The sequence below is a fragment of the Chlorocebus sabaeus genome, chromosome 19, assembly GCF_047675955.1.
Source record: "Chlorocebus sabaeus isolate Y175 chromosome 19, mChlSab1.0.hap1, whole genome shotgun sequence".
Lineage (NCBI taxonomy): Eukaryota > Metazoa > Chordata > Mammalia > Primates > Cercopithecidae > Chlorocebus > Chlorocebus sabaeus.
The window spans coordinates 26257721-26399566 of NC_132922.1; the positions used below are offsets into that span (position 1 = coordinate 26257721).

General features: G+C 47.0%; 4 protein-coding genes, 1 long non-coding RNA gene and 1 pseudogene across 10 annotated transcripts in view; 5 read left to right on the forward strand and 1 right to left on the reverse strand.

The window, feature by feature from the left end:
* LOC140709203 (uncharacterized) overlaps window positions 1-1082 on the reverse strand; it is a 4714-nt gene extending 3632 nt beyond the window's left edge. Inside the window, exons 1-2 of the long non-coding RNA XR_012089605.1 lie at window positions 938-1082; window positions 308-419 (exon numbers count right to left, since the gene is read on the reverse strand). This is a non-coding gene — a long non-coding RNA (uncharacterized lncRNA). The remainder of the gene's footprint in view (window positions 1-307; window positions 420-937) is intronic.
* Window positions 1083-15190: 14108 nt separating this feature from the next.
* Window positions 15191-26019, forward strand: LOC103223077 (beta-crystallin B2). Its single transcript, XM_073007132.1, has 5 exons — window positions 15191-15579; window positions 19005-19123; window positions 21953-22085; window positions 23621-23763; window positions 25770-26019. The coding sequence occupies exons 1-5, from the start codon at window positions 15526-15528 to the stop codon at window positions 25936-25938; spliced, it is 618 nt and encodes a 205-aa protein (XP_072863233.1). The 5' UTR covers window positions 15191-15525; the 3' UTR covers window positions 25939-26019.
* Window positions 26020-30052: 4033 nt separating this feature from the next.
* LOC140709179 (uncharacterized) lies at window positions 30053-42744 on the forward strand. The gene is made up of 3 exons (XM_073007114.1): window positions 30053-30243; window positions 30346-30479; window positions 41294-42744. Exons 1-3 carry the CDS (start codon window positions 30053-30055, stop codon window positions 42085-42087), a joined length of 1119 nt encoding a protein of 372 aa, XP_072863215.1. The 3' UTR covers window positions 42088-42744.
* A 184-nt stretch (window positions 42745-42928) lies between these two features.
* Window positions 42929-106786, forward strand: LOC119627094 (uncharacterized). Of its 4 annotated transcripts, none has more exons than XM_073006875.1 (26): window positions 42929-44055; window positions 52632-52947; window positions 53785-53906; window positions 58982-59158; window positions 62473-62537; window positions 63072-63099; window positions 67788-67855; window positions 68934-68955; window positions 71641-71732; window positions 73184-73205; window positions 76190-76269; window positions 78045-78066; window positions 80710-80810; window positions 81276-81297; window positions 81600-81641; window positions 83521-83606; window positions 85040-85061; window positions 87701-87774; window positions 88239-88260; window positions 88563-88604; window positions 90485-90570; window positions 92010-92031; window positions 94673-94746; window positions 95211-95232; window positions 95535-95576; window positions 106511-106786. In XM_073006875.1, the coding sequence occupies exons 4-26, from the start codon at window positions 59149-59151 to the stop codon at window positions 106684-106686; spliced, it is 1242 nt and encodes a 413-aa protein (XP_072862976.1). In that variant the 5' UTR covers window positions 42929-44055; window positions 52632-52947; window positions 53785-53906; window positions 58982-59148; the 3' UTR covers window positions 106687-106786. The 4 variants fall into 4 exon arrangements, with proteins under 4 accessions (XP_072862976.1, XP_072862977.1, XP_072862978.1 ...); XM_073006876.1 differs by having other exon boundaries at window positions 59084-59158; XM_073006877.1 differs by having other exon boundaries at window positions 52632-52943.
* Window positions 106787-107116: 330 nt separating this feature from the next.
* LOC119623154 (argininosuccinate lyase-like) lies at window positions 107117-113822 on the forward strand. Of its 3 annotated transcripts, XR_012089506.1 has the most exons (9): window positions 107117-107223; window positions 107304-107472; window positions 107837-107920; window positions 108784-108906; window positions 109222-109278; window positions 109419-109513; window positions 110486-110607; window positions 112308-112385; window positions 113687-113822. XR_012089506.1 is itself a non-coding variant. In XM_073006880.1 (4 exons), exons 2-4 carry the CDS (start codon window positions 107326-107328, stop codon window positions 108207-108209), a joined length of 348 nt encoding a protein of 115 aa, XP_072862981.1. In that variant the 5' UTR covers window positions 107117-107223; window positions 107304-107325; the 3' UTR covers window positions 108210-108712. The 3 variants fall into 3 exon arrangements, 1 of the variants encoding a protein (XP_072862981.1); XR_012089507.1 differs by lacking the exons at window positions 109419-109513; window positions 110486-110607; XM_073006880.1 differs by lacking the exons at window positions 108784-108906; window positions 109222-109278; window positions 109419-109513; ... (1 more) ...; window positions 112308-112385; window positions 113687-113822 and adding an exon at window positions 108093-108712.
* A 17246-nt stretch (window positions 113823-131068) lies between these two features.
* On the forward strand, window positions 131069-138847 carry LOC119627368 (immunoglobulin lambda-like polypeptide 1; annotated as a pseudogene).
* Window positions 138848-141846: the final 2999 nt, after the last annotated feature.

Consider the following 141846-nt stretch of genomic DNA (forward strand, 5'->3'; position numbering starts at 1 on the left):
GGTGCCTGTATTCCCAGCCACTCGGGAGGCTGAAGTGGGAGAATCACTTGAATGCAGGAAGCGGAGCTTGCATTGAGCTGAAATCGCGCCACAGGACTCCAGCTTAGGTGACAAGAGCAAGACTCCATCTTTTTTTTTTTTTTTTTAAAAAAAAAAAAAAAAAAAGAAGGTAAAAGTACAACTGCCACTCCAGCTAACAATCCCACCACTGGGTACACGTTTAGAGAAAATGAAATCCCTGTGTTATCTGCCTTTTCATGTGTCCTGAAGCCCTAGTCACAATAGCCAAGATGCGGAATCAACTTACCTGTCTATCCACAGATGAAGGGATAAAGGAACCACAGTACATGTACACAAGGAAACACACATCAGCTGTAACACTTCAGGAAATCATGTCATCTGCAACCACTTGGAGAAACCTGGAAGACAATTAGGTGAAATGAAACGAGTCTGCCAGGGAGAGACCCACACTGCATGACATCAGGCATATGGAATCCACAAAACATTGTCTCCCAGAAGCAGAACTTCCAGCAGGGGTCACTAGAGGCTGGGGAGAGCAGGAAGCCTGGGCAGGGATTGGTATCGGGTACAGAGTGACGCTCAGATACGAGGAATCCATTCTGGTGTTCTATTGCACAGCAGGCTGACTAGGTGACTAGGGTCAAGAGAATCTAGAAAAATTTTTGAAAAATCAGCTGGAAAATACGGTTCTGAGTATTCTCTCAACAGAGAAAAAATAATGATGGAAGATCACAGACATGCCAGATACAGTGATTTCATCATGATGCTACATACAGATATCTCAAAATGTCCTTTGCACCTTGGATTGTGTGTGTGTGGGTATAATGTATACTCTATAGAAACAAACTGCCATCAAATGTTGGTAGTATTCATTCTAACCAGAATGAGATGAAATCTGAGTGTGTTTTTCACTTACGCTTTTGTGTGCATCAGCAATGGTGGGAATCTTCTCTTTGACCTGTGCATAAATCTCATGTCTTCAGGTCCTCCACTCAGTCCTACATAAATTAAAAACAATTTCACAATAACTTATCAAGTACCATTTACACACACACAAAAATCAAACACACACTCAGATTCCATCTCACTCTACATGCAATGGATACTATAAGAAAAAAATTGAAAAATATTAAAAGACAAAAAAATCATAGATTTTCAGAGGAGGAACTTGTCTCCACAGCTGGTGGGAAATGGTAAACTAGTAGGCACACTAAAGAAACCACTTGGATGTTCCTTGAAATCGTAAAACTACAACTACCGTTTTATCTAGCAATTCTATTACCAGGTATATACACAGAGCACAGGATCAGGTCATGGAAGAGATTATCTGTCATCTCAGGTGGAATTCAGCCCCATGCACAAAAGCCAAGATAAGAAATCAGTCTCCCTGTCCATCTACAGATGAAGGGATGAAGAATCTCTAGTACACAGACACAATGGAATACTTCTGTGCCATCAAAAATCCTAGAATCCTATCATTTCCAGCAACATGGCTGCACCTGGAGATATTCTGTTCAATCAAATCAGAAACGCAGACAAAGATCAAGCCTGCATGTTCTCACTCATGTGGGAGCTGAAAAATTTAACTTACTGAAGGTGAAAATATATCAATGGTCACCACAGCCTAGTTGGAGGAGAGGACATCAAGGATTGGCAATAGGTACACAGAAAGTTACAGGAGAGGAATACATTCTGGTATTCCAGTCCAAAGTAGGGCGACGATACTTAACAACATGGTCGTGCCGTTTTCAAAATAGCTACCAAGGAGGATACTGAATGTTCACATATCAAAGATATCAAACCTATATGTGGTCACAAGCATGGGAAACTCCCTGATTTTATCCATACTCAAGCTATACAAAGTATCACAATGTCCCAATGCACCCCTAATTCTGGACATAAAGTATGAAACAAACGTTTTATGGAATGTTAATGATACACGGCTAGAAATTCACATGGAATCACCAAAGACCCAAAGAACCTGAATATACAAAGCAATCCTAGGGAATACAAACTCAATTGGAGGCTGCACACCCCCAATTTCAAAATACATGTAAAACCTCCACTCATTCAAAGACTATAGTAGTGGCATAAAAATGAATCCATGAACGTAGGTACATAAGAGAACCTAAACGCACACCTGTATGCAGTCAACACATTTGCTTCAAAGAAACGCCTAGAAGATGTAATGAGGCCGGGTGCTGTGGCTCACACCTGTACTCCCAGAGCTTTCAGAGACTCAGTCGGGCAGATCACTTGAGGTCAGGAGTTTCAGACCAGCCTGGCCAAAATGGTGAAATTCCATCTCTAGTAAAAATACAAAAAATAGTAGTCAGGTGTGGTGGTGCACACCAGCAATCCCAGACACTTGGGAAGATGAGGCAAGAGAATCTCTTGAAGCAAGGATGCAGATGTTGTAGAGAGCTGAGATCTCGCCACTGCACTCCAGTCTGGGTGACAGTAGGAGTAGGACTGCGTCTCAAAGGGAAAAAAGATGAGATGAGTAATCACCAGTCTTCAATTGAGCAGTCTGAAATGACTGGATAGTCACATACAAAAGGATGAAATAAGACCTTGATGTTATACAATACACAAACAGAAACTCAAAATACATTAAACCCTAAACACAAGACCTAAAAGCAAAAACTGCTACAGGAAAACACAGAGTGAGCTTAAGTTTAGGAAAACCTGAATCTAAGCTCACAGGATGTAAAAGCAAATAGAAAAAAAGACATACAGAAAAAAAACCACTTCCAACAACAGAAGTCAAAAATTCTAGTTTCTGTTATTGACCTTACCTTACAAAAACAGTCACTGCTAGCCGGGCACGGTGGCTCATGCCTGTAAACCCAGGACTTTGGGAGGCCGAGCGGGCGGATCACTTGAGGTCAGGATTTCGAGACCAGCCTAGCCAACATGGTAAAACCCTGTCCCTACTAAAAATTAGCTGGGAGTAGTGGCGCACACCTGCAGTCCCAGCTACTCAGGAGGCTGAGACAACAGAATCGCTTGAACCCAGGAGGTGGAGGTTGCAGGGAGCAAAGATCGTGACACCCTACTCCAGCCTGGGCAACAGAGCGAGACTTTGTCTCAAAAAAGAAAAAAAAAAAAAAAGGAAAAACAAAAATAAAAACCACAACTAAAATAATCAAGAAATAAAAACACAAAACAACCTGAAGAAGCTCTGCACAGTAAAGAAAACAATGCACCAACCAACACTCAGAAGGCATTCTTCAGACAGAAAGGATATTACGAGGAATCATGTATCTAAAGGCGGTTGTTATCTGACATCTGGGAGGAACAAACACCCCACTGAGGAGCAAAACACCCAAAACCAAGTAACCCCGCCAAAACTGGGCAACAAACCTGAACAGGCATTACTGAAAAGGCAATATGCAATTCACTAACAGGAAAAAAAAAGGTGGTTCTCAATATTGCTAGTCATTTCTAAACTGTAAATGATAATCACACTCAGATACAAACTTACTCTAACAAAAAATAAAAACCAATTATTTCAAACGAATGCCCCAGGGAAACCTGCATACACAGATACTCTTCCACACTGTTGAGAGAAATCACCATTACCATAGGTACTACGAAAACCACTTGGGAGTTTCCCAAACAATCACAAAGCTGGCTACCACTTCATCTAGCAATTCCAACAGTGGGTATGTACTTTTGGACAGGGAAATCACTACATGGAAGTCATAGCTGCCTTCCCAGTTGGAGTGAAGCACAATTCACAATAGCCAAGGGCAGATCACCTGAGGTTAGGGATTTGAGATGAGCGTGGCCAACATGGTGAAACCCTTGTCTCTACTAAAAATACAAATATTACCCGGGTATGGGGGAACACACCTATACTCCCAGCTACTTGGGAGGCTGAGGAGGGAGAATCCCTTAAACACAGGACACAAAGGTTGCAGTGAGCTGAGATGGCGCCATTGCACTCCAGCCTGGGCAACAAGAGAGAAACTCTGTCTCCAAAAAACAAAAACAAAAACACAAACACAAGTAAAATAATGGGTTTCTCAATATCACTGTTTGAGATCAACTCATCTCAAACATGTAGATGAAAACCACACTCTGGCATCATCTCAATCTAACTGATATGAATATTGCCAAAAAGAAAGACTGTGCTTGAAATAAGGCAAAGGTTGGTGACAAGACAAAGAAAGGGATAATCTCACATGCTACTGGGTGGAACTTTAATTAGGATGCACTCTAGGAAAAACAGTGGAAGGTTCCTGAACAAATTAAACATGCGCCTAACATGTAATGTCATCATCCCACCTATGGCTCTCCATGGAAAGCAAATGAAAATCATATGCTGGAGACAAAGCTTCCTTCCCCTCTTTCTTGACATGCTACTGACAATAGCCAAAGGATGGAATCAACCTACCTGTCCATTCACAGATGAAGGGATGAAGAATCTCCAGGACACAGGCACAATGGAATACTTTTCAGCCATCAAAAGTCAGGACATTTTTCATTTCCCACAACACGGCTGCACCTGCAAGACATTATGTTCAATCAAATCAGAAAAGCAGAGAAAAGAGAAAAGTCAACCCTGCATGTTCTCCATTATGTGGGAGCTGAAAAATGTAACTCACTGAAGGTAAAAATATAGTAGTGGTCACCACAGGCTGGGTGGAGGACAGGACACGGGCAAGGATTGGCAATAGGTATTTAGAGATTTAAAGTAGAGGAATACATTCTGGTATTCTACTCCACAGCAGGGCGACCGCGCCTAACAATACGGTTGTGTCTTTGTCAAAATAGCTACCAAGGAGGATACTGATGTTCACATCTCAAAGATATAAGACATATATGTGATCACAGGCACAATAAACTCCTTGATTCTATCCTTATGCAAGGTATACAATTATCACAATGTCCCACTGCACCATTAATTCTGGACATGTGGTATGAACTAAATTTTTTATAAAATGTTAACTACACACAGCTAGAAATTCACACAGAACCACCAAAGACCCTGAATATGCAAAGCAATCTTAAGAAATACAAACTAGATTGGAGGCCTCACACTCTTCATCTTCAAATTACAGGTAAAAGATCTACTTATCCAAAGACTACAGCAGTGGCATAAAAAGAAACCATGCACCTGTGGACATAACAGTACCTAAACATACACCTGTATGCAGTCAACACATTTTTTCTGGAAAGAACGCCTACAAGATGTAATGAGACTGGGTGCTGTGGCTCACAAATTAAAACCTAAACACATGACTCAAAAGCATAAAATGCCTACAGGAAAACAGAGTGAGCTTAAGTTTCGAAAAACCTAAATTGATGTTAAATAGTTCGAAAAACAACAAAAGGAAAACACTTTCAATAATAGAAGTCAAAAATCTTGGTTTTTATTATTGACTGTATCTTACAAGAATAATCACTGTGTGGCTGGGCACGGTGTCTCACACCTGTAATCCCAGTACTTTGGGAGGCAAAAAGTAGGGTGGATCACGAGGTCAGGAGATCGAGAGCATCCTGGGAATCTCGAATAACACAGTGAAACCCCATCTCTACTAAAAATACAAAAAAAGTTAGCCAGGCACCTGTGGTCCCAGCTACATGGGAGGGTGAGGCAGGAGAAGGGCGTGAAACCAGGAGACAGAGCTTGCAGTGGGCCAAGATGGCAGCCGCACTCCAGCCTGGGTGACAGAGAGAGACTCCATCTCAAAAAAAAAAAAACAAAGAATCATCACTGCGAACTAAACGAAAAAATACTGCACAGTAAAGAAATCAATGCACCAACCAACACTCAGAAGGCATTCTTCAGATAGAGAGGATATTATAAGGAATCATGTATCTGAAACTAACACACCACTGAGGAGAAAACACAAAACCAAGTAAACCAGCCAAAACTGGGACACAAACTGAACAGACATTACTAAAAAGACAATGTGCAACGCACTAACATGTAAAAAGGTAGCTCTCAACATTACCAGTCATCTCTAAACCGTAAATGAAAAGCACGCTCAGATAGAGACTCATCCTAATCTGAACAATTAAAAGAAACAAATTATTTCAAACAAATTCCCTGGAGGAAGTTGCATACACACTCTCATATGCTGTTGGGAGAAATATACAGGCACTATGAAAACCTTTTGGAGCTTCCCAAACAATCAAAAAGGAAACTACCATTTCACCTGGCAATTCCAGCAGTGGGTATACACTTATGGACAGTGAAATCACTGCATGGAAGTCATAGCTGCCTTCCCAGGTTGAGTGAAGCACTACACACAATAGCCAAGGTATGCAATCAACCTACCTGTCCATCAACTGATGAAGGGATGAAGGAACTTCAGCATACAGACACAACGAAATACGCCCCATCAACAAACATCGATGACAGAACGTCCATTGTGGCAACACAGATAAACTTGGAAGACGTTATATTCAACGGAATCAGTGAGGCAGGGAAAGACAAACACCGCATCATCTCACCCATGAGGAGACTAAAAATTATCTAATGGAAAGTGAAAGTACAATAGTGGTTAGATGCTGGGGGGAGGACAGAGTATGGGCTGGCATTGGTAATAGGTACCAAGTTGCACTTCTGGGGAGGAATTAATGCTGGTGATCTACTCCACAGGAGGGTGACTACAAGTAACAATATGGTAGGATCTCTTTCAACAGAGCTAGAAAGGAGAGGAAAATTGAAGGTTCACATCACAGACAAATAAAAACTAGACATGGGAATAGATATGCAAAACACCCTGACTTCATCATTCCTCAAAGTATGCCAGTAAAAAAAATCCCACTGTACTCCCTAATTTTGGACATGTATGACAAACCCAGTTTTAAATCTATAAATGAACAATGGCAAAATTCACATAGAACCATAGAAGACCCTGAAAATCCAAAGCACTTTCCAGAAATAGAAACTCACTTGAATGCCTCACGCTCCCCAATGTCAAATTACATCGAAAAGTTATACTTACTGAGGCAGCAAGCAACTGGCACAAAACCAGAAACATATGCCATTGGACAGTATCAGGCAGCCAAAAGACAAATCTGAATGTACTTATAGTCAACAGATGTCTCAAAAGGCCAGGCGCAGTGGCTCACGCCTGTAATCCCAACATTTTGGGAGGTCACGGTGGGCAGACCAGTTGAGGTCAGGCGTTTGGGATCAGCTTGGCCAACATGGTGAAACTCTGTCTCTAATAAAAATAGAAAAATTAGCAAATGTGGTGGCATGTGCCTGTAATCCCAGCTACTCGGGAGCTGAGGTGGGAGAATCGCTTGGATCCAGGAGACGGAGGTTGCAGCGAGCCGAGATCACACCACTTCACTCTAGCCTGGGCAAAAGAGCAAAACTCCGTATCAAAACAAACAAAAAACCCAAACAAAATGGGGGAATGGCTAGTCCATTTTGTAAATGACATTGAGAAAACTGGAAACCCACACACAAAACATGGAAACCTCCTTCACTTTATCTTTTATCCTTATGCAAGTTACACAAGTATTGCAATGTCCCCATTGCACTCCTAATTCTGGACATGCAGTATGAACCAAACTTTTCAAGAAATGTAACTATACACAGCTAAAAATTCACATGGAACCACCAGAGACTCTGAAAATGCAAAGCAATCTTAGGGAAATACAACCTCATTTCAAGGCCTCATACTGCTCAATTTCAAATTACAATTTCAAATTACATCCAATTCAAATTATAATTTCAAATTACATCCAATTCAAATTACCATTTCAAATTACATCCAAAGACCATGGTAGTGGCCTAACAATGAAACCATGTGGACATAACAGAACCTAAACATGTATCTGTATGGAGTCAACAGATTTTTTTTCAAAAGAATACCTGGAAGATGCAGTGAGGAGGGGGAGGTCCGTTCAATTAATGAATCTGAAAATATAGGATATTCACATGAAAAGGAATGAAATAGGACCTTTATGTTACACAATACACAAATATCAACTCAAAATAAATGAAAACCTAAACACAAGACCCGAAAGCATAAAACTTCTACAGGAAAACATAGAGTGAGTGGAAGTTCAGGGCAACTTAATCTATGCTCATAGGTTGCAAAAAGAAAAAACAATTGGGAAATACATGGAAAATACATTAAAAATCAATGAAATACATAAAAATTGTGAGTTTTCTTTCTGGCCTGACCTCAAATCGCTGCTAACAAAAGGAAAACAACACATGAAAAAGAAAACTCAAAAACTACGGCATGGTAAAGGGAGCAATGAACCAATTAACAATGAGAAGGCATTCTTCATATAGGGAGGGCATGATGAGGAATCATTTGTCCGAAAGAGGTTGTTACATGGTATGCACAGGAAACTAATGCTACTAAGAAGCGAAACATGCAAAACCAAGTAACCCAGACAAAGTTGGCCAATGAACCTGAAGAGACATTTCTCAAAAGTCCCAGCTACTTGCAAAGTCGAGCTGGGAGAAACATCTGAGCCTCGGGAGGTGGTCAAGGATGCAGTGAGCCGAGATCGCACCACCGCACTCCAGCTTGAGCAAACAGAGCCAGACACGATCTCAAAAGAGGAAAAAAGAAAAGACAAGAAATAAACTACACAGAGAAAGACAAACATCGCATTGTCTCACTCAGGCGGAATCTAAAAATCTTATTTCACAGAACTAGTTAAGCATAACTGTTCTTAACATGGGTTGGGGTTCAAAGGTGGGGCACAGTCAGGGATTGGAAACAGGTATAAAGTTACATATTCCATGAGAGGAATGAAACCTGTAGTTCTATTTCACAGCAGCAGGGTGAGTAGGTCTAACATTATCAGAGCGTACTTTTCAAGAAAACTAGAAAAGAGGATTCTGAATGTCTTCACCTCCAAGGAATAATAACTTTTTGAGGCAAGAGATACGCTAAATACCCGATTTCATCACTAAACAATGCACCCATGGACCAAAGTGTCTCATTCTACCCTCTAGTGGTACATCTTTACCGTAGGGTAAATTTTTGTAAAGAAATTTAAGGAAACAGGCGAGCATTGTGGTTCACGCCTGTAACCCCAGCATTTTCAGAGGCTGAGGCAGGCACAGCACTGGAGGGCAGGAGTTCGAGACCAGCCTGGCCAATATGGTGAAACCCCGTCTCTACTCAAAATACAAAAATTAGCTGGGCATGGTGGTGCTCACCTGTAATCCCAGGTACTCGGGAAGCTGAGGCAGGAGTATCACTTGAACCAGGAGGCAGAGGTTGCGGTGAACCAAGACTGCGCCACTGCACTCCAGCTCCAGTCCAGGCAACGTTTTTTTCAGACGTTGTCTCAGAAAAAAAAAAAAAAAAGAAAAAAAGAAAAAGACCACATTTAAGGGATCAATTGACATGAACAAATGCAGGACCTCACTAATCATCAGTGAAATGCAACTCGCAAACACAATGAGGTAACATCCCACGTTGGTCAAAATGGCCATTTTTCCAAAGTCAAAACAACATGCTGGCGAGGTGGCAAAGAAAAGAGAACGCTGCTACACTCTTGCGGAATGTGGAAACAGGTTTGCACTGTGGAAACCAGTTTGGAGATTCTCAAGGAACTTAAAACAGAACTACCACCAGACCCAGCAATTCTACTACTTGGTATCTACCCAAAAGACAGTAAATCCTTCTATCAAAAAGACACAAGATCTCGTGCATTCATGGCCATGCCATTCACAAGAAAAAAGATGTGGAAGCATCCTAGGTGACCAGCAACAGTGGATTTGACCTTTTTTTTTTTTTTTTTTTTTTTTTTTTTTTTTTTTTAATGTGGTGCATAGACACCACAAAATACTACGCAGCCATAAGAACATACAATCATGTCCTAAGTAGCAAGGATAGACCTGGGGATTATTATGTTTAGCAAATCAAGGCAAGAACAGAAAACCAAACACTGCATGTTCTCACCTATGAGTTGGAGTTAAACAGTGAATACATTCGAACATAAAGATGCAAACAATAGACACTGGGGACTATCAGATGAAAAGAGGAGGAAGAAAGGGGGTGTGGGTAGAAGAAGCAACTGACTGGCACTTTGCTCACTGCCTGGAAAATGGGGTCAGTGGCCACAAGCCTCAGTGTCATCAAATGTTCACATGTAAATAACCTGCAATTTAATCAAAATAAAAGTCTATTATTATTATTTTTTTAAACAGGGTTTCCCCAGGCGCAGTGGCTCCCACCAGTACTCATGGCACTTTGAGAGGCTGAGGCAGGCAGATCACTTGAACTCAGGAGTTTGAGGGATGTCTGGGCAACATGGCAAAACCCTACCTCTACAAAAAGTGTAAAAAATTAGTGCGGCATGGTGGTGCACACCTGTAGTCCCAGCTACTTGGGAGGCTGTGGTGGGAGGGTCACTTGAGCCCACAAGGTCAAGGCTGCAATAAGCCAAGATCACAGGGCTGCATACCAGCCTGGGTGACAGAGCAATAACTTGTCTCAAAAAAAAAAAAAAAAAAAAAAAAAGGATTAGGATATATTATAGATAGATAGATACATGGATGAGAGATAAAACAAAACCTACAGTCATCCAAGCAATCAGTGACTGGCATAAACATAGAAAGACAACCAAATGGGCCAGAAGTGGTGGCTCACGCCTGTAATCCCCACACTTTGGGAGGCTGAGGCGGGCGAATCACGAGATCAGGAGATTAAGACCATCCTGGCTAACACAGTAAAATCCCATCTCTACTAAAAATACAAAAAATTAGTTGGGCGTCGTAGCGGGCACCTGCAGTCCTAGTTCCTCGGGAGGCTGAGGCAGGAGAATGGTGTGAATCCGGGAGGCGGAGTTGGCAGTCAGCTGAGATCGCGCCACTGCACTCCAGCCTGGGTGACAGAGTGAGACTCCATTTCAAAAAAAAACAAAAAAAAAAACAAAAAAAAAACCAGACAACCGAATGGACAAAATAAGGGAGCCAAGTAATCAATCCAAAATTATATTTAGAGCACACATTTTTCAAAAGCACACCAAAGGCACAACAGTTGAGAAAACTGTGCACGTGCACAAGATTGAAATAGCACCCCTGTGTCGCCCATACACAAAAATCTATGAAAAATAAATCAGTTAAATTCAATCTGGAAAGCAAAACACTCCAAGGAGAAAACATGGCATAAGCATATATTTTGGGGTAACCTGACCCTGTCCACACAGGTTGCAAAAAAGAAGAAAAAGAAAAGGAAAAAATACGGGGAAAATACGCACAGACAATAAAATGGCTTAACGATCTCTTTTTTTGGATGGGACACTGAAATCACTACCAACAAACGCAAATATAAACATGACAGACTAAGTACAACATTAGAGCCTCTGTGCAGGAGACAACAAATGAATCCAAAGAGAAGGCATCCTAGACCGGGCATGGGGGCTCACGAAGTCGGGAGTTTGAGACCAGCCTGGCCAACATGGTGAAACCCTGCCTCTAGTAAAAATACAAAAATTAGCCGGGCATGGTTGTACACACCTGTAATCCCAGCTACTCAGGAGGCTGAGGCCGGAGAATTGCTTGAACTCAGGAGGCGGAGCTTGCAGTGAGCCAAGATGGTACCACTGCAACTCTGGCCTGGGTAACAGAGCAAGACTCCATCGGAGTCTGGTGCAGGGGAAGGGGGAAGAGAAAAAACAGAAAAAAAGAACAGCATCCTAAAGGTGAGAAGAAAAGTTTGGGGAAACATACAGCTGATAAGGCATTGTTTTCCAAAAGGCACAAGCTATTAACGTTAGTAACTAGCAAAAAAAGACTAACCAAAAGAGAAACAAGTAACCAATCCAAAATTGGGCAAAGAGGCTGAATAGACTGTTAGCCAAAGAAGACATAAGACTGACTCTATCTTTAGGAAAACGTGGTTAACATTACTAATCCTGCAAAAAATTGAAATCAAAACCATACGCAGAAAACATTTCACTTATTCACATGAATATGACAAATAAAAATACAAACACAAATGCTGGTGTCAATTTCCAGGAAAAAAGAAGTGTTTATGGGAGGGTCAATTGCTATATACACTCTGGAAAGCAGTTGCAGATTCCTCAAAAAACTGAAAGTACAATACCGTATGATCCCACTACTAGGTATACAGTCAAACAAACCAGGATTTTGAACAGACATCTGTCTTTCCATGTCTATTACATCACTATTCACAATAGCTAGGAAGATGGAATCCACCTACCTGTTCACCCGGAGATGAAGGAATGAAGAAAATGTAGTACATATATACAATGATATATTCTCCGGCCATAAAAAATAATGCAATTTTCATTTAGGGCAACACCAGTGAACCTAGAAAACATTCTGTTAAATAAGCCAAGCACAGAAAGACAAACACTGCATGACCTCACTCACATTGAATCCAAAAACTTAACCTTCAGGAAGCAGAAAGAACAGGAGTGGTCTCCTGAGGCTGGGGGAAGGAGGAGAAATAGGAGGGATTGGGGATGGAAACAAAGTTACAGTGAGTTGGGAGGAACACATTCTAGAGTCCCGTTCCACAGCTGCGTGACTCTGGTTAGAACATTGCTTTGTATTTTTCAAAAAAAGCTAGAAGGGAACAATTTTGAAAGGTTTCACCACAAAGAAATAATACCTGTATGAGGGAATAGTTATGCTAAGCACCCTGATTTGATTATCACCCAAAATATACATGTATTAAAATGTCCCAGATGAGGCTGGGCAAGGTGGTTCATGTGTGTAATCCCAGCACCTTGGGAGGCTGAGGTGGGTGGATCATCTGAGGCCAGAAGTTCAAGACCAGCTAGGCCAACGTAGCAAAACCCGGTCTCTACTACAAAATACGAAAATTAGCTGGGCATGGCGGCACACACTTCTAATTCTAGCTACTTGGGTGGCCGAGGCACAAAAATCACTTGAGCCTGGGAGACAAAGGTTGCAGGAAGCCAAGATCATGCCGCTGCACTCCAGCCTGGGCAACGGAGCGGAACTGTCTCAAAACAAACAGAAACAAAAACAAAAAAGTCTCAGGATACCCTCTGCTTATATGCCTTATTACAGACAAAACACTGAAGAAGTATAAGCCAGGCACAGTGGCTCATGCCTGTAATCATAGCACTTTGGGAGGCTGAGGCGGGCAAATCACAAGGTCAGGAGATCGAGATGAGACCATCCTGGCAAACACGGTGAAACCGTCTCTACTAAAAATACAAAAATTAGCTGGGCATGGTGGTGCGTGCCTGTAGTCTGAGCTACTTCGTAGGCTGAGACAGGAGAATCACTTGAACCTGGGAGGCGGAGGCTGCAGCGGCTGAGATCATGCCACTGCACTCTAGCCTGGGCGACAGAGCAAGACTCCGTCTCAAAAAAAAAAAAAAAAAAAAAAAAGAAAACACACAAACAAACAGTGGGCAGGCATGCGGCTCACGCCTGTAATCCCAGCACTTTGGGAGGCCCAGGTGGGTGGATCTCCAGGTCAGGAGATTGAGACCATCCTGGCCAACATGAGGACACCCCGTCTCTACTAAAATACAAAAAACCAAAAAGTTAACCAGACGTGGTGGCATACACCTCAGTCCCAGCTACTCGGGAGGCTGAGGCAGGGGAATCGCTTGAACCTGGGAGGTGGAGGTTGCAGTGAGCTGAGATTGTGAGGATTCAAGAGAAGGTAGGTGGATCATCCAGCACAGTGCCTGGCACACAGTGGGTATTGCAGCAATGTTCTTTATTATTAATATTAAACAGACTATCAGCATCCTTGTTTTGTCAGTCGCTGAGGAGGAGAATGTAACTGAGGGTTTTGCAAGAATCAAACCATTGACAGTTCAGCTTTGTTTCCAGGTGAGTGAGTCAGTTTTCCTCCATATCTGCAATTCTGGGCCACCCACTCTGTGCCCAGTCTCTGAGAGTGCTAGGCGGAGGATGCAGCCTCAGGTATGTGACAGCTCCCAGCAACAGGTTATTTCAATGCCACTAAAGCATGGTAGAAATGACTCTAATAATGCCACAATTGCTACCATTTGCTGCATGCTGAGTGTGTTCTGGGACCACGGCCAAGTGCTTCCGGTTTTATACATTACATAATTGCATCCTCACAACCTGTTCACAGGTATTATTAGACATCATTACTGCCCCCATTTTATAGAACAGGAAGTTGAGGCATAGGGAGAGGATGTGACCTACCCAGAGTCTCAATTCTGGTAGGCAGCAGAGACTGCTCCTGAACTGGACCAACTGAGCTTCTTCAGTCTGTGAAGACTCAGGACCCGGAAGCGATAGGGCAGGAGCTCAGGCACTCTGACAAGCCGAGCGGGCTGGCTGGTTTCTTGGCGGAGAGCAGTAGGTTTGGCTCCCAAGGTGCTTAACTGAATTTCTTCCTCCTGGGAAACATCCAGTCTTGGCCTTTTGTGTGGAAGGGGCTTCTGGAAACTGGGCGTTATCCCTGAAGAGGAAGACCAGGCTTCCTCTCTTACCCCTGAGGAGACACAGCCTGCTTTGACCACCCCTCCTGCAGGAAGGGGGAAGAGGCTGACAATTTTCCAGACTTTTCTGATGTTCTCAATAGCTAAGGCAAGTCTATCCTGCTGCCTGCCACAATGCCTGGTTTTTTTTTTTTTTTGAGACGGAGTCTCGCGCTGTCTCCCAGGCTGGAGTGCAGTGGCCGGATCTCAGCTCACTGCAAGCTCCGCCTCCCGGGTTTACGTCATTCTCCTGCCTCAGCCTCCCGAGTAGCTGGGACTACAGGCGCCCGCCACCCCGCCCGGCTAGTTTTTTGTATTTTTTAGTAGAGACGGGGTTTCGCCGTGTTCGCCAGGATGGTCTCGATCTCCTGACCTCGTGATCCGCCCGTCTCGGCCTCCCAAAGTGCTGGGATTACAGGCTTGAGCCACCGCGCCCGGCCAGTGCCTGGGTTTCTACCATTGCACCCATTTCTTCCCTTTCTTGTAACATGGGTTCTGTATCAGATGATTTCACTAATGGGGGCGTAAAACCAGTGGCAGAGAAGAGAAATCTAGGTACCGGGATGGGGAGAGGAGTCCCAGAGAGAGGGTGGGAGAACGAGCAGGGGGACAGGGAACTTCGTGGGTTCCTAAACTGGGCACCACCATACCACAAAATACAGACAATGCATAGGCTTTGTTTGTTCCACACAATTTTGTTTAGGAAATTTCTGCATAAAGGCAGAAGTTCTGGGATTGACTGTTCTATATTCTGCATAGTATCCATTGTCTGGGGTTGAGTGTTGGGGACCCACTTGGGACCTCATTTAAGCTCAGTTTATCACTGCCCCACTCTTTTTTTGAGTAGACTTCATTTTTCCCTCCTCCTGGCGCTGACCTGGATAGATATAAATGAAGCTAAAGACAGAAGTTCAAGTAGCTGCTTACGGAGCCCACAGCTCTGGGACAGCCTGAAACCAGGGGGAAAAGAAGAATATTTGGGGCCAGAGAGGAGTGGTCCCAAGTCCCCACAGAGTGAAAAAGTCAGTGGCCCCTCCAGGTCTTCACTGCTGCTTCCCATGTCTTCCAGGTCATTCCTGCACGGGACAGTCCACCATGGCCTCAGACCACCAGACCCAGGCGGGCAAGCCACAGTCCCTCAACCCCAAGGTGGGTACCTCTCGGAGGAGGGGGCATGCAATGCTCCTCTCCCAGACTTAGTTGCCCCTCTGTAAAATGGGCTTGGCATCTTTCTTCACAGGTACCCCCTCTCCACCCTGCCCCTCTCTCGGACTCAGTCTCCCCTACCCACACACTTGGGGCTGATTCTGAGAGTCCCTCTCCAGCCCATAGCTGGCATGCTGGGATTCCCAGTACCAGCCTCCGGCTTTGGAGACTTCAGTTTCTCTCCCTTACCTGTTTTCCCACACCCTATTGTCCACAGGGCTCCCTGAAACTGGAGTAGACCCTCATTCTCAGTCAGAGGTGGGATTAGTAGTTGGAAGGTGGGTGTGAGTCCTGGCTCTGCACCTGCTGTGTGACCCAGGCCAATTATTTGATCCCTCTGAGCCTCTGTTCCATTTTTGTAAAAGGAGGAGTCAGATTTATTGCATAGGGAAGTTGTGAGAGCCAAAGAAACCAGGCTCAACCTAACACCCGGCCCGGGGTGCGCATCCACCTAACACCACAAAAAATCCCTTCTTTGATTTCTCGTCCACCTGCCCGCCCAAGGGCAGCAGGATCTTATCACAATGTCAGAGGCTTGTCACACCGAGTCTGCCCTCAAACCTCTATCGAGGAGCACCCACCTGGCTGCCCTCCTGTGCCTCTCTGCTTTGGTAACCCCAGGCACAGGTTCCTTCAGGAATGGCCCCTTGGTCTGACTCGGTACCTCCTAGGCCAAGGAAGCCTGAGCAGATGCAGCCCTTCACCTGCTCACCCCGATCTGTCCCTTATGGGCTTACTTTCCAGAAGAAGGACAGACAATAAATAAATGAATATATGATATTCAGTAGTGAGAAGTGCTACAAATAAATGTAAAATAGGGGAAGGGGCTCCTGAGTTGCAATGGTTGTGTTAGCTCAGGTGTTCCAGGAGGGCCTCTCTGAGGAAGTGACTTTGAGCACACACCTGGGTCAAGTGAGGAAGCGGCTATGTAAAAATTGGGGGTGCATTTGCGAGGCCGAGATGGGAGGACTGCTTGAGCCAAAAAGTTTGAGGCCAGCCTGGGCAACATAGTGAGATTCCATCTCCACAGAAAAATTAAAAATGGGGGTGAGGGTTGATGACAGCATCCAGACAAAAGGAACATCAGGCACAAAGACTCCAAGGTGGGAATGAGCTGGGTGAGTTTGGAAAAAAGCAAGAAGCACTGTCCACTAGACCTATGATGTGAACCATATAGGTAATGCAAAATTTTCTAGTAGCCACATCATTAAAAGTAAAAAGAAACAGGTGAAATTAATTTTCATATTATATTTTATGAAACCCAATATATCCAAAAGATGAGCATGTTAATGTATAATCAATATAAGAATTATTAGGCAGATATTTTACATTATTTTTTCCATTCTAAATTTTCAACATATGATGTGTATTTTACACTTAGAGCACAGTATAAGTAATAGTATGGACTAATTATGCGTGCTCAGTAGCCATATGTTACTAATGGCTGCTGTGTGGGACAGTGCAGTTTTAAAGGATTAGACAATTTGTAAAATGTTGCCCTCCACTCTGTCGATTAATAATAACAATGCTAGTGAGCTCCTGGGTCCTCTGAGCTTCTGGGCTTTCAAATGCATGGAGAAACTACCCTTCCTCACCTGCCTAACCCTATTCAGGTGGACACCCCAGGCCTGCTCCCTCAGAAACTGCATTTGATCAAGATCCCAGTGTTACGTGCACAGGTTAGAGTCCGCAAAGTGCTGCTTCAATTTCAGCTGCATCAGACAAACCTGGGCTTCAGTTTCAGCTCTTCCACTTATTCACGTGGGATCTGTAGCATGTCTTTTAATTAACGTAATTATGTCTCCCACAAGCAGCACAAATACTATGTGGTAACCGCCCACAAGCCCTTGTCTCCCAGGCCGGGGTAATAATAAACTAGCCCGAACTTCCATATTCTTGATTCCACATTTTACAGATGAGAGAACTGAGGCCCAGAGTATTGAATTACTTTTTAGGTTTGCACAACTGGATGTAACAGAGGACACAATGGAGCCCTTGTCTTCTGACCCTATCTCTGGCCGAGTCAATGACCGTAAAGGGCTGGGTCACTGATTGTAAAGGCTGGATTGAGCCCATGGAATTCACCTCTAAGCCCTGTGGGGCACCCCTTTTCCTTTCTTTGTGTGGCTAATCCCAGGCCTGGGAGTCAGGGCTATGTTTATCCAGCCTGTGCTGACCATGTCGATTCTGTTGCTTCCCCCGCTGGGAGTGTGCTGACCTGAGCCCATCTTTTCATCCAGGGGCAGTTTGCTGGGGAAATGTGGCTGAAAAAGCTCTGCCTCCAAAATTCTCACTGGAACCATGGAAGGTGGCAGCTAGCCTCATAGTTAATTTGGATGTGGGAGATGTTGGATGGGTCTCTTCACTTTGCAGAGCTTCAGTTTCCCTGATGGGGATCTCGTGAGCCCCCTCCCTTGGGCTGATAATACCAGGTGAGACAAGGGGAGTGAAGTCCTCTTAAGAAGTATTTCAAGGGGGAGCTCATAGGGACACCTGGGAATTCTGTGGAGGCTTGGAGAAAGGGCCCAGGTGTGTGTAGTTTTATGGGTGAAATGGAGGTAAGGAGTGTATATGAAGGTACTGGTGCAGCTCTAATGGGAGGAGGAGAAGCTCAAACGCGTGGTCTAGCACGTCAGTACTCCTAATTTGGTCCATAAGCCACTGGCACCAGCATCACCTGGGAGATGACTGGAAATGCAGAATCCGGGGCTGCACCCCAGACCTGTTCCCTCAGAAACTGCACTTATCCAGATCCCAGGTGCTACATGCACCTGTTAGGGTTCGCAAAGTGTTGCTTCCATTACAGCTGCATCAGACAAGCCTAAGCTCCAATTTCAGCTCTGCCACTTATTAGAATCTGTACCACATCTCTTAATTAACATAATTATGTCTCCCACAAGCAGAGCAAATACGGTGTGCAAATTATGCTCCCCTGAATCCTTCTAACAAACAATATCACAAGGCAGTTTCTGTCTTTGTTTCTTTTTCTTTTTAAAAAAATTAGAAGTGGGGTCTTCCCATCTTGCCCAGGCTGGTCTGGAATTCCTGGGCTCAAGCAATCCTCCCACCTCAGCCTCCCAATATGCTGGGACTACAGGTGTGAGCCACCACACCTGGCCTGGGTTCTGTCTTTATTTCCCATTTTACAGATGGGGAGACTGATGCTTAGAGAGGACAAATGCAGGCTCAAGGTCCCACAGCTGCTTATAGCCAGAGCCAGGGCTGTTTGATTTTTATGTTTGATTTGTCACTCTGGAGGTGAACCCTTCAGCATCCTTTGGGTTCTCTGAGCTCCCTCCCCACGTCTACCAGCCAACTGTCACTCCTTTTCATCATGATGAGGGTCTGAGTCTCGCTTCCCATTGCAGATCATCATCTTTGAGCAGGAAAACTTTCAAGGCCACTCGCATGAGCTCAATGGGCCCTGCCCCAACCTGAAGGAGACTGGCGTGGAGAAGGCAGGCTCTGTCCTAGTGCAGGCTGGACTGTAAGTACCTGGGTGGCCTTTCCTGGTCACAGACTTTGGGTGAGGTGATCAGGTTGTGGACTGGGGGAATCTACCCGTGCTATTCTCCTGTCTGCAATCTGGGGACCAAGTTTTGGGGACTGGCAGTGTATGGAGATAATTCATGCTTTGCAGTCAGATACAGCTGGGTTCAAATCCAGGCTCCACCACTTCTGGGCTGTGTGGTGTTGGACCAGGACCTTCCCCCTCTGAGCCTCAGTTTCCTCCTCTGTAGGATAAGGATGACCATGTGCTCTGGGGATGAAGGGAAAGCGTCATGTAGAAAGCCTGATACAGAGGTCAAGGCAGGAAGATGGACATAGTGACTCATGAAGCTTTTAGAACTGCCAGTCTCTGGCTCCAGGAGTGTCCTCAATCCTGAGAGGTTTAAGGCTGGATGCCCCAGCTCTGCATCCACTCCTCCCTTCCCAAATCCTGACAATACTGGGTCTTTACAGATTTTTTGGCACACTTGGGGGCCAGGTCTGTATCCAAGAGAGAAGGGGAGCTGAATGGTTAACTCACCTTATGTCATGTAGCTGAGCATAGTCTTATGTGAGCCTGCAGAGTGTCTGGGACACAAACCACAGCTTCTCTCGTCACTCCTCTGTCAAAGCCTCAGGATGTAGAAATGTCCACTGGTGGCCAGTAAGTCAGATACTGCTGGAGATCCTAAGGTGAGCCATACCACACCTCAAGGTTCTCAGGGAATTCTGCAGAGTTCCACCGCCCTACATGGGTCAGAACCTGAAGATGTGCAGAACACAGCTAAAGCAGTGGCTATGCCAAGACTTGGTCATCTGACATGCTCAGGGAATCTGTTGCGTCCAAGAGAATCCCTTTCTGGATAACTGAGATTTGACTGTTTAAGCATCACTTCTGATTTTCAGCTGCCTTTTCAAATATTTTGATGAAAAAAACTTTCCCAAAGAGATTTTACACTCTTCTGCTTTCTTTTTTTAAAAATATAACATTTAATATTTTTATTAACTATCATTTATTGTTTAAAACTAAGAATATAAGGTTTAAGGCAAAAAACTGTATGACTTCTGTTCACTACTCAGAAGTGACCATTATTAAGATTTTGGTATGAATTTAGATTTCCTTCTCTCTTTCTCTCTCTGTTTCCCTCTCTCTCTCTCTCGCTCTCTGTGTGTGTGTGTGTGTGTGTATAATCAAATCAAACTTGGATCATACTAAACATGATGTTTTATTACTCACTTTGGAAATTTTACAAGGTAGCATGAACTCTCTCCATGTCATTAAATAGCATTTTATGTTGGTGCTTTTCAAAGTCGTTTGAGAAAAATTCACATCAGATTCCCAGAAGGGAGATGCTTTAAAATGGAGGTTCTCGGGCCCCATGTCAGTCCCACTAAATCAAACTTAGCTCTAGAGCCTGGAATCTGCATTTAACAAGCTTACCTGGTGATAGTTACACCAGTTACATTTGATAACCCACATCCTATGCCCTTACTTACCATGGCTTTGTAACAGTCCATGATTGAATATGCCATACCCAGGCCCTGACTGTAGGATGTTTAAGTTTTTCAGTTACTGGATATTATAAACAATGCCACAATGAACATCCTTATTCAGATATCTGTGATCCCTTGACAACTGTTTTTTTGTTTGTTTGTTTGTTTTGTTTTGTTGAGATGGAGTTGTAGCTCTTGTCACCCAGGCTGGAATTCAATGGCATGATTTCAAGTCACTGCAACTTCTGCCTCCCTGGTTCAAGCAGTTCTCCTGCCTCAGACTACTGAGTAACTAGGATTACAAGCATGCACCACTGTGCCTAGCTAATTTTTTGTATTTTTAGTAGAGACAGAGTTTCACCATGTTGGCCAGGCTGGTCTCGAGCTCCTGACCTCAGGTGATCCGCCCGCCTCGGCCTCCCAAAGTGCTGGGATTACAGGTGTGAACCATGGCACCTGGCCCCTTGACAACTGTTTTCTAAGGACCCATTGCCTAAAGTAGAATTGCTGGATCAAGACTACTCTTCCAAAAGAGGATAATAAATATGATCTCCTCTTTCATTAATAACTTAGATTATTCCTCTGAACAGCCATTATCACACATGCTGAAATGTTTGCCTCTGCACTGGCTGGCCCCAGAATGCTAATCATTTTGAGATTTGTGTTTTTTTCCTCCTATTTTTTGCCTTCCTCCATTAGCCATGCCCGAACTGAAGGCCATCCCTCCCTCTTTAATGTACTATTTTTCTTCTAATGTGGATCTACAAAAAGAGTTTGGGCAGAGTCTAACAACAGGGACAAGAGAAGAAACAGATCCAAAGAGAGGGGTTTGGGCCCAACCGAGGGCTTCTGGGGTCAGTTCTCAGTGGTGAAGGCTGACTGTGCATCTCTCTCCCCAGCTCCACTTGCAGCCGTGTCATAGCTTGAAATCTGCCACAGTGGGAGCATTTACACCATGGAAATTGGCAAACGCTGCAAATCAAGAGTGTTAATTTTTGTTTTGTTTTTTGAGAGTTGGCTGTTAACTTACCAGCATACTATTGGCTTTAGTGCATGGCATCTATATGTTGGTATTTGTTGCGGGCCGTTATTTAGACCGCCTTCTTATTTCTTAACTGTGTTCCAGGTGGTTAAAGGCAGCATAGCACTGAGTTCTGGATAACTGGGGGGACTGTGCGCTTGGATTTGCCGTGCTAAGGTTCGGGTGGGGCTACTACATCTTGCCGAGTTGGGCAAGAGTGAACCCCAGGGGCCAACGTGAGTAGCCAGGATCCTGCCATAGGAAGCTTGGAGTGGAACTGACCTGCCCCGTTTCTCTCTGTCTCCATGGCAGCTGGGTGGGCTATGAACAGACCAACTGCAAGGGTGAGCAGTTTGTGTTTGAGAAGGGCGAGTACCCCCGCTGGGACTCATGGACCAGCAGCCGGAGGATGGACTACCTCAGCTCCCTGAGGCCCATCAAAGTGGTGAGCCCCCTGCCATCATTCTATTTCTTCTCTCTGCCCATCATCCTACTTTCTGTCTCTGCCACCTTGGAGCCGGAGGTCCTGAGACCAGGAAGGAGCCTGCCCCTCTAGCATTGTGCCCCTTCTGATTGGTGAGGAACCTCCTCACTGGGTGACCTTGCAAAAGTCATTTTACTTCCCTGAGCCTCAGTTTCTTCAACTGTAAAATGGGCGTATTGGTATCTACTGTCCTGAGATTCCAATGTGCTTATTAGCTTGAGGGTTGTCACGCTGCGCAACTCCAGGGGGCTCCAATTACAAGACTACGAAATGCTCCAGAGGGCACTATTCACATTCTATTTTACGTGGTTGGTGCCCCCCACCCCGCAGGGTTGGGCAACTGCCGTCACAGAGTCATTGCTCAATAACCAGTAGCCATCAGAAATACAAGAAATTCTGAGTTCAGGACTGGAGGAGAAGGTGGTTTAGCTCTTCTTCAAGACTCGTGCCAGTGTGAGTTTTCAGTGCTTCTGAGATCCTGATTCTTACTAGTGTGTGTGTGAACTGTCGGGGAGGGGACAGGGCCCATCACTGCTCAGTTACACTCCCAAACCCTCCAAGCCCAGTCTAGCTCTTCCCAGGACCTACTGGAAGGTTGGAGAACACTGGACTTCACACCCCACAGACCCAGGTTCCCATGTTGGCTGTGCTGCTCCCAGCTCTGTGACGTCATTTGACCTCTCTGTGCCTCATTTTTCTCATCTGCCAAATGGCATGAAAGGATTTTATGTCTAAGGGATAAGGGTTTTCTTATCTGAAAACCTTATCTTAAACTGAAAATGTTTAAAGGATTAGATAACTAAGGAAAATGTTATAGGAACAGGAGGATGGGAAGAGATGTAGAAATGAAGAAAAATCAAAATATCTCAGGTGCCTATTAGAGGCACAATTAGCCTGTGCATGTGTGTGTGTGCCCGCCTGTGTGTGTGTGTGTATGTGTGTGCCTGTGTGTGTGCCTGTGTGTGTGCGCCTGTGTGGGTGTGCACGTGTGTGCGCGCATATGTGAGTGTGCCTGTGTGTGTGTGCCTGTGTGTGTGCATGTGTGTGCCTGTGTGTGTATGCCTGTGTGTGTGCCTGTGTGTGCCTGTGTGTGTGCATGTGTGTGTGCATGTGTGTGTGCATGTGTGTGCCTGTGTGTGTATGCCTGTGTGTGTGTGCCTGTGTGTGCATGTGTGGGTGTGCACTTGTGAGTGGGTGGTAGATCGTAGCTGCCATTTATAAAAGAGAAACTTGAGGCATAGGAGGAAAAAATGACATTTCAGAATCAAATATTCCCCAAAGTGTTGCAGAGTGTCTGTTACATGAAAATGGCCCAGTAGAAACTTAACAAATGGCTGAAATCCAACAGCAGTTGTCATAGACACGTGGTAGGTGCACTGGGCAGAGAGTGATGTGTGGGACATGCGGATCCCAACTCTGGGGCATGAGCATGGGTTGCGAAGGCCAACCCTGGGCCCCGTCACCCATACTCACTTCCCCACATCCTCTGCCAATAGGACAGCCAAGAGCACAAGATCATCCTCTATGAAAACCCCAACTTCACCGGGAAGAAGATGGAAATCATAGATGACGACGTACCCAGCTTCCATGCCCACGGCTACCAGGAGAAGGTGTCATCTGTGCGGGTGCAGAGTGGCACGTAAGCGCATTGCCAGCCCTGGCTCACCCTGCCCCAGGAACTGAGACTCCGGGGTCCTAAGTCCCACTCTGCCCTGTATACACTGGTGATCTTGCACACATCGGTGTACTCTGCTGACCTCTGGCTTCCCACTGGAAAGTAAATGGGAATTCTCTGCCCACAGGTGGCTTACAGCCCCTGAATTTCTCTCTAGAGCTGCCTTTGGGGAAATGGCCTTTGGAGTGGAGAAACCTTGGCCTTTATCTCAGCCCCAGTGAGCAAGACATGTATGTCAGAGGGGCAAGTTGAGGCAGAGGGAGGATTAGGTTGAGGCAGGAGGGAACGAATGAGTTGACTAGTCTGAAAGCTGTGAGAAGCAGGAAGACCAGCCCATGCTGCCTTTGACCGCATGTGTCCCTAAGTTTGGGAACAGGAGGTGTCATTTTCCACTGAATTGAAGTTCCTGGGCACATCGACCCTGGCCATCAGCAATGAGGGATTTCTCATGGTAAAAATTTGGATTCCACGGGGGTTCCACAGATGAGCTTTGGGCAGCGGTGTGTTGGAAATAGCTTATATCAGCTTTTTTTTTTTTTTTTTTTTTTTTTTTAATTGAGATGGGGTCTCGCCCTGTTGCCTGGGCTGGAATGCAGTGGAACAATCTTGGCTCACTGCAGCCTCCACCTCCCAGGTTCAAGCAATTCTCCTGTCTCAACCTCCCAAATAGCTGGGATTACAGGTGCCCACTACCAAGCTCAGCTAATTTTTTGCATTTTTAGTAGCGACAGGGTTTCACTGTGTTGGCCAGGTTAGTCTCAAACTCCTGACCTCATGATCTGCCTGCCTCAGCCTCCCAAAGTGCTGGGATTACAGGCGTGAGCCACCGCGCCAGCCTGGAACCGACTCTTACATTTTCAGAATTTGTGTGAACTGGTTGACTAATCACTGGTAGCCTGAAACCAGCCACAGTGGGTGCATTTACAGCATAGAAATCAGCAAGTGCTACGAATTAAGGCTTTCCCCCCAACAGAACCGGTTTAGCCAAACATACTGGCTTCTTGGGGTTTGTCAAACTCCTAAAGTGGTGTGCAAAGTTCTGTGCTCCTGTTCCCCTTCATTCCCTCTTTCCCTTCATTCATTCATTCATTCATTCATTCATTCATTCAATTTGTCAGTGCTGCCATATGCCAGGCATTGTGTTAGGTGCCCAGGGTGAAGGAGATTAAAGAGATGTGGCTTCTGCCCTGTGTAGCCAACAGTCTAGAAGGGGCAACTGTTAATAATTTAAGAATCCACATAAGTCTAAGCTACTTCCTTGGAGAAAAGATTCTTGAGCTGAGACCTCAAGAAACAGTAGGAATTGCGGGGATAAAGAGGCCAAGGAAGAGCGTCCCAGACAATGAGAGCAGCATGTGCAAAGGCCCTGTGGTGCATGTGGGGGGAGCCTGGTAGGTCTGAGAAACTCTACAAAGGCCACTGGCTGGAATGCAGAGATGTGGGAGCATAAGAATGTGAAGTAGAGCTGGAGATGTCCACAGAGACTGGCCAGGCAGGTCCTTGCAGGCTAGGCCTGTGTGCCATTTTCTGGAGAGAAGACCAGCACTTTCATTAAGTAGCCCCTGGAACCTCTTTCATCAGAAGGCCCCTGGAACCTCCCCCAATTCTTCTTTGGCCTTTCAGCTGAGCTTGGAGGTGGAATAGGAGTGGATACAGATGGTTCAAAGGCCTGGCTTATTCTAAACTTCAGTGAGCTTAAGATACCACCTCCTTGCTCTGACCCCAGTACCAGGCCTTCAGTCAAAATTTGCTTCAGGAGGCAGTGAGCTCCCCGTCAAGAGAAGGAAGAAAGCAGAGGCTCAGTGCTGGAAGGGTGGGGTGGAAAGGGTATCCTGCTTACTCCTGGGAAGTGGCAGTGGTTGGGAGGCTTCACCCTTCCTAGTGGTTTATGGATGCTCTCCCCCCTCGCTTCTCTCTTGTTTCTCTTCCTGTTCCCCCGGTTCACCCTCCCCTCACCTCTGGTCCTGCAGGTGGGTTGGCTACCAGTACCCCGGCTACCGCGGGCTGCAGTACCTGCTGGAGAAGGGAGACTACAAGGACAGCAGCGACTTTGGGGCCCCTCACCCCCAGGTGCAGTCTGTGCGCCGCATCCGCGACATGCAGTGGCACCAACGTGGCGCCTTCCACCCCTCCAACTAGTACCCTCCCCACCATGCCTCTTTCCCAGGACCCAGACCTGCTGCCCAGGAACCCTCCAGACCAACCAGAGAGTGAATAAAGTGTGACTTGCAACTTGTCTGTTGTGGGTCTTTGATCCCCCCAGCAGCTGGGGTGTGTGTGTGTGTGTGTGTGTGTGTGTGTGTGTGTGTGAGAGAGAGAGAGAGAGAGAGAGAGAGAGAGAGAGAGAGAGAGAGACAGTGAGAGAGAAATGAGAATCAGCATGTATCTGGGCTAGGGGTAGGGCAACAGAACCCTTATTGAATCTTACGGTTCTGCAGCTGCTTAGCTGTGTGACTTTGGACACAGTGCCCAACCTCTCTGAGCCTTTGTTTCTTCGTCTGACTTGAAATTCCCTTGCCTCTGAGTGGCTGGCTTGGTTGAGCTCCTGAGCCCCCTGTTACATGCTGGTTGCTGAGCACAGTCATTCTCAGGGGCATGTGATGGGTGCCCCAGCCCTTAAAAATGTGTTCACTGCCCGCCATTCTCACATTATCACATTATCCCCTTGAGTCTGGGAGTCTTTTTTGATTTGCAAGAGAAGCCAAGAACCCTGAAACCCATACTCCAGCCCAGGGAAAGGTCAGAATGCCATGTTTGTGAGTGCGTTCATTCATTCATCATATGGCTGTGGGCAACTGTTAGTAATTTCAGAATCTACACAACATCTGAGCTACTTCAATGAGGAAGAGACTACTGAGCTGTGAGGATCTTGGTTGTAGCCAGGCTCAAGGTGATGCAATGACCTGGGAATGAAGGCTGGGTTTATACTGCTGTTCTGGGGCATTGGCCAGGGATAGAGGCTCAGGCAAGTCCTTTTGCCTTCAGAGCTTTGATGCTTCTACTCAGGAAGATGGGAGAGAAACAGTACCTTCCTAATGGGATGGCGACAAGGCTGAAACGAGATGCTGCAGGCCTTCTGTCTTTAGACTCAGCTTTTGTTGGTTAATATGCAGTGCAAATATCTGCTTCCTGGGTGCAGCCTCTTGCCACTTTGTTTTTGGTATCTCTTGATGCCATTTTAAATTTTAATGTAGTCAAACAGCAATATTTTCCCTTAGGGTTTATGCCTTTCATATCTCCTTGAAGAAATTCTTTCTTTTTTCTTTCTTTCTTTTTTTTCCCCCAAGACAGAGTCTTGCTCTGTTGCCCAGGCTGGAGTGCAGTGGTACAACCTTGGCTCACTGCAACCTCCGCCTCCCGGGTTCAGCAGTTCTCCTGCTTCAGCCTCCTGAGTAGCTGGATTACAGGCATGCACCACCATGCCCGCCTAAATTTTGTATTTTTAGTAGGGGTTTCACCATGTTGGCCAGGCTGGTCTTGAACCACTGAACTTGTGATCCGCCAGCTTTGGCCTCCCAAAGTGCTGGAATTACAGGAGTGAGCCACTATGCCTGGCCAAACTTGAAGAAATTCTTTCTAATCCCTGGTTACAAAGAAATACCCCAATATATTTTTTTCCCTAAACTTTTAAAACTTTTGCTCTTCACATTTGCGTTCTTAATCCTTCTGGAGCTGATTCTTGCATGTAGTGTATGGTAGAGATTCAGTTTCCTTTTCTTTTTTTTTCCCACTTTGGACATCCGATGTCCTAAAATCATTCGTGAAGGAGTCCGTTTGCTGCACTGCGGCGCAGTCACCTTGCTGTCCTATTCCCTTCCCCGCAGGTGGGGTGATTTTATGGGCTGTCTTTTCTGTTCCTGTAGTCAGTGTATCCCTGCACTCTTGCCACTTTATGTTCATGACTACTGCTTTGTAGTCAGTGTTGAGGTCCCTAAAACAGGGGCCCTCAAACCCTGGGTCTCCCATGGCCGGAAATGGGGGTTGCACAACAGGAGGTGGGCATTGCAGCCTGAGCTCCGCCTCCTGTCAGAGCAGCGGAGGTATTAGATTCTCATAGGAGTGCAAACCCTATTGTGAACTGCACGTGCAAAGGATCTAGGTTGCATGCTCCAATGAGAATCTAATGTCCGCTGCCCACAGCCCGTGAAAAAGTGTCTTCCACAAAATCGATCCCTGGTGCCAAAACATTTGGGGACCACTGCCCTATAACATGATTCTTCAGGAATGTTTTAGAAATTCTCACCCCTTTAGGACTCCATTTAGAAGCGTCCCCTCACATTTGGAAAAGTGGAAAACCTTGTTGAATGAACTAAAGTGGTTCAAATGATTATCATAAAGGTAGAAACCAGTGAGTGCTCCATATACACCGTAGAATACTATGCAGCCATAAAAAAGAATGAGTTCATGTCCTTTGCGGGGACATGGATGAAGCTGGAAACCATCATTCTCAGCAAACTGACACAGGAACAGAAAACCAAACACCGCATGTTCTCACTCATAAGTGGGAGTCGAACAATGAGAACACATGGACACAGGGAGGAGAACATCACACATTGGGGTTTGTCAGGGGTGGGGAGCAAGGGGAGGGAGAGCATTAGGACAAATACCAAATGCATGCAGGGCTTAAAACATAGATGATGGGTTGATGAGTGCAGCAAACCACTGTGGTACATGTATACCTGTGTAACAAACTTGCATGTTCTGCACATGTATCCCAGAACTTAAGTAAAAAAAAAAAAAAAAAAAGGTCGGCAAGGTGGCTCACACCTGTAATTGCAGCACTTTGAGAGGCTGAGGCGGGCAGATCATGAGGTCAGGAGATCGAGGCCATCCTGGCTAACACGGTGAAACCTCATCTCTACTAAAAATACAAAAAATTGCCGGGTGTGGTGGCAGGCACCTGTAATCCCAGCTACTAGAGAGGCTGAGGCAGGAGAATTGCTTGAACCCGGGAGGCGGAGCTTGCAGTGAGTCGAGACTGCGCCACTGCACTCCAGCCCAGGCAACAGAGTGAGACTCCATCTCAAAAATAAATAAATAAATAAATAATAAGTAAAAAAAAAAAAAAAAAAAAAGCAGTAAGTGCTCAATAAATGTTACTATCATCTATTTCTTCATTCATTCTTCAACCATTACCTACTGAGTGCCTATTTGGATACTTGACTTAGTACCTGGGTGATGAAATAATCTACAACAAACCTCCATGACACGAGTTTATAACAAACCCGCACATGTACCCCTGAACCTAAAATAAAAGTTAAAAAAACAGAATCCACACAAGTCTAAGCTACTTCCTTGAGGAAAAGACTCCAGCTGAGATCTCAAGGAAGAGTAGAAATTACAGGGGTAAAGAGGCCAAAGAAGAGTGTCCCAGATGAGAGCGGCATGTGCAAAGGCCCTGTGGTGGGAGGAGCCTGGTAGCTCTGAGAAACTCCACAAAGGCACGGTGGTGGCTGGAATGCAGAGATGTGGGGGCACATGGAAAACCTTGTTAAAGTGGTTAAAATGATTATCATAAAGGTGGAAACTAATACACATTAAATAAATGTTATTTTCATACATTTCTTTATTGATTCTTCATCCAAAACTTATTGAGTGCCTATTTCACTCCTGGAACTGGGCGGAGTAGGGATACAAAGTAGTAAGACAGATTCCCTGTCCTTAGAAGCTCTCACTCTGGGGGCATTGTAATAGTTTGAGAGTAGAGCAATGGTGATTATTATGGATTGAATGAGAACCCCCCAAATTCATATGCTGAAATCCCAATCCTTAGTACCTTAGAGAATGTGACCTTATTTGGAAACTGGGTCATTGCAAGTGCAGTTTTGTTTTAAGTGATAGGGTCTCACTCTGCTGTCCAGGCTGGAGTGTGGTGGTACAATCATAGTTCACTGCAGCCTCCAACTACTGGGCTTTCAAGTGATCCTGTTGCCTCAGCCTCTGGAGAACCTGCGACCACAGGCCTCCATGACCACACCTGCTAACCTTTTTATTTTTTATGTAGAGATTTGGCGGGGCGGGGGAGGGGTGTCTCACTGTATTGCCCAGGCTGGTCTCGAACTCTTGGCCTCAAGCAATTCTCCAGTCTCCACCTCCCAAAGTGCTGTGACTCCAGGTATGAGCTACCATGCCCGGCCAAACGTAATTACTTATATTAAGAGTGGATCATACTGGAGTAGGGTGGGCCCCTATTGGAATGTGACTGGTGTCTATGAAAACGGGAAACGTGGAGACAGCCACGCACACAGGGAGAATGTCATGTGAAGATGATGCTGGGGTGATGTTTCTGCAAGGCAAGGAGTGCCGCAGATTGTCGGCCACCCACCAGAAGCTAGGGGAGAAACACGGAGCAGATTCTCACTTGCAGCCCCCAGGGGAACCCGACTCTGCCAACGCCTTCACCTCCGACTTCCAGCCTTCTGGGGACTTCCTAGAGAGTGCTCTGTCCGTCCTCCCTCTTCGTCCCTCTCTTTCTCTCTCGCGTGGGGAGTGCTCTGCGTGTCCTCCCCTCTGAGCTTACAGTTCCCTCCTCTCCGGTCTCTGCAGGACCAGGCGGACACTTTTTACCGGTCCTCAAGGGTCCACTGCCCCTGCAGCCACCAGGTGTCAGCAAAGCTTCATCCTAGGAGTTCGCGGCCGGGCGGCCCGAGCTGCGCAGGCCCTGATTGGAGGCAAGCGCCGTCAGTCACAGGCGTGGGCGAGGCCTCCCAGCCTTGCCACCCTCGGTAGGGAAACTGAGGCTCAGAGAACCCGGAGCCCAGACAGTCTTGTCCCCGGGCCGCCTCCAGAGCCCCGTGTCTTTCTGCAGCCTTGCTTTCCAAAACTTGTTGGGAGGGGGAGAAAAAAAATCAAACAAATCCAGCAACCATTCTTTGTCTTAGGAAGGTGATTCCAAGATTCCGAAGAGCTTTCTCACACATGATGTCACTAGAAGCCGCGGAGAAAAGCCCGCCACTCAGACATGTGACAGAGCAACCGCTCAGTGCTTCAGTTTCCTCTAAAATGGGAGCAATAATAGTGCCGCTCTGAGCATTGCAGTGAAGAGTCCAGAAGATGAGGCTTAGGAAGTTTAGGGCGGAGCCACACAGCAAGGCCCTGGGTAAATGAGCGCAGTGTGAGAAGTGCTCAGAGGTGCCTGTGGGGGGCGGGGTGGGGGCAGGGAAGGCTCCGGGGAGAAGGAGGCTTGGGTTTTGTAGAAGGAGTAGGAGTTTGCCAGATGGCCTGGATGGAAACCCCTTCCGCATGTTCATTCACCAGTTCACTCATTCATTCCTGTCACAAAATTACAACACATTTAAAGGCCTTAATTGACCTTTTTTTTTTTTTTGAGATGAAATCTTGCTCTGTTGCCCAAGTTGGAGTGCAGTGGCACGATCTCAGCTCACTGCAACCTCCTCCACCTCCTGGCTATTTTTATTTTTGTGTTTTTAGTAGAAAGGGGGTTTCAACATATTGGTCAGGCTGGTCTCGAACTCCTGACCCCAGGTGATCCACCTGACTCGGCCTCCCAAAGTGCTGGGATTACAGGTGTAAGCCACCACGCCCAGCCCTTAATTGACTTCTATTTGCCATTCTAGAATTGGGCAACACCTCATTCTGTAAAATAGAATATGTGTCCAGATGAGTTGAACAGAAGAGATTTCTTTGCAGACAGCAACAGGCAGAAGGAAGAAGATACAGAGAACAAAAAAGCAGAATGGTCCTTTCAAAGTTACTTTCCCTGTAAAGGTTAAATCCTAGGGAATTTCGTTCTCCTGCTGGCTGAAACTGGAAGGCTGGGCAAACACCTTGGTTTGGGCTTGCTGGTGTGGCATGTCAGCACGAGTCACTCCATTTTGGTTTGGTCAGTGGGGCCTAGGGCAGGAGCTCAGTCCAAACCAATGGTCTCTTATAAACTTGAGCGCTCCCATCTTCCTCCTGCCGCTGTTGCTCTGCTTCCGTCGTCTTCGCCCTTTTCCTGTTCTTCCTCCTGGTCCTCTGGTTTCTCCTGCTCTGCACCCCCGCTTTTCTCCAACCTCCACCTTCTCTCCTTCCTCTCCTCCTCACTCTCATGGCCCCAGATGCAGCCACTCAGCCAGGCCCCAACCTCACCCCCTAGCGTGATGGGGTGGAGGGACAGGCAGCTGGAGCAGGGAGGCTTATGAAGGTGGACAGACCACTGTCTCTAAGCAGCCTGCGGAGGGCCTGCCTGGAACCTTGGGTTTCAGGGGAACTAGTTCTTGGTGTTGGAGAGCTGGACTCAGCAGCCAGACTAGTGCCTGGGAAGTGGGCTGGAGCCTGGCAGAAACGGGGAGGAAGCCACAGGGCAGCCCTAACAGAGGCACTGGAAACAGCCCCAAGCCAGGCAGTGGAGCCAGAGGCCCCTGAAGTCAGGCAGGGCTAGAGTCAAGTCCCAGATCTCCTACTCATTGACCCTGTGATGGCAGGCAAATGAGCTTACCTCTCTGAGACTCTGTTTCCTCATCTAACCAAGGGCCATGGGGTTTTTTCCCCATTGGTAATTCTCAGACACCTGGTCACCGACCTGATACGAAGTAGTTGCTCAATAAATGACAGCCTAGTTGCCTTTTCGCTCTTCATTTATTCATTGAATAGTGATTGGGGACTCTCTCCTGTGCTGCCTGCTGCTCCATGTACCAGAGACACAAAGCAAAGGAGCCTGCCTGTCAAGCCTACCTTGTCACTTGTTGCCAGGAACTCCTGCTCCCTCCTAGGGCAGCCCCTGGTTAATGGAGCTGAGAGAACCCACGATGCTGAGCCGTGGGGTGTGCACGAGAACCGGGAGGGAGGCTTTATGAAAATCAGGGTCCAGGTACAGCCCCAGGCCAGGTCAGCTCACAGCGGGCAGGCAGGTGAAACTGGAGGAAATTGGAGATACAGTGGGAGGGAGGGAGGGGGAAAAGGTAAAACTTCTCGCCTCCTCCTCAACGCCTAAAAAGGTCTGAAGCTTGCTCAAAGCTAAGAATTTTAAACCCAAACTCAGACATCAGCCAATACTGTTTGCAAGGACTGGGGAACAAAAACTCTAAAGTGCTTCTGCGGTGATGTAAACTGGTGCCATCACTTTGCAAAAATTAGAATTTGACAGATTCTAATAATGTTGAAGATGCAGAAATCTGGAGGCCCAGCTATTTCTTCACTGGGTGTTTACCCTGGAAAATCTCTCCCACATCTGTACAGGAGATAGGCTCAGGATGCTCAGAGCAGCGTTGTCTGCACTGGCAAAAAACTGGAAACAACCTACGTGTCCCTCAGAAGGAGAATGAGTAAATAATCAGCGTGCAATAATATTATCATGCAATAGACAAAAGGGATACACAAGACCTTACGTATTCAACATGGGCATGTCTCAGAGATATTGCTGGAGGTAAAAAAAAACAAAACAACAACAACAACAAAAACAGGCAAGTTACAGAACAATTTTTGGTATTTATAAGAATGTTTCTGGCTGGGCGCAGTGGCTCACGCCTATAATCCCAGCACTTTGGGAGGCCAAGGTGGGCGGATCACGAGGAGATCAAGACCATCCTGGCTAATACGGTGAAACCCCATCTCTACTAAAAATACAAAAATTAGCGGGACGTGGTGGCAGGTGCCTGTAGTCCCAGCTACTTGGGAGGCTGAGGCAGGAGAATGGCATGAACCCGGGAGGTGGAGCTTGCAGTGAGCCTATATGGCGCCACCACACTCCAGCCTGGGCGACAGAGAGAGACTCCCTCTCAAAAAAAAAAGAAAAAAAAAAAAAAAGAATGTTTTTAAAACACACATTATCTGTAGTGAGGGATCAGTTTTTGTGTTTTACCTTTTTTGATCCCTTATAGACTGAAAAGTTGGTAGAATATAATAAAAATGAAAGACCAGAAATGCACAATGAAAAATACAACAATCATTCCCAATTTAAAATTTTTAAATTAACAATTAAAATAGATTATCAAATTATTAGAAGTCTTCTTCTTCTTTTTTTTTTTTTTTTTAAGAGATGGCGGAGGTCTCACTATGTTGCCCAGGCTGGTCTTGAACCCCTGGACTCAAGAGATCTTCCTGCCTCACCCTCCCAAAGTGCTGGGATTACAGGGGTGAGTCCACCATGCCCAGTCAAAGTTTCTAAAGTCTTACTCTCAATTTCTGTGTTTATCTCATTGCAGATTGGTAACAAACAATTACCACCGACCAGACTTTGAGTAGGTGCTGGCAAACTTTTTCTGTAAAGAACTAGGTAATAAATAGTTCACATTGTGGGGGGCAATATGGTCTCTGGCAACTACTCAACCCTGCTGGCATCACATAGAAGCAGCCGTAGGTAAATGAATGGGTGAGGCTGTACCTCTGTAAAACTTTATGTCCACTGAAATTTGAATTTCATTGTCATGTATTACACAAATATTTGTATTACTTTTTATATTTTAAAAATATATTGATTCATATTTTGGGGGTAGATGTGATATTTTGATACCCATACACAATGTATAATGATCAAGTCAGGGTAATCAGGATACCCATCCCCTCAAACATTTATCTTTTATCTTTTCTTTGTGTTGGGGACATTACCCAATGCAATTTTTCTCTTCTGGATATTCTGAAATCTGTAAGACATTATTGTTAACTATAATTTCCTTGCTGTACTATTGAATACAAGAACTTTTTTTTTTTTTTTTTTTTTTTTTTTTTGAGGCAGGGTCTCACTGTGTCACCCAGGCTGGAGTGCACTAGCGTAATCTTAGCTCACTGCAACCTCTGCCTCCTGGGCCCAAGCAATGCTCCCACCTCAGCCTCCTGAGTAGCTGGGATTACAGGCACGTGCCACCACACCTGGCTAATTTTTGTATTTTTTGTAGAGACAGGGTTTTGCCATGTTGCCCAGGCTGGTCTCAAACTCCTGAGCTCAAGTAATCTACCTGCCTCTGCCTCCCAAAGTGCGGGGATTACAGACATGAGCCACCATGCCCGGCCTGAATACAAGAACTTATTTCTTCTACCTAACTGTATTTCTGTACCATTATCCAACTTCTCTTTCATCCTTCCCTCCCCACCTTCCCTTCCCAGCCTCTGGTAATCACCAATCTACTCTCTACCTCCGTGAGATCCACTTTTTAAGCTCCCACATACGAGTGAGAACACGTGAGTTTCTTCCTTTGATTTTTTTCCCCCATTTAAAAATGTAAGAACTATTTTCAGCTTGTGGGTTGTATAAAATGAAGTATTCAGCCAGATTTGTCCTACAAGCCACGGTTTGCTGACCTTTCCTTTAGCTTATCTGGCAATAGACACAAATAAACACAATGTTTGTTTGTTTCTTTTTTCAGGAAGATCTAACACAGCTGCTGTCCAATTTTTCTTTTCTAAACAAAATGCTAATGATTTTGGTATATGAGTTACATAATTTTTTTTAAGTATACACATAGAAAAAACACTGGAAAACATGCCAGATTATTAAAAATGGTGAGTTTGTGGTATGGGTCATTTAGGCAATTGTTACCATTTGCTTTGTGCTTTTCTGTATTTTTTATTTTAATTTGAAGGAAGTTTCTCTTTTCATCATCGTGAGTCCTGGAAGGGTGCTGTGTTCTGTCCCTCTCACTCCTGACTGGCAATGACTCCAAAAAATCCCCCACCTGTGAGGAGTCCTTGGAAAGTAGAAGTGGAGATGTGGTCACTGCTCTCAGGAGAGGCTGAAAGCACAGTCATCAGCCCCAGGAGAGGGGTTGTCTGCACTTCCTTGGCCATCACTAGCCTCTGGGGTGTTTCAAGTTTTTCTGGCAAGCAGGATCATTCTGTGGAGTGAGTCTCAGGACCTTGGGATGGGGGGAACAAAACTTCTCTTGCTTTTTTGGTGCCCCCCTGGGTGAAATAAGAAAACCACTAGGGGTGAGTCTTCAAAGCAGAGACAACCCAGGTGAGCAGAGCGGTGGGGAGGGTTTAAAAAAAAAAAAGTGGAGAGGAGCACTTCTCTCTCTCAGATAAGACCTCATCCAGTGGGGAGAACCATGCCTGCTCAGGATGGGATGCCTGCCTCAGAATCCCCTGGGATGTGGCTTCCACCCCACCCATCTTCTGCTACAGCAACGGAATTGGTTTCTATCAAGGTGGGACCGAGGTGCTGGGCAGGTTGACCATCACCTCCCAAGTGATGAAGCAGCTGGCTGGGGATGTGGATGGGAAGGAGCTCGCAGGCTGCCCCAAGCTCCTCCCAGCACGAAGCTGAAAACCAGACCCTTCTGCCCCTAACAGGCTGTCAAGTGCTTCCTGACTCCTCTTGTGAGAAAAGAGACTCAGTGAAGCAGGGTTAATATTAGTGAGTCCCCAAAGGTATTCCCAGCTGCTCTGAAGCTGTGGTTCTCAGCATGTAAGCCACAAACCAGCATCACTGGCATCACCTGGGATCTTGTTGGAAATGCAAGTTCTGATCGGGAGCCGTGGCTCAGGCCTATCATCCCAACACTTTGGGAAACTGAGGTGGGAGGATCGCTTGAGGCCGGGAATTCGAGACCAACCTGGACAACATGGTAAGACCCCATGTCCGGCCGGGCGCGGTGGCTCAAGCCTGTAATCCCAGCACTTTGGGAGGCAGAGACGGGCGGATCACGAGGTCAGGAGATCGAGACCATCCTGGCTAACCCGGTGAAACCCCGTCTCTACTAAAAAATACAAAAATCTAGCCGGGCGAGGTGGCGGGCGCCTGTAGTCCCAGCTACTCGGGAGGCTGAGGCAGGAGAATGGCGTGAACCCGGGAGGTGGAGTTTGCAGTGAGCTGAGATCCGGCCACTGCACTCCAGCCTGGGCGACAGAGTGAAACTCCGCCTCAAAAAAAAAAAAAAAAAAAAAAAGACCCCATGTCCATAAAAAATAAAAACTTAGCTGGGCGTGGTGGTGCACACCTGTAGTCCTAGCTACTCAAGAGGCAGAGGTGGGAGGATAACTTGAGCCTAGGAGTTCAAGGCTACAATGAGCTATGATCTCGCCATTGACCTCCAGCCTGGGCAAAAGAGGGAGAACGTGTCTCAATAAATAAATAAAAAGAAATGCAAGTTCTTGGTCCTACCCTGGACCTACTGAATCACAATTTGGGAGGGAGAGGCGTCCAGCGATCTTCGCTTAACAAGCCCCTCCCAACTGTATACCCAAGTTTAAGAACCATTGCTTTGCCAAGATAGGTCTTGCTATGTTGCCCAGGCTGATCTTGAACTCCTGGGCTCACATGATCCTCCTGCCTCAGCCTCCCAAAGTGCTGGGATTATAGGTGTGAGCCATTGCACCTGGCTACCATTGCCTTTGGGTTTTGTATTTCTTTAAATTGTTCACCTTTCTGCATCTTTCTTTCATTAAAATAAGTGGGTGATATGTTCATTTTCCAAGACCAGTTTATAGTTAATGCTGCTGCTTCATAAAGTTATTCTTTTTTCACTAAAGAAGGCAACATTGAGTGGATTGGGCATACATTTTCTTTCTCTCCATTAATCTAGGAATTAGGAAACATCAACCAGGTGGCTCACACTGCCATTTCCTGAGATAGCAGTTTCTGTCCAAAAGATTGGTCCACATACTGGTCAAATCCTCCTTTTCTTCCAGGCATACTTTATATTCATCATTATTATATATTCAGGAGGCAAACTGTATTCTTCTTTCTAGAGACAGGTTTTCACTCTTGCCCAGGCTGGAGTGCAGTGGTGCCATCAGAGCTCACTGAGTCCTGATGTCCTGAGCTCAACTGATCCTCCTGGTTGAACCCCCCATGTAGCTGGGACTACAAGTGTGCACCATCATGCCTGGATAATGGTTTGTTTTTATTTTTTGTAGAGGTGGGGTCTCCCTCTGTTGCCCAGGCTGGTCTCAAACTCCTGGGCTCAGCTCAAGCAATCTTCCCATCTCGGTCTCCCAAAGTGCTGGGATTACAGGTGTGAGCCATGGCACCCAGCCTTCAATTTTTCTTTAATGTTGGTTTCCCTGTTAGAATGAAAGCTCAGTGAAGCACATCTTGTTCGCCACTGCGTCGCCGCCACCGCGTACCATGACAGGCTGACAGGAGGCATTTATTAAGTGATTGCTAGCTGATTTCCTCACGCTCCAACCTATCACCACCTGTGGCTTACTCCCGTTTTCTACGGGAGCCCCTGAGGCTCAGAAAGGGGGAGATGATTTGCTCAAGGCCATGCTGCTGGAAAGAGGAGGAGGAGGCAGGACAGAAAGAGCAGATGGAACAGGTACCCTTTTGGTTAGCCAGAGGGGACATTTTTGGACTTAGTGGGAAGAAAGGTGTCATTTTGTCCTTTTGTCTTACGAAGCTATTTTCGTGACGTTCATTTGGTATTGAATGAAAGAAGCTGAATTTTACCACTGATTGTACATGTGAGTTGTCAGCGAACAACAACAACCACAATGAGTCTGGGAACTCCGGGAAAGTGTGATGGGGTCGTGGGAAATGGCTGACTCTTCCTTCATCGAGTGGTGGCCGATGCCAGTCTCCTGGCATGGCCTGTCGGACTTCTCCTAGGATGCACTGTGCATGGTGGTGAGGACTCCAGGCATCTGACCGACAAGGCTGGCGGGGGGTGAGGGCCTTTTCCAGAAAAGGGGGTCACATGTGCAAAATTATCAAGGTGAGAAAAACTACTGGGCGAGAGGGAATGGAGGTGGCTCTGCATGCATCTGACGTGGCTTCTGCAGGGTGTGGGAACAAGAATGGTGACAGGTGAGGCTGGCAAAGCAGCAGGGCCCAGGTTGTGGAGGTAAATGTTGACCCTGGAAAGGAGTGTGGGCTTGCTTCTGAGGGTACTGGGGAGCCATGGGAGAATTCTGAGGAAGGGAGTCACCTGGCACAATTGGCCCTGGGGAACATTCCCTCTGTCTAGTATGAGGAGTTGGGGAAAGAGGGAAAAGGCTGGAAGCTGTCTTTGGTGAGTGAGAGAGGCCAACCACCTGTGCTATCCAGGCGGGGGCATGCTGAGGATGGGGCAGGATTTCCCCAGTGCCCCCATTCCTTGTAAGGGGGATCTGGGATCACAGCAGTCTCAGTGTGCAATGTGGTCCCGTCTTTTGCACCTTTCCTTTCTTTTGACACAGAGTCGTGCTCTGTCACCCAGGCCAGAGTGCAGTGGTGTGATCTCAGTTCACTGCAGCCTCTACCTCCTGGATTCAAGCAATTCTCGTGCCTCAGCCTCCTGTGTAGCTGGCTTTACAGGTGTGCGCCACCCTGCCTGGCTAATTTTTTTGTATTTTTAGTAGAGAAGGGTTTTCACCATGTTATTAATGGCTGGTCTGGAACTCCTGGCCTCAAGCAATCTGCCCACCTCAGCCTCCCAAAGTGCTGGGATCACAGGTGTAAGCCATAGGGCCCAGCCTGTACTTTTCAAAGCACATTTGTAAATTTCTTGTTTCAGACATTCTTTTGATTAGAAACAAAATGTTACATATACAGTGGAAGCCTGCTGGGTACTTCCCTGACACCATTCCCTTTTCTCCTCTTACTTTAATTTTTGTACCTTTTTTTTTTTTTACTTTAAGTACATGTGCCTAACCACAAACAATATATAGTATTGCTTCCACACTTTCCATAAATGTTAAATTCTATGTATCATTTAGTAAATTGCAATTTTCTCTTAAACATTATGTTTCCAAGGCCGGTCCAGGTGACTCACGCGTGTAATCCCAGCACTTTGGGAGGCTGAGGCAGGTGGATTACTTGAGGTCAGGAGTTTGAGACCAGCCCGCCCAACATGGTGGAACCCTGTCTGTACTAAAAATACGAAAATTAGCCAGGCATGGTGGTAGGCGCCTGTAATCCCAGCTACTCAGGAGGTTAAGGCAGGAGAGTTCCTTGAACCCAGGAGGTGGAGGTTGCAGTGAGCTGAGATCATGTCACTGCAACCCAGCCTGGGCAACAGAGTGAGACTGTCTCAAAAACAAAAACATTATGTTTCCAAGACTTACAGCTGACTCTTGAACAATGAGGGAGGGAGGGGCACTGACTCCTTCATGCAGTCAAAAATCCCCCTGTAACTTTTGACTGCCCCCAAAACTTCACTTCCATTGAACAGAAGACTTGCCAACACCATAAACAGTGGAACAACACATATTTTGTATGTTGTAGGTATTCTATATTGTATTCTTGCAATAAAGTAAGCTGGAGAAAAGCAAACGTTATTAAGAAAATCTGAAGGAGGAGAATATGTATTTAGTATTTGTTAAGTGGAAGTGGATCATCATCAAGCTCTTCCTTCTGGTCATCTCTATATTGAGTAGGCAGATGAGGAGGAAAAGAGGAAGCTTTGGTGTTGCTGTCTCAGGAGTGGCAGAGATGGAAGAAAATCCAGGAATAAGTGGACCCACACAGTTCAAACCCATGTTTGAAGGGTCAACTGTATGTTGCCACATATAGTAGATTTAGATCATTCATCTTAGCTGGTGTGCAGTGTCTCACGCAGAGGTATAATGCAAGTTATTAATCCGGTCTCATTTTGTTGTTGTTGTTGTTCTGAGACGGAGTCTTGTTCTGATCTTGGCTCTAGTGGCGTGATCTTGGCTCACTGCAACTTCCGACCCCCGGGTTCAAGTGATTCTCCTGCTTCAGCTTCCCGAGTAGCTGGAATTACAGGCGCCTGCCACCACACCTGGCTAATTTTTGTATTTTTAGCAGAGACGGGTTTCACCATCTTGGCCAGGCTGGTCTTGAACTCCTGACCTTGTGATCCACCCGCCCACAGTCCCGTTTTGATGGACACTTGCGTTGCTTCCAGTCGCTGCTGCTGTGCACCATGCTGCCCTGAATAGCCCACATGCATCCGGAGCTATGTTACTTCACCTCTCCTTGAGGGAGCTGTGACCCTGCCGAGAGCAAGAACCCTGCAACTGGGCTGACTGGGTTCAGATCCCAAATCTGTAATTTATGGGCTGGGCAACTGAGCAAGTAACTTAAGGACGCTGTGTTTTCATCCAGAAAAAATGGAGATAATAGCAGTACTTCCTTTAGAGGTTGTTGTGGAGATTAACCTGTTAGCATCAGTGAAGCGCTTGGTACTATAAGGTGTTTAACGTAATTATTATGCGTCTAAAACTTGAACATGGGGATGTTCTCATTTGTGCGAGCTAAAAATTAAAACAATTGAATTTATGGAGAGAGAGAGTAGAAGGATGGTTACCAGCGACTAGGAAGGGTAGGTGGCAGGGTGAGGTTAGGGGAGAAAGACGGGATGGTTAAGGGTATAAAAAAATAGAATGAGTAAAATGTAGTATTTGGTAGCACAATAGGGTGGCTATAGTCAATAATAATGTAATTGTACATTTAAAAATAACTAAAGTATTATAATTGGATTGTTTGAAACACAAAGGATAATTGCTGGAGGGGATGGATACCCAATTTACCCCAATGTGATTATTATGCATTGCATGCCTCTATCAAAATAGCTCATATGCCCCATAAATGTATACATCTACTGTGTATCCACAAAAAATTAAAAGTGGAAGCCCCTGCCGCCGCCAACTCCGTCGCCAAGCGAGTGAGGAAGAAGAGGAGGAGCGCAGTCAGAGAGCGGCAGCAGCTGCAGCGGCGCCGTGGCGGGGACCAGCCCAGAGAGACCCCCCAGCACAGAGGCGGCCGTGCTGAGCTGGCGCGACCAACCGAGCGAGAGGTGGCCCCGGCTCCTTCTCGTCTGGAGCCAGCGGCCTGTGGCCCGCGCCCGCATTCGGTCAGCCGAGACCCGCCTCCCACCCGCCTGCAGGCCTTGTGAGGGAGGCGCAGAGCTGGGCGGCCTAGAGCGGCGGCGGCCGGGAGCGCGTCGGGCCAGGGCGGAAAGTGAGGCGGACGAGCGCCTGGTGGCCGCAGCCCCCGGGGACTCGGCGCGGGAGCCGGCGCGGAGCGGAGCGGGAGTCTCCAGCGGCCCGCGACCGGGGCTTGCCCCTGCCCCTCCCTCCTCTCCGGTGGCCGGGGGCGGAGTGACCTGCAGAGCCTGGAATATGGCCAGGGAAATGGAAATGACCCAGAGGCCGAAGCCCACCTCAGATTACCTGATGCAGCTGAAGAACGACAAGAAGCTCGTGAGCAGCCTGCCCAACTTCTGCGGGATCTTCAACCGTCTTGAGCGGCTGCTGGACCAAGGTGCAGAGACTGAGATCGGGAGCATTTGTGACTTGCCTATGTCTCAAGACAAGTTGGCAGCAGAGCTGGAGCAAGACACTCGCTTCTCCTCTCTGTTCCATTTTGTGGCTTGTCTCCACAAGGGGAACTGGAGGGAAAAACCTGGAATATTTCCATATGCTAAAAAGCTGCTGCTGTTGCCTCAAGTTGTGAAGAAATGAGCAGAGTCGGAAAGACATGTACAATGACACATTGAATGGCAGTACAGAGAAAAGGAGTGCAGAATTGCCTGATGCTGTAGGACCTATTGTTCAGTTACAAGAAAAACTTTATGTGCCTGTAAAAGAATACCCAGATTTTAATTTTGTTGGGAGAATCCTTGGACCTAGAGGATTTACAGTCAAACAGTACTTTGGGAAGCCGAGGCGGGCAGATCAGGAGGTCAGGAAATCGAGACCATCCTGGCTAACACGGTGAAACCCTGTCTCTACTAAAAATACAAAAAATTAGCCAGGCGTGGTGGCGGGTGCCTGTAGTCCCAGCTAGTTGGGAGGCTGAGGTAGGTGAATGGCGTGAACCCCGGAGACAGAGCTTGCAGTGAGCTGAGATCGCACCACTGCACTCCAGACTGGGTGACAGAGCCAGACTCTGTCTCAAAAAAAAAAAAAAAAAAAAAAAAAAAAAAAAGAGAACAAGGTACATGCATTACGTGTCACATGCCACATTACTGAGCAAACTGTTCACATATTTTTTTTAAATCTCCCTGTATAGAAAAAAATCATTAAGGTTGTAAAAGCCATGCTTGCCTATTTGCTGTATACACGTAATGAAATTGTAGATGAAGTGTAGTGCATTGAAACAAATGAACGAAAAGTAGATATTTTATTATACAAGGGTACTGGTGTACAAAATATATATATATATGTTTGGAAATATAGCTTTTTTTTTTTTTGAGAGGGAGTCTCGCTCTGTCGCCCAGGCTAGAGTGTAGTGGCGCGATCTCGGCTCACTACAAGCTCCGGCTCCCAGGTTCACGCCATTCTCCTGCCTCAGCTTCCCGAGTAGCTGGGACTATAGGCGCCCACCACCGCGCCTGGCTAATTTTTTGTATTTTTAGTAGAGACAGGGTTTCACCGTGTTAGCCGGGATGGTCTGGATCTCCTGACCTAATGATCCGACCGCTTCGGCCTCCCAAAGTGCTGGGATTACAGGCGTGAGCCACCACCTGGCCGGGAGTGGTGACCTTCTGAAGTTGAGAGCTCTTCCATCACAGGGCTCCCTAAGGGCATCTCTGTTCCTAGTGGGGAAACCCTCAACCCACTTGGCTCTCCTTAGCCTGAGACAGGCAACTTTCTCCAGCTTTTACTCTTCGCTGAATTCTCACGGGGGGTTTGGGGGTATGTTCAGGGTCAGGAGCGACGTTGGGGGCCCGGCCCGCTGGGCGCTGTTCATGGGTAGCTGGGACCAGACAGAGCAGGGGCTTCATCATCACCTGCGGGGACATGCATTTCTGGGGCCACCCCAGACCTCCCGGAGGATGCTGATTGACACTGTCCAGTTTGAGAACTACTATGTCCAGGGAGCAGAGGCCTCCCCGATGCCCCTTGGGTAGTATCTGGCCCAGGGCTTTTCTGGATGAGAGGATGGGCATATGAGCACATGGAACTGGGGTAGGGAGGTCGGGGCACCGAACAAGGCAGAGGCCGATGGGGAGGTGGGGGAGGAAGAGGGGTCCCTCCTGGCCACCCTGAGGGGAGGGCGACAGTAGAGATTTGTTCGGGAGGCACAGGACGAGGCTGGCCGCTAGGACTGTGCACTGAGGGGCACCGACCGTCAGGGGCGCGCTGCGAGTAGATCCTCGAGGAAGAGCAGCGGACCATGCGCGAGGGGGCGGAGCCAGGAGGCGCGCGGCGACCCCTGCGGGCTACTGCTTGGGGCGCGGCCGGCGGCGGTTGCTCATCCCATCCGGGTCCGGAGTAACCGCCGCTGATGCCAAAGCTCGCCAACATGGCGGACCTGGAGGCCGTGCTGGCCGATGCCAGTTACCTGATGGCCATGGAGAAGAGCAATGCGACCCCTGCGCCCGCGCCAGCAAGAGGACCGTCCTGCCCGAGCCCAGGCACCAGTTGCTCCGGCCCGCGCCGGCCCCCACGCGGCTGCCAGCGACCCCCTGGGTCTGCGAGGCTAAGGTGCTGATCCGTCGCTGTCCCAGTGAGGGTGGCACCGCGGAGCGGGCGATGCGGGGCCAGCCTTGTCGTTCCAGTCTCTGAAATGGGGCATCGGAGAGCCGGTGGGGGGTACTAGGGGAGAGAGCGCTCCGAAGTGCCCAGCGCGGCACCCTGCGCGCAGCGAGCGCCCCTGCCAGGGGCTGGTTATGACTTGGCTGAACCAGCTCCATCCCTGTGGCTCCATCCCTGTGGCTCCCTCCCGACCAGCCCTGCCCTGTCCTGTCCTGTCCTGTCCTCTTCCATTCCATGGTTCTACCTGTTGTATTGGTGTGGTCCCTGTCGACTCCTTGCCTGTCACTCCTTTGGGCTCCATTCTGGTCGCTCCTTCTTCTCGGGCTCTGCGGTCCCCCTTTCCAACTCCATCCTCTCACCTCCCTCTGGGCCGCTTACCTGGGGACTGCAGGCTTGTTGCTTATCGTCCGAGGTAAACTGCTGTTTTCAGTGCTTGCTCTTCTTGAAGTCGCTAAGTCTAGTCACCTTTTTAGGCTCTTCTATTTTGTGCCCAGGCAGGATTTTGACCCACTCAATATTCTTTTTGGTGTCAAGTGTGTCCCCTGAGCTACTTTCCTCAACTTGTAGATCTACTGGTGGCACTTCATTAAAAAATTGAAACGGGAGTCACTTAAGTCACTTGAATGGGTGATTCCGGACAGGAATTTGTTGTTAAATTATCAAAGGAGGGCTCGATTGAATTGGCGAGGGGCTCGGTGAGGTCCATACCAAGTTGCAATTTTCTCTCAAATGATTTATTATTAAGGAACTAGTAAATTTTTTTGCTGGTTCATATCATTAGCACTTCCCCAGAAAAAATAGTTCGTCAGGTTAATGGTGAGTTTTAAATAGTGTATCAAGGCTTCAGCGATGGATTTTTTTTTTCCTCTAGCTCCTTTTTCCTAATTAACACCATCATGAGTTGTACAGCTAATGCGGTTCCTTGATGCTAAATAGCTCTTGGAATTGATGCTCAAAAGAGGCATTTTCTTTATGGTGAATTTGAAACCATGCAATTCTGTAAAATATTGGAATCTACACCAAAGTTACTGTCCATTTGAAATCATCAGTCCTTCAAGCGTTAGGCGCCGAGATTGCTTAAATGTTACCTAATGCTAAGTGATCATCATCTGATCTTTTTACAAGTCCATCTATGAGCCCTATGATACAGAGAATACCAGTCCCCTTGTTATTTGTTGTGAAAAGCTAAACTGTGCAAATGAAGACTTGCTTGCTGGATATTTTTGGCCTCCTTTTCCTCCTTAGCCCAGGCCTCTTGTTGGTCTTGCAGGGTGTGCTACTCTTTAATAGGCAATGCCAAGTAGTGAAAATCAGGGAAAAGTGCAAACCTGTCTGCGATGTCGTGAGTTTAACACCCCTATTCCAGAGTGTAGCAGATCTGAAGCTAATTGAAAAAATCAGTGCTGCTTAAAATTTCCGGCAAGTGGGAAACTTACTTAGAGAATAAGAACTCCTATATCAAACCTAAATTTCACCGAAAAAACTGTCCATTTCTATAAATGTGGTAGAAAAAGGCTTAATTCCTTTTTCTCTTGCCTTTCCTAGTGCCCCCCCACCCCCCAAAGGCAGGGAGTCCTAAATATGTAGGGTTTCTATATATATAATTGATAAATCTCAACTCATGGGCAGTTTTTTTTGGGGGGAGTAGAATATAATATTACTAAAGTTAGGAACTTCTGTTCAGTTTTTTTTTCCCCCCTTGGTATTTGGAACGTAATGTGACTTTTGCTTTTTTAGTGTCCCTCTTAAGAATGTACTTATGTGCTTAGGGTGTTCGCTTCCTTGTATGAATGCCTTTGTTTTTCAGTGGTATTCTTTGGTAATGCTTTTAAGGCAGAGTGACAGCCAGCATATTTCTCATGGCATTTTAAAATTGAGAAATTACCTTGTGATCCGCCCACCTCAGCCTCCCAAAGTGCTGGGATTACAGGCATGAGCCACCGCGCCCGGCCTGGAGAGGAATATTTCAAGTTATGCACCAATCACTTAGTGATTGAAGCTAGACAATTACTGAATAAATTCCGTGTCCACTAATGAAGAAAACTAGGCCACTTGCGGTGGCTACACAAACAGAAAGATGCAAACTATGGTATCACTATGGAGACTATGTTTAGATAGATCTTCAAAGGTAATCACTAACAAATTACTGTAACACCAAACATCATGTGTTCTATGCATTATCCTATATTCTATATTCATTCTTTGTTATTCTATATTCTATGCATATAGAATAATAAGAGTCATCCATACACTATTTGTTTGTGGTTAAATAAAATCTTCAAGCAATTACACTTTAAAGCAAACATGCTTCTTGGCTCGACTCTGTGCATTTCACACTAGTCTATAAACTCCATGAAGGAAGGGGCTGTGACTGGGTTTGTCATAGTATCCCTGTGCCTGGCTCATAGAAATGGCTCTACAACTATGCACTGAGTTCATGTCATAAACGGTATCATAAATGTCCTTTAAGGACTGTCAGTCCTCCTTGAAAATTATAAAGAATCTTTAAAATGTCATTTCAGCCCTTCCTATCATATTGTATGAATACTTTGAAAGGACAAGCTTTGCAATAGGTGATCCAACATTTGCAATGTCCAGTAAACAGAAATGAGACTCCAGGGGAAAGATGAAGTTCACGTTACTCAACCTCTTTCAACTATGTGTGATTTCGAGTCATCTGAATTTCATTCTGTTTTTTAAAAAAGAGTAACAGAGTAATACAGCCTACAGTAAAAGTCGTCTGAATTGCTCCAGGGCTTAAGATGTTGACCTTTCGTGGGCCTTTGCTTATGAATTAGACTTTACTTAAATAAAAGCATTTCTTTTCCAATGTGACATAAAACAACTGGCCTGCACATCTAAATGCTCCTGTTTTAACTGGGCCTGCACAGGGAGTCTGTGGGTCACAGTCTACTACTCCCAATAGGGCCCATTATCAGCTACACTAGCTCAACAAAACATTTCAGTAAACTAAAGCAGCTATGCCATCTGGATAAATAGTCAGCTTTTCCAGGATTTGCACTCATTGGTTGGTTAACTGAATAATGTGTCAGCATAACAAAATGTTTGCCTCTTGCCATCTCAAAGAAGCAAAATCTCCCCTAGGCAGAATGTTCCATTTTCTGAAACTCTCCTGTAATAGCAGGAAGCTGCAAACCCAGTGTTTCATTTAAATTAGCTAGATATTTCATTCTGATGCTCTTCTGTTTAAAACTGGAAAAGGCAAAGTAACTAAAATAAGGAAGCACAAAGAATAGTGACTGCAAATAATTTGCTGGAAATAAAAAAAAATCACTAAAGACAAATTAAAATGTAAGCTTCTCATTCAGATATTAAAAATGCAAATCTGAGCATCTCTTTCAAGAATACCAAAAACTGGTGGTCACATGGCTTGCTCTTTAATGAAGCTGAAATAGAAACTCCTATCAAAAACCTTTTGACTCTAATCCATTTTACCAACAGCATGAAGTCATATCAGCCATTTAAGTCATTATGCTGAGGCATTTTAACATGCAATTAACTTTCTTAAAGGATCTAGAAATTCCCTAACCCCCAACCTCCAAATCAAATATGTAGGCTACTAACTGCCATCCAGTGGTAGAAAGAATTTTGCAAGATGTTTTACCTGATAATCTCAATGTAACAGAATCCTAACACAGCCCAAGGAGTGACTATTACTATGTAAGTGGCTACATTACACAACTAAAGCCAAAGCCACTAAGATAAGTAGAAAACAGGCCGGGCACAGTGGCTCACGCCTGTAATCCCAGCACTTTGGGAGGCTGAGACAGGTGGATCACGAGGTCAGGAGATCGAGACCATCCTGGCTAACACGGTGAAACCTTGTCTCCACTAAAAAAGCAAAAAAATTAGCTGGGCGTGGTGGCGGGCACCTGTAGTCCCAGCTACTCGGGAGGCTGAGGCAGGAGAATGGTGTGAACACGGGAGGCGGAGCTTGCAGATGGTGCCACTGCACTCCAGCCTGGGTGACAGAGGGAGACTCCGTCTCAAAAAAAAAAAAAAAAAAATCCTCTCTGTTTAGGCTGTAGAGTTTTCTGTGTCTTCATTCTCCTGTGCTCATAGCCTAATTTTGAACTGAAAAGTCCATGTTGGAAGCACAAATAGCCTTTAGAAAGAAAGTATTCCTTATTATTGATAGGAGTATTTCTATGTGTAAGACAGCAGTAGTGCTCTTCTTTTTCATTAGGGTACAAATTCAAAACATAAATTGTAATTTGTCATTTATTTTGTGTTTATTACAGTAGATGGTCATTTATTTCATGTTTTTACAGTAGATGGTCATTTACTTAGAGTTTAAGAAAACCCCACTAAGATTTGTAGATAGTGTTTTATAGTTTTATATGTATTAACTCTTTTTAGGTTTTATAATTATGCTTGGTAATAGGTAGAAATTTTAAAAAGGACAAAAAATTACTCCAGCTTCATCCATGTGGAGACATTGAGAGGTATATTTTATGTATTTGAGGACAATTGGTTTTCTCCTTAGATACTAGTATCTTGACTGTGGTGCAGGGAGTAGCTTTCAGCCTTCCAGACTCAGAAACTAGATTTTATTGTATCACTGTACTAAGCATCTGTCTCTTATTGTGAAACTCACATAATCAGCCAAGTCCGCCTGACTAAATTATTCTCTTCCTATAGGCCTCTGGTTCTTATTTTAAGGTTAAAGACCCTTTTGAGAATCCTATTAAGTGAGAGCCTCCCCCTCCCAAAAGTGCGCGAACTCATGCAGTAGATTTACCTGAAAAGCTACACCATAGCTAGAATGTCCAGTTTGCTACATTGCATTGAACACTGGCTCCTGTAGGAGCCTCCGTGCCCAGCGTCTGTGTGGCTAGAGCTCTCTCTCATGGGTCGCCCTTGCTACATGACCGTCGGAAGGTGGTGTAGCGAGCACAGACCCATGTGGATGAGTCAGATGGTTACTTGGGACCGAGTCACGCTCCACGGGAGCGGCTTACACTGGATGTCCAGTACTTGAAATCCCTGACTATGGGTGGCCTCGGGACAAGTCATCTTTCCGTATTTTCACGTTTCCTGTTGTAGCTGCTGGGCACGCCTCTGCTGGATTTGAGAATATAGTTCATGAAACCACTGCCAAAGCTGCCCACACCAGAAAACTTTGGCATTTCTCGGCCCTTTGTGTTATGTATTGATTTAAAGTTTTTATTCTCAGAGAGCAAGCTTTTTTCTTTATTTAGAGATTCTTGGAAATGGCTCCGTAATACTCATCATCTTATTTTAGAAGGAAATTCAGGTTCAGGGAGAAGCTAATTGCTCAAGGTCGCATTGATAACAAATGGCACAGTTGAGCTTCAAACCCAGGTTTTCTGAATCCAAATTCAGCATATTTTCAGAAAAGCCTTCAGACTGTCTTTTTCCCGGTGAATCTTATTTTATGAGGAGGGGGGACTCATGGATTTGAATAGAGGAGCACTGTCAATTTCAGACATTAGTACAGAATTTTAAAATGCATTGTATTCATTCAGTAAAGATTATCAACTGCAGGGGTCTGAGGAAGTGCTCCAGTAGCATAATTTCACTGGCCACGTTAACTTAATAATAAATACATTAATAATTCTCTAGAAGAAAAGATGTCATAGATTCCATGTTAAGTAATAAGATTGTTATTAATAATGATGGCAGTGTTATAACTTGAGAAAAGCTACATGTTGTGGGTTCTCAATATTTTCTTACCCCAAACATCTTTTTGTGATTTTAGGTGCATTCTTAATTAAAATTCATCTCCATCCCTGCCAGTGGGTGAATGAGTATCCTTGACTTGAATACGTTTGTCAGTTACTCTCGATACACAAAGGATTTTTTTTTTTTTTGTGAGACAGTCTCATTCTGTTGCCCAGGCTGGAGTGCAGTGGTGTGATCTCGGCTCACTGCAACCTCCGCCTCCCACGTTCAACCAATTATCCTGCCTCAGCCTCCTGAGTAGCTGGGACTACAGATGTGCACCACAACATCTGGCTAATATTTTTGTATTTTTTGTAGAGACAGGGTCTTGCCACGTTGCCCAGGCTGGTCTCGAACTCCTGGCCTCAAGTGATTCAACTGCCTCAGCCTCCCAAAGTGTTGGGATTATAGGCATGAGCCATTGTGCCTGGCCCATAAAGGATTTTTAATATTAAACTTGGCACTCATTAGCAGTTCATTCTAAATTGTGATGGAAAATTAATGGAGCAGGTTGCATACCTAACCCCTACCCAGAAAGGTTGTTGAGCTCAGCTTGGGGCAGAGTTGTATTTGTCAGGAACACATTAGTAAATCCATTTATGGCTTTTGCCTTTTTCACCTGGTGGTGCGTGTGGAGCTTTTCCTCGTCAGCAGTGTATAGACCTTGTCAGTGTTTGGAATTGCTGCATGAGATGTCAGAATGCTGATCTACTTAACCCTGTGCTCAAAAGCGCAAGTGCAATTGCAGTAAATGTTCTTACACAGGTGCCTTTGGGTCTATATGTGAGCCTTTCTCTGAGGTAGATAGCTAGAAAGAAGTAAGATAGGGGCACATTCTCCTCTACATTTAAGGATAGAGCTGCAAATAAATTTTAATTTTATTCAGAAGCTTTACTGTTAAGACTAATATTATTTTTATTTCAAAAGTATTTCATATAAACAATTATTTCATATATATATATAGGTATATATATAGTCAGGTAAAACAAAAAAGAACAATGTTATTGTTGGTCAGAACCAAGAATTTAAGTGTAAATGAAGAGATACATGAGTACAAGATAAGAGTTAAATCAAAATTCTGTAAGATCAATTTTAAATTGGAAAATTATTTGAAATTCATGATTCTTTTTGAAATATGTGGACTTACCATCCCCAGTCTTTAAAAAAATCCAAGAAACAATTGCATTTCCATCATGTAGGCACCCCATATACCTGCGCCTGACTCCAGGTGTGGGCGAGATGAGCCTGGAACCTCTGTTATCTGTTGTATCAGAAAGCGAAGGCACCATCCAAGAAATGTGGTGGGCACCATCCCTAACAAACTCTGAGGCCAGAAGAAGGGGTTCCCACTGGCTAAAAGTGAGACACGCTGAACATCAAAAGAATATGGCTGATACAAACCCACTGTGGTGGGCAGAATGATGCCCCCCTGAAATATCCACATCTTAATCCCCAGAACCTATGAACATGTTCTATTCTATGACAAGGGGGCGTTAGGGGTGTAGGTGGCATCACAGCAGCTAAGCTGCTGAGTTTGATAGAGAGATGATCCTGGATTATCTAGGTGGGCCCTAGTGTTACCCCGAGGGGGGCGGGGAGTTGGTGTCAGAGCAATGTAACATGAGAGTGAGTCAACCAATCACTGCTGGCCTTTTGAGGAAGGAGGAAGGGGCCATGGACCGAGGAATGTGGGCAGCCTGTAGAATCTGGAAAAGGCAAGGAAATGGCCTGTCTCTTACGGCCTCCATGTAAGACCGCAGCCCTACTGACACTCTGACCTCAACCCAGGGAGGCCCATTTCAGACCTCTGACCTGCAGATCTGTAGAAGTCAATTTCTGCTTGATTTAAGCCACCAAGTTTGTGGTTAAGCAGGAGAATTGCTTGAACCCAGGAGGTGGAGGTTGCAGTGAGCCAGGATGGTGGCACTGCACTTCAGCCTGGGTGACTGAGCAAGACTCCATCTCAAAAAAAAGTTGCTTTTTTTTTAAATAAAAAATAAGGGCTGGGCGTGGTGGCATACACCTGTAATTCCAGCACTTTGGGAGGCCGAGGCGGGTGGATCACGAGGTCAGGAGTTCAAGACCATCATGACCAACCTGGTGAAACCATGTCTCTACTAAAAATATAAAATTAGCTGAGTGTGGTGGTGCGCGCCTGTAGTCCCAGCTACTTGGAGGCTGAGGCAGGACTATCGCTTGAACCCGGGAGGCGGAGGTTTTTGCAGAGGTTGCAGTGAGCCGAGATTGCACCTCTGCACTCCAGCCTGGTGACAGAGCAAGACTTGATCTCAAAAAAAGAAAAGAAAAGAAAATTAAAATAGTCTCGCTGGGCATGGTAGCTCATGCCTGTAATCCCAGCACTTTAGGAGGTCCAGGAGCTTGAGACCAAGTTGGGCAACATGGTGAGACCCCATTTCTACAAAAAAAATACCAAACGAAAATTAGCTGGGTGTGGTAGCACATGCCTGTGGTCCCAGCTACTCAGGAGGCTGAGGTGTGAGGATCACTTGAGCCCAGGAGATCAAGGCTGCAGTGAGCTGTGATGGCGCCACTTCACTCCAGTCTGGGTGTTGGAGTGAGACCCTGTCTCAACAAACAAACAAACAAACAAAAAATCTTATATTTACATCATAAAACTAATCACAAACTACTAGACCAGCTTCTAAGGTAGAAACGCTCTACCTTAGAGGGAAGGAGAAGCCCTGGGTGGACCAGACGGCCACACCATGAACCCTCCCAGAGACTTTAGACAGAGAGAGGCACTCCACAACACCCCACTCTCCCTCTGCCGTCTCTCACCCCCTCCTCTGTCCACACAGGTCAGCCCAAGGCCACTCCCTCGGTCACTCCATTCCCGCCATCCTCTGAGGAGCTCCAAGCCAACAAGACCACACTGATGTGTCTCATGAGTGACTTCTATCCAGGAATCTTGACGGTGACCTGGAAGGCAGATGGTACCCCCATCACCCAGGGCGTGGAGATGACCACGCCCTCCAAACAGAGCAACAACAAGTACGCGGCCAGCAGCTACCTGAGCCTGACGCCCGAGCAGTGGAGGTCCCGCAGAAGCTACAGCTGCCAGGTCACGCATGAAGGGAGCACCGTGGAGAAGACAGTGACCCCTGCAGAATGTTCGTAGGTTCCCAACCCTCACCCCACCCACAGGGGCCTGGAGCTGCAGGATCCCAGGGGAGGGATCTCTCTGCATCCCAAGCCATCCAGCCCTTCTCCCTGTACCCAGTAAACCCTCAATGAACATCCTCACGGTCAACCAGAAATCCTGCTTCCTCTCTTCATTTCTTATCTCTCATATGATTTGATGCTTCTCCTGGATTCTCAGTGTGGCGTTGGGGGAATCCTGGCACCAGTGGGAAAGTAACCTGGAGGAGAGGATCACAGCCTCCCCGGGGTGTCCCCTGGGGAAATAGGCCAGGATAGGAGGAGTCGGCTCACTGAACACCGGTCCCTCCATTCTCTCCCTCCTTCCCTTCCTCCTTGCAGCTCAACCCCCGACTTGCTGCCTACTTTCTGGAGGGAGCTATTTCTGGCTGAGCCTCCAGATATGCCCTCTGTCCCCATCCTGGTCTGGACCCTCTACCCATCCATGGCTCTCTTTCCTCAGCCTGCAAATCCTACTCTGGAGCTGGAGCCCCTCTGCTTCTGGCCCTGGCCCCTGGAATGCCCTCCTTCTCTGCCCAACTCTCCACCCCTGAGAGTTGGACTGTCCAGTACACTCCAACACCATCAAATTCGTGAGCTCTTACACTTTGGGCCCACTTTGATTTTTCACCTGACAGCTGGTTCAGATGTGTGAGAAAAATAGGAGGAAGCAAGGAAGGAAACACACATAAAAGGCCTGCAAGAGGCTCGGGACACTTGCAAAGATAGGCTCAGAGCTCCCCAGGAACCAGTGCAAGAAGGGTTAATAGGTACTCCATCATTTCTATCTTTCTTGTTTTTTTTTTTTTTTAGATGGAGTCTCACTGTGTCGCCCAGGCTGGAGTGCAATGGCACTATCTTGGCTCACCATAACCTCTGCCTCCCACGTTCAACCAATTCTCCTGCTACAGCCTCCTGAGTAGCTGGGATTACAGGTATGTGCCACAATGCCCAGCTAATTTTTGTATTTTTATTAGAGATGGGGTTTCACCATGTTGTTCAGGCTGGTGTGCTCCATCATTTCTAAGAGATTAAACAAGTCTGCTCGAGGGAAGTTGGTGTTTTCAATGCTGAGGCCAGGCATCTCTTCATAATTAAAAGTGGGGATGTGTTTTACCCAAGGCCTCACTACTGATGGGATTTGGGCTCTGACATGTGCACAGGTGACCTCCTGGCAGCCCTAGGACATGGAGATTTTCTCGGATGCTTGGCACAGAAAGTCACTGGCCATCTTTGGAGGAAGCATCATTTTTGGGAAACACTTCTCCATTGGATCCTGAGCCTCAGCTGGAAAACCACGTCCTGTGTTGGGAATTTCTCTGGGAGGCTCCCTGGGTCTGGGGCTCCAGCTGCTCTCTGAGAAGAAGGTGTGGGGGTAGAGAACATGGCCCAGTCACACCCAGCCCCTCCTGCATGGTTTCTGCTGAGCAGGGTGTTAGAGGGGTGGGGGCACCAGCAGTGGTCAGGCCTGTGTTTCTGCGGGTGGGGCCAGGGAGGGACCCTCGGGACATCCTAGGGAGTCTCTCCCATGGCTCTGTTTGACTTTGCTGTGGCTGCTGCTGTCACAAATGATCCCTAATTCAGAGGCTTAAAACATCACACACTGATTCCCTGGTCTGGAGTCAGACGTCCAGAATGAATTGTAGAGTGCTAAAATCAGGGTGCCAGCCGGGCCAGGCTCCTTCTGGGGGCTCTGAGGAGAATCCATTTCCAGGATTTTTCCAGCTTCTAGAGGATGCCCTGGGCTCCTGGCCAGAGCCAGAGCCAGCATCTTCAAATCTCTCTCCCACTCTTCTCTCTCTCTCTCCCCCCACCACCTTCTCTCATCCTCTGTCCTTCTCTCCCTTTCTCTCCCTCCCCCCACCACTCCTGCTCTCACTCTGACCCTCCTGCCTCCTTCTTTCCCTTATAAAGACCCCACCTTGGCCAGGCCTGGTGGCTCACGCCTGTAATCCCAGCACTTTGGGAGGCCGAGGCGGGCGGATCACAAGGTCAGGAGATCGAGACCATCCTGGCTAACACGGTGAAACCATGTCTCTACTAAAACTACAAAAAATCAGCCGGGCATGGTGGCAGGTACCTGTAGTCGCAGCTACTTGGGAGGCTGAGGCAGGAGAATGGCGTGAACCCAGGAGACAGAGCTTGCAGTAAACCAAGATTGCGCCACTGCACTCCAGCCTGGGCGACAGAGCGAGACTGTCTCAAAAAAAAAAAAAAAGAAAGAAAAGACCCCACCTTGGACCCACCCAGATAACCCAGGATCATCTTCCACCTCAGGCGCCTTCACGTCCTCACATCTGTAAAGTCCCTGTGGCCACACAACACAGCACAGGGACAGGTCCCGGGACTGGGACACAGCCATCCCTGGGCCTAATTCAGCCACCCACAGCTCCTTTCCCTTCTTCCTCTCTCCTCCGGGTATAAGAAAGGAATGCAGAGAGGTTGGTTGTTGCGGGAAGTCAGGGACCCCAAACAGAGGGACCGGCTGAAGCCGCAGCAGAAGAACATAAATTGCGAAGATTTCATGGACATTTATTAGTTCCCCAAGTTAATACTTTTATAATTTCTTATGCCTGTCTTTCCTGCTATCTCTGAACATAAATTGTGAAGATTTCATGGACGTTTATCACTTCCCCAGTCAATACTCTTGTGATTTCCTATGCCTGTCTTTAATCTCTTAATCCTGTCATCTTCATAATCGGAGGATGTATGTCGCCTCAGGATCCTGTGATGATTGCGTTAACCGCACAAATTGTTTAAACAATATGAAATCTGGGCACCTTGAAAAAAGAACAGGACAACAACGATGTTCAGGGAACAAGGGATATAACCATTAGGTCCGGCTGCCTGAGAGCCAGGTGGAACAGAGCCATATTTCTCTTCTTTCAAAAACAAATGGGAGAAATATCGCTGAATTCTTTTTCTCAGTAACGAACATTCCTGAGAAAGAATGCACTTCTAGGCCTATTAGGACGAGGAAATTCCCACCTAACAAATATTGGTCAGACAGGTTGTCTGCTCTCAAACCCTTTGTTTCCTGATAAGATGTTATCAATGAGAATGCCTGCCCGAAACTTCATTAGCAATTTTAGTTCCCGCCCCCCATCCTGTGATCTCGCTCTACCTCCATTTGCCTTGTAATATTTTATTACCTTGTGAAGCCTGTGATCTTGTGACCCACACCCTACTCATACACTCCCTCCCCGTTTGAAAATCACTAAGAAAAAACTTGCTGGTTTTGCAACTTGGGAGTCATCACAGAACCTGCCGACTTGTGATGTCTCCTCCCGACACCTAGCTTTAAAATTTCTCTCTTTTGTACTCTTTCTTTATTTTTCAGACTGGCTGACACTTACAGAAAATAGAAAAGGACCCACGTTAAATTATCGGGGGTGGGTATCCAAAATGGGGTGCCAGATGTGGCCTTAGACAACTGAACTCTCTAAGCCTTTGTTTGCTCATCTGCCTGAAGTCACTGAGTGCTGGGACTGTTTCAGGCCCATGCAGTGCCTTACCCTTAGAAGGGACTTAATGTTGAATGAAGGGGAGGAATTTTAAAATCCACATAAAAAACATTGTGTTTTGTTTTGTTTTGTTTTGTTTTTGAGATGGAGTCTCACTCTGTTGCCCAGGCTGGAGTGCAGTGATGTGAGCTGAGCTCACTGCAACCTCTGCCTCCTGGGTTCAAGTGATTCTCCTGCCTCAGCCTCCTGAGTAGCTGGGATTACAGGCATGTGCCACCATGCCCAGCTAATTTTGTATTTTTAGTAGAGATGGAGTTTTGCCAGTTTGCCCTGGCTGGTCTCAAACTCCTGACCTCAGGTGACCCACCTGCCTGGGCCTCCCAATGTGCTAAGATTACAGCTGTGAGCCACTGTGCCTGGCCGTTTTTCTTAAAATATACTAATCTACAATGTCACTCCCCCTCCATGCTTGACTTCTACCTTTACCTTCTGATAATCGCGATCATCTTGTGGGGATCAAGATTCTCCAGGATTACATTTTGGCCCCACATTGAGCAGTTGTGGGACCTTGGGGAAGTTACTTGATTTTTCCATCTAGATTTACGCTGTAAAATGTGTACAATGGGACTGTTTCTGAGGGTTAAATGAGTATGCCACAGTTGCAGCACTGTCAGGCACATAATGCTTGCCAGATGTTGACTGTTCATCCTTATCCAATGAGGATAATGGTACCCCACTGTGGGGTTCTCAATTTTGTATAAGAAGATAAGGCTTTATGATTTGTTAGTGAAAGAAATATCTGAGGCCAGGTGTGATGGCTCACGCCTGTAATCCCAGCACTTTGGGAGGCCGAGGCGGACGGATCACCTCAGGTAAGGAGTTCAAGACCAGCCTGACCAACATGGTGAAACCCTCATCTCTACTAAAAATACAAATATTAGCCAGATGTGGTGGTGTGTGCCTGTAGTCCCAGCTACTCGGGAGGCTGAGGCTGGAGAATCGCTTGAACCTGGGAGGTGGAGGTTGCAGTGAGCCGAGATCGTTCCACTGCACTCAAACCTGGTCAACAGAGTGACACTCCATCTGAAAGAATAAATAAATAAGTAAATAAAAGAAATATCTGAATACCCCTGCCATGGAAAGAAGAAACAGAGGGAGAAAAGGGAGTTGGTAGGTCCTAGCATTACAGAACTGGGAAGGATGTGTTCCGTCCCTATTTTATAGACCAGGAGGGGAAAGTGTGATGTGTCCCAGGCTTTCATTCAGGATACACAGCCATGACTCTCTATTGAGAGTGGGACCAGGGCCCTGGGGGTAGCTATGATCAAGTTGCAGACAAGAACTAACACTTGTAGGACAGGAGAGAAGCATTTAGTTAGAAAAGCATTCAACAATTTGCATATAACTACATTTGGTGAGCAAATGAAAGCTGTCAGACTCTGAAAAACAGAAATGCTGGTGGAACTGACTTTAGTAACTGGGGCTTCCTTCCTTCCTCCCTTCCTCCCTTCCTCCCTTCCTCCCTTCCTTCCTCTCTCCCTTTCTTTCTTTTCTTTTCTTTTCTTTTCTTTTCTTTTCAAGACAGTTTCACCCTTGCCACCCAGGCTGGAGTGCAAGGGCGTGATCTTGGCTCACTGTGCAACCTCCACTTCCTGGATTCAAGCAATTCTCCTGCCTCAGCTTCCCGAGTAGCTGGGAGTACAGATGCCCGCCACCATGCAGAGCTAACATTTTGTATTTTTAGTAGAGATGGGGTTCCACATAGAGCTAATGTTTTGTATTTTTAGTAGAGATGGGGTTTCACCATGTTGGCCAGGCTGTTCTCGAACTCCTGACCTCGGTGAGTCCACCACCCCCCACAGCCTCCCAAAGTACTAGGATTACAGGCGTGAGCCACTGTGCCTGGCTGTACCAGGGTTTTACATTGAGTTTTTTGCCAAGTGTAACTTCTAATAACAACCCCCCTGCACTTTTCTCAGGACTGGAAAGCTCAGGCAGCCCAGGGTGAATAAAAGCCTGAGTAGTGCAGTCAGCACAGAGGGGCAGGGTGGCCACAAGGTGGGCAGCAGCAGGGATGGGCATTGTGAGGCCTTGGGTGGGGCTGTGGGGCTGGACATTGTGAGTCACTAGCCTGGCCTGGCTGTTTCCTGGTAACCAGGTGACATAGGAAGCTTTGTGGGTTATAGGCATCAGCCAGGGCCAGCAGCCCTCAGTCGGTAGCTAGGAGGAGGAGGAGGAGGAGCTCCGACTGTGCTGTGTCCCAGCAGTTTTTGTGCCTCCCGGTGCTTGTCGTGTGTTTCTTTTTGAAGTAAAACAGCAGATCCCCGACCTCATAGACCCAAACTAAGTTGGGGAGGTAGTGGCAAATTAAGGGCTGAGGCCCCAGATCTGCCTAGAGTCAAGCTGCTTCTACAAGTGCTGTGCCAGCCTCAGTAGTGTGGCTGCTCGGGCAGCACCGTTTCAGTTTCATCAAAGGCTCAGGCACGAGTGGAGAGGCTGTAGATATCCCATGGGGAATATATTGACCTGTTGTGTGTGCCCCAAAGTCAGTTCCACCTGTGGCTGGCACAGGGCAAAGGCAGCATCCCCTTATGAATTTGATTTTTATGAGGCTGTGGCTGCTACAAAATCAGAATCCACTACTGTAGAGCCTGGCAAGCTGGATGTGGGAGCCACGGAGGGCCACGACCTGCAGCACATCAGCAACCAAAAGATGCCCACAGGTAAAAAAGCCATGGGTTCCATTTACTCTCTGGCACACCTCTGGCCACCCTCACCCCCTTCCCATACCCTCATCCCCAGAGACATCCTCAGCTGCCAGCTCCCTCCTGCCCATAGCCACCTTTCCCAGGTCTGGGCATGGGGAACAAAGGTTGGCTCTGCCTCTTGTCTTAGATACTGAGGCTTTTTTGATCTAGTCTCTTCCTTTTCTCAATGAAAATTCAAATACCCCAGTTTTGGAGTCCCCATCCCATTCTCCAGCCTTGCTTATCCAGCTGGTTTCGTACCTAAATGAAGGAACAGGTAAGGGCCAGATTGTTTCTTTTCTCCCATCCCTTTAGGTAGCTAATAATTGGGATAATTCAGTCCCAAATATTTGAATTTGTTTGTTTTAGATGGAGTCTCACTCTGTTGCCCAGGCTGGAGTGCAGTGACGTGATCTTGGCTCACTGCCACCTCTGCCTCCTGGGTTCAAGCGATTCTCCTGCCTCAGCCTCCTGAGTAGCTAGGACTACAGGTGCGTGTCACCTCACCTGCCTAATTTTTTGTATTTTTAGTACCGGCGGGTTTCACCATGTTAGCCAGGATGGTCTCTATCTCCAGACCTCGTGATCCACTTGCCTTGGCCATCCAAAGTGCTGGGATTACACGCGTGAGCCACCACGCCTGGCCAGAGATTTCTTAAATTCAAAATTCAAAATTATTGTTTTATTTTTTTTGAGACAAGGCCTCACTTTGTCATCCAAGAGTGCATTGGTGCAATCACAGCTCACTGCAACCCTGACCTCCTCAGGTTCAGGTGTTCCCCCCACCTCAGGCTCCCAAGTAACTGGCACTAAGGCATCATGTCAAGCTAATTTTTCTATTTTTTTTTTTTGTCGAGATGGGGTTTCACCATGTTGCCCAGGCTCAGTTCACTTTTAATAGTAAAGGACACCTCAAATGTTTAGATATTTGCCTTCAGTTTGGGCAATTATGAATATAGCTATTAAAAACCTTGCTGTGTCTTGTTTGGAAACATAATTTTTATTTATTTATTTTTATTGTTATACTTTAAGTTCTAGGGTACATGTGCACAACATGTGCAGGTTTGTTACATATGTTTACATGTGCCATGTTGGTGTGCTGTACCCATTAACTCATCATTTACATTAGGTATATCTCCTAATGCTATCCCTCCACCTTGTCCACTCCCCACAATAGGCCCCAGTGTGTGATGTTCCCCTTCCTGTGTCCAAGTGATCTCATTGTTCAATTCCCACCTATGAGTGAGAACATGCGGTGTTTGGTTTTCTGTTCTTGTGATAGTTTGCTGAGAATGATGGTTTCCAGCTTCATCCATGTTCCTACAAAGGACACACATTCATCCTTTTTTATGGCTGCATAGTATTCCATGGTGTATATGTGCTACATTTTCTTAATCTAGTCTGTCAGTGATGGACATTTGGGTTGATTCCAAGTCTTTGCTATTGTGAATAGTGCTGCAATAAACATACGTGTGCATGTGTCTTTATAGCAGCATGATTTGTAATCCTTTGGGTATATACCCAGTAATGAGATGGCTGGGTCAAATGGTATTTCTAGTTCTAGATCCTTGAGGAATCGCCACACTGTTTTCCACAATGGTTGAACTAGTTTACAGTCCCACCAACAGTGTAAAAGTGTGGAAACATAATTTTTAAAATGTAACTAAAGGAATACTTAGGATTGTGATTACTTGCTTATATGATAAGACCAGGTTTTTCTTTGTAAGAATTTTGGGGCTGGGCACGGTGGCTCATGCCTGTAATCCCAGCACTTTGGGAAGCTGAGGCAGGGAGATCACGAGGTCAGGAGATCAAGACCATTCTGGCCAACATGGTGAGACCCCGGCTCTACTAAAAATGCAAAAACTAGCAGGGCGTGTAATCCCAGCTACTTGGGAGGCTGAGGCAGGAGAATTGCTTGAACCAGGGACTCAGAGGTTGCAGTGAACCAAGATCACACCACTGCACTCCAGCTTGGTGACAGAGCAAGACTGTGTTGTAAAAAAAAAAAAAAAAAGAAGAAGAATTTTGGTAGAATTTTTTTTTTCCAGTGAAACCATATGAATATACTTTTTTGGTTTTTCCTTTTTTCAAAAGATTATTAATTATTGATTCCATTTTTAAAATAAATATAGGCCTATTCGAATGATCTATTTTTCCCCAGAAGACTTTTGGTCTTCTAAAATAGATAAAAAGGAGTTAGCTCATTTCATCTAATGGATCAAATCGTGGGCATAGATGTGTTCAGAATATTCCTTTATTATTGTTTGATTTAACTCCTCTTCAATTGATACTATTAGTACATTGTAACATCTTTCTTTCATCTATGGGTAGCCAAGGTAGAGGTTTATCAATGTTACTGATGTTTCCAAAGAACTGGCTTTTTTCCTCAGATGATTTCCTGTTTTCTATTCCATTGATTTCTGCAATCATTGTTTTTTTTTTTTTTTTTTTTTGAGACGGAGTCTCGCTCTGCTGCCCAGGTTGGAGTGCAGTGGCCGGGATCTCAGTTCACTGCAAGCTCCACCTCCCGGGTTTACGCCATTCTCCTGCCTCAGCCTCCCGAGTAGCTGGGACTACAGGCGCCCGCCACCTTGCCCGGCTAGTTTTTTGTATTTTTTAGTAGAGACGGGGTTTCACCGTGTTAGCCAGGATGGTCTCGATCTCTTGACCTTGTGATCCACCCGTCTCGGCCTCCCAAAGTGCTTGGGATTACAGGCTTGAGCCACCGCGCCCGGCCTCAATCATTGTTTTTTAAGTTTAGATTATGAATCTAGATTTTCTCATTATTGACACCGCATCATGAATGTAGCTCACTGAATTCAATTTCACTGAAACGTACACTAAATAACTAAAATAATATGTATGTTTCACCCCATTTAAAAAGTAAAACAGGATAGATGATAAATGTAGTAGCAGGATATGTAAATCCAGAGAATTAAATGGTCTTGTAACATTTTGAAAAATGAGGGGATTGGCCTGGACCTTCAAATGGGCAGGAGGTGTGATGACACAGTCTCACTGAACCATACAGTGACTTTCTGTAGTAACCATTTTTTTTAACACGAATATTTCACATTGGTTAGGCTGCCCTAGCTAGAAAGCCAGGCTCTTTCGTTTCTTTCTGTTTCTCCCCTTTGCCTTCCTTCCACGCCAAGAAGAATGGTCCAGCAGCAGCTCAGTCCATGCTTGTCAACCACCCACCTCCATACACTCCAGCCCCGGTTCACATCCCCCAAGGCTCCTTGTGGGATTCCTCAGCACTGACTGTCACTCGTATGTTCTCCTAGTTTGTGTTCCAGACCTGGAGGAGTGTGACCTTGATATTCTGGAAAATAAGATGTTACCTGACATGGTAAGATGCATTCCTTCATCTGGAAGAGAAATGTTCTTTTTCTGAGGCTTCTTCCCTTATTAATGAAATGAAGATATAAAAATCTGACCATGTACATAACAGATGACTAAGACAATTTTCTTGGGGGGAATATCAAGCGAATACATCTTTGATTGCCATTGTCAATCAAGCCTCAGTTGGTTGTGGGCTCTAGCGACCAGCCATTTGAGTTTATGACCAACTGAGGCCTGATTGACGATGACAGTGAAAAACGACAGCATCACCTACAAACTGTCTGGTAGTGAGCTTATTTCTTAGTAGCAACTTTTTCTTCTTGCAAAATAATTTTGTATTTGCCAGCCAACTTGGACTTGCAAATATTCCATGAAAACCCATTGCCTTTTCCACAAGCATTTTCTATGCTTTACCTGGGGGCCAGTGACTTGATTACTGTTTGACATGTGGTTTTCTAATGTCACCAAGTGAATAAAAGACCTGTACAAATGGGACCCAGCATGATCGGCTCCTTATGGCATTTTCTTTCTCCTATTGCAGATGAACTATACAGCCCAAAATTCCTACTGTAAGTATTATTTTTTATTATTATAAAAAGCTTTATTGAGACATAGTTAACATGCAAAACAATTCACTCATTTCAAGTGGGTGATTCAGTGTTTTTACTATATTTCCAGGGTTGTGCAACCATTGTTACAATCTCATTTTAGAACCTTTTCATTCCCCCTCAAATAAACCTCATATCCCTTAGTAGTTACTCCTCTCTTTTCCCCAACCTCCCTATACCTCTGGCCGTAGGAAGCCACTCATCTACTTTCTACTGCAGTAGATTTGCCTACTGTGGCTATTTCTTCTTCTTCTTTTTTTTTGGTTCTTTTTTTTTTTTTTAAGTTCTGAGATACATGTGCAGGATGTACAGGTTTGTTACACAGGTAAAAGTGTGCCATGGTGGTTTGCTGCACCTGTCAACTAGGTATTAAGCCCTGCATGTATTATCTGTGTATGCAGATGCTCTCCTTTCCCCATCCCGACAGACCCTAGTGTGTGTTGTTCTCCTCTCTAACACCATTCATAGTCTAAGACCACTCCCTTGCTGATGACAAATCTAAGTGATGGGTCGCGGGGGACTCTCTTGCCTGTTTTTGTCTGGAGAGCCTGCCTGGCTTCTGGTTCCTGATAAGAGTGAGGACCTGGAGTGTAGTGTGAGAAACAGATGGCTCAGTGAAGAACTGTGATCATCCACTACAGTCCCTGGAAACAGCCATATCATTTAGATGGTGTGGGTTTGTGTGCAGGAGGGTTGGGAGGTAGCTAGGGGTGAATCCATGTGTAGTGAGTGTGAGTGTGTTTGTAAATGTGTGTTTTCCCCCAAAAATGTGGCCCCACATGCCCAGCACAGTACAAGTGTCACTTTTCTTGAATTCCTGGCCTATGCGGTCCTCTCACCTCAGCCTCCCGAGTCATGTCTTCTAATAAAAAGGAAGAGAAACGTCAGCACCACCATACACTTTACATAAATGACCTCTTTCCTCCCTCACCCCAGCTGTACCTGAAGGTCAGTTTAATATCCCTACTCCTTAGCTGGAGAGAGTGCAGAAAGGAGTGAACCCAGATTCTGACCTCCTGAATGGAGGAGGCAAAAGTGAACCCAGAAATGGGTCCCAATGTTGATGGTCTGTATGACTCACCTGTGTCATCACTCAGGCTTGGTGACAGGACCCCACACCAGGGAGTTCCAGCACCTGTGTGTGCCCCTGGAACTGTGTGGCCTATAAGCTGCCAAACTTTGCCCATCATCAAATGGGGCTCCAGTGGTCACATAACCCTGGGTAGCAAAAGGTACAGGGAACAACAGACGTTTGTTCACAAACGTTCACCACAGCATGGACATTACTGTGAAATACACATAGAAAGCCCACAGGCTTCTGGTCAGCTCACAGATGCTGAGAAGTGTAAGGGATCATGTAGAACAGTGCAGGTCAACATCTGTTAGTGCCGGGCTCATTCCTCAGCACTTGGTCAAAGCAGGGAAGGATCAGGAAGATATTGCATTGTATTTAATAACAGGACTACCTCAGGCCTTAGAAATGCTCCAATCCATGGCTGGGCATGGTGGCTCATGCCTGTAATCCCAGCACTTTGGGAGGCTGAGGCAGTGGATCGCCTGAGGTCATGAGTTTAAATGAGCCGATATCGACCCACTGTACTCCAGCCTGGGTGACTGAGCGAGACTCCATCTCAAAAAAAAAAAAAAAAAAAAAAAAAAAAAAGAAAAGAAAAAAGGAAAAAAGAAAGGGAAGAGCAGAGGAGAAATATCACAGGATTAGTACTCATATCTCTGAGACCCCTTCTGAGTAGGAGTGAGCAGGACCTGGCCTCCTGTCTGCCGAAAGCATGGTGTGGACTTCATCCTAAATGCCTGAAGAATGGAGTTTCATTGCTTTCTCTTGTCTTCTCCATCTCTTGGTGCGATGATGACAGTGACACCAGCAGAAATTGGTGAGGAGGCAGAACAAGAATCAGGTCCCCACTTTTATGACATGGAGCAGACAGGACACAAGTCAGCAGGGATGGACTTCAGGGTCAGGATAGACACAGACAGGCCCCAGGCCTCATCTTCCTGGGGCTGGGACAGATGAGTTTTTCTTTTTCCCCTCTTCTGGAAGCCACTTGAGGAATGGTCCTTGAGGAGACACTGTTGACCAAGGGTTGTCTGGCCCAGAAATGTGTGTGTTTTGTTTTGTTTTGTTTGTTTTGAGATGGAGTCTGTCACCCTGGCTGGAGTGCAGTGGCACGATCTCAGCTCTTTGCAACTTCCACCTCCCAGGTTCAGGTGATTCTCCCGCCTCAGCCTGCTGAGTAGCTGGAATTAGAGGCATGCACCACCACACCCAGCTAGTTTTTATATTTGTAGTATAGTCGAGGTTTCTCCATGTTGGCCAGGATGGTCTCGAATTCCTGACATCAGATGACCCACACACCTCAGCCTCCCAGAGTGGTGGGATTACACGCGTGAGCCACCATGCCTGGCTGACATGTGTTTCAACTGGACAGAGCCCCTAGCACTGGGTCTGTAGCTGCAGCACTCCCGAGTAGCAGGGGAGGTGAGGAGGGACACGAGTTCCAGTGCACCAGGAGCTCAGCAAAGGGATGAGGACTGATTCCAGAGTCCAGCTTATCCTTGCAACTCTTCTGTGGAATCCAGAACACATCAGTTTCCACTTATTTTATAGAAGGTTTGGAATCTTCAGTGTCAAACTCTATCTGCATTGTATCTTCCCACAGGGTGGATAGAGGAACCCTGGCTATAGGTGTTTCCTGCCAGGGCAGTGACTGTGTCTTCCTCATTAGTCCTTACCCCAGAGTTCAGTCCTGGGGAGAACATGTTAGGCCCCATGGGCACTGTAGTGAACCCATCCCTGGGATGAGTTCTAGGTCAGCCCTGGGCTGGGATCTAGCGCACGTGTGGAAATGTTCCCTTCTCAGTCTGTCCAGCCTGTTGAGCCCTACACCAACCCTGGAGCCTGCCCCAGCTTCTGAGTCAGGGTCCCTGGAGATGAGGTTGAGCTCCTGAGGACAGTGAGGTGCCCCTGCCCCTCGGCTCCTGCTCCTCTGATCCTGTCTAGACAGGGTGTGCAGGGCCACGCTCTTCCCGTGTCCATGCGCACCACCTGCTGGAATCCTTCTGGACCTGGATGTTGTCCTCATTGTTGTCATATCCCCAGGCCTACACAGTGACTGGCCCTTGTGTAGATGCCCAGAAAGTAACCATAAATGTATGGTAGGAGCAGAGCTGCAAACTGTTTCGCTAGAAAACACTAGGGGAGGGGAGTCATGTCTTCCTCATGTCTGGATCTCCTGTGCCGTCTAATGTTCTCAGACATACATGTGCCTCCTCATAAATACATTTAAATATTTACAATTAAAAGTTCAGGGCCAGGCGTGGTGGCTCACACCTGTAATTTCAGCACTTTGGGAGGCCAGGGAGGGTGGATCACCTGAGGTTAGGAGTTCGAGACCAGCCTGGCCAACATGGTGAAACCCCGTTTCTACTAAAAATGCAAAAATTAGCCAGGTGTGGTGGTGCACGCTTGTAATCCCAGCTACTCAGGAGACTGAGGCAGGAGAATTGCCTGAATCCAGGAGGCAGAGGTGGCAGTGAACCAAGATCATGCCATTTTACTCTGGCCTGGGCAGCAAGAGTGAAACTCCATCTTGAAAAAAAAAAAATCAGAACCTCATCACAACAGCCACCATGCAATGGCCCAGCAGCTTTCTGTTCATGCAGCGGAGAGATTTCCATCCCCGCAGAATGCTCTTTCACATCTGCTGTGAGCCTGGCTGAGGGGCCGATTGTTGGACTCCCCTAAGTCAAAGCGTACACATCAAAGTGGGAATCTCAGGGCTATGAGATTGGAGGTGAGACCTATAATGGGCCAGTCGAAGGAAAAAGTTGAAACGTGGTTCCTTCAGTTCCTGTTTCTCACTTGAAGGCTGACAAGTGTGAGCAATGCCTTTCTAGAGACCTCTGATGCCACAGAGCCCAGGGAGAGTCTGACAACACTGAGGGAAGGGCAGAGTGATCTCGTGTAACCCAGTGTGGCCTCACCTGGAGTAGAAGGGTCAGCGAGTTGCTCTCTGGAATAACTTCTTGTGGAGTTTTTGTCTCTAAAGATTGGCCAATGGACACCGTCCATGAGGGCAGCTGCAATGAGGCAGACCTGCGGGTGGAGAATGATACTCTAGGAGGATCTCTGGGAGCAGTTGGGTGACACTTGTTATTTTGGAACCTAGGAAAAGGGTGAGGAAGTCAGAATCAAAGGAAATATGTGTAGAAGTCTGATTTGTTCCTTTTGTATTTTAATAAGATAGAGGTGAGACAATTTGTGTCCGTGGGCTTTGTGTGCTGTGTTTGTAACCTTTTTTTTTTTTTTCTTGCTCTGGTGTTTAATGGTTACTTTCCAGAAGACCGGTTTGTCTTGTCTATGTCACAGCAAACATCGAAGCCTTGATTTTTGATTGGTTAATATCTTCTGGGACTTGGGAATGCAAGAGTCTTATTAGGTCCAGGCACTGACTAAGATGTGAGGTATCTGGTGAGACTCCCTCATGCTCACTACTTGACCATAGTTGTTTCTCTGAGATAGTCTCAGAATCTTCAGTCCCACACTCCATATGCCGCATCCAGCAAAGCTCTCTGAGGGACTCACAGTCTCCAACCACCAGGGCACTGACATTAACTCTGTGTCCTTTTAGGTTTCCCTGAGGACAGCCTGAGTTTAAAATCTCTATCACCAAGTGAGGAAGACAATGATTATGCCCAGGTAAGACCTTCTTTCCTTGTCTTCTAAGGAAATGTTGGTTTCCTGATGTGAGAAACAAACTCACCCATTCACACCCAAAGAATGAACTCAGAGGCCTGCAGAACAGAGAAAGTGAGAATTTTGATGGCCTTGCAAGATTGGGTGTCAGATGGGCAGACACACCCAGAACAATTTCAACAAGCAATTTATCCCCTAGTGTGCAGGACTGTCTCCTTGTTCCTCGTAGGCTGAGTACTATGGGGTCATAATCTTCCCAGATGTCGCATATTGATTGTTGGTTAGGAGCTTTAGGTATTTTTTATTTAGGGTTGTCTTACTGCATTTTGTTGCAGCGCACAATGCATTGCCATCCTAGTCAGCTCAGGGGTTCTTCAAGTGTTTGACTTATGACCTAAGTAGCTGGGCAGACTGATAAGAACAGACAAAGCGAGCTATTTTGCAGGCTAGTAAAATTTCAACTTTGACTAAACTTTGTTCAAGTGATGGGAACTAAGTGGGGAGGAGGGGGGCCCAACAAGCAGGCCTTGCCCATCCAAGCCGGAGCCTGGCATATCCTATTTCTTCTGTGCTTTGCTGACCTAAACAGGTTCAAGGCACTTTGTTTTAAATATGGACCACTGTATACTTTATTTCCTTCACCTGATTTCTTTCATTCTCAATTAACTTTGACATAAGCATATGATGAGGAACATAAAGTACAACATACACAATAGTCCTTGTTGGGACGGAGTTCAGTGGGAGTGTCTTCTCATGTAATACATGACATGCTAGGGTGTTTTTGAAGGGCAACATCCATCATCAACTGTAATGCAGAAGCATTTTCCTCCACGGTAGTTTTTCTCTTTGGATTAGGCCTTGTACATTTACCAATCTAAATCAATCAAACATAAATTCTGTGGGAAAAGCTCTTGTTTTTTCCACAGGTGTCCTCTATGCTAGAATGTTTGGTCTTTGACCTTTGACTCAACCATTGTTTCACAGCTAGTTTTCTGAAGTCATCAACAGACTAACAGATCTGTGTAAGGGGTACAGCAGAATTGATCTGATCCTCATAGCATCTTCTTTTGTCTTGTTGCAGATTTTACCATCACATGTCCAGGGTACGTACCTTCAACTAACTCACTTTCTGAGAAACAAACTTCCTGGCTTTAATATATAGAAACCTGAGTCTGGGTTTCTATATTTGCTCTCACCAGACCTTAATATTGGGGGTTTGGTGAGAGCAAATGATTTTGCAATGTATAACTATCACCAGAGGGGCTGTAGAAATGTGTGTGAACCCAAGGACCAACCAGGAGATTTTCTGTGAGCCAGTGTGTCTTCACCTGGAGTAGGAGAAGTGAGTGCAGCTCTCACTGACTTATCCTGATGTTGGTGGGTCTAAAGAGTGGATTCTGGAGAATCTCAGCAGGGAAGAGGATGCCTTTCCAGGTAGGCAACAAGACATCAGGTGGGATCTAATAAAACAGCATTTCCAGGAACTTTAGGTTATACCTGTTGCTTAGGAGGCTGAGGAGGGTGTAGAAAGAGAAAATGAAAAAGTAAATATAAGCAGAGTTTTTTCTTTTCAGAGTTTAATGTCATCATGGTGAGGAGTACTATGTTTATGGACTATTGAGTATCCTGTGTTTTTGATCACCTCTTCTCTATTATTTAAAGATGAACTTTCTGAGAACAACTGCTCTTTTCTGCCCCAGCCACTGCAAAATGTCAGAACTTTTGGTTTGGGACACAGTTCTGTCACAGGCAGTTACTTAATCCTGGAGACAGTATTCTTTCACGGTCTGCCCAGATGCATAGGAGAAATGAATTCTCACCTTATGAACTGTTGGGTTTCATGGCAGCACATTCATTTGTCTGTCCTTGCTGTTTACCTCTGGTATGTCTTGATAGACATCTCCCTAGGCACAGAGGACAGAATGAAAAATCACTCTGGGTTCATTGCAAAAGCTCCAGTGTCTTGGAAATGAAGGGGAAAGCACAACCTTGAGCACATTGTCAGCATTCCATTTCTTCATTTGAATGAGAATATGCAGTTTTACCATCAGTTGTGGAAGAGGCTTTCCTTTCCCCATTGTGTATTCTTGGCACCTCTGTTGAAGATCAGCTGACTCTGTGTGTGCATTTAATTCTGAGCTCTCTATTCTATATCTGTGATACTTATGGGTGCCCCCATGCTAGAAGCATGTTGTCTGAATTTCTCTGTTTTTTGTAGATTTCAATCTCATGAATGTGCTTCCTCCAACACTATTCTTTTTCAATGTTACCATGGTTATTTGAGGCACATAAAAATTCATTAAAGTCTTAGGATTATCTTTTCCATTTCTGCACAGATGGCTGTTACCAGTTTGATAGTAATTGTTGTGCGTCTGTAGATGATTTGTGTAGTATTGTGTGTTAGTCAGGTTTGGTCGTTCTATCCATGAATATGAGATGCCTTTCAACTTATTTGTACCTTCTTTACTTTCTAGAATCTTTATGTTGATAGCTGATAAGTTAGGTTTAACATGACTGACATAAATTTGTGATTTATTTTTCATTATTATTTTTTTGAGACAGAGTCTCACTCTGTCACCACATTGGGGTGTAGCAACATGCTGTCCGCTCACTGCAACCTGTGGCCCCAGGTTCAAGTGATTCTCTTGCCTTAGCCTGCTGAGTAGCTGGGACTATAGGCACGAGGCACCATGCCCAGCTAATTTTTAAGTTTTTATTAGAGACACGGTTTTATAACATTGGCCAGGGTTGTCTCGATCTCCTGACCTAGTGATCTGCCCACCTCGGCCTCCCAAAGTGCTGGCAATATAGGCATGAGCCTCCACACCTGGCCAAATTTGTGATTTTTTTATACCAATATTTTGTATGTCTGAATAGGCATCAAATAAAAAAATTTTATGTAAGCTACTTAACGGAAAAATCACACCTGTACTCATGGACATTTTTTTCATGAATGTGTACATTTCTATTGTTATACATTTTCCTCATTTCAGTAGATAATGTATATTTGAACCGGGAAGCTTATCCTTGTGGCAGAAAGTGTTCAGAGTCATGTCTCTCAGCTTCACTGGTATACTTACAGCAGGGTCTGTGAGTTTATCCTGTTTGAATGAAGCCTGATCCCTAAGGAATCTCCTCAGGGAGAGTGACACAGGACCTGCTGAAGCCCCGATCACAGGGGCCCTTTCGGGTGTGTGCACACACGATGGTTCCAGAAGACTTACAAAGAGGAAATCATGACTGTTTTTAATTGTAACATTTTAATATTTAATTTTAAAAATGTTCTCTATGAAAAAGAATGTGTGGTTAATACAATAGAGTAATTTGGGTGAAATTGAGTCCATTTTACTAATCAAATAGGCTTTTAATCAAGTAATAAATCCTTTAAAACATATGCTAAATGTAGTACCAGCGTAATTGGATCCTACTGTACTGACAGGGTCTTGAATACATTAAGAAAATGCTGTTTGTTTAGAAGAGTTTCAAAACATTTGAGAGGAAGGAAGGCACTCTTCCATTGACCCTCAGTGTGTGCTTTAGTTCCATTTGGGGTTGACTCTTTTGTGTTGCTGCCTGATGCCTCTAGTACAAGGCCAAGGCCTTCATGTCTCATGTCTTTCCTGCTCCCCTCCTCTAACATCCCTCTTCCACTCAGGGGAATAGCCCAGCGTCAACTCAGTCCATGCTTGTTAATCAACCACCTCCATACACCACATCCAGCAAAGCTCCCTGAGTGACTCACAGTCACAAACACCCAGGGCACTGATTTTTCCTCTGTGTCCTTCCAGCTTCTCCAGAGGACAACCTGAGTTTAGTAACTCTACCACGGAGTGAAGATTATGATGGCGGTGACGATGATGATGATTATGATGCCGCCCAGGTAAGACCACCTTTGTCATCTAAGGAAATGTTGGTTTTCTGATTTGAGAAATAAACTCAGCAGTCAAAACCCAAAGAATAGACTCAGGGAGCTGAAAAACAGCAAAAGTGAGATTTTTCCTTTCCTTTTCCTTTCCTTTCCTTCCTTATCCTTTCTTCTCTCTCTCTCTTTCTTGCTTGCTTGCTTTCTCCTTTTCTTTCTTCTCGCTCAGTTAGCCAAGCTGGAGTGCAGTGGTGCGATCTTGGCTCACTGCAACCTCCATCTCCTGGCCTCAATCAATTCTCCTGCCTCAGCTTCCCGAGTAGCTGGGATTACAGGCATGTATCTCCATGCCCAGCTAATTTTTGTATTCTTAGCAGAGACAAAGTTTCACCCTGTTGGCCAGGGTGGTCTCAAACTCCTGACCTCAGGTAATCCATGCACCTCGGCCCCCTGAAGTGCTGGGATTACAGGCGTGAGCCACCCTGCCTGGCCGAAAGTGAGATTTTCAATGACAGTATTGCAAGAGCTGGTGTCTGATGGGCAGACACACCCAGCACAGTTTCAACAAGCAATGCTCTAGTGTGAAGGCCCGTCCCCTGGTTCCTCATAGGCTGAGTACTGTGGGGTCACAGTCTTCCCAGGTGTTGCCTATTGATAGTTGGGGAGGGGCTTTAGGTATTTTTCTAGGGTTGTCTTACTGCATTTTGTTGAAGCCCACAATGCATTGCCAACCTAGTCAGCTCAGGGTCTCTTCAAGTATTTGACTTATGACCTAAGGAGCTGGGCAGGCTGATAAGAACAGACAAAATGAGCTATTTTTCAGCCTAGTACACCTTCATCTTAGACTAAACTTCTTTGGTTGAAGTGAGGGTAACTAACTGGGGAGGAGAGGGGAGCACCAAACAAGCAGGCATTGCCCATCCAAGCAGGAGCCTGGCATATGCTATTTCTTCTGTACTTTGTTGACCTCAACTGGTTCAATGTACTTTGTGTTAAAAATAGATCACTGTATACATATTTCTTTCACCTGATTTCTTTCTTTCTCAATTAATTTTGACATAAAAATGTGACAAGGCACATTATGTACAACATATACGATTCTCTTTGTGAGAGTGGAGTTCAGTCTGAGTTTCTTTTCATCTAATACATGACACACTAGGATGGTTTTGAAGGACAGCATCCATCATCAGCTGTAATGCAGAGGCATTTTCCTCCACACCAGTTTTTCTCCTTGGATTAGACCTTGTGCATTTACCAATCTAAATCAACCTCAAACATAAATTCTGGTGGGAACAACTCTTGTCTTTTCCACATGTATCCTCTCAGCTAGAATGTTTTGTCTTTGACTTTGACTCAACAACTGTTTCACAACTAGTTTTCTGAAGTCATCAAGAGACTAACAGATCTGTGTAAAGGGGTGCAGCAGAATTGATCTGATCCTCATAGCATCTTCTTTTGTCTCGTTGCAGATTTTACCATCACGTGTCCAGGGTACGTACCTTCAACTAACTCACTTTCTGAGAAACAAATTTGATGGCTTTAGTATATAGAAACCTTAATCTGGGTTCCTGTTTAAAAAATTGGGGGTCTGGTGACAGCAAATGATTTTGTAAGTGTATAGTTATGAGCAGAGGGCTGTGGAAATGTGTGTGAACCCAGAGGACCAACCAGGAGATTTTGTGTGAGCCAGTGATTCTTCACCTGGAGTCAGAGAAGTGAGTGCAGCTCTCTCACTGACTTATCCTGATGTTGGTGGGTCTAAAGAGTGGATTCTGGGCCTGGCGCAGTGGCTCACGCCTGTAATCCCAGCACCTTGAGAGGCCGAGGTAGGCGGATCGTGAGGTCAGGAGATCGAGACCATCCTGGCTAACACGGTGAAATCCCATCTCTACTAAATATACAAAATTTAGCCAGGCGTGGTGGCAAGTGCCTGTAGTCCCAGCCACTTGGGAGGCCAAGGCAGGAGAATGCCGTGAACACGGGAGGCAGAGCTTGCAGTGAGCTGAGATCGCGCCACTGCACTCCAGCTTGGGTGACAGAGTGAGACTTCATCTCAAAAAAAAAAAAAAAAGAGTGGATTCTGGAGAATCTCAGCAGGGAAGAGGATGCCTTTCCATGTAGGCAACAAGATTTCAGATGGGATCTAATAAAACAGCGTTTCCAACAACCTTTAGGTTATACCTGCTGCTTAGGAGGCTTAGGGAGGGTTTAGAAAGAGAAAAAGAAAAAGTAAATATAAGCTGAGTTTGTTATTTTCAGAGTTTAATGTCATCATGGTGAGAAGTACTGTGTTTATGGGTTTTTGAGTATCCTGTGTTTTCAATCACCTCTTTTTTATTATTTAAAGATGATCTTCCTGAGAACACCTGCTCTTTTCTGCCTCTGCCACTGCAAAATGTCAGAACCTTTGGTTTGGGATGCAGTTCTGTCACAGGCAGTTGGTTAATCCTGGAGACAGAATTCTTCTGCGGTGTGCCCAGATGCATAAGAGAAATGGATCCTCACCTTATGAACTGTTAGGTTTCATGGCAACACGTTCATTTGTCTGTCTTTGCTGTTTACCTCTGGTATCAAGACATCTCCCTGGGCAGGGAGGACAGAATGAAAAGTCACTCTGGGCTCACTGCAAAAGCTCCAGTGTCTTGGAAATGGAGGGAGAAGCATAACCTTGAGCACACTGTCAGCATTCCATTTCTTCATTTGAATAAGAATATGCAGTTCTTACCATCATTTGTAGAAGAGGCTTTCCTTTCCCCGTTGTGTATTCTTGGCATCTTTGTTGAAGATCAGCTGACTCTGTATGTGTGCATTTAATTCTGGGCTCTCGATTCTATATCTATGATACTTATGGGTGCCCCCATGCTAGAAGCATGCTGTCTGAATTTCTCTGTTTTTTCCTTTTCTGTAGATTTCAATCTCATGAATGTGTGTCCTCTAAGAGTATTCTTTTTCAGCGTTACCATGGTTATTTGAGACACATAAAAATTCATTAAAGTCTTAGGATTATCTTTTCCATTTCTGCACAGATGGCTGTTACAAGTTTGATAGCAGTTGTTGTTAGTCTGTAGATGATTTGTGTAGTATTGTGGTTAGTCATGTTTAGTCTTCCTATCCATGAATATGGGATGCCTTTCAACTTCTTTGTATCTTCTTTACTTTCTAGAATCTTTATGTTGACAGCTAATAAGTTGGATTTAGCATGACTAATATAAGTTTGTGATTTTTTTTTTTTCTTTTTGAGATGGAATCTCACTCTGTCACCATACTGCGGGTGCAGTGATGTGCTGCCTGCTCACAGCCACCTCCCTCTCCCAGGTTCAAGTGATTGTCCTACCTTACCCTCCAAGTAGCTGAGACTAAAGGCATGTGGCACCGTGCCCAGCTAATTTTTTTTTTTTTTTTTTTTTTTTAGCAGAGGTGTTGTTTTACCATATTGGCCAGGATGGTCTCGATCTCTTGACCTCATGATCTTCCCACCTTGGCCTCCCAAGGTGCTGCAATAACAGGCATGAGCCAACGCACCTGGCCAAATTTGTGATTTGTTATACCAATATTTTGTATGTCTGAATGACTAGGCATCAAATAAAAAAAAATTTATATAAGCTAGTTAACCAAAAATCACCCGGTACTCATGGACATTTTTTCATGAATGTGTTCATTTCTGTTGGTATACATTTCCTCATTTCAGTAATTAATGTATTTTTGAACCTGGAAACTTATCCTCATGGCAGAAAGTGTTCAGTCACATCTCTCAGCTTCACTGGTGCAGGTAGAGCAGGGTCTGTGAACTTGGCCTGTTTGAATAAAGCCTGATCTTTAGGGACTCTCCTCAGGGAGAGTGACACAGAGCTGCTGAAGCCCCTGATCACAGGGGCCCAATAGGTTTTGTTCACACACCCTGGTTCCAGAAGACTTACAAAGAGGAAATCATGACTATTTTTAATTGTAGCATTTTAATATTTATTTTAAAAAATGATCTTTATGAAAAAGAATGTGTGATTAATAGAATAATTTGGGTAAAATTGAATCCATTTTATCAATAAAATAGGCTTTTAATTATGTAATAAATCCTTTAAAACAGATGCTAAATATAATACCATCATAAGTGGATCCTACTGTACTGGCATGGTCTTGAATATGTTAAGAAAATACTGTTTGTTTAGAAGAGTTTTAAAACATTTGAGAGGGAAGAAGGCACTCTTCCATTGACCATTAGTGTGCATTTTAGTTGCATTTTGGCTTGACTCTTTGTATTTCTGCATGATGCCTCTAGTACAAGGCCAAGGCCTCCATGTCTCGTGTCTTTTCTGCTCCCCTCCTCTGCCATCCCTCTTCTACTCAGCAGAATAGCCCAGCATCAACTCAGGCCATGCTTGTTAATCAACCACCTGCATACACCACATCCAGCAAAGCTCCCTGAGTGACTCACAGTCACGAACACCCAGGGCACTGATCTTTCCTCTGTGTCCTTCTAGCTTCTCCTGAGGACAACTCACCACGAAGTGAAGATGGTGATTGTGATGATGATGATGATGAGGATGATGATGATACCCAGGTAAGATCACCTTTCTTTGTCTTTTAAGGAAATGTTGGTTTTCTGATGTGAGAAACAAACTCACCAGTCCAAACCCAAAGAATAGACTCAGGGAGCTGAAAAACAGCAAAAGTGAAATTTTCTTTCTTTTCTTTTCTTTTCTTTTTTCTTTCTTTCTTTCTTTCTTTCTCTCTTTCTCTCTCTCATCTCTCTCTCTCTCTTTTTTTTTCTTTTTCTTTTTTTAAGATAGAATCTTGCTCAGTTAGCCAGGCTGGAGTGCAGTGGTGCAATGTCGGCTGAGTGCAAACTTCTGGCCTCAGTAAATTCTTCTGCCTCAACCTTCTGAGTAGCTGGGATTACAGACATGTGTCCCCATGCCAGTTAATTTTTGCATTCTTAGTAGAGACGGTGTTTCACCATGTTAGCCAGGCTGGTCTGAAACTCCTAGCCTTAGGTAATCAGCCCACCTTAGCCTCCAGAAGTGCTGGAATTACAGTCATGAGCCTTCATGGCTGGCCGAAAGTGAGACCTTTAGTGACAGTGTTGCCAGATCTGGTGTCTGATGGGCAGACCCACCCAGCACAGTTTCACTAAGCAATTTATCCCCTAGTGTGCAGGTCCCTCCCCTGGTTCCTCATAGACTGAGTACTATGGAGTCACAATCTTCCCGGGTGTTGCCTATTGATTGTTGTGGAGGGGCTTGAGACATTTTTCTAGGGTTGTCTTACTGCATTTTTTTGCAGCCCACAATGCATTACCATCCTAGTCAGCTCAGGGTTCTTCAAGTATTTGACTTACGTACGACCTAAGTAGCTGGGCAGGCTGATAAGAACAGACAAAGTGAGCAATTTGTAGGCTAGTGAACTTTTATCTTAGACTAATCTTCTTTGGTTGAAGCGAGGGCAACTAAGTAGGGAGGAGGTGGGCCCTGAACATGCAGGCATTGCCTCTCCAAACAGGAGCCTAGTATATCCTATTTCTTCTGTACTTTGCTGAACTAAACAGGTTCAAGGTATTTTGTCTTAAAAATGGACCACTGTGGCCAGGCACGGTGGCTCACGCCTGTAATCCCAGCACTTTGGGAGGCCGAGGCGGGCAGATCATGAGGTCAGGAGATCGAGACCATCCTGGCTAACATGGTGAAACCCCGTCTCTACTAAAACTACAAAAATTAGCTGGGCGAGGTGGCGGGCGCCTGTAGTCCCAGCTACTCGGTAGGCTGAGGCAGGAGAATGGCAAGAACCCAGGAGGCGGAGCTTGCAGTGAGCCGAGATCATGCCACTGCACTGCAGCCTGGGTGACAGGGCAAGACTCCGTCTCAAAAAAAAAAAAAAAAAGGACCACTGTATACATTATTTCCTTCACGATTTCCTTCAATTAATTTTGATATAAAAATATGACAAGGCACATTATGTACAACATACACAATTCTCTTTGTGAGAGTGGAGGTCAATGGGAGTTTCTTTTCATCTAATACATGACACACTAGGTTGTTTTTGAAGGACAGCATCCATCATCAACTGTAATGCAGAGGCATTTTCCTCCACACCAGTTTTTCTCCTTGGATTAGGCCTTGTGCATTTACCAATCTAAATCAATCAAACATAAATTCTGTGGGAAAAGCTCTTATCTTTTCCACAGGTGTCCTCTCTGCTAGAATGTTTGGTCTTTGACCCTTGATTCAACCACTGTTTCACAACTAGTTTTCTGAAGTCAACAAGAGACTAACAGGTCTGTGTAAGGGGTGCAGCAGAATTGATCTGATCCTCATAGCATCTTCTTTTTTCTCATTGCAGATTTTACCATCACGTGTACAGGGTACGTAACTTGAACTCACTTTCTGAGAAACAAGTTTGCTGGCTTTAATATATACAAACCTTAATCTGGGTTCCTGTTAAAAAATATCGGGGGTCTGGTGAGAGCAAATGATTTTGCAAGTGTATAGCTATGAGCAGAGGGGCTGTAGAAATGTGTGTGAACCCAGTGCATCAACCAGGAGATTTTGTGTGAGCCAGTGTGTCTTCACCTGGAGTAGGAGAAGTGAGGGACCTCTAACTGACTTATCCTGATGTTGGTGGTTCTAAAGAGTGGATTCTGGAGAATCTCAGCAGGGAAGAGGATGCCTTTCCAGGTAGGTAACAAGACTTTCAGGTGGGATCTAATAAAACAGCGTTTCCAGGAGCCTTCATGTTATACCTGCTGCTTGGGAGACTGAGGGTTTAGAAAAAGTAAATATACGCCGAGTTTGTTCTTTTCAGAGTTTAACGTCATCATGGTGAGAAGTACTATGTTTATGAGCTTTTGAGTATCCTGTGTTTTCAATCACCTCTTCTTGCTTTATTATTTAAAGATGATTTTTCTGAGAACACCTGCTCTTTTCTGCCTCTGCCACTGCAAAATGTCAGAGCCTTTGGTTTGGGATGCAGTTCTGTCACAGGCAGTTACTTAATCCTAGAGACAGAATTCTTCTGTGGTGTGCCCAGATGCATAGGAGAAATGGATCCTCACCATATGAACTGTTAGGTTTCATGGCAGCACATTCATTTGTCTGTCCTTACTGTTTACCTCTGGTATCAAGACATCTCCCTGGGAGCAGAGGACAGAATGAAAATCACTCTGGGTTCATTGCAGAAGCTTCAGTATCTTGGAAATGGAGAGAGAAGCACAACCTTGAGCACACTGTCAGCATTCCATTTCTTCATTTGAATGAGAATATGCAGTTTTACCATCATTTGTGGAAGAGGCTTTCCTTTCCCCATTGTGTATTCTTGGTACCTTTGTTGAAGATCAGCTGACTTTATGTATGCATTTAATTCTGGGCTCTCTATTCTATGTCTGTGATACTTATGGGTGCCACCGAGCTAGGAGCACACTATCTGAATTTATCTTTTTTTTTTGTAGATTTCACTCTCATGAATGTCCATCCTCTAACACTATTCTTTTTCAGTTACCATGGTTATTTGAGGCATATATAAATTATTTAAAGTCTTAGGATTATCTTTTCCATTTCTGCACAGATGGCTGTTAGCAGTTTCATAGCACTTGTGAGTCCGTAGATCACTTGTGTAGTATTGTGTGTTAGTCAGGTTTACTCTTCCTATCCATGAATACGGGATGCCTTTCAACTTCTTTGCACCTTCTTTACTTTCTAGAATCTTTATGTTGACAACTCATAAGGTAGATTTAACATGACTAATAAAAATTTGTGATTTTTAAATATTTTTTGGGTGGAGTCTTGCTCTGTCATTAGACAGGGTGCAGTGACGTGATCTCTACTCACTGCAACCTCTACCTTGTAGGTTCATCTGATACTCCTGCCTTAGCTCCCTAGTAGCTGGGACTACAGGCATGTGCCATCACCCCCAGCTAATTTTTTTATTTTTAGTAGAGACATGGATTTACTATGTTGGCTAGAATGATCTCAATCTCTTGACCCCATGATCTGTCTATCTTGGCCTCCCAAAGTGCTGAAATAACAGGTATGAGACCCCACACCCGGCCAAATTTGTGATTTTTTTATACCACTATTTTGTATATCTGAATTAAGTGGCATCAAATAATTTTTTTTTTTTTTAATAAGCTAGTTAACCAAAAAAATCACCCCTGTATGCATGGACATTTTTTCCTGAATTCATCCATTTCTATTGGTATACATTTCCTCATTTCAGTAAACAATGTATATTTCAACCTGGAAACTTACCCTCATGGCAGAAAGTATTCAGAGTCACGACTCTCAGCTTCCCTGGTGTAGGTTGCGCAGGCTGTGTGAGGTTGGCCTGTTGGAATGAAGCCTGATCTTTAGGGACCCTCCTCAGGGAGAGTGACACAGAGCTGCTGAAGCCGCTGATCACAGGGGCCCAATAGGTTTTGTGCACACACCCTGGTTCCAGAAGAAGACTTACAAAGAGGAAATCATGGCTAGTTTTAATTGTAGCACATTAATATTTAATTTTTAAAATGATTTCTATGAAAAAGGGTGTGTGCTTAATAGAATAGAGTAATTTGGGTAAAATTGAGTCCATTTCATTAATACAATAGGCTTTTAATCAAGTAACAATTTTTTTAAACAGATGCTAAATGTAGTACCAGCGTAATTGGATCCTAGTGTACTGATAGGGTCTTGAATATGTTAAGAAAATGCTGTTTGTTTAGAAGAGTTTCAAAACATTTGAGAGGGAGGAAGGCACTCTTCCATTGACCCTTAGCGTGCATTTTAGTTTCATTTTGGGTTGACTCTTCTCTGTTGCTGCCTGATGCCTCTAGTGCAAGGTGAAGATCTCCATGTCTCATGTCTTTCCTGCTCCCCTTCTCTGCCCTGTTCCACTCAGGGGAATAGCCCAGCATCAACTCAGTCCATGCTTGTTAATCAACCACCTCCATACACCACATCCAGCAAAGCTCCCTGAGTGACTCACAGTCACCAACCACCAATGAACTGATCTTTCCTCTGTGTCCTTCCAGCTTGGCCTGAGGACCGCTTGTTTTTAAGATGCTCACCACGATACAAAGATGAAGATGATGATGATGATGCTGATTGTGATGATGATGATGATGATGTCCATGTAAGATCCCCTTTTTTGGTCTTCTACAGCAATGTTGCTTTCCTGATTCCTTCACTTCTCAGTTAATTTTGATATGAAAATCTGGCAATGCACATTATGTACTATGTACCCTATTCTCTTTGTGGAGCTGGAATTCAGTAGGAGTGTCTTCCCACCTTATATGTGGTAGAGTGCTTTTAAATGACAGCATCCATTATCAACTGGAATGCTGAGGCATTTTCCACACCAGTTTTCCTCCTTGGATTAAGCATTGTGCATTTGCATATAAAATTAAAGGTAAATTCTGTGAATAAAGGTCTGGTTTTTCTATAGCTATCCTCTGTGGTAGTCTTTGGGGACTTTGACCTATGGCTCAATCGCTGTACCACCTTCTGGTTTTTTTATCGTTGTCCAGAGAATAACAGATCTGTGTGAAGCGCACAGCAGAATCTGATTCTCACGATGTTTTCTTTTATATAATTGCAGGGAACAGCATGGAAAGAAAACGGTATGTACCATGAAATATCTCACTTCCTGAGGGAAAAACTTGCTAGCTTCGGTGTATAGAAATCTGATTCTGGGTTCCTGCTGGGAAACAGGATTGGGGTTCTCGTGAAAGTGATTCTGCCAGTATAGAACTCTGGCCCAAGAAGCTGTAGGAAGGTTTGTCAACCCAGAAGAAAGATGAGGGGATCACGTATGAAGCAGCATGGGGTGGGAGAATAGCCCATCATTCAACTTCAGGTAATGTAGGAGGAGTGGGCGAGTCACTCTCTCTAATGACTTATCCTGGTGTTTTTCTTTCTAAAGACTTGACGCTGGAGAGTATAAGTGACGAGGAGACTCATCCAGGTAGGGAACTACGCGCCAGGAAAAACCCAGTGGGAAAAGGTTCCCAGGAGCCTCCAGGTTATCCCTGCTGATTAGGAGGAGGGGCTGAAGGAGGGGGTATGAAATCAGAAAGAAAATGGAAATATGTGTGAGGTCTGTCTTGTTGTTCTCAGAGTTTCTTGGCGTCATGGTAAGAACTGTCTCTATGGGCTATGGGGGTGCCGTGTTTATGAGAGACTCTCTTTGCAGTCCACCTGCTCTTTTCTGCCTGTGGAACATCACAACCTTTGGTTTGGATTACTCAGCACTCCTAGAGATTGTGCACAAGGGGTGTAGGCTTAAGCACTGGGTGTCATCTGTGATGAAGGGAATTTCTTTTTGAGATGGAGTTTCACTCTGTCACCATACTGGGGTGCAGTGTTGGGCTCCCGCTCACAGCAACCTCCCCATCCCAGGTTCAAGTGATTCTCCTACCTTAGCCTTCCAAGTAGCTGAGAGTACAGGCCTGTGCCACCATGCCCAGCTAATTTTTCAATTTCTATTTTTAGTAGAAATGTGGTTTTACCATGGTGGCCCGGGTGGTCCAATCTCTTGACCTCGTGATCTTCCTACCTCGGTCTCCCATGTGCTGTAATAACAGGCATGAGCCACCGTGCCTGGCCAAATTTGTGATTTGTTATACGAATATTTTGTATGTCTGAATGAATAGGCATCAAATAAAAAAAAATTATGTAAGCTGGTTAACCAAAAAATCACCCCTGTACTCACGGACAGTTTTTCAAGAATGTGTTCATTTCTATTGGTATACATTTCCTCATTTCAGTAATTAATGTATATTTGAACCTGGAAACTCATCCTCATGGTAGAAAAGTGTTCAGAGTCATGTCTCTCAGCTTCATTGTAGGTAGAACAGGGTCTGTGAGCTTGACCCATTTGAATGAAGCCTGATACTTCTGGCATCTCCTCAGGGAGAGTGACACAGAGCTGCTGAAGCCCCAGATTACAGGAGCCAGTAGGCTTTTCGCACACACCATGGTTCCAGAAGAAGAGTTACAAAGAGGAAATCATGACTATTGTTTTGTTTTATTTATTTATTTATTCGAGATGGAGCCTCACTCTGTCGCCCAGGCTGGAGTGCAGTGCTGCGATCTCGGCTCACTGCAAGCTCTGCCTCCCAGGTTCAAGCCATTCTCCTGCCTTAGCCTCGCAAGTAGTTGGAACTATAAGTGCCCGCTACCATGCCCGGCTAATTTTTTGTATTTTCAGTAGAGATGGGATTTCACCATGCCAGGATAGTCTCGATCTCCTGACTTCGTGATCGCCTGCCTTGGCCCCCGAAAGTGCTGGGATTACAGGCGTGAGCCACCGCACCTGGCCAATCATGACTATTTTTAATTGTAGCATTTTAAAATTTAACTTCTAAATTATGAAAAGAATGTGTGACTAATAGAATAATTTGGGTACAATTGAATCCATTTTACCAATAAAGTAAGCTTTTAATTAAGTAATAAATCCTTTAAAAGAGATGCTAAATGTAGTAGCAGCATAATTGGATCCTAGTGTACTGATATGGTCTTGAATATGTTAAGAAAATGTTGTTTGTTAGAAGAGTTTCAAGATATTTCAGAAGGAGGAAGGCACTCTTCCATTAACCCTTAGTGTGTGTTTTTGTTTCATTTTGGGTTGACTGTTTTGTGTTGCTGCATGATGCCTCTAGTACAAGGCCAACACCTCCATGTCTCATGTCTTTGCTGCTCCCCTCCTCTGCCATCTCCCTTCCACCCAGCATCAACTGAGTCCATGCTTGTTAACCAGCTCCATACACCACATCCAGCAAAGCTCGGAATGACTCACAGTCACAAACAACCAGGGCACTGATCTTTTCTCTGTGTCCTTCCAGGTTCTTCTGAGGACAACCTGGGTTTAGTGAGACCACCACCAAGTGAAGATGATGATTGTGATGATGATGATGATGATGATGTCCAGGTAAGACCACCTTTCTTTGTCTTCTAAGGAAATGCTGGTTTTCTGATGTGAGAAACAAACTTACCAGTCCAAACCCAAAGAACAGACTCATGGAGCTGAAAAACAGCAAAGTGAGATTTTCTTTCCTTTTTTTTTTTTTTTTGAGACAGAGTCTCGCTCAACTGGCCAGGCTGGAGTGCAGTGGTGCAATCTCAACTCAGTGCAACCTCCATCTCCTGGCTTCAATCAATTCTCCTGCCTCAGCCTCCCGAGTAGCTGGAATCACAACATGTGTTCCCATGTCCCCATGCCCAGCTAATTTTTGTATTCTTAGTAGAGACGGGGTTTCACCATGTTGGCCAGGCTGGTCTGGAACTCCTGACCTCAGGTAATCTACCCACCTTGGCCTCCTGAAGTGCTGGGATTACAAGCATGAGCCACCGTGCCTGGCCAAAAGTGAGACTTTTAATGACAGTGTTGCAAGATCCAGTGCACTGCACCTGGCCAAAAGTGAGACTTTTATTGATACTGTTGCAAGATCTGGTGTCTGAGGGGCAGACACACCCAGCAGAGTTTCAATGAGCAATTTATCCCCTAGTGTGCAGGTCCCTCCCCTGGTTCCTCATAGGCTGAGTACTGTGGGGTTACAGTTTTCCTGGGTGTGGCCTACTCATTGTTGTTGGGGGATTTAGGTGTTTTTCCAGGATTCTCTTACTGCATTTTTTTGCAGCCCACAATGCATTATCATCCTAGTCAGCTCAGGGGCTCTTCAAGTAGCTGGGTAGGGTGATAAGAACAGACAAAGCGAGATACTTTGCAGGCTAGTAAATTTTCATCTTAGACTAATTTTCTTTGATTCAAGTGAGGGCAACTAAGCGGGGAGGAGGAGGGGCCCAACAAGCAGGCATTGCCCATCCAAGAAAGAACCTACTATTTCTTCTGTCCTTTGCTGACCTAAACTGGTTCAAGGTATTTTGTCTTAAAAATGGGCCAGTGTATACATTATTTTTTTCACCCTATTTCTTTTCTTCTCAATTAATTTTGATATAGAAATATGACACGGCACATTATGTACAACATACACAATTCTCTTTGTGAGAGTGGAGGTCAATGGGAGTTTCTTTTCATCTAATACATGACACACTAGGATGTTTTTGAAGGACTGCATCCATCATCAACTGATGCAGAGGCAGTTTCCTCCACACCAGTTTTTCTCCTTGGATTAGGCCCTGTGCATTTAGCAATCTACATCAACCTCAAAGATAAATTCTGTGGGAAAAGCTCTTGTCTTTTCCACACGTGTCCTTTATGCTAAAATGTTTGGTCTTTGACCTTTGATTCAACCACTGTTTCACAACTAGTTTTCTGAAGTCATCAAGAGACTAACAGGTCTGTGTAAGGGGTGCAGCAGAATTGATCTGATCCTCATAGCATGTTCTTTTTTCTCGTTGCAGATTTTACCATCACGTGTCCAGGGTATGTACCTTCAACTAAGTCACTTTCTGAGAAACAAATTTGCTGGCTTTCATATGTAGAAACCTTAATCTGGGTTCCTGTTAAAAAATATTGGGGGTGTGGTGAGAGCAAATGATTTTGCAAGCGGGTAACTATGAGCAGAGGGGCTGTAGAAATGTGTGTGAACCCAGAGAATCAACAGGAGATTTTGTGTGAGCCAGTGTGTCTTCGCCTGGAGTAGGAGAAGTGCACCTCTCACTGACTTATTCTGGTGTTGGTGGTTCTAAAGAGTGGATTCTGGAGAATCTCAGCAGGGAAGAGGATGCCTCTCCAGGTAGTCAACAAGACTTCAGGTGGGATCTAATAAAACAGCATTTCCAGCAACCTTCATGTTATACCTGCTGCTTAGGAGGCTGAGGGAGGGTGTAGAAAGAGAAAAAGTAAATATAAGCTGAATTTGTTCTTTTCAGAGTTCAATGTCATCAGGGTGAGAAGTACTACGTTTTTGAGTATCCTGTGATTTCGATCACATCTTATTATTTAAAGGTGATTTTTCTGAGAACACCTGCTCTTTTCTGCCTCTGCCACTGCAATATGTCAGAGCCTTTGATTTGGCACACAGTTCTGTCACAGGCAGTTACTTAATCCTGGAGACAGAATTCTTCTGCGGTGTGCCCAGATGCATAGGAGAAATGGATCCTTACCTTATGAACTATTAGGTTTCATGGCAGCACATTCATTTGTCTGTGCTTGCTGTTGACCTCTGGTATCAAGACATCTCCCTGGGAGCAGAGGACAGAATGAAAACTCACTCTGGGCTCACTATAAAAGCTCCAGTGTCTTGGAAATGGAGGGAGAAGCACAACCTTGAGCACACTGTCAGCATTCCATTTCTTCATTTGAATGAGAATATGCAGTTTTACCATCATTTGTGGAAGAGGCTTTCCTTTCCCCATTGTGTATTCTTGGTACCTTTGTTGAAGATCAGCTGACTTTATGTATGCATTTAATTCTGGGCTCTCTATTCTATGTCTGTGATACTTATGGGTGCCACCGAGCTAGGAGCACACTATCTGAATTTATCTTTTTTTTTGTAGATTTCACTCTCATGAATGTCCATCCTCTAACACTATTCTTTTTCAGTTACCATGGTTATTTGAGGCATATATAAATTATTTAAAGTCTTAGGATTATCTTTTCCATTTCTGCACAGATGGCTGTTAGCAGTTTCATAGCACTTGTTGTGAGTCCGTAGATCACTTGTGTAGTATTGTGTGTTAGTCAGGTTTACTCTTCCTATCCATGAATACGGGATGCCTTTCAACTTCTTTGCACCTTCTTTACTTTCTAGAATCTTTATGTTGACAACTCATAAGGTAGATTTAACATGACTAACAAAAATTTGTGATTTTAAATATTTTTTGGGCGGAGTCTTGCTCTGTCATTAGACAGGGTGCAGTAACGTGATCTCTACTCACCGCAACCTCCACCTTGTAGGTTCATCTGATTCTCCTGCCTTAGCTCCCTAGTAGCTGGGACTACAGGCATGTGCCATCACCCCCAGCTAATTTTTTTATTTTTAGTAGAGACATGGATTTACTATGTTGGCTAGAATGATCTCAATCTCTCGACCCCGTGATCTGTCTATCTCGGCCTCCCAAAGTGCTGAAATAACAGGCATGAGACCCCACACCTGGCCAAATTTGTGATTTTTTTATACCACTATTTTGTATATCTGAATTAAGTGGCATCAAATAATTTTTTTTTTTTTTTTGTAAGCTAGTTAACCAAAAAAATCACCCCTGTATGCATGGACATTTTTTCCTGAATTCATCCATTTCTATTGGTATACATTTCCTCATTTCAGTAAACAATGTATATTTCAACCTGGAAACTTACCCTCATGGCAGAAAGTATTCAGAGTCACGACTCTCAGCTTCCCTGGTGTAGGTTGCGCAGGCTGTGTGAGGTTGGCCTGTTGGAATGAAGCCTGATCTTTAGGGACCCTCCTCAGGGAGAGTGACACAGAGCTGCTGAAGCCGCTGATCACAGGGGCCCAATAGGATTTGTGCACACACCCTGGTTCCAGAAGAAGACCTACAAAGAGGAAATCATGGCTAGTTTTAATTGTAGCACATTAATATTTAATTTTTAAAATGATTTCTATGAAAAAGGGTGTATGCTTAATAGAATAGAGTAATTTGGGTAAAATTGAGTCCATTTCATTAATACAATAGGCTTTTAATCAAGTAACAATTTTTTTAAACAGATGCTAAATGTAGTACCAGCGTAATTGGATCCTAGTGTACTGATAGGGTCTTGAATATGTTAAGAAAATGCTGTTTGTTTAGAAGAGTTTCAAAACATTTGAGAGGGAGGAAGGCACTCTTCCATTGACCCTTAGCATGCATTTTAGTTTCATTTTGGGTTGACTCTTCTCTGTTGCTGCCTGATGCCTCTAGTGCAAGGTGAAGATCTCCATGTCTCATGTCTTTCCTGCTCCCCTTCTCTGCCCTGTTCCACTCAGGGGAATAGCCCAGCATCAACTCAGTCCATGCTTGTTAATCAACCACCTCCATACACCACATCCAGCAAAGCTCCCTGAGTGACTTACAGTCACCAACCGCCAATGAACTGATCTTTCCTCTGTGTCCTTCCAGCTTGGCCTGAGGACCGCTTGTTTTTAAGATGCCCACCACGATACAAAGATGAAGATGATGATGATGATGTCCATGTAAGATCCCCTTTTTTGGTCTTCTACAGCAATGTTGCTTTCCTGATTCCTTCACTTCTCAGTTAATTTTGATATGAAAATCTGGCAATGCACATTATGTACAATGTACCCTATTCTCTTTGTGGAGCTGGAATTCAGTAGGAGTGTCTTCCCACCTTATATGTGGTAGAGTGCTTTTAAATGACAGCATCCATTATCAACTGGAATGCTGAGGCATTTTCCACACCAGTTTTCCTCTTTGGATTAAGCATTGTGCATTTGCATATAAAATTAAAGGTAAATTCTGTGAATAAAGGTATTGTTTTTCTATAACTATCCTCTGTGGTAGTCTTTGGGGACTTTGACCTATGGCTCAAGCGCTGTACCACCTTCTGATTTTTTATCGTTGTCCAGAGAATAACAGATCTGTGTGAAGCGCACAGCAGAATCTGCTTCTCACGATGTTTTCTTTTATATAATTGCAGGGAACAGCTTGGAATGAAAACGGTATGTACCATGAAATAACTCACTTCCTGAGGGAAAAACTTGCTAGCTTCGGTGTATAGAAACCTGATTCTGGGTTCCTGCTGGGAAACAGGATTGGGGTTCTCGTGAAAGTGATTCTGCCAGTATAGAACTCTGGCCCAAGAAGCTGTAGGAAGGTTTGTCAACCCAGAAGAAAGATGAGGGGATCACGTATGAAGCAGCATGGGGTGGGAGAATAGCCCATCATTCAGCTTCAGGTAATGTAGGAGGAGCGGGCGAGTCACTCTCTCTAATGACTTATCCTGGTGTTTTTCTTTCTAAAGACTTGACGCTGGAGAGTATAAGTGACGAGGAGACTCATCCAGGTAGGGAACTACGCGCCAGGAAAAACCCAGTGGGAAAAGGTTCCCAGGAGCCTCCAGGTTATCCCTGCTGATTAGGAGGAGGGGCTGAAGGAGGGGGTATGAAATCAGAAAGAAAATGGAAATATGTGTGAGGTCTGTCTTGTTGTTCTCAGAGTTTCTTGGCGTCATGGTAAGAACTGTCTCTATGGGCTATGGGGGTGCTGTGTTTATGAGAGACTCTCTTTGCAGTCCACCTGCTCTTTTCTGCCTGTGGAACATCACAACCTTTGGTTTGGATTACTCAGCACTCCTAGAGATTGTGCACAAGGGGTGTAGGCTTAAGCACTGGGTGTCATCTGTGATGAAGGGAATTTCTTTTTGAGATGGAGTTTCACTCTGTCACCATACTGGGGTGCAGTGTTGGGCTCCCGCTCACAGCAACCTCCCCATCCCAGGTTCAAGTGATTCTCCTGCCTTAGCCTTCCAAGTAGCTGAGAGTACAGGCCTGTGCCACCATGCCCAGCTAATTTTTCAATTTCTATTTTTAGTAGAAACGTGGTTTTACCATGGTGGCCCGGGTGGTCCAATCTCTTGACCTCGTGATCTTCCTACCTCGGTCTCCCATGTGCTGTAATAACAGGCATGAGCCACCGTGCCTGGCCAAATTTGTGATTTGTTATACGAATATTTTGTATGTCTGAATGAATAGGCATCAAATAAAAAAAATTTATGTAAGCTGGTTAACCAAAAAATCACCCCTGTACTCACGGACAGTTTTTCAAGAATGTGTTCATTTCTATTGGTATACATTTCCTCATTTCAGTAATTAATGTATATTTGAACCTGGAAACTCATCCTCATGGCAGAAAAGTGTTCAGAGTCATGTCTCTCAGCTTCATTGTAGGTAGAACAGGGTCTGTGAGCTTGGCCCATTTGAATGAAGCCTGATACTTCTGGCATCTCCTCAGGGAGAGTGACACAGAGCTGCTGAAGCCCCAGATTACAGGAGCCAGTAGGCTTTTCGCACACACCATGGTTCCAGAAGAAGAGTTACAAAGAGGAAATCATGACTATTGTTTTGTTTTATTTATTTATTTATTCGAGATGGAGCCTCACTCTGTCGCCCAGGCTGGAGTGCAGTGCTGCGATCTCGGCTCACTGCAAGTTCTGCCTCCCAGGTTCAAGCCATTCTCCTGCCTTAGCCTCGCAAGTAGTTGGAACTATAAGTGCCCGCTACCATGCCCGGCTAATTTTTTGTATTTTCAGTAGAGATGGGATTTCACCATGCCAGGATAGTCTCGATCTCCTGACTTCGTGATCCGCCTGCCTTGGCCCCCGAAAGTGCTGGGATTACAGGCGTGAGCCACCGCACCTGGCCAATCATGACTATTTTTAATTGTAGCATTTTAAAATTTAACTTCTAAATTATGAAAAGAATGTGTGACTAATAGAATAATTTGGGTACAATTGAATCCATTTTACCAATAAAGTAAGCTTTTAATTAAGTAATAAATCCTTTAAAAGAGATGCTAAATGTAGTAGCAGCATAATTGGATCCTAGTGTACTGATACGGTCTTGAATATGTTAAGAAAATGTTGTTTGTTAGAAGAGTTTCAAGATATTTCAGAAGGAGGAAGGCACTCTTCCATTAACCCTTAGTGTGTGTTTTTGTTTCATTTTGGGTTGACTGTTTTGTGTTGCTGCATGATGCCTCTAGTACAAGGCCAACACCTCCATGTCTCATGTCTTTGCTGCTCCCCTCCTCTGCCATCTCCCTTCCACCCAGCATCAACTGAGTCCATGCTTGTTAACCAGCTCCATACACCACATCCAGCAAAGCTCGGAATGACTCACAGTCACAGACAACCAGGGCACTGATCTTTTCTCTGTGTCCTTCCAGGTTCTTCTGAGGACAACCTGGGTTTAGTGAGACCACCACCAAGTGAAGATGATGATGGTGATGATGATGATGATGATGATGTCCAGGTAAGACCACCTTTCTTTGTCTTCTAAGGAAATGCTGGTTTTCTGATGTGAGAAACAAACTTACCAGTCCAAACCCAAAGAACAGACTCATGGAGCTGAAAAACAGCAAAGTGAGATTTTCTTTCCTTTTTTTTTTTTTTTTTTTTTTTTTTGAGACAGTCTCGCTCAACTGGCCAGGCTGGAGTGCAGTGGTGCAATCTCAACTCAGTGCAACCTCCATCTCCTGGCTTCAATCAATTCTCCTGCCTCAGCCTCCCGAGTAGCTGGAATCACAACATGTGTTCCCATGTCCCCATGCCCAGCTAATTTTTGTATTCTTAGTAGAGACGGGGTTTCACCATGTTGGCCAGGCTGGTCTGGAACTCCTGACCTCAGGTAATCTACCCACCTTGGCCTCCTGAAGTGCTGGGATTACAAGCATGAGCCACCGCGCCTGGCCAAAAGTGAGACTTTTAATGACAGTGTTGCAAGATCCAGTGCACTGCGCCTGGCCAAAAGTGAGACTTATTGATAGTGTTGCAAGATCCGGTGTCTGAGGGGCAGACACACCCAGCAGAGTTTCAATGAGCAATTTATCCCCTAGTGTGCAGGTCCCTCCCCTGGTTCCTCATAGGCTGAGTACTGTGGGGTTACAGTTTTCCTGGGTGTGGCCTACTCATTGTTGTTGGGGGATTTAGGTGTTTTTCCAGGATTCTCTTACTGCATTTTTTTGCAGCCCACAATGCATTATCATCCTAGTCAGCTCAGGGGCTCTTCAAGTAGCTGGGTAGGGTGATAAGAACAGACAAAGCGAGATACTTTGCAGGCTAGTAAATTTTCGTCTTAGACTAATTTTCTTTGATTCAAGTGAGGGCAACTAAGTGGGGAGGAGGAGGGGCCCAACAAGCAGGCATTGCCCATCCAAGAAAGAACCTACTATTTCTTCTGTCCTTTGCTGACCTAAACTGGTTCAAGGTATTTTGTCTTAAAAATGGGCCAGTGTATACATTATTTTTTTCACCCTATTTCTTTTCTTCTCAATTAATTTTGATATAGAAATATGACACGGCACATTATGTACAACATACACAATTCTCTTTGTGAGGATGGATGTCAGTGGGAGTTTCTTTTCATCTAATACATGACACACTAGGATGTTTTTGAAGGACTGCATCCATCATCAACTGATGCAGAGGCAGTTTCCTCCACACCAGTTTTTCTCCTTGGATTAGGCCCTGTGCATTTAGCAATCTACATCAACCTCAAACATAAATTCTGTGGGAAAAGCTCTTGTCTTTTCCACACATGTCCTTTATGCTAGAATGTTTGGTCTTTGACCTTTGATTCAACCACTGTTTCACAACTAGTTTTCTGAAGTCATCAAGAGACTAACAGGTCTGTGTAAGGGGTGCAGCAGAATTGATCTGATCCTCATAGCATGTTCTTTTTTCTCGTTGCAGATTTTACCATCACGTGTCCAGGGTATGTACCTTCAACTAAGTCACTTTCTGAGAAACAAATTTGCTGGCTTTAATATGTAGAAACCTTAATCTGGGTTCCTGTTAAAAAATATTGGGGGTGTGGTGAGAGCAAATGATTTTGCAAGCGGGTAACTATGAGCAGAGGGGCTGTAGAAATGTGTGTGAACCCAGAGAATCAACAGGAGATTTTGTGTGAGCCAGTGTGTCTTCGCCTGGAGTAGGAGAAGTGCACCTCTCGCTGACTTATTCTGGTGTTGGTGGTTCTAAAGAGTGGATTCTGGAGAATCTCAGCAGGGAAGAGGATGCCTCTCCAGGTAGTCAACAAGACTTCAGGTGGGATCTAATAAAACAGCATTTCCAGCAACCTTCATGTTATACCTGCTGCTTAGGAGGCGGAAGGAGGGTGTAGAAAGAGAAAAAGTAAATATAAGCTGAATTTGTTCTTTTCAGAGTTCAATGTCATCAGGGTGAGAAGTACTACGTTTTTGAGTATCCTGTGATTTCGATCACATCTTATTATTTAAAGGTGATTTTTCTGAGAACACCTGCTCTTTTCTGCCTCTGCCACTGCAATATGTCAGAGCCTTTGATTTGGAACACAGTTCTGTCACAGGCAGTTACTTAATCCTGGAGACAGAATTCTTCTGCGGTGTGCCCAGATGCATAGGAGAAATGGATCCTTACCTTATGAACTATTAGGTTTCATGGCAGCACATTCATTTGTCTGTGCTTGCTGTTGACCTCTGGTATCAAGACATCTCCCTGGGAGCAGAGGACAGAATGAAAACTCACTCTGGGCTCACTATAAAAGCTCCAGTGTCTTGGAAATGGAGGGAGAAGCACAACCTTGAGCACATTGTCAGCATTCCATTTCTTCATTTGAATGAGAATATGCAGTTTTACCATCATTTGTGGAAGAGGCTTTCCTTTCCCCATTGTGTATTCTTGGTACCTTTGTTGAAGATCAGCTGACTTTATGTATGCATTTAATTCTGGGCTCTCTATTCTATGTCTGTGATACTTATGGGTGCCACCGAGCTAGGAGCACACTATCTGAATTTATCTTTTTTTTTTTTGTAGATTTCACTCTCATGAATGTGCATCCTCTAACACTATTCTTTTTCAGTTACCATGGTTATTTGAGGCATATATAAATTATTTAAAGTCTTAGGATTATCTTTTCCATTTCTGCACAGATGGCTGTTAGCAGTTTCATAGCACTTGTGAGTCCGTAGATCACTTGTGTAGTATTGTGTGTTAGTCAGGTTTACTCTTCCTATCCATGAATACGGGATGCCTTTTAACTTCTTTGCACCTTCTTTACTTTCTAGAATCTTTATGTTGACAACTCATAAGGTAGATTTAACATGACTAATAAAAATTTGTGATTTTTAAATATTTTTTGGGCGGAGTCTTGCTCTGTCATTAGACAGGGGGCAGTAACGTGATCTCTACTCACTGCAACCTCTACCTTGTAGGTTCATCTGATTCTCCTGCCTTAGCTCCCTAGTAGCTGGGACTACAGGCATGTGCCATCACCCCCAGCTAATTTTTTTATTTTTAGTAGAGACATGGATTTACTATGTTGGCTAGAATGATCTCAATCTCTTGACCCCGTGATCTGTCTATCTCGGCCTCCCAAAGTGCTGAAATAACAGGCATGAGACCCCACACCCGGCCAAATTTGTGATTTTTTTATACCACTATTTTGTATATCTGAATTAAGTGGCATCAAATAAATTTTTTTTTTTTTTTTGTAAGCTAGTTAACCAAAAAAATCACCCCTGTATGCATGGACATTTTTTCCTGAATTCATCCATTTCTATTGGTATACATTTCCTCATTTCAGTAAACAATGTATATTTCAACCTGGAAACTTACCCTCATGGCAGAAAGTATTCAGAGTCACGACTCTCAGCTTCCCTGGTGTAGGTTGCGCAGGCTGTGTGAGGTTGGCCTGTTGGAATGAAGCCTGATCTTTAGGGACCCTCCTCAGGGAGAGTGACACAGAGCTGCTGAAGCCACTGATCACAGGGGCCCAATAGGTTTTGTGCACACATCCTGGTTGCAGAAGAAGACTTACAAAGAGGAAATCATGGCTAGTTTTAATTGTAGCACATTAATATTTAATTTTTAAAATGATTTCTATGAAAAAGGGTGTGTGCTTAATAGAATAGAGTAATTTGGGTAAAATTGAGTCCATTTCATTAATACAATAGGCTTTTAATCAAGTAACAATTTTTTTAAACAGATGCTAAATGTAGTACCAGCGTAATTGGATCCTAGTGTACTGATAGGGTCTTGAATATGTTAAGAAAATGCTGTTTGTTTAGAAGAGTTTCAAAACATTTGAGAGGGAGGAAGGCACTCTTCCATTGACCCTTAGTGTGCATTTTAGTTTCATTTTGGGTTGACTCTTCTCTGTTGCTGCCTGATGCCTCTAGTGCAAGGTGAAGATCTCCATGTCTCATGTCTTTCCTGCTCCCCTTCTCTGCCCTGTTCCACTCAGGGGAATAGCCCAGCATCAACTCAGTCCATGCTTGTTAATCAACCACCTCCATACACCACATCCAGCAAAGCTCCCTGAGTGACTCACAGTCACCAACCACCAATGAACTGATCTTTCCTCTGTGTCCTTCCAGCTTGGCCTGAGGACCGCTTGTTTTTAAGATGCCCACCACGATACAAAGATGAAGATGATGATGATGATGTCCATGTAAGATCCCCTTTTTTGGTCTTCTACAGCAATGTTGCTTTCCTGATTCCTTCACTTCTCAGTTAATTTTGATATGAAAATCTGGCAATGCACATTATGTACAATGTACCCTATTCTCTTTGTGGAGCTGGAATTCAGTAGGAGTGTCTTCCCACCTTATATGTGGTAGAGTGCTTTTAAATGACAGCATCCATTATCAACTGGAATGCTGAGGCATTTTCCACACCAGTTTTCCTCTTTGGATTAAGCATTGTGCATTTGCATATAAAATTAAAGGTAAATTCTGTGAATAAAGGTATTGTTTTTCTATAACTATCCTCTGTGCTAGGCTTTGGGGACTTTGACCTATGGTTCAATCGCTGTACCACCTTCTGGTTTTTTGTCGTTGTCCAGAGAATAACAGATCTATGTGAAGCGCACAGCAGAATCTGATTCTCACGATGTTTTCTTTTATATATTTGCAGGGAACAGCTTGGAATGAAAACGGTATGTACCATGAAATAACTCACTTCCTGAGGGAAAAACTTGCTAGCTTCAGTGTATAGAAACCTGATTCTGGGTTCCTGCTGGGAAAGAGGCTTGGGGTTCTCATGAAAGTGATTTTGCCAGTATAGAACTCTAGCCCGAGAAGCTGTAGGGAGGTTTGTCAACCCAGAAGAAAGATGAGGGGATCATGTATGAAGCAGCGTGGGGTGGGAGAAAAGCCCATCATTCAGTTTCAGCTAAAGTAGGAGGAGCGGGTGAGTCACTCTCTCTAATGACTTATCCTGGTGTTTTTCTTTCTAAAGACTTGACGCTGGAGAGTATAAGTGACGAGGAGACTTATCCAGGTAGGGAACTACGTGCCAGGAAAAACCCAATGGGAAAAGGTTCCCAGGAGCCTCCAGGTTATCCTTGCTGCTTGTGAGGAGGGGCTGAAGGAGGGGGTATGAAATCAGAAAGAAAATGGAAATATGTGTGAGGTCTGGCTTGTTGTTTCCAGAGTTTCTTGGCATCATGGTAAGAACTGTCTCTATGGGCTATGGGGTTGCCGCGTTCATGAGAGATTCTCTTTGCAGTCCACCTGCTCTTTTCTGCCTGTGGAACATCAGAACCTTTGGTTTGGATTAGTCAGCACTCCTAGGGATTGTGCACAAGGGGTGTTGGCCTGAGCACTGGGTGTCATCTGTGATGAAGGGACTCTGGGGGACACAGCTCTCTCACAGGCATTTCCTGGAACCTAGAGAAACAATTCTTCTGCTGTGTGCCAAGGGGATATCAAGAGTCACCCTCTGAACTTTCAGGGCTTGTTAGTGCATGTTCATGTTTCTGTCCTCACTGTGTGCTCCTGGTTTAAAGGGATCTCCTGGGGTGGATGGCGGAGTGAATATTCACGCTGGGCTCACTGGTAAAACTCCAGTCTCCTTTGAAGGGAGGAGGAATGTTTGACCTTGAGCATGTTTCCAGCCTCCAGTTCCAACTCAGTCACAGATTCTGAGATGAGGTTTCTCTCTCCCCAGTTCTCTAATTTTTGGAGAAGCCAATAGTTCCTTCCCACAAAAGATAGCATCACACTATTTCCTATCTTCAAAACTTTGGCTTTGGTTTTGTTCTCTAAGTTGATATTCATCACTTAAGTTCTAGACTTTTTCTTTTTTTATTTTTTTTTTTCTGAGACAAAGTCTCGCTGTCTCGCTCAGGCTGGAGTGCAGTGGTGTGATCTCAGCTCACTGCAAGCTCTGCCTCCCGGGTTCGTGCCATTCTTCTGCCCCAGCCTCTTCAGTAGCTGGGACTACAGGCGCCCACCACCACGCTTGGCTAATTTTTTTGTATTTTTGATAGAGACAGGGTTTCACCATGTTGGTCAGGCTGGTCACGCACTCCTGACCTCAGGCAATTTGCACACCTCAGCCTCCCAAAGTGCTCAGATTATAGGCATGAGCCACTGTACCTGGCCAGAGTTACTTTTAATATAATTGTGTCTATCTCAAGTAATGGTGCTTTGAGTATTTTTGTCAATGGTTTTGGAATAGCACCAGCACGCACTTCTGTGGAGTAGACTGTTACAAGGGGGCATATCTTTCATTATCATAAATAATGTCAAACTTTTTCCAAAATGATGACACCAATTCATGCTCCTCTAACAGTATATATGAGTAGCCATTTCTCCAAATCTTCATGGACTCTTAGTTTATCTCTTTCTAAAATTCCATCACTGGTTAGTCTTTCATTTGTATAAAATATTACTGAAAATCTTTACCAAAAAGAAATGTTGTTCGACTCTAATGATGCAGCGCAGTAGGTTTGTTTACACCGCCTCACCACAGACACGTAAGTAACGCACTGCGCCGACATTCCAACAGTTACGACTTTACTAGACAAAGGGAAATTTTCAGCTTTGTTATAATCTTATGGGACCACTGTCATACATGTTGTCTGTCATTGACCAAAATGTCATTCTGCCACATATGACTGTAGTTAATAAGCAGGTGCTTAAGTTATAAGAATGAAAATAATAACATATAAATTGAGTATATGGGCATTTCTGTATGTTGCCTCCTTCAAGTGTCACAATCAGTTTGAGACAGAATTAGTTTTGTTATAGTCATTAGATACATGAGGAATGTGAGTCTCAGCTAAGAGCTAAGAGTTTGCTCACTGCAGACTCCACCTCCTGGGTTCATGCCATTCTCTTGCCTCAACCTCCTGAGTAGCTGGGACTACAGGTGCCTGCCACCACACCTGGCTAATTTTTTGTATTTTTAGTAGAGATGAGGTTTTACCGTGTTAGCCAGGATGGTCTCCATCTCCTGACCTCGTGATGTGCCCACCTCGGCCTCCCAAAGTGCTGGGATTACAGGGATGAGCCACTGCACCCGGCCTAAACTGGTTTTAAATAGAATTTTATATGAAGTTCTTTAGGCAATAAGTAAAAATGGAAGGGAAACCTGATGGCAGAGAGCAGCCAGGACCACAGTTGTCTGTGGATGCAGAGTCTGTGGTGGAGCCTGGAATGCACCAAAGACCACGAGTCCCCGCGGGCAGTCAGTTTAGTGACAGCACCGCTCATTATCTGATCGGCAGGCACCCTAGTAGCACATGGAGAGAACAGGGAAGCCTAAGATGAGTCCGGGCCGTGGAAGGTCTCCAGTGAGGGGATCGTGGAAGATGTGAAAAGCATCCTGGAGGAGGAGGTAGTCATGCAGCATAGCGGTCCTGTTTCCCTCACATGGAGACCACGTGGTGCCCTACAAGAGCAATCTGGTGGTGTGGTGCTGGGGAGGGGAGAGGGCCAGGGCCACAGACCTGTGCAGGGATTCAGAACCAGAGGGCTCCTCAGAACAGGCACAGGAGATGGTCTGTAAGGACCTGTCCCACTCCAGTGAGGGCATGAGGGGCAGAGAGGGAGGAAAGCAGCCCCACATAGGAGGACGCCCAGGGTGGGGAAGCAGGTCTCTGGAGAGCTAGGTTTCAGTCCAAGCAAGAAAGGGAAGAATGTTCCAGGGAGTGGCTGAGGCCCTGGGGCCTCCAGAGGGTTTGGAAAAAAGGTTTCAGCAGATGGGGTCAAAAAGGAGTATTCAGGGCCTCGAGGGGGAGGTGAGCTGAGCTTCTTGCAGCCCCTGATGCAAACAGGGATGAAGGACATAGTGAGATTAGTCCTGAGTCTGAGGCAGAGAGCGGTGAAGAGGCTGTGAGTTTGGGAAAGGGAGGGAAGGGCCTGGCTGGGAGAAGGCAGGGTTCTGGGCCCTCTACAGTCCTGCCAGGGTAGGTCAGAGCCCAGAGAAGCCCAGGGCTCCCTCCTGACACCTGCACAAAGAGGTGTACCCCTGGTCAGGGGGGTGCTATGTAGACTGCTGTGGGTGAAGAAGCAGCTTCTCCTGGGCGTAGGACCCCAGGCACCTGCAGGATGCAGGGATCCAGGCTCCCTCAGATGCCTGCTGATGAGTTTCCTCTGAGGGGCTGTAAAGTGGCTTCCTGGGTACCCACAATATATGAGGCACTTGTTTTCAGTATGATGCACCTGGCACTGCCAAAATCATACCCACTTATGATAGGCACAATTACTATCCCCATTTTAGAACTAGGAAAACTGAGGCACTGAGCAGTTAATCAACTTGCCCCAGGCAAGATAAGCAGTCAGTGTAGAGCTAGGGTCTCAACACAGGTGGCTCCCTCCACACTGTGGGCTTATAGCCACTGGCTGTCCCACTGCCCTTGTCCAGCCTTGGCTGTCTGGGGTGCCAGTTTGTGCCTTTGGGCTATAGTTGAACTACCAGTTGCCACTTCCAGGCTGGCTCCCATACCTCTCCCAGCAGCAGCTTCTTACATCCCAGAAGCTGATAATGGTGTGGTAAACGGGCCTTGGAGAATGGAAGCAAGGGTGTGGTGCTCAGGACTTCTAGGTCCCAACATAGGCTGTGTTGTAACAGAGGCCCTCCCCTTGTAACAGAGGCACCTCTGTCCCTGGCTGATGAGTTCCCGCATCTCTGATTTCTCCTCAGCCTGGACTGCAGAGGCGGGAGCCCAGGAGATGCTGGTGTGGAGGCTGTTTAGTGGGATGATGTCATAGTGCACAAAGCTGGGAGCCTGCTCTCACTGAAAAGGGATTGTCTCTCCTTCATCCAGGGTGAAGCCCTCCCAGGAGCTGACCAGGGAGCTGACCCAAAGGGCAGGCCACCGCGTGCTGTAGGAACATCTGAGGGAGGCTCAAGCTCTGCCATCAGGCGTTTTCCCAGGCTTGGCATAAAGAAGTGATGGAGACTTTCGTGTGATTCCTAGGCTCCCCTCCTGGACAGCACCAGGAATGTGCCTTTGAGGTGGCTGGGCTTCAGGCCAGCCTGAGGGCGTGCTTGGGTGACTGGAGAATGCAGCTATTTGCTGGGAAGATCTTAAGGAGAAAACCAGAACCTCTCCCTCTCCCGAGCTCTCATCCTTGGGGGAGCCCTGTCATCCTCAGTCAAAAGACATAGTCATCCACAGTCAAAAGAACCTCCATCGGGTTTCACCTTTTGCCTTCTTTCCTGCCACCCAGAGTGGTGAGGGGGCAGACCTGGCTGAGCAGAGCCACACCTAGCCATACCCCATGGGTCAATCACTGGAGCTTCTGAAACCTGCTGCAGCTGGGTTCCTTCCTTCCCCCAGCCCAACTTCCTGCCCCCAGCTTTGTCCCTGGAGGCCTCAATCCTGCTCTCTACATTCTGAGGGGAACTCTTGGCCCCAGCAGACAGTAAAACTCCAAGGCCACCTCCCACCCACCCCCAGCACTGGGTTTGGCCTTTACCACCCAGGACCTGGTGCTTCTAGGCCTGGCATTTCCCCTTTGGCAAGAGAGTGAGAAGAGATAAAACTGTGCTCCAGGAACAAAAAGTGCCATTCCAACTTGAAATAAAGAGTCTGAGCGCATTGATTCAGGTGCAGAGGTGGCTGATCAGATCTGACCCAATGAGGGGCTCAGGGCTTCCACTCAATGACATCGATGGCGATCTGAGTCGCCTGTCATAAGGTCTTGCCCTCGTAAGCCTTGTTGTAAGAGTCCTCCTCAGGGACACGGAAGGTGTGCACGTGGGCCTGCCTGCAGGACCTTGCAGTCCTCGGGGGCCTCTGGCAGCATGGTGAGGGCCCTGGTGGCCTTCAGGCACACCCTGCCCATGGGTGAGTACAGCAGCTCCAGGAGCAGGCTAATGGCTTGTGCATCCAGGGCCACATACTTCCCAGCAGGCCACCAACACAGGGCATTGCTAACAGCCTGAGTGGGCCTCTTTTCACCCCCTGACAACCTAGCCCTCAAGGGGAGGTGCCACCCTGTCCCCACCCTGCGGTCTTGCCACAGCAAGAAGCTGAGGCAAGAGCTGGGCTTTCCCATCTCAGCGCTCTTTTGGGCCAGGTGATTTTCAACTTGGAGCCAAAGCTCTCCTACTGCGACCTTTGGGTCTGGAGCAGCAAACAGAGCAAAGCCTTGTCCTCAGGAGCTCCCCTTGGGGATGACAGAAAGTGATGGCAAGGATGGCGGTCACAGTGGACACAGGAGGATGCGGGGAGGCTGGGGAGGCTGCAGTTTCAGAGAGAAAGCTCTCTCCTGGAAAGCCACTCTCCGGGTCCCATGGGAAAGGACCTCTGTGCAAACCTAAGACGACGGGGCAGGGGTGGTGCCTGGGAACATGCATTTCCACAGACCACCCAGGGTCTGGTTCAGTGGCCACACTTGGATAAATACTCACCCAGGCCTCTAATGAGACTCTCAGAAGAAAGAGAAGCCAGGACTTAGGGAAGGCAGGAGGGCTCCCCCAGCAAGGGGACATGGCCATGGCCAAGGCAGGGACTCTGGGGGTCAGTGACCGGCCCGTCCTCACAATGAGGGGCCCAGTGTGGGAACACTCCCCCCAACCACAGCAAGCTCTGAGTCTTTGTGCTCCCCCAGTTTTGAGGCCAGGATGTAGACTGTGATCTTGTGTGGCCTGGGGTGAGAGACAAGACACTGCGCCTCCGTGTCCTCACCTGTGAATGCAGACATTGCCTCCCTGGAGGGTTTTCTAAATGTGAGGTTTGGAGACAATGCCTGGCACACAGGAGGCTCTCAGTGACCGCTGGGTGTCAGGATCATCATCAGTGCTTCTCCTGTTCTCACCTTCCTCATGGGGAGGAGGTGCCAGACCCTCTCCTGCATCCTCCTGCAGGCAGGGGCTAGCGGGTCCAGGATGAGCTCCCGGAGCTGCTCCTTCCTCTGCAGCTTCCACACCAGTGAGCAGATCAGACCCTTGCTGATGATACTGTGGGCCCCTGCAAGACAGGAAAGGGCACTGAGGGTGGACGGGCCACACCCCCTCCCATGCTGGTTGGCCTCAGGGCTCAGGAAGGATTTTGCAGAGCAACTGGGTGGGTTTGAAAAGAGAACTTACAAGTTCCCTGTCACCCCCTGAAGCTGCCTGGCCAGGGGCCTGAGAAGCCAGCAGGAGTCTGTGGGTGAAGCCATGTCAGGGGCTGAGAGGGCAGGTGCAGAGGACCCAGGAAGGGCCAGCTTTTGGTCGCTGGCATCTCAGGGAGCATCTGCCATAGCAGGGCACAGTGGCCTGAGAGGCAGCAGCCACCCCTGGGAGATCTGGCAGCTCACTGCCGTGGGGTCCAGGCACACCAGGAGACCCTTCACTCTTCCCTACCACTGCCCCAGAGTAGGGGAGCCAAAAAAGCTCCCCTTTCCCATCCAAAATATTTCAAAGGGGTTGGGGACTCACGCCTGGTCAGACCAGCCCTTGAGAAGAGCTTGGGTTCGACTCTGAGATGGAAGACCTAGAGTGCAGGCCAGTGTCTCACACACCAAAAAGAGCTGTGCCCCAACTAAGGGCGACGGGAAGCCATAGGCTCTGGCCAAGGGGTCTTGAAGGGACCTGGGGCTCTGTGGGAAGGGGGTCTCCACATGGCACAGCTGGGGTGCAGGTACTGGGAGAAGTACAATGAGGCAAGCCTCGCCCATAGACAGGCCCCACCTGGCTCCTCCCAGCTGGAGCTGGAAGCCAAAGGGGTGAGGAGTTACACTGTCCCAGCCTGAGCAAAGGACAATTCCGAGCTCGGGGGCACAGGAGTGTGCTCAGCAGGACTGGGCGGACAGGCCCTTTGTTGGGAAGGTGAAGAGTACAGCCTTCCAGGAGCAGGTGCCTGAGGCTTCCAGACAGGCTTCTTTGGGAGGTGGCCAGAGGAGATGCCTGTTTTCCAGGGCAGGAATTGGAGGGAACGTCCAGGCTGGAGAGGTTGAGCCAGGCTGTCACAAGGCTTTGAAACTTCCCATATGAAAGCCTGGCTGTTGGAGAGCGTGGGTTTGGAACTTGAGGCTAGGGGATTCTGTTCAGTCTGGTGCCAGCCACAGCTTTTGGATGGGCAGAGCAATGATCGGGTGAGGGTGTAAAAGAAAAGTACCGAGGAAAGAGAAGAGGAAAACCAGCTTTAACAACAGTCTAGGCTGGGTGCGGTGGCTCACACCTGTAATTCCAGCACTTTGGGAGGCCGAGGTGGGTGGATCACCTGAATTCAGGAGTTTGAGACCAGCCTGGTCAACAGATGGTGAAATCCTGTCTCTACTAAAAATACAAAAATTAGCCGTGCGTGGTGATGGATGCCTGTAATCCCAGCTACTTGAAAGGCTGAGGCAGGAGAATCACCTCAGGCGAAGCAGGAGGCAGAGGTTGCAGTGAGCTGAGATAACATCACTGCACTCCAGCCTGGGCTACAGAGTGAGACTCCGTCTCTTAAAAAAAATAAATACAATCTGTACTGTGGAGGCCTTGGGTGGGTGTCCCGAGCTCTAAGCATGGACTGTTCCCTCTGTTGGGAGCTTCCTCCCTTCATCCCTCCTGGTTGACTCAACTCGGCATAAAGGTCATTTCTTCTAAGAGCCTGTCCCTGACTCTCCAATCCAGGATATGTTTATTGTCTGAGAGCGCCCAACTCCTGCCACCACTTGTCATTTCCATTCACAACATTTGTTTCATTGTTTTTTTTTTTTCAGATTCGGGGTCTCGCTCTGTTGCCCAGGCTGGAGTGCAGTGGTGCAATCACAGCTCGTTGCCACCTCGACCTCCTGGGCTTAAGCGATCCTCCCCACTCAGCCTCCCAAATAGCTGGGACCACAGACATGCACTGCCATGCCAGGCTAAGTTTTAAGTGTTTTTTCTTTTCCGAGTTGGAATCTTGCTCTGTCACCCAGCTTGGAGAGCAGTGGTGCGATGTCGGCTCACTGCAACCTCTATCTCCTGTGTTCCAGCAATTCTCCTGCCTCACCCTCCTGAGTCACCACCATGCCCAGCACTGCAGAGGTTCTGTGAGTGCTGACCTAGACCCTCTCGATAGTTTCTTAAGAATTCAGAACCGGGGCCAGGCACAGTGGCTCATGCCTGTAATCCCAGCACTTTGGGAGGCCAAGGCAGGTGGATCACTTGTTGAGGTCAAAAGTTCAAGACTAGCCTGACCAACATGGTGAAACCTTATCTCTAATAAAAATGGAAATTTAGGGCCGGGCATGGTGGCTCACGCCTGTAATCCAAGCACTTTTAGGAGGGCGAGGTGGGCAGATCATTTGGTCAGGATATTGAGACCATCCTGGGTAACACAGTGAAACTCCATCTCTATTAAAAATACAAAAAATTAGCCTGGCGTGGTGGCGGGTGCCTGTAGTCCCAGCTGCTCAGGAGGCTGAGGCAGGAGAATGGTGTGAACCCGGGACACGGAGCTTGCAGTGAGCCAAGATCACACTACTGCACTCCAGCCTGGGCAACAGAGCGAGACTCTGTCTCAAAAAAAAAAAAAAAAAAAAATTAGGTGGATGTGGTGATGGGCACCTGTAATCCAAGCTACTTGGGAGGCTGATGCAGGCGAACTGCTTGAACCTGGGAAGGGGAGGTAGCAGTGAGTCAAGATTGTGCCACTGCAGTCCAGCCTGGGCGACAAGAGTGAAACTCTGTCTCAAAGAAAAAAGAATTCAGAGCTAGTTACCTTTTCAAAGAGGATGAGCAAGGGTGCATATCCACGAGCCACTTCCCCCTACTTGACAAGTTTGCAGAAGTGGCATTCTGTAAGCACAAGAAATTTAAGGGTGCAAACAGAACAGCGCAGTCCACTGTGGGTGGCTGTTCTCTGTGTGTCAGCGGGAGTCCCAGGAGCTGTGACAAACGAGTGTGAGCTGGCTGGGGAGCCACTAGCTCAACACAGTGTTGCCACAATGCTTTAATATGTTTAAAAAAAAAAATGGGCCAGGCAAGGGGCTGGGAGCGGTGGCTCACGCCTGTAAGCTCAGCACTTTGGGAGGCTGAGGCAAGCAGATCACCTGAGGTCAGGAATTCAGGAACAGACTGGCCAACATGGTGAAACCCCATCTCTACTAAAAATACAAAAATTAGTTGCGCATGGTGGTGGGAGTTTGTAATCCCAGCTACTCTGGAGGCTGAGGCAGGAGAATCGCTTAAACTCAGGAGGTGGAGGTTGCAGTGAACCAAGATTGCGCCATTGCACTCCAGCCTAGGCGACAAGAGCAAAACTCTGTCTCTAAAAGAAAGAGATAAAAAGAAATGGGCCAGGTGGACTGGGCGCAGTGGCTCACACCTGTAATCTCAACACTTTGGGAGGCTGACGTGGGCCAATCACAAGGTCGGAAGTTTGAGACCAGCCTGGCCAACATGGTGAAACCTCATCTCTACTAAAAATACAAAAATTGGCTGGGTTTGGTGGCAGATGCCTGTAATCCCAGCTACTTTGGAGGCTGAGGCAGAATTGCTTGAACCCAGGAGGCAGAGGTTGCAATGAGCTGAAATTGTGCCACTGCACTTCAGCCTGAGTGACAGAGCGAGACTCTATAAAAATAAAATAAAATAAAATGAAGAAGAAGGAGGAGGAAAAAGAAAAAAAGAAGAAACAGCCAGTTGTGGTGGCTCACACCTGTAATCCCAGCAATTTGGGAGGCAGAGGAGGAGGAGCAGGAGGAGCAGGGGGAGGAGGAGGAGGAGAGGAAGAAGGAGGGGAAGAAGAAGGGGAAGGAGGAGGAGGAAAAGGGTGAGGAGGAGGGTAAGGAGGAGGGGGAGGAAAAAGAAATGGAGGAGGAGGAGAAAGAAACAGCAGGCTGGGGGCAGTGGCTCATGCCTGTGAGGAGGCGGAGGAGGAAAAAAGAAACGGAGGAAGAGGAGAAAGAAACAACCCAGGAGGCAGAGGTTGTACTGAGCTGAGATCATGCCACTGCACTCCAGCCTGGGAGACAGAGCGAAACTGTGTCTCAAAAAAAAAAAAAAAAAAAAAATAATAATAATAATAATAATAGTAATATTAATAATAACAGCCAGGGTGCCACAGTGGCTCACGCCTGTAATCCCAGCAATTTGGGAGGCTGAGGCGGGAACATTGCTCGAAACCCAGGAGTCTGAGACCAGTCTGGGCAACATAGTGAGACCCTGTTTCTACAAAAAAATTAAAAATTAGCAGGAATGGTGGCACAAGCCCACCTACAAGCCCAGCTACTCAGAAGGCTGAGGTAAGAGGATGACTTGAGCCCAGGAGGTCGAGGCTGCAGTAAGCTGTGGTTGAACCACTGCACTCACGCCTGGGCAGTGGAGTAAGACTTTGTCTGAAAAATATAATAACAAAGTTTGAAATACAGTAAGAATTACTGAAATGTGACACAAAGACACCAAGTGAGCATGTGCTGTTGGAAAAAATGGTGCCAATCCACTAGGTCAACACAGGGTTACCACAATCCTGTAATATATTGAAAAAAATGGGCCAGGCAAGGGGCCAGGTGGGGTGGCTTACGCCTGTAATCTCAGCACTTTGGGTGGCCGAGGCAGGTGTATCACCTGAGGTCAGGAGTTCAAGACCAGCCTGGCCAACATGGTGAAACCCTGTCTCTATAAAAGATACAAAAATCAGTTGGGTGTGGTGGCACGTGCCTGTAATTCCAGCTACTTGGGAGGCTGAGGCAGGAGAATCGGCTTGATCCCGGGAGGCGGACGTTGCAGTGAGCCGAGATCACGCCACCGCACTCCAGCCTGGGTGGCAGAGTGAGACTCAGTCTCAAAAAAAGAACAAAATGTGGATGCTATATACCATCTCTCTGCCCTCGGCTCCTGGGAGTAAGGGGTCACCCAGTGACCTCCTAGAAGGCCAGGGACAATGGGGGGTGTCAGGGTGCTCTTCAGAGCCAAGGGAGCAGTAGGAATTGGGATCTTAGTCTACCTCCAAGCTGTGAGGGAGACAGTTGCAGGGCACTTAGGCTTGGTGGAGACCGTCAGTGCCTCTTTGCCTGCCCCTGCAGCAGAAGTTCAGGACACCAGAGCCAAGACCAGAGGCCCTGGTGGAACAGCGGTGAAGAGCATGGGTTCTGACTTCAGACTGCTGGGCTGCAGCCCTGGCTCTCCCACCCCAGGTAAGGGAAGGCTGCATGCCTCCCTGTGCCTCAGTTTCCCCTTCTGCATAGTGGAGTTGTATTGATGCCTACTCCAGAGGGTTGTGTCATCAATTAGGATGGCACCTGGCACCTTGGTCAGTGGCAGGAAAAGTTCCAGAAGCTTGGCTCTGGTCCTAGGGGTGCCTGAGGCCCTGCCACCATCTCCTTGGGGTGATGCCATGTGGTGGGAAAGACCTCAACTTCAAGCCCAGACTCAGTCACTCATGCCTGTAATACCAACACTTGCAGAGGCCGGGGTGGGAGGATCACCTGAGGTCAGGAATTCAAGACCAGCCTGGCCCACATGGTGAAACCCTGTCTACCAATGATCCAAAAATTACCCAGGTGTGGTGGTGCATGTGTGTAATCCCAGCTGCTCCGGAGGCTGAGGCAGAAGAATCTCTTGAACCCAGGAGGCGGAGGTTGCAGAGAGCCGAGGTCACGCCACTGCACTCCAGCCTGGCTCTGTCTTGGTGTTCAGCCACGTTCCCATGCTCACTCCCAGGGTGACTCTGGGAAGGTCTGAGCCTCCTTGTCTTCCCAGTTAGAATGATCCGATGCCCCTGCTGCCATCAGACGTGGTAAGTTTCCCGAGGACTCTGCAAGAGGTACTCTTCTGGAGGGTGGAGGCGAGACTAATTGTTCCTGCTCTCCTGGCCAGAGTGGGCACAGTGGATCCTGTCATGGAGAAGTTCCACGCATCCATCACCTACGACCGGCACCTGTGGGAGGTGGATGTTCAAGGCAGCAGAGGCTACAGCAGGGGCCTGGAGAAGGCAGGGCTCCTCACCAAGGCCGAGATGGACCAGATACTCCATGGCCTAGACAAGGTACTTGCCATGGCCCATGCCCCACCGGAGTCCCCCTCCCTGTGGCCCCAGGCTCCCACCAAATCCCTGAGCAATTAGCACAGTGTTGCCTGTCTGTGGTTTCACATTGAACTAATCATATACTCAAGTGCTGTTTAACTGTGTGCCTTGATGGCCGCCTCGCTCCTTTAATGACGCTGTGGCCCACATGGCTCATGGGTAAAGGTGTGCTGGGCCCGAGATGCCCCCTCCCAAGGTGCGCTTCCAGGACTCAGCTCCTGGACAGGGACAGTCAGTCATCAGGGATAGGGTGGGACCGGGGCAGGGGCTCTCGGCCGCTGATGCCTGCTCACCTGACCCCTGGCATTGCTGCTACCTGCTCTAGGTGGCTGAGGAGTGGGACCAGGGCACCTTCAAACTCAGCCCCAATGATGCTGACATCTACACAGCCAACAAGCACCGCCTGAAGGTACAACCACTGCAGCCCTGTAGGGAGACCCCCTGAAACTATTGCTATGGAATAAAAGATGAAATGCTCCTGATTATTGTAAATAGAAAATTGCATACAGGATTGTGTAAAGACAATGCCAGGTTGGACCGCCAGAATGAGCCAACAGCGTGTAATGTGCTTCCCCCTGCAGAGAGCCTATGAATGGATGTGCAGTCAGAGAGATTTCACATCACCAAGATTCCTATCCCAGAAAAGCAGATGTTCATGGCTCTGGGAATGGAATGCGACCCTTGTTGAGAGCCTATAAATGGACACATGGGGTGCACCTGTCCATATGGATAAGATCGGACTATAAACGCCCTCATCTTGCCACGGCTCTTCTAGGCCTCTTTAGGGTTAAGGCATACTCCCTTCTGAGAATTTCTGGTCTAATGGGTTGTCTAGCTTCACGTCCTGTTTCTATGGATTGTTTGTAACCAATTTTTGCTGCAACTGTTACTGCTGATTAATATCTTGCTAATCATAGGTTATGGAAAGACTGTGTTTCTGTTTTAAGGCTCTGTTAGAAATTACTGATGCACACACTACATTGTAAATCTTATCTATATACTGTACTTCTACATACAGATGTTATGTTAAAGAATTACTTCATCCCCATGTCACCATCTCACCTCATAATCAAATGACCCTAAATCCCTCACTAACCTACTTCTGCCCTCACTAAACTTAATAATAAATGCTGGTATATCCAGTGCATTGGCGGCACTATGGGACCAGAAGTGGTGACCCCCCTGGACCCAGCTTTCACTATCTTGTGTGTGTCTATTATTTCTCGACCTGTCGATCCACCTGGGAACAAAGAGAGCCCCGTTGCATTGCAGGCTGCTGGCCAGATCCCGCAATACAGCCCCACCACTTTCCTGGCCTCCCCTCACCACCTTGCCTGGGGCCACGTTGAACATTAGCGCCATCATTCTGTTTGCTTCGCCATTGGCAGACAGGAGGTGAGACCCCAGGACATGGGCCAGGCACAGTGGCTCATGCCTATAATCCTAGCACTTTGGGAGGCTGAGGTGGGAGGATCGCTTGAGGCCAGGAGTTTGAGACCTGACTGGGCAATAATAACGTGGTCCCGTAAGTACAAAAAAAAAAAAAAAAAAAAAGAACAAAAGGCCTCAACAAAGATGGCGAGAGATTTGGGCAGGACCTGGGGCCCTGGGGTAGGGAGGGAGGTTGGCAGGGTTGATGGGGAACCCTACCTTGCCTGGGCTGACCCCTTGGGATATAGACCGTGACCCTTGGCCTCCCTTCACCTCCAGGAGCTCATTGGTGAAACCGCAGGGAAGCCACACACGGGACGGAGCTGGAACAACCAGGTACCTCTAGCCCTCCGCCCCCCGTGCTCTGTGCTGTCCCAACCTTGGGGAGCCCAGGGGGCAGTCAGCTCAGCAGTGGTCCTGGCTCCCCAGGGAAGCAACACGTCGGCCTCCCTGAGCACCACCTCCTCCTTGCACAGGTGGTCACGGACCTCAGGTTGTAGATGTGCAGACCTGCTTCACACTCTCAGGCCTCCTCTGGAAGCTCATCAGGACTGTGGTGGATCAGGCAGAGGTGTGAGTCCCCGAGGGATGCCCAGGGGGCAGAGAGAGGTGTGATGGCAACCTGAAGAGCAGACCTAGGTGGCAGGGGTGAACAGGGTAGGGGTGCCAGGCCCTGGGGGACAGGGGCATCCCAGAATTCCAGGGTCGAGGCAGAGCAGCTAAGAGTGGGGCATTTCCTGCAGACCCCAATACTCCCATGGCAGTCTAGCTCAGCCGACAGGGAAAGCTCACCCTTCACGGGGCTGGGTGCGGGGGTTCATGCCTGTAATCCCAGTACTTTAGGAGGCCGAAGTGGGTGGGTCACGTAAGGTCAGGAGTTTGAGACCAGCCTGACCAACATGGTGAAACTCTATCTCTACTAAAATATAAAAATTAGGCAGGTGTGGCGGTGGGCGCCTGTAATCCCAGCTACTCGGGAGGCTGAGGCAGGACCAACTGCTTGAACCCAGGAGGCGGAGGTTGCAGTGAGCCGAGATCGCGCCACTGAACTCCAGCCTGGGCGACAGAGCGAGACTCTCGTCTCAAAAATAAACAGAAAGAAAACTCACCCTTTGTGGATTTAAGGGCAGGAAGCTAAGGCACTAGCTTGGCTGTGCCTGAAGCAGCCAGTCACCCCCCCACCCTGCCTGTGCCCCACGTCTCCCAGCCCATGCTCCGCTCCCCCACCCAGCCCATCTGGCAAAAGACAGAGCCAAAGGCTGCCTCCTGCTGGCCTCATCCCAGGCTTTCACCTGGTGTCTTTGGGACTGGATTTGTTGCTTGCAGACCTGGAGGAGGAGCTGCTGAGGAGTCTCCCTGGGTTATCAGAGACCCCTCCTCTTCCTCAACTCCCCATGACCCCTGTTTCACAGACCTGGGGAAACAAGGGCACACGAATTTCACCCTGGAGGTGGAGTGGGGCTGCTAGGAGGAACCGGGAGTGTCTGCTACTGAGTTCAGGGTTTCTTTAATTTTTTTTTTTTTTTTTTTTTTTTTGAGACAGGGTCTTGCTCTGTCACCTAGCCTGGAGTCCAGTGGCATGATCTCGGCTAACTGCAAACTCTGCTTTCCAGGTTCAAGCAATTCCATCCAGTGCCTCAGCCTCCCAAGTAGCTGGGATTACAGGTATGTGCCACAACATGCAGCTAATTTTTGTATTTTTTTCAGTAGAGATGGGTTTTGCCATGTTGGCCAGGCTGGTCTCCAACTCCTGAGCTCAGGTGATCCACCTGCCTCGGCCTGCCAAAGTGCTAGGATTACAGGCATAAGCCACTGCACCCGGCCTAGTTTTAAAATTTTTAACTTTTTAAATTGTCTTTAGAGATGAGGTCTTTCTCTGTCACCTAGGCTGGAGTATAGTGGCTCGATAACAGCTCACTGCAGGCTCAAACTCCTGGACTCAAGTGATCCTCCCACCTCAGCTTTCTGAATAGCTAGAACCACAGGTGTGCACCACACCCAACAAATTTTTTAAATTTTTTGTAGAAACAGGGTCTCACTATGTGACCCAGGCTGGTCTCAAACTCCCGGCCTCAAGCGATCCTTCCCTCTTGGCCTCCCAAAGTGCTGGGATTATAGACTTGAGCCACCGTACCTGACCTTGAGTACAGAATTTCTCTATGGGGTGATGAAAGTGTTCTAAAATTGGTTTTGGTGATGGCTGTACACAAAAATGTAAACTTTAAATGGGTGAATTAATTGTGAATGATATCTCAGTAAAGCTAGTTTATTTAAAACAACAACAGACCAGGCACAGTGGCTCATGCCTGTAAACCCAGCACTTTGGGAGACCAAGGCGGGTGGATGACCTGAAGTCAGGAGTTTGAGACCAGTCTGGCCAACATTGTGAAACCCCGTCTCTACTGCAAATACAGAAAGTTAGCTGGATGTGGTGGCAGGTGCCTGTAATCCCAGCTACTTGGGAGGCTGAGGCAGGAGAATCGTTTGAACCCAGGAGGTGGTTATAGTGAGCCAAGATCATACCATTGCACTCCAGCCTTGGCAACAGGAGTGAAACTCCATCTCAAAAACAACAACAACAAAAAAAAAAACAGGCCAGGTGTGGTGGCTCAAATTTGTAATCCCAGCTCTTTGAGGGGCCAAGGCAGGAGGATTGCTTGAACTCAGGAGTTTCAGACCACCCTGGGCAACATAGCAAGACCCCATTTTTACAAAAAATTAAAAAATTAGCTGGACATGGTGGCATGTCCCTGTAGTCCCAGCTACTCAGGAGGCTGAGCCAGGAGGATTGCTTGAGCCCAGGAGATTGAGGCAGCAGTGAGCTATGATCATGCCACTGCACTCCAGCCTGGGCAACAGAATGAGACCCTGTCTCTAAAAACAAAAACAAAACAATAAGAGAACAGGACCATCACTCACAGCACCTCTGCCTCTGCCCTACCTACTTGAATGAGGAGCAGGGCGTCTCAGCTGCTCAGAGCAGCCCTTAAATGAGCCCCAGCTATTTCTGGGGTCCTCAGAAGAAACCTCCCATGGACAAGTCATACCCAACGCGGGCCTCCTCCCCTGTTCCGGCCCCGCTCGGAGATGCTGAGTGACAGAGGCTCAGGCTTCGGGTGTTCCGGGCAAAGCCTCACCCCCGAGGCCCCACAGCTCAGACCCAGTCCTTGGTTCACACGGCCCCACATCCGGCCTCTTTTTCCCTTAAGACCGATTTCTCCTGGGAGATCACTGGATCCCTCATTCAGGTGGAGTGCTGCAGGACGACACTTTTTCCAGGGGTGACCCAGGCCTGCAGAGTCCCAGTGTCACAGGCAGGCCTTGCCTGAGCCTCTACCTGACTCCCTGCTCCTCCTCGCCCACAGGGAACGTGACATCATCTTCCCCGGGTACATACACCTGCAGAGGGCCCAGCGCATCCACTGGAGACACTGGATTCTGAGGTGAGCCGGGTGAGGTGCAAGAGCCCTGCCACAGGGGAGGACCCCGACTGCCCTGACCCTCCTGCCCCTGGCTTCCCACAGCCACGCTGTGGTGCTGACCTGAGACTCTGAGCAGCTGCTGGAGGTGCGGAAGCGGATCGATGTTCTGTCCCTGGGGAGATGGGTTAGGCTGCAGTGTCCCGAGGGCCTGGTGGGGGTGGCTGCTGCATAGCTTTAGGCATTGGGAAGGGCTGAGTGGGACAGAAAGCCATGTCACCTGCGAAACAGGGGACCCTGCATGGAGCCCCAGCTCTCGCTAAGATGGGGACGACCAAGCCAGTGAATGTGTCTGAGCAGGGCCAGAGCTCTCCAGCAAGGCTCCTGGTGGGTCCAGCCTGCTGCCCTCAGCCTGACATATGGGGACATGTCAAGAGACAAGTGTTCTACACCCAGGGCGACTCAGTGCTTGGGGACAAGTGTTAGTGTACACCTGGGGACAAGTGTTCTGCACCTAGGGCGACTCGGTGCTTGGGGACAAGTGTTAGGGTACACCTGGGGACAAGTGTTCTGCACCCAAGGCGACTAGACCAGGAAAAAGGCTGAGCTACAGGCGGTTGCTCTGGCAACCAGGTCTTGTTTCTCTCTCTCTCTCTCTCTGTGTGTGTGTGTGTGTGTGTGTGTGTGTGTGTGTGTGTGTGTCAGGGCTGCCTGCCAGACCCTGGTCACCATGAATCCCTGTCCCTGCAGTGGGTCCATTGTGGGCAATCCCCTGGGTGTGGACTGAGAGCCGCTCCGAGTAGGTGACATGTCCTGCTCCTCCTCCCCAGGGAGAGTCACCCTTAGCACTAGCCAGGACCTGCAAACACACCTGAAACCAGAGGGCAGGGGCCTGTGGCTCCCAGTGAAACCTTTATTCATTGCCTATGGGCCCTAAGGTCATGTAGGCCAGGGGTCACCCATGGCAGGGGTGCCTGGTACTGAGAGATTCAGGGTTCCTGCCTCCCTCCTGGGACTATGCAAAAGATCCCTCCCCCCAGCTCCCACCCCACCCTGATCCTCTTCCCTGATCCTCTTTCCAGGGGGAGGGGGCTGGGCAACCTGGTTAGGGGAGAGGAGGCCACTCCGTCCGTGTCCTCCAGCCCAGCCCCACTTCCTCCCACCCCCCAGAACTCAACTTTGGGGCCATCACTCTCAATAGCATGGATGCCACCAGTGAGCTGGACTTGCTGGGTGAGTCTTGGGGAGCCAGTCCCCTGCCCTGTGTCTCACTTCTGTCCCCCAGCCTGACTTCTTCCTGTCTCCTCCCACCCCTGTACGGTTAGGCTAGTTGTGATGATGGTTGTACATCTCCTGCCATGTGCCTCCCAGGAAGACAAGGAAGCTGTGTTTGAAGTGCCAGACACCAAGAGTGCCATGCTCCAGGTGGCCACTGGCGTCATCTCTACGCTGCAGGCAAGACACGACCCACCTGCCTCTCCTCCCCTAGGTCCCTGGCGCTTCAGCCTGGCGGACAGAGTGAGACCCTGTCTCACAAAAATAAAAAAAAGGGAGGGAGAACTAATCAAAGTACACTGTCAAAAGAGTAAAAATACAACCCTCAGATTGGAAGTAAATATTTGCAATGTACATATAAGGATTAATAACCAGAATACATTAAGAATTCCTGTGACTAAAAAACAACGAAATATCAATTCAAAAATCACCGGGTGCAGTGGCTCACACCTGTAATCCCAGCACTTTAAGAGGCTGAGGCAAGTGGATCACCTGAGGTCAGGAGTTCGAGACCAGCTTGGCCAACATGGTGAATCCCCATCTCTACCCAAAATAGAAAAAATTAGCCAGGCATGGTGGCAGGTGTCTGTAATCCCAGCTACTCTGGAGGCTGAGGCAAGAGAATTGCTTGAACCCAGGAGGTGGAGGTTGCAGTGAGCCAAGATTGTGCTATTGCACTCCAACCTGGGCAATAAGAACAAAACTCCATCTCAAAAAAAAGAAAAAAAGGCAAGGGTAGGGGCACATGTTCTCAGGATCTCCTGAGGGCTGTGTCATGGGTCTTAGTCACTAAAAAATTAAATTAAAAATGTAAAAAAATAGGCAAGGGACTTGAGTAGACATTTCTCCAAAGAAGATATACATATTGGTTGAAATGTACATGAAAAGATACTGAATATCATCAATCATTTGGGAGCTGCAAATCAAAACCACAGTGACATGCCCCTTCACTCCCATTTGGATGGCTGATATTAAAAACAAACAAAAAAAGAAAATGAAAAATAACAAGGCTTGGCAAGGGTGTGGAGAAATGGGAACCACATTGTGCATTGCTGGTAGGAATATAAAATGGTGCAGCTACTGTGGAAAACAGTTTGGCAGTTCCTCAAAAAGCTAAACACACAATTACTAAAAATTCAGTCATTCCACCCCTAGATACATACTCAGGAGATCAGAAAGCAGGGACTCAGATACTTGCATGCCTGTGTCCGCAGCAGCATTATCTGTAATAGCCAAACATTGGAAACAAGCTGAATGTGCATCCACAGATGAATGGATAAACAAAATGCAGGATCCACACAATGGACTCTTATTCAGCTGTAAAAAGGCATAAGGTTGGCCGGGCGCGGTGGCTCACACCTATAATCCCAACACTTTGGGAGGCTGAGGCAGGTGTATCGCTTGAGGCCAGGAGTTCAAGACCAGCCTGGCCAGTATGGTGAATTTCCGTCTCTACTAAAAATACAAAAATTAGCTGGGCGTAGTGGCGCATGCCTTTAAACCCAGGTACTAGGAAGGCTGAGGCAGGAGAATCATTTGATCCCAGGAGACAGATTGCAGTGAGCCGAGATCACACCACTGCACTCCAGCCTGGGTGACAAAGTGAGACTCAGTCTCAAAAAAAAAAAAAAAAAGTACATGATGAGACTGGCAGTCTTGCCATACCAGGTCACAAAGAAGCTCTCGAAGATGTCTATGGCTATGTCCAAAGGACTCAAGAGCTGCCTTTGAAGAGGCCCCCAGTAGCCCGAGGACAATTTGAGCTGCACTAGGAACAATACTTGCATGGATTGAATCCATTAGTCATTTTAATAATGAGACTTCAAATGAACAAACAAAACTAACCAATCACCTTTGGAGGATGATTAGAAGCCAATTTATGGCCAGGCACCGTGGCTCACGCCTGTAATCCTAGTACTTTAGGAGGCCAAGGCGGGCAGATTGCTGGAGTCCAGGAGTTGGAGACCAGCCTGGGCAACATGGTGAAACCCTGTCTCTACTAAAAATGCAAAAAATTAGCCAGCGTGGTGGCGCATGCCTGTAGTCCCAGCTACTTGGGAGGCTGAAGTGGGAGGATCAACTGGGTCAGGGAAGTCAAGGCTACAGTGAGCTGTGATTGCAACACTGTACTCCAGCCTGGGCAACAAGAGTAAGACCCTGTCTCAAAAAAAGAGAAGCCAATTCCTTACCTTGAAAATAGGCAGGCCGGGCGCGGTGGCTCAAGCCTGTAATCCCAGCACTTTGGGAGGCCGAGACGGGCGGATCAAGAGGTCAGGAGATCGAGACCATCCTGGCTAACATGGTGAAACCACGTCTCTACTAAAAAAAATACAAAAAACTAGCCGGGCGAGGTGGCGGGCGCCTGTAGTCCCAGCTACTCGGGAGGCTGAGGCAGGAGAATGGCGTGAACCCAGGAGGCAGAGCTTGCAGTGAGCCGAGATCCGGCCATTGCACTCCAGCCTGGGCAACAGAGCAAGACTCCGTCTCAAAAAAAAAAAAAAAAAAAAAAAAAGAAAGAAAATAGGCAAAAAATGGGAAAGAATCTAAACATTGATCTTGCCTGCCCTATACGAACTTTATCTTGCAGCGTAAGTCACAAAGACGCATTACGTCCCTCCTGAGGAAAGATCACAGTACCACCTATAGTGTAGCCAAAGGGATCAAATGTGGATCTGACCGAGCTTACAGATCCAGCTGCTCACTTGCTGGAAAAACAGAAGACAGAGAACAAGTTGAACTGCAATGAAAGTAAACCATCAGCAAAATCCAGGACTGCAGAATTCTACAGGTCAAACTTTTGGGCTCTTCATCATGAAACTGTAAGAATAAAAAGGAATGAGGCTGAAGCAGAAGGATCGCTTGAGGTCGGGGGTTCAAGACCAGTCTGGGCAACATAGCAAGATCCTGTCTCTACAAAAAATAGTAAAATAAAGTAAAAAGAAAGGAATTGAGGGTGATCCTCTAGATAAAGAGTCTTTTTTTTTTTTTTTTTTTTTTTTTTTTTTTTTTGAGCTGGAGTCTTGCTTTGTCTCCTAGGCTGCAGGGCAATTGCAGGGCAATGGCCCAGTCTCGGCTCACTGCACCCTCCACCTCCTAGGTTCAAGCAATTGTCCCATCTCAGCCTCCTGAGTAGCTGGGATTACAGGCACCTGCCTAGCTAATTTTTGTATTTTTGTAGAGACGAGGTTTCACCATGTTGGCCAGGCTGGTCTTGAACTCCTGGCCTCAGGTAATTAGCCCGCCTCGGCCTCCCGAAGTTCTAGGATTACAGGCGTAAGCCACTGTGCCTGGCCAAAGAGTCTTAAAAGACATGTTAAAGTCAACAGAAGTGCAAGAGAAAACTATCATGGTAAGGGATAGGAATAAAACTAAAGAAGCCAAAGAAGTGGTTTCTGCGAAGTCAGAATTGTGGGTACTTGAAGCAGGAGGAAGGTCATTGTATTTGAGACAGGACAAAAGGGAAGTTTCTCTAATGGCTGGAAAAGAGTTCTTTTCTTTTTCTTTTTTGGAGATACAGTCATGTTCTGTTGCCCAGGCTGGAATGCAGTGGCGCCATCATAGCTCACTGCAGCCTCAAACTCCTGGGCTCAAGTGATCCTCCCACCTCAGCCTCCCAAGTAGCTGGAACTACAGCTGCATGCCACCATACCCAGCTAATTGTTGGCATTTTTTTTTGTAGAGGCAGTGTCCTGCTGTGTTGCTCAGGCTGGCCTCGAACTCCTGGCCTCAAGCAATCCTCCCACCTCAGCCTCCCAAAGTGCTGGGATTCTAGGTATAGGCCACCACAGCCAGTCTACTTCTTGACCTTCAGTGGTAGTTACAATTATAAGCTCTCCTTATAATTCATAAAGCTATGAATTATAATCAACACATTTTATTTATAATTCTCTCCTTAGACCAGGTGCAGGGGCTCATGCCTGTAATCCTAACACTGACACGAGTTCAGGAGTTCAAGGCTGCAGATGAGCTATGATTGTGCCACTGCACTACAGCTGGAGGTGACAGAGTGAGACCATATCTCTAAAAAATAATAATAATAACAATGATAATAGTAATAATAATAATTATCTCCTTGTAGTTCATGGTTTTTTTTGTTTGTTTCATTTTTTGGTTTTTTGAGATGTACTTGCTCTGTTGCCCAGGCTGGAGTGCAGTGACCGTATCTCAGCTCACTGCAACCTCCACCTCCCAGGTTCAAGTGATTCTCCTGCCTCAGCCCCCTGAGTAGCTGGGATTACAGGTGCCTGCAACCAAGCCCAGCTAATTTCTGTATTTGTAGTAGAGACGGAGTTTTGCCATGTTGGCCAGGCTGGTCTTGAACTCCTGACATCAGGTGATGTGCGCACCTCAGCCTCCCAAAGTGCTGGGATTACAGGTGTGAGCCACCACGGCCTGGCCAGTTCTCATGTTTTTTGTGTGTGTGTTCTCTTTTTTTTTTTTTTTTTTTCCGTATCTGTGTCTTATCATAAAATTTAAAAATTAAGTTTATTTCAAAACCAATTCCTCTAATTTTTTTTTTCCCAGGAAATCCTGCAAGGGCATAAAACTGAAGTAAATGGATTGGATGGAACTGGAGTCAAGAGTGACTCCTGGATTTACATAACAAGGGTAAGGCGAGAATCACAGAAACATCACAAGGCCATGTATAGCTTATAACGAATAACTAACAATCTCCTGCAATGTATTGCAAGGTTACAGGACTTTGTAAGATGATGAGGAATGGCTTTCCAGAGAAGGCAGGATAGGAGCCAAACCTTTTTGTTGTTGTTGAGACGGAGCCTCGATCTGTCACCCAGGCTGGAGTGCAGTGGCACAATCTCGGCTCACTGCAACCTCTGCCTCCTGGGTTCAAGGGATTCTCCTGCCTCAGCCTCCTGCGTAGCTGAGACTGCAGGCACATGCCACCATAGCCAGCTGGTTTTTTTTTGTAGAGATGAAGTTTGACCATGTCTCCCAGGCTGTTCTGGAACTTCTGGGTTCAAGTCATCCTTCCACCTTGGTCTCCCGAAGTGCTGGGATCACAGGCGTGAGCCACCTCACCCAGCCTCAACCATTTTTAAGTGTACAGTCCAGTGATATTAAAGATATTTAAAATGTTGTAAGCCATCACTACCATCGATCTCCATAACTCTTTTCATCTCATAAAACAAAAAATATGTACCTATTCAACAATAACTTCCAATCCGCTCTCCACCCCTCCCCTGGAGACCACCATTTTGCTTTCTGTCTCTGTGATTTTGACTTTGCTAAGTACCTTGTATAAGTGGAATCATACGGTATTTTTTGTGTGTAACTGGCTTATTACATCTAGCGTAATATCCCTAAGGGTCATCCGTATTGCAGTATCTGAACTTTTTTTGCTTTTTAAGGCTGAATAATATTCCATTGTATGTATATGCCATATTTGGCTTATCCATTTATTCATTGATGAACACGGATTGTTTGCTTATTGTGTGTGTGTGGGGGCGGGGGGTTTGGAGACAGATTCTCACTCTGTTGTCCAGGCTGGAGTGCAGTGGTGCAATCTCCTGCACCTTACTGCAACCTCCACCTCCTGGGTTCAAGCGATTCTCCTGCCTCAGCTTCCCGAGTAGCTGGGATTACAGGCATGCACCACCACGCTGGGCTAATTGTTGTTGTTGTTGTTGTTGTTGTTTTGGTAGAGACAGTTTCACCATGTTGGCCAGGCTGGTCTCGAATTCCTGACCTCAAGTGATCCATCCGCCTCGGCCTCCCAGAGCGCTGGGATGACTGGTGTGAGTCACTGCGCCCAGTCTGTTTCCATGTTTTTCCTAGCATGAATAATGCCGCTGTGAACATGGTGTATAAATATCTTTTCAAGACCCTGCTTTCCGTTATTTTGTGTACACAGTCTTCCCTCAGTATCCACAGGGGGTTGGTTCTAGGACACACTGAGGATACCATAATCCACAGATACTCAAGTCCTTGATTTAAAATGAGGTGGTATTTGCATATAATCTGTGCACATCCTCTTGTATACTTTAAATCATCTCTAGATTCCTTATAATACCCAGTACAATGTAAATGCTGTGTAAATAGTTGTTATACTGTATTGTTTAGGGAATAATGATAGAAAAGAAAGTGTGCACATGTTCAGAACAGACACAGACATCACACGGCTAACTACAATTTCCACGTGCAGTTGGTGGAACTAACATGCAGAACCCATGGATACAGGCCGGGCACAGTGGCTCACGCCTGTAATCCCAGCACTTTGGGAGGCTGAGGTGGACGGATCACCTGAGGTCAGGACAGCCTATCCAACGTGGTGAAACCCCATCTCTACTAAAAATACAAATTAGCCTGGCGTGGTGGTACACTTCTGTAATCCCAGCTACACGGTAGGCTGAGGCACAAGAATTTCTAGAACCCAGGAGGCAGAGGTTGCAGTGAGCCAAGATTGAGATCCTGCAACGGCACTCCAGCCTGGGCAAAAAACAAGAACAACAACAACAAAACCCTTGGACACAGAGGGCCAGCTATATACAAAGATATGGAACTGTTACATCGTATAATAATTCTGTTTTCAATTTTTTGAGGAATTGCCACACTGTTCATAGTAGCTGCACCATTTTAAATTGCCAGCAACAGTGCACAAGGGTTCCAGTTTCTCCATATCGTCTCCAGCACTTGTTATTTCTGGGATCTTAGTTTGTTTTTAATAGGAACCAAAGGACACTTTTTTACATGTGTAAAATTCACACTTGACAGGTTTGTTTTTCTTCCCCCAGCATGCTAAATCTATCACCCCACTCCCTTCTCGACTCCGTAGTTTCTGCTGAGAAATCAATTAACAATCTCATTGAGGAATCCTTGTACATGACAAAAACCCTTATTTTTTTTTTTTTAGACAGAGTTTCACTCTGTTGCCCACGCTGGAGTGCAGTGGTGCAATCTCAGCTCACTGCTATCTCTGTCTGCCGGGTTCAAGCAATTCTCCTGCCTCAGCCTCCCGAGTAGCTGGGATTACAGGCACTTGCCACAACTTGATCTGGCTAATTTTTTGTATTTTTAGTAGAGATGGGGTTTTGCCATGTTGACTAGGCTGATCTTGAACTCCTGTTCTCAGGTGAGCCACCTCCCTTGGCCTCCCAAAGTGCTGGGATTACAGGCGTGATCCCCCACACCCAGCCAACTTTTTTTTTTTTTTTTTTTGGCTGCTGCTTTCAAGACTTTTTGTCACTTGTCAGTTTGATTATAATGTGTCTTACTGTGGATCTTTTTTGGTTAATTCTATTAGAGTTCATTGAGCTGCTTTGATTTGTAGTTTCATGTCTTTCTCCAATTTGGGATAGTTTTTGGCCATTTTTGCAAATAATCTCTGTCCGTTTCTCTTTCTCTTCTCCTTCGCTGAATTGCATAACGTGTATCTTGGTCCTCTTGATGGTGTCCCATAGTCCCTTAGGATGCCTTCACCTTTGTCTGCTCTTTTTTTTTTTTTTGAGACGGAGACTTGCTCTGTTGCCCAGGCTAAGTGCCCTCCGCCTACCGGGTTCAAGCGATTCTCCTGCCTCAGCCTCCAGAGTAGCTGGGATTATAGGCATGCGCCATCACGCCTGGCTAATTGTTTTTGTTTTGGTTTTAGTTTTTGAGATGGAGTCTTGCTGTGTCACCAAGCTAGAGTGCAGTGGTGCAATCTCGGCTCACTGCAACCTCCGCCTCCTGGGTTCAAGCAGTTCTCCTGCCTCACCCTCCCGGGTAGCTGGGACTACAGGCGTGTGCCACCATGTCCAGCTAATTTTTATATTTTTAGTAGAGATGGGGTTTTACCATGTTTGCCAGGATGGTCTCGATCTCTTGACCTTGTGATCCACCTGCCTCGGCCTCCCAAAGTACCGGATTACAGGCGTGAGCCACCGCGCCTGGCCTAATTTTTGTATTAGGCTGGTCTTGAACTCCTGGGTTCAAGAGATCTGCCCACCTCGGCCTCCCAAAGTGCTGGGATTATAGGCCTGAGCCACCTTGCCTGGCTAGTAACCTATTTTGATATCTAAGTTACAGAATATCAAAGGTGTGTGTCTGGTGTGGTGCAGTGTGTATGTATGTGTGTGTGTGTGTGTGTATATGTGTGTGTGTGTGTGTGTGTGTGTGTGTGAATCAGCTGGGAGAATAATAAACGTCACCTGAAGATGGATGGAGTGATCTGTAGACCTGAGTCCTTCTGTGGGAGGGTTAGCCTGTTTGGGTTATAGGAATGTAGTTGCATCATGTTCGGCAGAAGCATGGTGTTGCTATTGGCTTTATTTGGAGGTTAATCTGGTTAGAGGAAGTGTGCAGAAAATGCCACAGTGACAAAAGTGGGCTGGAGTGGTTTTGCCCTGTGTCTACCTGGCTAAACCAGGACTAAGTTTCCCACAGTCCCCTTCTCCATATGATTTGGGGTCAGAATTGGCTAAAAAAAATTTGTGAGATACCCGGATGGCAGAAAGGAAGCAACAGCCATCACTCATTACAGCCTGCTCGGTTGGAGGCCATAAGACAGATGCAGAGGTGCTGGGCCTGCCCAGGACCAGGGTGAGGGGAGCAGGCACCTGTGTGAGTACAGGTCAGCACCTGAGACTCAGCAACCTCTTAAATGGTGGCCCTAGGCATCTGCTGGGCACACAGTAGGGTCCCTGCCTGGAAACTCTCTGTTCTCAGAAGGAGGGCAGCTCAGGTGCGACCTGCAAGAAGGAAGAAATTCTGAATAGACTTCTCTACTGTGGGCTGAACCCTCCCACTGAGCGCCTTCCCAACTTGTTACAGAAAACCAGAGCTGAGGCTGGGTGCGGTGGCTAATGCCTGTAATCCCAGCACTTTGGGAAGTCAAGGCAGGTGGATCACCTGAGGCCAGGAGTTCCAGACCAGCCTGGCCAACATGGCAAAACTCCGTCTCTACTAAAAATACAAAAAAATTAGCCAGGTGTGGCCATGGGTACTTGTAATCTCAGCTACTTGGGAAACTGAGGTGTGAGAATTGCCTGAACCTGGGAGGCGGAGGTTGCAGTGAGCTGAGATTGCGCCACTGCACTCCTGCCTGGGCAACAGAGCAGGACTCTGTCTCAAAAAAAAAGAAAATAAAAAAGAAAACCACAACTGGACAGTAGCAAAACGGTCAAAACAGATTTTATCAGGAACTACTGCAGTGGGGAAGAGGCCTCGGTATGAGACGGGGCTCCATGCAAATACAGCATGGGCAAGTGGGGAAGAGGCCTCTGTAGGAGACGGGTTCCATGCAAATACAGCATAGGCAAGTGGGGATTTATAGCCCTGGAGTAGGGTTGGGGGAGTGAGTGGAAAACGGCTGAGAGGAAGCATCTCAGGGCTAAGGGGGGGTTCTGGCTAAACCGACCTCCCAGGATTCCTCGGAAGGCAGGCCAGGGTGATCAGACATCACCTGGGAGATTGGAAATTTGATCAGATAGGGAAGGTGATCAGATGTTGAGGGTAGGTGACTATGGCTAAACCCACTTAGCAGGAATCTTGCTAAAACTGTGCAGTGCAGACGCAATTAAGGTGGGCACTGAAGCTCAAGGTCAAAGCCAGATGAGAAGGCTTAGATGAGCCTAACTCCAGTTTATTCAAGGAGAGAGTCTTTGTCACACTTCATGCACGGTGGGGAGACCCCTGGGTTTCTGTGAGCCCTGACATCAGAGGCCGTGGGCCTGGTTCCCGCTGTACCTTCCAGGGTTCTGCCGAATGTGTCGCGTTGCTGGATTGCTAGTTGGTTCTCAGATTGTCCGTGGCCTGGATGGTGGGGAGGGGAGAGTGGTGGTCAGCTGCCTGTCCTAGGCCTGAGGCCTTCACCACTCCCTCCCTGTGCCCCAAGGAAGGCAGTCAGACCCGGGCCCTGGTCCTGGTCATCAGGGATGGGTCCCTCTGCCTGGAAGATGGAGAAGTCCTCTCTGTGTCCCCTTGGATTTTGGTCTGATAAGGCTTCCCATGAGTAAATCCAGTCACATGGGGGGAAAGGGCAGGGAGAAACCCACAGAAATGGAAGCAGGGCTCTGGGATCGGGTGACCCTAGGTGCCCCACGTCAAGATTCCCAGGTATGCCAGGCAGTAACTCCCTCCTTGTCTGAGGCCATTTGAATTGGGTTTCTGGGACCCACAGCATGGCTCTCTGACATGGTCTACAATAGACATTGCACATGTCTGTGCAAGCATGTGTGGAGGGGCACCCAGCAATGATATCCCAGTCCCAGATACTGCACAGAAAAGGCCTAGAAATTCCATCATAGAGATACGACTGAACTGCTGGAAATGCAAGGAGAACAGACATGACTCTTGCACAATAAGGGCACCTGTAAGTCTTTTGGAGAAGAGCTCCTGTGTATAGGAATGGTGGGGTAGGATAGAGAATGGCTGTGAAAGTAAACAGATGGAAAAAGATAACCATGAAATTCCTACTCAAAAGAAAACTGGTGTGGTTCCATAGATATCAGACAAAAGCAACTTTAAGGTAAAAGGTATCATCTGGAATAAATAGGGCTATTTTTTGGTAATAAAAGTTCTATTTTGGCTGGATGTGGTGGCTCATGTCTGTAATCCCAGCATTTTGGGAGGCCGAGGCGAGTGAATCACCCGAGGTCAGGAGTTCAAGAACAGCCTGGCCAACATGGTGAAACCCTGTCTCTACTAAAAATACAATAATTAGCCAGGCATGGTGGTGTGCGCCTGTAATCCCAGCTACTCTGGAGGCTGAGGCAGGAGAATTGCTTGAACCTGGGAGGAGGAGGTTGCAGTGAGCCGAGATTGTGCCATTGCACTCCAGGCTGGGCAACAAGAGTAAAAAAAAAAAAAAAAAAAACCCATCAGGGAGGTAATGGTGTTTTTTGGTTTTCTTTTGAAACTCACTCTGTTGCCCAGGCTGGAGTGCAGTGGTGTGATCACAGTTCATTGCAGCCTAGACCTCCTGGGTTCAGATGATCCTCACACCTCAGCCTCCCAAGTAGCTGGGACTACAGGTGCAAGCCACCATGCCCAGCTAGTTTTTAATTTTTTTGTAGAGATGGGGTTTCACCATGTTCTCCAGGCTGGTTTCAAACTCCTGGGCTCAAGTGATCCTTCTGCCTTGGTCTCCCAAAGTGATAGGATGACAGGTGTAAGCCACCAGCCGGACCAGCAGTTTTAAATTTGTATACATCTAATAATGTAGTCAAAAAAATATGAAACCAAAAACTGCTGAACTACAGGGACAAATAAATTGACAGTCCCTGAGGGAGATGATTTCTTCTCAGCAGACAAAACAAACCCTAAAAAGCAAAAATAAATAGAAGGTTGAAAGACAATAATGGGTACCTAATGGACTTGTATATAGAGCACGGCATTCAAGGGCTGCAGAGCACATGTTCTCTTCAAAGACAAAAACAGGCAAGAATCATTGACAAAAAGTAACTATATATTGAGTTTTAAACAAGTCTCCATAAGGCAAATTTCAAAGAATTGAAATTATTCAGAGTATGCACCCTAAACACATACAGTTAAACTAGAAATCAATAGCAAAGATATGGCCGGGCACACAGTGACTCATCCCTGCAATCCCAGAACTTTAGGAGGCCAAAGCGAGAGGATCATTTGAAGCCAGAAGTTTGAGTCCAGCCTGGGCAACATAGTGAGACCCTGTCTTTATAAAAATAAAAAAGAGGCTGGGTGCAGTGACTCACGCCTGTAATCCCAGCACTTTGGGAGGCCGAGGCGGGCGGATCATGAGGTCAGGAGATCGAGACCATCCTGGCTAACACGGTGAAACCCCGTCTCTACTAAAAAAAAAACTTCACAAAATTAGCCGGGCGCGGTGGTGGGCACCTGTAGTCCCAGCTACTTGGGAGGCTGAAGCAGGAGAATGGCGTGAACCCAGGAGGCGGAGCTTGCAGTGAGCCGAGATTGTGCCACCGCACTCCAGCCCCGGGACAGAGCGAGACTCCGTCTCAAAAAAAAAATAATAATAATAATAAAGTAAAATAAAAATAAAAAAGAAAGTAGCTAGATGTGGTGGTATGTGCCTGTAGTCCTAGCTACTCGGGAGGCTGAGGCAGGAGGATCACTTGAGCCTAGGAGTTAGAGACTGCAGTGAGCCATGATCACACTACTATACACCAGCCTGGGTGACAGTGAGACTGTCTCAAAAATAAATAAATAAATAAAAATAAAACCCCACAAAATATCCCCAAAGCCAAATATGTAACTAGAACATCCTCATATATTTGGAAATTAAGAAATATTCTGCTAGGCAGATATGGTGGCTCACGCCTGTAATCCCAGCACTTCAGGAGGCCAAGTCGGGAGGATCACTTGAGTTCAGGAGCTTGAGACCAGCCTGAGGAACATAGAAAAACCCTCTCTCTTAACAAAACATTTACACAATTTAGCCAGGTGTGGGGGCATGTGCCTCTAGTTCCAGCTACCTGGGAGGCTGAAGCGGGAAAATCGCTTGAGCCTAAGAGTTGGAGGCTGCAGTCAACTCTGATTGCACCACTGCACTCCAGCTTGGCTGACAGAGCAAGACCCTGTCTCTAAAACAGAAAGAAGGAGGGAAGGAAGGAGAGAAAGAAGGGAAAGGAAGGAGAGAGAGAAAGAGGGAAAAAAAGAAAGAAAGAAAAAGAGAAAAGAAAGAAACTGCTAAATAAGTCAACAGTTGGAGAACTCAAAAATTAGGTGACACTTTAAACTGAACAATGATGAGACCACTGCATAAAAATTCATAGGATACGGATAAATCAGCATGTAGAGGGAAATTGGTAACTTAAATTCCAGCCCTTTGGGAGGCTTAGGTGTGAGGGATTCCTTGAGCCTGGAGGGTGAGGCTGCAGTGTGCTACGATTGTACCATTACATTCTAGCCTGGGCCACAGAGTGAGACCCTGTCTCAAAAAAAGACTGTTGTTCAATTTTCACAGATTTGCGAAATGTAAAATTTAAATGTTAATCCCACCCACAAAATAATGCCACAGAAACATCAGAATGTTTGACCAAATATCTGGCACTGTGGCCCTGCCAAGTTAACACATAAAATTAAACATCAGCCTGGCCACAAATAATGGTAGCTACATCATCAGCCTCGTGTCCAAGGAAACCTCAAGACTTCTGGGCTTTGAAGAATATTTTCAAGCTGCCAAAATAGCAGAGACCACTTCCAGTGACCCTGAGAACCTGAGAGTTTCTAGAACCTTCACTTCTGGGTCCCGGGGAAAGTGGTCCTGTATTTCCTCTGGAGACAGCCTGGGAGAGAGGGATCCTTGGTGGTGCAGGTGGAGTCTCTGAGGCCTGAGCGTAGACAGTGGGCAGGGGACTGACCAGCAGGAGGCCAGAATGGGGGACACCCACGAACACGGGAGCAGGGCAGAGGTGACCGGATGGGGCACTCACCTGTGCTCTGAGGGAGGAGAGCCAGGCAGGACCCAGAGGGCTCTGCGGAGGCACCAGGGACCCTAAAAAGAGAGGGCACTAAGCAGGACAGCAGGACCCAGCCTCCTCTGCCCAGGCCTGGACACATCTCAGTCCAGGAAGGGGTGAGGTGAGCCTGGGTGGTCAGAGCCCCAGCTGCACCTGCGGAGAGACCTGGCCCAGCCCAGTCCCATAGGGTCCCCAGGATCCAGCCAGACCCAGATTTCCCACCACAGAAAGATGTGGTCTGAGGCTGCTTCTGTTTAGAGGCCATGGCAGGTGCAGGGTCAGGCAGGGCCTGAAAGGGGGCGGCTGGGGACACTATATTTAAAAACGGTTCCTTCCTCTCCCAAGACCTGGGGCTGTCCTTGGGGGAACTACAGTTTCTGAGTCCCAGGCAATGATGAGTGTCACACTCAAGGGGGGTGCTGGGGAGGGAGCAGCTTCAGCCCAGACCCCCAGAGCACATGCTGCTCCAGTTCTGAAGGTGAGAGGAGCCAGGGTCAGGGGCAGCAGTGGACCAAGCCTCCCAACAGGGGAGAAGCTGCACTGGATTGGGGCCTCCCAGGGGCTTCCCCTGTACCTGCATCGATGTTTCTTAGGGTGTGCACATCCCATTACTGCTCAGCACTTTGCCCGTCTCCCCGAGGATCGGGAGCTATGTGGGATGCAGCCTTTGGCGCTTAGGGGACTCTCAGTGTTTGTGGGACACTGGAATCTGAGCATCAGTCTATGGAGCCTGAGCTCCATGGCTCTTGTGATGTCCATGAGATAACGTGAAGTCTTTTGTTCGTCTGTCTGTCTGTCTCTTGTAGCATCTCACAACCATGGCTGGCAGATGCCAAGGGGATGTGTGAGATGGCCCAGCTCCAGGACAGGCATGTGGCACCCATGAAACTCAACTGGAGGGAAGTTGGGGAGAGTCTCACAGCGCTGGACAAGCCATCGGATGGCACCGCCCTAGGGACACACCCAGTGGTGGGGACCGGGATATGGAGGACCTAAGGCAAAGGGTGGCTTAAAACGTGACAGCGAATCAGCCACTGGGGAAATGCAAGAGGCGATTTGACACCTGGGCCAGGTGTTCCAGGACAGCAGTTTCCAAAAGATTTTCCATCCAAACTTCCAGCAAGAAGTAGATCTTCCACTGTTACCCAGAGCGTACCTGCGCATTCAGGTAACTGAAGCAACACTCCGGGAACCGTCACCATCCCTCCCGTGGAACAGCTCGCTCTCTAGCTGGAGTCAGCTCTAGGCGGCCTCACTTTAACAAAATGTTAGCTGCAGCCATTGGAATGAATTTCACACTCTCTATGAGCTGCAGTGCAAAATTCGAAGAGTGGCAGTTGAAGCTCAGTATCATCAAGGATTCATTTATTTTATGATGGTTAACATTTTCCAAGCCACACTAACAGGCCGGCTGGTAATAATAATAATGATAATCGGGCGGTCGCGATGGCCCACGCCTGTAATCCTTGCTATCTGGGAGGCTGAGGTGGGCTGATGGCCTGAGATCAGGAGTTCGGGACCAGCCTGGTCAACATGGTGAAACCCCGTCTCTATTAGAAACACGAAAATGTGGCATGATGGCGGGCACCTGTAGACCAGCTACCTGGGAGGCTGAAGCAGGAGAATTGCTCAAACCCAGGAGGCACAGGCCACAGTGAACTGAGATAGCGCCATTGCACTCCAGCCTGGGCAACAGAGTGAAATTCCATCTCGGAAAAAAAAAAAATGAAAATACTAATAAGCCCCTGAAGGTATTATACATGCGGCACTTTCCAGTTTAAAAAGCACTTTCAAAGGACAAGTAGAGTATGGTCCCACCCATAGGAGGTACCCAGGGTAGCCAAATAGAGAGATGGGAACTAGCATGGTGGGTGCCGGGGGCTGGGGGAGGGAGGAATGGGAAGTTAGTGTTGAATGGGGACAGAACTTGAGTTTCGCAAGATGTGAAAGATCTAGATGTGCCATTGCACTCCAGCCTGGGCGACAGAGTGAGACTTCATCTCAAAAAAAACAGAAAAAAAACAGTTGCGGTGGCTTATGCCTGTAAACCCAGCACTTTGGGAGGCAGGCGTATCATGAGGTTAGGAGTGCGAGACCAGCCTGACCAACATGCTGAAACCCCGTCTCTATTAAAAATACAAAAAATTAGCTGGCATGGTGGTGGGTACCTGTAATCTTAGCTACTGAGGAGGCTGAGACAGGATAATCACTTGAACCTGGGAGGAAGAGATTGCCATGAGCTGAGATTGCCCCACTGCACTCCAGCCTGGGCAACAGAGCAAGACTCTCAAAAAAAAAAATCTAGAGATGGATGGTGGTGATGGTTGCACGACATTATGAATGTAGTTAATGCCACTGAACTGTGCACTTAAAAATGGTCAAGATGGGCCAGGCGCAGTGGCTCACACCTGTGATCCCAGCACTTTGGGAGGCCCAGGCGGGCGGATCATGAGGTCAGGAGATCGAGACCAGCCTGGCCAACATGGTGAAACCCCATCTCTACTAAAAATACAAAAATTAGTTGGGCGTGGTGGTGCATGCCTGTAATCCCAGCTACTCAGGAGGCTGAGGCAGGAGAATTGCTTGAACCAGGGAGTCAGAGGTTTCAGTGAGCTGAGATCATGCCACACTGCACTCCAGCCTGGTGACAGAGCAAGACTCAAAAAAAAAAAAAAAAAAAAAAAGGTCAAGATGATAAATTTTAGGTCATGTGTATGTTACTACTTTTTTACAAATGAAGAAAACAACACTTTGACATGCATTATCTCCCAACACCAACCTCAACCCGGTCCTGAAGAGCGAGCAGAGCCGACAGCATTTCCAGCCCCACCTCTGGAGGAGAATGCTCAGTCCCTCCTCACTGCCACTGCTCCCCCCACCACCAAAGCACAGGGTCCCGAGATGTTGGGAGAGGGTTGGGGATGCCAGGCTGGGAAAGGAGCCGGGGGCCTGTCAGAAGCCATGACATGACGCGCTCACTGCTCGGGAGGAAGCTACTGGCCTCTGAGTGAAATCTGTAAGAATGAGCTCTGGAGATGTACCGTACAACATGGAGATTACAGTTAATAAATGTATTGTATACTGGAAAATTGCTAAGATTAGATCTTCCATGTTCTCACTACAAAAGCATAAGCATGTGAGGAGATGGATGTGTGAGTCAGCCTGATTTAATCATTTTACAGTGTGGCAAAGCATCACACTGTAGGTGGTAAATATATACAGTTTTGTCAATTATACCTTCAGGAAGCTGGGGTGGGGGGTGTGTGTGTGTGTCTGTGTGTCTCTGTGTCTGTGTGTCTGTGTGATGTGAGGTCTGTGAGGCGCTGAATGTGGTACATTAAACAGCATTTTCGTTCATACCTCATGATTCCTGGACTTGAACCGTTGAGTGACTTCTAGCTAACCCCAAACCTGTTTCCCCCTCTCTAACCACACCTCCCTCCAGGGCTGGTTGGAGGAGCCTCAGCCCAGCCCCCTGAGCTCAAGCCCTGGGGGATTCCTGCTGGGCGGCTCTCTGGACCCCAGTGAGATGCTCCACAGACCCAGGGCGCCCTCGGGGAAGGAGGGAAGTCAGGCACATCACCTCCTGGGACCAGCCCCGAGGGGACTCAAACCCATCCAGGGTGCAGGTTCCTCCAAAGGAAAGCCCCAGGGGAGGGTCTTGGGGGGCCATGGTGCAGCCCACCTCCCTGTGTGACCTCAGCCCTTGCCGACCCTCTGCCTGTGGTGGGAGGTCCCCGAACAAAGCACCCAGGGCCCCAGGGGCAAGGCCAAGCCCACAGGTGTGGGAGGCAGTTGAGCCCTGGATCCTGACCACAGCAGGCCAGTTGGCAGATGTGCCTCTGGGACAGAACCCCAGGGGTAACGGCCATGGATGCTGGAAGGGGCCTGGCTGGGGGCAGGGACCAGAGGATGAGGATGGGGCCACATGGACTGGGGTGCCCTGGGACAGCTGCTGCCAGCGAGAGACCGGGGCACCACTCTCCAGGGAGCCCACGCTGCAAGTCAGGCCACAAGGGCCTCCGACCCTGAGGGCCGATGAGGCCAGGGACAGGCCAGGGGGGCCGTAAGGACCCTGGTGAGCCAGGCCCCAACCTCAGGCAACGCTAGCCCCTGCTGCTGCTGGGTCTGGCGCTGGTAACCCATGGCCTGGTGCACCCAACGGCTGCACCACAGAGCAGAGCCCTGGGCCCTGGAGCCCCTGGAGGAAGCAGCAGGTCCAGCCTGAGGAGCTGGTGGGGCAGGTAAGGGGTGAGAGATTCCCGGGGATGTGGGGGTCTGGCGGCAGAGGCGGGAAAGGATGATTGAGGGGAGACAAGCCAGAGGGGGGAGGAGGAAGGTTAATCCCTGGAGGGGAGCCAGAGGCACACTGACTTTAACTGAAGTGTTAGTATTTTTCCATCATGGATTTGTTTAAATTAATTTTTATTGCTTAATGTCATATTAAAATATTATTTATCTTGAATCCTGAGATTTCTGCCCCCACCCCTTACATTTGGCACGAAGGCCAATGTCTCCCTTACCTCCCCCTAGTACTTGGGGTAGGGCAGGACTAGAGGCAGGGGCAGGATGTCCACAGGGGTGGTGGCCACTATCCCTGAAAGGTGCCCAGGCCTCCCCCTCTTCCCCCTCCTCCTCCTCCTCTTCTCCCTCCTCCTCTCACCTCCTCCCCCTTTCCCCTGGCCTATGTCGCCTGTTCATTCCCACCCTCACTGGGCAGGGGCCACTCCCTGGAGCTCCAGCTGATGTGTGAGGGGCCTTTCCTGGAGTCCCTGGGTCACTAGACCTTAGCCAGCATCGCCTCCTGAAACCAGCCCCTAGGAGACCCAAGCTTATCCACGGCGTAGGTGCCTCCAAAGAAGAAGCCCAGGAGAGGGTCTAGGGAGGCCACAACTCCCTATGTGACCTCAGCCCTTGCCACCACTCTGCGTGTGGTGGGAGGTCCCTGGACAAAGCACCAAGCATCTGGGTCCATTTATGACTACTTGGGACACAACAGCCTGGTCATCGCTGGTGCACGTTGTACCCACAGGCGATCACGTTGTACCCACAGGCGATCATGTTGTACCCACAGGCGATCACGTTATGCCCACAGGCGATCACGCTGTACCCATAGGCGATCACGTTATACCCACAGGCGATCATCATTTCAGGGACAGAACCTCCCTCTTGTTGGCACCATAGGCAGGTCCTGCTGTGATCCCCTTTGTGCAGATGGGGCTAGAGCCCAGAGAGGTGAGGCAACCCGTCCAAGTCACTCAGCTCATGGGCACAGATTCTAAGGCCCAAGCTGGATGGCCTCTAGCTCTTTCCTGTCCCATCCTCTAAGCTGATGGAGCTGACACGTGCACCTCTGGGGCCTGAGTTTCCCCCCTTTTCATCATCTTCTTCAAACAAAGTTTCACGGAGTTTCATCTTGTTGCCCAGTCTGGAGTGCAATGGCGCGATCTCAGCTCACTGCAAACTCTACCTCCCAGGTTCAAGAGATTCTCCTGCCTCAGCCTCTGGAGTAGCTGGGATTACAGGTGCGCACCACCACACCCGGCTAATTTTTTGTATTTTTTTAGTAGACATGGGGTTTCACCATGTTGGCCAGGCTGGTTTGGAACTCCTGACCTCAGGCGATCTGCCTGCCTCGGCCTCCCAAAGTGCTGGGATTACAGGCATGAGCCACCGCGCTGGGCCTGAGTTTCCCCTTTTGCAATCTGAGGGGCCCTGATCAGTGAGGGCCTTCAACCTCCCACCCACCCAGAGGATGCTGGGGTGGCCGTGGTGAGAGCTCCAGCAGCGGCAGCCAACCTGACCCACGCCAGGAGCCCGGCCATGGAGGCGGGATCAGCATAGTGGCGGGCCAGGACCAGGTCTCAGTGTCCTGCACGGACTTCTGGGCAAGGAGTCCCCATCAGGGTCAGGCTCTGTGCTGGGGCTGAGGTCCCAGAGGATCTAGAGTTGCCCCAATTCAAGTCTACAAGGAGCGGGGGCTGGGTGAGGAGACAGCCACATGCAGGGTGATGCCTGCAGAACAGAGACTGTGATGGGGAAGGCCCCAGGGGTCTCCACAAGGGACAGGTGACAGGTGGAGGGAGACACAGATAATAACATTGGTATTATGTTGGGGGGATATTAATAAAGTTTTTACATTATAATCTTTAGAAATCTTAGAAATACTATGGGCCAAGTGCTGTGTCTCATGCCTGTAATCCCAGCACTTTGGGACGCCAAGGCAGGCAGATCCTGAGGTCAGGAGATCGAGACCATCCTGGCCAGCATGGCAAAACTCCGTCTCTACTAAAAATACAAAAATTAGCTGGATATGAGCCTACAGTCCCAGCTACTCGGGAGGCTGAGGCAGGAGAATCGCTTGAATCCGGGAGGTGGAGGTTGCAGTGAGCTGAGATTGCACCCCTGCACTCCAGTCTGGGTGACAGAATGAGATTCCCTCTCAAAAAAAAAAAAAAAAAAAAAAAAAAGGTATTTTGCTGGGGGGATATGAATATGAGTTTTTATAATCTTTAGAAATCTTACAGAAATACTATGGGCCAGGTGCAGTGGCTCATGCCTGTAATCCCACAACTTTGGGAGGCTGAGGCAGGATTGTTTGAGCCCAGGAGTCTGAGATCATCCTGAACAACACAGCAAGACCCCATTTCTACAAAAAATATAAAAACTAGCCAGTCATGGTGGTACTTGCTTGTGGTCCCAGCTACTTAGGAGGCTGAGGTGAGAGGATTGCTTAAGCCTGGGAGGTTGAGGATGCAGTAAGCTGAGATCCCACCACTGCACTCCAGCCTGTGACAGAGGGAGACCCTGTCTTTAAAAAAAAAAAAAGAAAAGAAAAGAAAAAGAAAAAAGAAAAAAACTGATTATTACTGTAGAACTCTGGTAAATATCTCCTATCAAGTAAATATCTCTTCTATTCATAGCTTATGAAAAGATATTTTCACTGTTTTTAAGAAATAGATTGTGTATCACTTTTTATATTTAGTTGCAAATTTATTTGTTTTATTTATTTTTTTAGAGATGGGGTCTCACTATGTTGCCCAGGCTGGCCTCCAACTCCTGGGCTCAAGCAATATCCCTGCCTCAGTGTCCCAAGTAGCTGGGACTACAGGCACACACTACCAAACTGGGATAATTTTTTGTAGAAATGAGGTTTCACCATGTTGCCTGAGCAGGTCTGGAACCCCTGGGCTCAAGCCATCCACCCGCCTCAGCCTCCCAAAGTGCTGGGATTACAGACGTGAGCCACTGTGTCTGGCTCTACTACTTTGAATAGGTCTTAATAGGCTTAAAATATTAATTATTTTAAAATTAATTTTGGAAGTCTTCTACAACATGGATGAAACTTGAAGACATTATACGTAGTGAAATAAACCAGACACAAAAAGACAACTGTCATTTGAATTCCCTTTTATGAGGTCCCTAGAATAGGCGAATTCACTTGGACAAAAAGTAGATTTGAGTTAGCAGGGCGAGGGAGAGGGAAGAAGGGGGGCTGTAGTTGATGGGTGTAGAGTTTCTGTTTGGGAAGATGAATGAGTTCCGGAGATGGATGGTGGCGAAGGTTGCCCAACAGTGGGAATGTACTTAGTGCCACGGGGCTGTACGTTTAAATATGGTTAAAGTGGAACTATGAATGCTATGTATGTTTTACTGCAATTATTAAAAAAAAAAAAAAAAAAAAAGGAGCCAGGTGTGGTGGCTCATGCCTGTAATCCCAGCACTTTGAGAGCCTGAGATGGGCTCACTGCAACCTGTGCCTCCTGGGTTCAAGCAATTCTCCTGCCTCAGCCTCCTAAGTAGCTGGGACTATAGGCGCACAGTCACGCCCGGCTAATTTTTGTTGTTGTTGTTGTTTGGTATTTAGTAGAGATGGGGTTTCACCATGTTGCCCAGGCTGGTCTGGAACTCCTGAGCTCAGGCCATCTGCCCGCCTCCGCCTCCCAAAGTTCTAGGATTACAGGCGTGAGCCACTGTGCCTGGCCCAATATTACACTTCTTAAATGCACTACTCCATTGTTGAATTATCTTAAATGTTACATTCTCATAATTTTAAAAAAGTAAAGATTTTTGGAGGGCAGGTGTGGTGGCTCACACCTGTAATTCCAGCACTTTGGGAGGCCAAGGTGGGTGGATCACTTGAGATCAGGAGTTCGAGACCAACCTGGCCAACATGGTGACACCCTGTCTCTATAAAACAGAAAAGTTAGCTGGGTGTGGCCGGGCACGGTGGCTCACTCCTGTAATCCCAGCATTTTGGGAGGCCGAGGCGGGCGGTTCATGAGGTCAGGAGATCGAGACCATCCTGGCTAATATGGTGAAACCCTGTCTCTACTAAAAATACACAAAAAATTAGCCGGGCATGGCACAGTCCCCCTGTAGTCTCAGCTGCTGGGGAGGCTGAGGCAGGAGAATGGTGTGAACCTGGGATGCAGAGCGTGTAGTGAGCCGATATCGTGCCACTGCACTGCAGCCTGGGTGACAGAGCAAGACTCCGTCTCAAAAAAAAAAAAAGAAAAGTTAGCTGGGTGTGGTGGTGCATGCCTGTCGTCCCAGCTACTTGGGAGGCTGAGGCATGAGAATCGTTTGAACCCAGGAACTCAGGAGGTGGAGGTTGAAGCGAGATGAGATCACACCACTGCACTCCAGCCTGGGCAACACAGCGAGTCTCTGTCTCAAGAAAAAAAGAATGTCTAGATGCAGATGCAAAAGCCATTTCAGTGTGGGAGGCGAGGTGACTGAGTCCAGGGACTACAGGTTTCTGGCTGAGGGGTTGAGACAGTCCATGGTCATTGTGATGAGATGAAGATGGAAAATGAGCTGGGCTGAGGGAAGGTGGTCATCTCCTCTGGAAGTGATTAATTTGAGAGTCCTGTTGGGTAACCTACTGGGCATGGTCAGTAGGCAACTGAGGTGGAGCTGAGAGGGTCTGGAGCTGGGATAGACTCCAGCCTCGCCATGTGGGCAATAGTGGGGGTCACAGAGTGTGAAGATGGCTAAGAAAGGGGTCTGAGTGGGGGTCTGGGGAGTCAGTAGCCAGGCATGGGACATGGAGAAACAGATGCCAGGAGAAGACGAAAGAGGAGTCTCAGACCCCAAGGGGAAAAGAGCCACTGGAAAGAGGGGCCAGTCCCATGTCACATCCAGCAGAGACACCAGGTACAGCAGAAGGACCTTGGACATGACCATGAGGAGTGCCTTGTTGGCCATGACCTGGGAGAGATGGGGGTGAGAGCATGGGGGACCACACCATGTCCCCAGCACACAACACAGTGCCTGGTAGACAGGATGGATCTATGGATGGACTGACAGGTAGATGGATGGATGAATGTGCAGATGATAGATGGATGCAAAGACAGATGAATAGATGGACAGATGCATAGATGGATGGACAGATGGATGGATGGACAGGTGGAATGAGTGATCTGAGAGGTCAGAAAAGGCTTCATGAACAAAGTGAGACTGAGCTGCATCTCCATGGATAGATATAAAAGCAGAGGACTCTCCTTTTGAGTCAAGAATGACCCAGTGTCCTGGTCCAGGGAGGAAGTCAGCCTGGCTTGACTGGGGACATTTGTGGCAGACTTCAGAGGTCCTTGAAAAGAGGCCAAGTGAGGTTGGGCAGGTCCGAGCCAGCTCAGGACTCCTGAGCCACACCGCACAGCTGCCTGAGGGGATGCGCCACTCAGAGAGTTCCTGGGACCCACTAGGCCAGTGTTGCCATCAGCATCAACAGCTTCAGAGACTGGGACACAGGCTGGGGTGACTCCAAGGCTGTGGGTGGCACCTGCCTCAGAGAAGGGACAGGCATAGAGACACTACTGGGATACTGGCCACCCCCCTGCCCTGTGCCTAGGTCACAGCCTACACACTGCAGCCCTGTGCCCCTCACACCCAGCAGGTTCCTGCTCCAGCACGGCTCCTGGACTGGTCCCAGGTGCTGGCCCCGGGAGTTTCAGTCCAAGCATAATTCACTGAGGCATGTGTTTGGCAGCGGGACCCAGCTCACCGTTTTAGGTACGTGGCTCTCACAACCTTTCCCAGTCTGTCCCACCCTCTCCTGTCTCTGGAAAATCTGTTTTCTCTCTCTGGGGCTTCTTCCCCTCTGCTCTCCCAGCCTTAAGCACTGACCCCTACCTTTCTCCATGGGGCCTGGACGAGGTGCGTTAGTCTCGGGGTAACCGGCAGGAAGGGCCCCCACAGTGGGAGCAGCCACCTTCAGGTTCCAACAGCAGGACACAGCCTGGTCCCGGGCCCTGGGCTGGGATTGGGCAGGGTCAGGGCTCCTCCCCTCTCCCAGGGCACATGTCTGAGTGAGAGACAAAGGCCAGTTCTGATGAGGGGCCCTGCAGTGGCCTTAGAGACAGTCCCCAGGACCCCAGGGTCCAGGCTGAGGACTGCATGCCCATCCAGCCTGGGAGGGCTACCTGGGGGCCTGGGGACACAGGGGTCACCTCGAGGGGAGACCAATGGAGGGCACAGAGAGGGCTCTGGGTCTAGGCTGCAGCTCTGTGGCCTGTGCTGGGTCGTGAGGACATGGGGACACAGAGGGATGGGTGAGACTGGGTGAGGTCCTGGAGTCCAGCCCTGCCAGGACAGTTACCAGAAAGGAGAGGGTCTCTTAGGGCAGAGATGTGTCTGTCCCTGGAGCCCTGTCGCCTCTGGGGCCCAGCGTCTCTCTGCTCACGGGTTGGCCTCCCACCTTCATTTGAGGAGGGCACTTTAGACTCAGGAGGTGACTAGCAGGGAGGAAACGGGTGTGCAGAGAACTCCACGGCCACCAGGTGAAGTCCAGGGGCATCAGAGGCTGCTGGGGTGGGCATGGGTGCTGCGGTGACCTGAAGTCTGGGTGAGCAGCCCCAAGAACACAACCGATGTGAAGGGTCCTGTGGTCGGGCTGGTGGGGACAGGGGCGACGGCAGAGCCCCAGGGTTTGTCTGGGTGGAGCCCACGCTTCACCAGGAGAACTGAGTGGGCCAGGCTGGGGCACAGCCTGGTGTCCCAGGGGACGGGAAGCTCCAGGCCATGCCAGGCTTGGGCCTCCCCACACCCTGCCAGGACGGTTTTGTGTGCTGTGGGAGAGACCCCTAGATTCCAAACTCAGACTCCAGAAACCAAGAAGGAAGGAGTGCAGCCTGCCCTGGGTTCACATGGGGAAACTGAGGCTGCAGAGGAAATGACTGGGCCAGGACGCCTGGGAAAGGTGACTTGGGAAGGCCCCTAGGAAGGTGCAGGGCTGTCTGCTCTCCAGAGGGCTCCAGTGGAAAGGAGGGAATGAAGAGGGAAGGAGAGGCCCTGGGTGGGCCAGACAACCACACCGTGAACCCTCCCAGAGACTTTAGACAGAGAGAGGCGCTCCACAACACCCCACTCTTCCTCTGCCATCTCTCACCCCCTCCTCTGTCCACACAGGTCAGCCCAAGGCCACCCCCTCAGTCACTCTGTTCCCGCCATCCTCTGAGGCGCTCCAAGCCAACAAGGCCACGCTGGTGTGTCTCATGAGTGACTTCTATCCGGGAATCTTGACGGTGACCTGGAAGGCAGATGGTACCCCCATCACCCAGGGCATGGAGATGACTACGCCCTCCAAACAGAGCAACAACAAGTATGCGGCCAGCAGCTACCTGAGCCTGACACCCGAGCAGTGGAGGTCCCGCAGAAGGTACAGCTGCCAGGTCACGCATGAAGGGAGCACCGTGGAGAAGACAGTGGCCCCTGCAGAATGTTCGTAGGTTCCCAACCCTCACCCCACCCACAGGGGCCTGGAGCTGCAGGATCCCAGGGGAGGGATCTCTCTGCATCCCAAGCCATCCAGCCCTTCTCCCTGTACCCAAAAACTCTCAATAAATATCCTTTGTCAACCAGAAATCCTGCTCCCTCTCTTCATTTCTTATCTCTCATATGATTTGATGCTTCTCCTGGGTTCTGTGTGGCGTTGGGGGAATCCTGGCACCAGTGGGAAAGTAGCCTGCAGGGGAGGATCACAGGCTCCCCGGGGTGTCCCCTGGGGAAATAGGTCAGGATAGGAGGAGTCGGCTTACTGAACACCGGTCCCTCCATTCTCTCCCTCCTCCCCTTCCTTCTTGCAGCTCAGCCCCAGACACACTGTCTACTTTCTGGAGAGAGCTATTTCTGGCTGAGCCTCCAGATATGCCCTCTGTCCCTGTCCTGGTCTGGATCCTCTATCCATACATGGCCTCTCTTTCCTCAGCCTGGAAATCCTACTTTGGCCTGGAGCCCCTCTACTTCTGGCCCTGGCCCCTGGAATGCTCTCCTTCCTCTCTGCCCAACTCCCCAATCCTGAGAGCTGGACTGTCTAGGACACTCCAACACCATCAAATTCATGAGCTCTTATATTTTGGGCCCACCTTGATTTTTCACCTGACAGCAGGTTGAGAAGTGTGATAAAAATAGGAGGAAGCCAGGAAGGAAATATACATGAAAGGCCTGCAAGAGGATCAGGACACTTGCAAAAGATAGGCTTTGAGCTCCCCAGGAACCAGTGCAAGAAGGGTAATAGGTGCTCCATCATTTTCTTTTTCCTTTTTTTCCTTTTTTGGGATAGAGTCTGGCTCTGTCGCACAGGCTGGAGTGCAATGGAGCAATCTTGGTTCACCATAACTTCCACCTCCAGGGTTCAACCCACTCTCCTGCCTCAGCCTCCCCAGAGTTGGACATGGGGCCTGGTGGGAGGTGTTTGGTTAGTGGTGGATCCCTCATGGCTTGGTGCTGTCTTCCTGATAATCAGTGGGTTCTCGTGGGATCTGGTTGTTTAAAAGTGTGTGGCACCTCCCTATCAACTCTCTCTTGCTCCCACTCTGGCCATGTGAGACATCTGTTCCCCCTTCACCTTCTGTCATGATTGGAAGCTTCCTGAGGTCTCCCCAGAAGCTGAGCAGATGCCAGCATGCTTCCTGTACAGCCTGCAGACCCATGAGCCAGTCAAACCTCTTTTCTTTATAAATTACCTGGTCTCAGGTGTTTATTTACAGAAATTCGAGAATGGATTGATACAGACATTAATCTTATTAGCAAGGGCAGAGCCTCTCACCTCCCCAAAGCCACCACCTCATAATACCATCACATTGGAGATGAGGTTCCAACCTGAATTTTGGTGGAATGCAAACATTCAGACCATAGTACCCTATCTCCAAATACAGACACATTCTGAAGACCTGGGGTTAGGACTTCAACGTATGAATCTGGAGGAGCACCATTCAGCCTGGAACATCTGCTTTGGTTTGGGCTCCCCTGCAAGCAGGCCTCAAAGAAAGGCTGTTGTACTTGGAGCTTGTTTGGGACGAGTACTCCCAGGGGCAAGAGTGAGGGATAGGGAGGGGGAGAGCAAAACAGGAGCAGCAAGAAAAAAGAAAACCAACACAAAGGCCAGGCACAGTGGTTCACACCTGTAATCCCAGCGATTTGGGAGGCCGAGGCGGGCGGATCACGAGGTCAAGAGATCAAGACCATTCTGGCCAACATGGTGAAACCCCGTCTCAACTAAAAGTACAAAAATTAGCTGGGCATGGTGGCGCTCGCCTGTAGTCCCAGCTACTTGGGAGGCTAGGGCAGGAGAATTACTTGAACCCGAGAGAGGCGGAGGTTGCAGTGAGCCGAGATGGCGCCACCGCACTCCAGCCTGGGTGACAGAGCGAGACTCTGTCTGGGCTTTCTGGGATATGTGTCTCAGTTTTATTCACGAAAAGACACAGCCCTGTCCACTCTGTATATTTGAATTGTTTTATTACTTGGGCATGAGTTCTCTCTCTCTCTATATATATATTTATATACACACACATATAATTATATATATTTACATAATATATAATATATAATTATATATGTATTCTATGTTATATAGAATACATATTATATATATGTAATAATATACCTATGCGTTATATAATATAAATATATAACATATAAGATAACATTATATATAACATATAATATATAACATATTTATATATAATAAAATATATTATCTATGTATGAATCTATATATGTATGTGTGTGTGATGCATGATTGTGTGTGTATATGTATAAACCACTTGAGGGTAAGTTACATATATCATAGTCCCTTACCCCTAAATACTTCAGTGCGTATTCTCTAAGAATAGGGATATTCTGTTATATAACCACAGAAGAGTTGTCTTCAAAAGTTTACATTGCTACAGTATATTTAGCTAATATACCATGGTCCCTGTTCTAATTTTGCCAGTTCATCTAATAATACCTTTTTGAGCATTTTCCCCATCTAGTACAGAATCCAGTCCAGAGTTAGGTACTCTACTTAGTTGTTAGGACTTTTTTTTTTTTTTTTTTTTTTTTTGAGACGAAGTCTTGCTCTGTTGCTTAGGCTAGAGTCCAGTGGCACAATCTTGGCTCACTGCAACCTTCGCCTCCCAAGTTCAAGCAATTCTCCTGCCTCAGCCTCCCGAGTAGCTGGGATTACAGGCGCCCACCACGCATGGCTAATTTTTGTATTTTTTTGTAGAGACGGGGTTTCACCATGTTGGCCAGGCTTGTCTTGAACTCCTGACCTCAGGTGATCTGCCCACCTTGGACTCCCATAGTGCTGGGATTACAGGCGTAATTCATCACGCCCAGCCAGTTCTTATGTCTTGTTAGCCTCTTAATCTGCATCCTACATTTATGAGGAGTATAAAGAAACTAGTTTACCTTGGTGGAATATTCTTTTATTTTTTTTTGTATACACACAACGTGATTTATTTTCCTATTCACCTAGTACTAGCCAAATGTGTATGTATATTGTTATTATAAACAACCCTGTGATTAACATCTTTGTATCAAGA

Excerpts from the sequence above, each read along its gene's own strand:
- LOC103223077 (XM_073007132.1), top strand. The coding sequence starts at position 15,526 with ATGGCCTCAGACCACCAGACCCAGGCGGGCAAGCCACAGTCCCTCAAC. Across the intron at positions 22,086-23,620 it reads CCCTGAGGCCCATCAAAGTG|GACAGCCAAGAGCACAAGAT; the intron begins GTGAGCCCCCTG and ends CTCTGCCAATAG. Across the intron at positions 23,764-25,769 it reads GTGCGGGTGCAGAGTGGCAC|GTGGGTTGGCTACCAGTACC; the intron begins GTAAGCGCATTG and ends CTGGTCCTGCAG.
- LOC140709179 (XM_073007114.1), top strand. The coding sequence starts at position 30,053 with ATGTCATGTGAAGATGATGCTGGGGTGATGTTTCTGCAAGGCAAGGAG. Across the intron at positions 30,244-30,345 it reads GACTTCCTAGAGAGTGCTCT|GACCAGGCGGACACTTTTTA; the intron begins GTCCGTCCTCCC and ends CGGTCTCTGCAG. Across the intron at positions 30,480-41,293 it reads CCTGATTGGAGGCAAGCGCC|GAAGAAGAGGAGGAGCGCAG; the intron begins GTCAGTCACAGG and ends CAAGCGAGTGAG.
- LOC119627094 (XM_073006875.1), top strand. Across the intron at positions 73,206-76,189 it reads TTTACCATCACGTGTCCAGG|CTTCTCCTGAGGACAACTCA; the intron begins GTACGTACCTTC and ends GTGTCCTTCTAG. Across the intron at positions 90,571-92,009 it reads ATGATGATGATGATGTCCAG|ATTTTACCATCACGTGTCCA; the intron begins GTAAGACCACCT and ends TTCTCGTTGCAG.
- LOC119623154 (XM_073006880.1), top strand. The coding sequence starts at position 107,326 with ATGGAGAAGTTCCACGCATCCATCACCTACGACCGGCACCTGTGGGAG. Across the intron at positions 107,473-107,836 it reads TACTCCATGGCCTAGACAAG|GTGGCTGAGGAGTGGGACCA; the intron begins GTACTTGCCATG and ends TACCTGCTCTAG. Across the intron at positions 107,921-108,092 it reads CCAACAAGCACCGCCTGAAG|AGAGCCTATGAATGGATGTG; the intron begins GTACAACCACTG and ends TTCCCCCTGCAG.